The sequence below is a fragment of the Odocoileus virginianus genome, chromosome 17 (genome assembly GCF_023699985.2).
Source record: "Odocoileus virginianus isolate 20LAN1187 ecotype Illinois chromosome 17, Ovbor_1.2, whole genome shotgun sequence".
Taxonomy (NCBI): domain Eukaryota; kingdom Metazoa; phylum Chordata; class Mammalia; order Artiodactyla; family Cervidae; genus Odocoileus; species Odocoileus virginianus.
Window position 1 is genome coordinate 57,412,935 of NC_069690.1, and position 144,179 is coordinate 57,557,113.

At 44.0% G+C, this 144,179-nt stretch overlaps 1 protein-coding gene across 4 annotated transcripts; it reads right to left on the reverse strand.

The window, feature by feature from the left end:
- Positions 1-23,265: 23,265 nt before the first annotated feature.
- On the reverse strand, positions 23,266-86,112 carry KCNJ16 (potassium inwardly rectifying channel subfamily J member 16). Of its 4 annotated transcripts, none has more exons than XM_070480068.1 (2): positions 86,064-86,112; positions 23,266-26,351 (listed from the first exon to the last, which is right to left on the reverse strand). In XM_070480068.1, the coding sequence occupies exon 2, from the start codon at positions 26,250-26,252 to the stop codon at positions 24,990-24,992; it is 1,263 nt and encodes a 420-aa protein (XP_070336169.1). In that variant the 5' UTR covers positions 26,253-26,351; positions 86,064-86,112; the 3' UTR covers positions 23,266-24,989. The 4 variants fall into 4 exon arrangements, with proteins under 4 accessions (XP_070336169.1, XP_070336167.1, XP_020761070.2 ...); XM_070480066.1 differs by lacking the exon at positions 86,064-86,112 and adding an exon at positions 50,352-50,639; XM_020905411.2 differs by lacking the exon at positions 86,064-86,112 and adding an exon at positions 27,130-27,456.
- Positions 86,113-144,179: the final 58,067 nt, after the last annotated feature.

The following is a 144,179-nucleotide window of genomic DNA, read 5'->3' on the forward strand; positions in this document are numbered from 1 at the left end:
TCAGGCACGACTAAGCACGCACACATTTGTCATACAATCAAAAATCATTTGAGAGTATATATTTTAATGTGTGCATATATTTTATTTCCATAATGTGTAAGAACCATACTTTGATGAATCACCTACTCTTACACTTCTATATTCATTTTTGTTTTATGCTCACAAGGATGCATTAACCGTCTTTGAAGACTAACGCTTATCTTCATCTCTTACTGTTTTCTTAAAATATGTGTCCAAATGTGGAATTACTAGGTTAAAGTTTATGATCTCTTACAACTCTTTTTTTTAATTGCAATTATTTCAAATCAAATCCCAGTGCACTGAATTTCAAGGACATTCTAAGTTATGACCTTGACAATGGTGATAGCATTGCACAGTAGGGAAAGTTTGGGCTTTCGGTCAGCCTGCTACGGTCTGCAACACTGATCTAGCTAGCTGTGAGTGACTGTTACAGGGATTAGAAATAACATACATGAAATGCTGGACCTGTAGCAATCCCTTAAATCGTGGTAATTTATACTACCACTGCTGCTACAAGACAAGAATATAACTTAGTTTGAGGAATAAGATATTTAAAAGAGATACTTGGGAAGCCCCACTTTCACATAAAAAGCCTTTAAACAGCATAGTAGTCAATGGCAGTGCCTGATTATGTGCTAAAATCATAAAGAGGTGAGTGTCTGATGCATTCAGGAGAATATTACAGCTATATCTGGAAGTAGAAATTGACATTTGATAAGTGAGTAACATGAATTTCAGTTAGTGGTCAGCATTTGTATAAATTCATGAAAAAAGGGACATGAGGATTGAACATTAAGTCTGAGCCAGATTTTGGACCCTTAAGGCAAGCAGGACGAGTGGACACTTTATTCTATAGACAGATGAGTGAGTGAAAAGATAAGAGGTGTGAGCAGGCCTGTTGGAACCTTCATCTGTCATTTCTTCCTCCACTGCTTCTGGCTATAGTCCTACCATGTGATCTTTTGTTCTTTTTTTTTTTTTTAATATGATTTACCAAGTCCCAGTTTTAATTCATTAAAAACAGAGGTATAGAAATCCCATTTCAAGAGAGCTCGTTGTGTGAGTGGAACCGCCAGGATGGCTTCTGACCTGCTGATTTCAAACCCAGGATCTCCTCCTCCACTTTCTGCAGAATATAACTTTTTATAGCATCTCTCCTCAGAAAAATTGAGAGATCCTAGAATAGGACCTCTATTTTTCACAGGCACTTACTAATTCCCTCCAAATTTCTATCCTGACTGTAGTATATAAAGTTTGACCTTTTTATCCTTATACAGAACCTAATTCCAAATGTTTGGTCCACTTTTCCTGCTGTGGGAGGATTTTTTTTTTCCATTTTAAAATAAATTTGATCAGTGTCTGAGCATTCAATTCAATCCTTCTTCATTGACCAGTTTCTGTACTGCAGGCCTACAACCTCAAATAATATTTGGCTCCAGGCTTTTGATAAGTTTTGTTTTAGTAGCCACAGACCCTGTGTATCAGTTGCAAATAAATAAAACATGTATCACAACTATGTAAAAATAAAATGCTTGTATCCTACTAATGCCAATAACATGAATGCCAAGTGGTAAGAGAAAAATAACATTAATAGCCTTATATGATTAAAGAAAACCCAAGTTATGGTGCTACTCATTTGATAGGTGTTTGCTTAGATGTTTTAATGTACTAATTAGGACCAAATCCAGATATTGCTTCTCCTGCATGTGAATTTTCAAATGTTAAAGAAATTCAAATGAATTACCACTGTGAACAGCATTAGGAAAAGGGCTTCTATGGTTAGCGAAAGAAGGCCTCTGAATTTACAACAGGCTTACCTTCTGTCTCCAGGTTTCAGCTTCTGATCTTCTTCTCAGCAAAGAAGATCTCATTTCAAAACTTGTATTTATACCCAAATCTATTCTTTTACAGGGCTTGCATAACTGAGTCACCAAGTTTTAGCCAGGCAGGAACTTGTCAGTTATACATTATAAATAAAGCTCTTCTGTAACCTGATTGTCATTTCCCTGCATGAAAACTGAAATATGTGAAGACTCACAATGTACTTGTTAAGTCAACTTGAGGGGAGAAAAATCAGTTAGGAGAGCTAACTGTCCTGTTTACTGAGATGAAACCTCTCATCTGTGCTAACACACGCAGTCATGCTTCTAAAGGAAAATCCTTGAAAAACAATAATATATTTCCCGCATGGAGGAAAGAGCAAACCCCAGTGTTATTGTTCTTAATGTCTATTATTTTATATAAAAATGCAGTGCCTCCTCAGTGCAGAATTAGGTAATGGAAGGAAAATACTTAGTTAATGAATCGGCAGAAAGCAAAATCAGAGTATCTATAAAATGCAGACAGTCGCACACATATGCACACAGGGCTGCATCTGTTGACCGAATGATGACACATCAAAAGCCCTGTAGAGGTTGGAGACAGCTCAATTTTGACTTGCAGTTGCTTAATTCTGACAGAAGAGCTGCAGTCAGCACTGAGGCTGTTTCTCAGAGACTTGTCATGATCCTTGTTTCATGGTGTTCAGAGTTCAGTTATATTTTACAGTTTGCAGTTTTAAGAAAGCATCTACTCACCATTGCACCCATATTTCTTATGCATTAAAATATGAAAACTTCAAAGCAGAAAATAGCAACTGTGTCAGTATTTTCCAACAGCCATCTATACAGCTCTGAGGCTAACCAGCTTCGATATTTCCATAGGACAGTAGCTGAGGATACGTATCTTAAGCAGTTTTCTGACAGGAGAAGGCAATCGGGAAAAGGCTATTTGCATTTTCTTGCAGAAGTGATCTGAACATTTGCCCGGTCAAAGCATCATTTAGCACAAAAGACTTAGTCACCAATACCATGTCCAGTTTCAAGATCCCAGCAGTATAATTGAAATTTATGCAAGGCTCTTTAATCCTGGGCTCAGAATGAATCAGTGCTCTTCCCTAAGTGAATTAAGCACAGAAATTAGTTTACCCCTTTCTATGTTCTGTCTTCTTTCCTCCTGCATTGCTTGTCTTGGTTCTTTTTTTTTTTTCTCCATGGTCCATATATTATTTCAAATCCTACCAAAAAAGGGAGCTTGGAGGCAGGGACCCAAACATAGTCAGTAATCAAGGCATAGCGCTTAGCATTGTCTGACTGTCCTAATGAAGTATTCGGTTTGTCTCTGCACAGTTCCAGCTCCACAGGCTGCCTCTCAGAGCATAATCTACAAGGTAACACGCTGCCAAAGCACCAACACGTTCAATCACCTAAAAACATCAACCGTCTTCCGCAAATGAGACAGTCCAGTCCACAACAAAATCATTTCCGAAATTATTCCTCCATTAGGGAAAGCCTTCTCTGTGAATTGACTTAAGGCCATGACTTCAAACCACAAGCAGAAAGAAAAGACAAGAAAACAAGAAAGAACCCTAGGCCCTGATGGACGCTCTGTCCTTTCTTGGGTCTCCTGAACCCACTTCCCCATCTCCATCCGGAGCTACCTGACCTTCAGCCAGTTTGAAGCCATGTAAGAACTGGAGGTCTCTCCGACTCAAGAATCCACCCCTAACTCCTCTGAAGACCCTCTAAGACCAAGAAAAATTTTTTCTCACAGGCTTGATTTTGAGAGAGACTCTGAGTTCATGCTTGAAGTGAATGGCATAATTTCCTTTCTGTGCAAATACCAAGGTATTTATTTCTCTTACGTAATTTCCAGGGAGTCAGTTACATGACCTGACTTCTATTCTGTTGGACAACGGAGGGATCTTACCGTCAACCAGTCACCCTGGGTGAGAACATACCCAAGGACTGATCTATGACTGCTAAGAAGCCTAACAATTCCTGGAAGGAAAAGGGTTAAGCGCCAGTAAAAACAGCATAAATTTACACATGACCTCCTGTGATTACACTTTTATTCTCTCCCTTGAAAGGAACAACAATGGCAGCCCTCATAACTAGAGCTTCTGGTCGAAAAACCTTCTCCCTAGAGGACCTATTTTCACTCACTTTAGATGATCTCAACAACCTTCTGGTTAGAAAGGATCTCTAGACAGAAAGATGTACCTGCTGGTGAGTTTTTTTCCGAAGCACCTAAAAGGCTCACTGTATCTGGGAAAATCGTCTCTACTATTAGGCTGTGGGGATTGGTTTGTGATGGTTTGATTCTGCCTGAAAGTACTAGAAAAATAACTGCTTTGTCCCAAACTTAACTTGCTAGGCAAGAAGATGGTTTGAATAGCCAGGGAACTTGGGTTCAGAAAGAATTATAGGCAGATAAACGTCTTAGCAGTGACTGAAAAAAAAAAAAAAAACTACTTCTGATAATTTCATCAATCACGCTTTGCCCTCTTTCTACAAAATATAAGAAGAGAATTTTCTAACAAGGGGAAAGTATTTTGGGGAAAGTCTGCTGTTGTTGTTGAGTCTCTAAGCCTGTTTGACTCTTTGCAACACCATGTACTGTAGCCCGCAAGTCTCCTCTGTCCATGAGATTTCCCAGGCAAGAACACTGGAGTGGGTTGTCATTTCCTTCTCCAGGGGATCTTCCCGAGCAGAGATCCAACCCACGTCTCCTGCGATGGCAGGTGGGTTCTTTACCACTGCACCACCAGGGAGGCCTCTGGGGGGAGGAGAACCCCATGTTTCATTTCCTTTATAGATGAGAGCAAATGCTTCAAAGAGTGTAAAGTGTGACAGGTGCCTGCGCTTCCTCTGCCCCAGCCCCGCGGTGGAGGCTTCTTTAGATGAGCAAGCGTACTGTTGCAAACCGGACCTTCAGTGAGGGATTTACTGGGACCAGTAGAAAGGGGGCAGGGCTGGGGGCTCGGCCTCTCCCTCTCAGCTCAGATCTCGTAACCGGCCCCCCGCCTCCGTTCCCTTTTCCCTTCTGTTTCTCCTCCAGGAATTTTCCATCAGCTGGAGAGCAAGGACATCGGTCGTCACGCTGATGGGCGAAGCCGCACTTGTGCCCTTGGCCGTGGGTGCGTCTGGTGGCCTGTGATCCTGCCGCAAGGACTGAAGGGCTACCCTGCCAGCGCCGCCCTCTCCTCCTCCTCCCCCGTCTCCCCCTTCCCTGCTGTCTGCACCCCGACTCCTCCAGGAAGACCTCCACCGTGTCTCCTGGCTCAGACACCGAGATATGCAGAGATCGCAAAGAGCTGGTCTTGGGAACTTCTGACTATGATTCATTCAAAAGAGAATTCAGTCTTAGAAGTTCTCCACGAACTGAATTCAAATGGAGAAAAGTAGCAACCCAGGAGAACATACACAGAGATAACATCACTGGAGCGCTTCTCTTTAAAAACCAATTCTTCTGACAACAGCAGCCAGGTCAGCAGACTCCCCGGGGGCCAAAGGCGAAGAGGGCAGGACCGTGTGAGTGTGGTCCTTGTGGCCAGATGCCCAGGATGGAGACCGAGCCCAGAGGGTGGGCACCTCCCATCCCCCAGCCGTGGGCACTGCCGGGGGAGCCCTAGGCTTCCCGAGAGTCACAGGTCCGCTGCCCACGCGATGCTCTTCTTCTGCTTTCTGTAAGAACAAGCTTAAAAGAAACGGGAGTCTGCTTCATAAACGATGGAGCTCCATAAGTATAATCCCATCTGAAAAAAAAAAAAAAAAAGCAATTCTCCCAAATTTGGAGGGACTCTCCAAATTATGGAGGGACTTCTCTGGCACCAGATATGGCCAACTCTCAAATGAGTTTTCTCCCAAGCGTATCCTCCTTCTTTTGTTCATGAGAAACAATATAAGTTTGAACATTTTTGACGGGAAATTATCTGCAGCAAGAAAATGACCCAGAGCAGTGATTCACACTGGTTAGGAGACTATCCTTATATTAGAAGACCTATAGGAAATAAAGCTTTTCTCTGAAATCTGGGTCTGTCTACTATATTAAATCAAGAGGGTCATCCTTCCCATGGTCATAGAGCAGGGATCTGCAAACCAGAGCGCCCAGACCAGATGTGGCTCATGGTCTACACAGCCTGTGAGCTAAGAATGTTTTTATGCTCTTAAATAGCAGGGGAGAAAAGCCGAGTCTGTGACTCGTGATGTGTGTGTGTGTGTGTGCGTGCTGGGTCTTCGTTGCCGCACACAGGCTTTCTCTAGGTGCAGCACGCAGGAGGCCGCTCTTCACGGTAGCACCCAGCTTTGTCTTTGCAGTGGCCTCTTTGTCGCAGAGCACAGGCTCTCGGCCGGGGGGCTCAGCAGTCGCGGCTCCCGGGCTCCAGAGCTCAGGCTTAGCAGTTGTGGCCCACCGGCTTAATGGCTCTGAATCAGTTAGGTGGGCCTTTCCAGACCAGGGATCGAACCCGCGTCCCCTGTATTGGCAGGCAGATTCCCACCCACTGTACCACTAGGGAAGTCTGACACTTGCATATTTCATAAGATTCCAATTTCTGGATTTATAATGTTTTATTGAAACAGAGCCATGCTCATTTGCTTACATAGTGACTCTGACTGTTTTCGTGCTGTGACGCAGAGTTGAGTGGATGAGACACAGACCATACGTGACTCACAAAACCGAAACTGTTCACTCTTTGGCCCTTGAGTGGGAAACGTCTGCTGACCGCTGGCCCGGGCTAAAGGTACAGAGCTTAAGACCAAGCTGAGTCAGAAAGACAGATATGCTATTCCCGCCCCGCTGATTCTAGGCTGAATAAATATAATTGAAGGATTCGTTTGACTGTTGAGGCCTCCTTGTTAAAGTGGAGATGAGATGTTCATAGATTTATTTTCAGATTAACTATCTAATGATTGTGAAATATGTATTCAACTATCACATATTTTCTGTTCAAACTAATTATCATTGATATATCTTGATCAAATTAACTTGCATATTACAATTAAGTGGCTTCCAAGTGGATTTGTAAAATAGAATTAAGGTTAATATCAAGCCTTAAAAGCAATGAATGTCAAAACTGATTCCACAGAGGGACTTCCCTGGTGGTCTAGTGGTTAAGACTTCATGGCCTGTCAGTGCAGCCTGTGAGGGTTCTGCCCCTGGTCAGGAGGCTAAGATCCTACATGGTTCATGAAATGGCCAAAGAAAACCACAAACAAACTATAAAGCAGAAACCATAGAGTAAGAAATCCAGTAAAGAGTGTAAAAAAAAAAAAAAAAAAAAGGAAGAAAGAAAGGTCCACATTAAAAAAAAAAAAAAAAACAGAATCTTTTAAAAAACAAAACTGATTCCACAGAGATTGAATATATTTTGGCCTATTTTTCAACATGCTAATTTTCTTGATTTTTGCAAATCTATAGCTAGACTTTTACAAGTGCGCTGTTCTATAAAGCAGTGGTCCCCAGCATTTTTTGCAAGGGGGACTGATTTCATGAAAGACATTTTTTTCAAGGATAGGGGTGGGTGGGGGCACGGGGATGGTTTCTGGATGGTTCATCTATTGAGCACCTGACTTCTGATCTAATGCCGCTTCTGATTCGACAGGCGGTACCAGTCCATGGCCTGGAGGTTGGGGACCCCTGCTATAAAGGGATCTGAGAGTCCTTGAAACCACCAGATAGTTATTTACCTTTGGGTTGCTTCAACTCAACCAATTTTAATTAGATCTCATTTGCGATCATTAAGTGTTGCACTTAACAGTGTGTAGCGGTTGAAAAACATCCAAAACTACAAATAATTGAATAAATTAGATTATTTTGCAAATTCTGGTACATTTCCTCTAGGAACTGAAATGCAAAGTTACCTGAAACTTATTCCTCCTCAACATTTCTAGGAATTACTTGAGGTTTGGTCTCTTCTCCCTGAGACCACTGAGTGTGATTACGAGTCTAATTTAACCTGTTGGGTAAGAGTCAAATTTCCTTTAATATCAAAAGTTCAATATCAAAGACATAAGGGTTTTGGCTTCTGCTCATTTCAATATTTTCTTTAAGAGGAATAGAAACTGCTGCCCATTTTATCACGAATCCCCTACCCCTGGTTTCTTTTTTTTTTTTTTCATTATTGACAACATGAAATGTTAAACACATAGGCAGACCCTATAAATCAGATTCTAACACATGAAAATCTTCCTGAAAATACTGATTTTCAGTGAGCTTGTTTCTGATACGCAGACAATATATTTTTTTAGGACACAATTACATAGTAGGCTTGATGGCTCTACTTCCATATAGAACAATTTACTGTTCAGATTGTGTGGTATAGGTGGGTAGATTTTTAATAATTGATGCTAGGAGTCAGCTGCAGAGAAACATAAGAGAGGGAAAAAATCAAAGAGGAAGATGATGAGATTTTAAATATAATAAATGACTGCATGTCATGAGGAAATCTAGGAAGAAAATTCATCAAATATTAAAAAGAAATAAAACCAACTCAGTCCATCTTAATGAAATTTTGAGTTCCAGAATCTACTCTAATGAAATGAAAATGATGATATGAATTACCTTAATATAGGATTCCCCCGAATCCATTATATTTAACATCAAAATCTTTTATTTGAAAGAGGGATCTGAGTGATCATTGGGGTTAAATATTCATTCAAAAATTCATGGCAAATTAATTCTCTTTTTAACCCTGAAGAAGGAGTTGAACAAAGTTTGGTCTAGAGTTATTTGTCTATGATCTCTTTGGTCAAACTAAAATGGCATAAATTTTACTTTATTGGATCTCTTACCAATTTGATCTACCAGAAATAAAGTTGTCATAGTCAGTTTTTAAAACCCCTGCATGGATTTAAGTCCCCTGGAAGTCATATCCTTTAAATGATTATGATATAAACATAGTTCAATATGAGTCATTGCCTTAGTTCTCCATTAACTGGGTGGTTTCAGTTCTGACATTCAACATGGTTAAGTTATACTATTTCTTCTCTTTGCTTTTGCAGTTACTTTAAGCTGGTGATCTCTGAAGGTTGATCTAGAGGTGTTACTATAATTAATGTTCTCATCATCATAGTTTTCAATATAGAAAATACTAACTTTGGGACTACTGCCTGCTTTCTTCGCATTGCATATGAGTTTAAAACACTGACCTTGTGTCTTTTCAACACAGTGTTCTTACAGGAATATGGATTTCCTTCATACGTGCTCTTGAAAAGACTTAATAGTCTGGCAACCGTCATTGCGAGTAATCAGAGCACAAGAAGGATGTTTTCAAGAGTGTTTCCTTTGTAAATAAGCACACCGGCAAGTTTTTGGGAAACTTTGTTGTCTGTAGAACCTGATAATCAACAAAAATCAATGATTTATTTTAGTGACCCAGTAAATAGCAATTTGTGTGTGTGTGTGTGTGTGTGTGTGTGTGTGTGCTCAGAGGCTCAGCCGTGTCTGGCTCGGTGACCCTGTGGACTGTAGCCTTCCAGGCGCCTCTGTCCATGGGATTCTCCAGGCGAGAATACTGGACTGGGCTGCCATTTCTTACTCCAGGGGATCTTCCCGACCCAAGTCTCCTGTGTCTCCTACACTGGCGGGCGGATTCTTTACCACTGGGCCATCTGAGAAGTCCTTTTATTGTAAGCTAAAGCTAAACACTCCCCTCATCCAAATATCACAACTCAATTTACAACAACCACAAAATACACATTAAAACAGAAATTCACTTACAATATTTTTGATACTTTTAAGACAATACATTGCGCACGCCCCAGGAATCAATATGGTCACCTATACACTAATATACACTCAAGCACGGCTTTACAACTATTTCATTTATTCACAGAAAAACCTATTATCAGTCCTGACTCCATCACTCTCTCCTTAGAACACTTTCAATGAACTTATTTAGCTTTTATGTTCTAATAAATTGATTGCAAATAGCCCCATTAGATTTTAACCTTAACTGTGTGCTCTGTAAGAGGAAATTTTAAAAGTGTGAAAAATGAAATTAGCAGTTGAATTAAAAAAAAAAACAGCTTTTTTTTAAAAGGATATCTTTGTTTTAGAAGGCTATTCCTGCTGCACAGACAGGGAACCCTGCCCAGTGTCCTGTGGCAGTATGGCTGGGAGGGGAGTTTAGGGGAGAGTGGATACATGTGTATGTACGGCTAAGTCCCTTGGTTGTCCACGGGAAGCTATCACAATGCTGTTAATCGGCTATATTCCAATACAAAATAAAAAGTTTACTTAAAAAAATTAGGGCTTCCCTGGTGGCTTAGACAGTAAAGAATCCACCTGCAATGCAGGAGACCTGGGTCTGATCCCTGCATCAGGAAGATCCCCTGCAGAAGGGAATGGCTGCCCACTCCAGTGTTCTTGCCTGGAGAATCCCATGGACAGATGGGTGTGGTCAGATGTTCTTCTTGAGCCAGAATGGTGATCTAGTGCTAATTTCTAAACGCTGGAATTCATGTGTCAATAATTGGTCAGCTCCATTTTCTGTTATGGAATCATGTAAACACATATGCATGTGGCCAGTCATTCAGTCATGTCTGACTCTGTGACCCCATGGACTGTAGCCTGCTAGGCTTCTCTGTCCATGGGATTCTCCAGGCAAGAGTACTGGAGTGGGCTGCCATTTCCTTCTCCACCGAATCTTCCTGACCCAGGGATCAAACTCTCACCTCTTGTATCTCCTGCAATGTCAGGCATATTCTTTACCACTGTGCCACTTTCATGCAACCCTTACAGAAAGAGAGCATACTAATTTGGAAAGCTGGACTTTTATATGGATAAATTCTTGGGAACTCAGCTTGATGATACATGTTCTAGATGAAGAAACATCCAATCATGCTGGCTCGTGTTACTTTGAATATATGGTCACTAACCTTAAAAGGGACTTTGGGGCCACTCTCAGTCCTATTCTGTTTTCCTAGTCCATTCACACCGGTGTTCTCTGAGATGAGGATTTTCTTAGTTCAGCTCAGTTCAGTCATTCAGTCCTGTCTGACTCTTTGTGACCCCATGGACTGCCACACGCCAGGCCTCCCTGTCCATCACCAACTCCCGGAGTCTACCCAAACTCATGTCCATTCAGTCGGTGATACCATCCAACCATCTCATCCTCTGTCATCCCCTTCTCCTGCCTTCAATCTTTCCCAGCATCAGGGTCTTTTCAAATGAGTCACCTCTTCGCAGCAGGTGGCCAGAGTATTGATTTTCTATCTCCACTCAAATCTCTAATAACTTCCACTTTCAGCTGACCCCCTGGCTTGCCATCACCCTGGAAAATAAAGGGAAACAGAGAAGAGAAAGTCTTCAACCATCAGTCCCTTCCTTTACCCTAACAGGAAGCCCACCTCTCCCCCTTGACCTAGATGCATGGTTTCCCATCCTGTCCCTGTGGTCCTGATGCTGCCCTCCTTCCACTTGTAGTCTAGATGCCACTCCCTCCCATCTAGTCCAGGACTCCAATTCTTTAATTATCTCCTCTCTCTCCTACATCATCTATTTTTTCCTCTCTACGGGATCCTTCCCATCTGCTCATAAACATGCTCAACGACCTCCCACAAACAAAAGAAAGAAAGACACAGTGGAAAGCTTGCCTTGACCCTGCCTTTCCCTCTAGCGCTGACTCTCCTGCTGACCTTCTCCCCTTTCCATCAAGATTTTTCCAGCATGGTCCTTCATCTCTCACCTCTTCTTCTCCGCTGAACCTCCTCAAGTCAGGCATTGACTCCAGGCAGATGCTCAAGCCCATGGGCAATGCTGTTCTCTCACATCTGGGGTCTAAGCAGCATCCACAGTCAGCCACTGATCACTTTGTTTCCTCTCCTCGGCTCTTAGGTAACAGCTTTTCTCCGTCTTTTCTGAGACCTCCTGGATCGCTCTTTCTCACCTCCCTTGAATGAGTGTCTGCTGTGTCTCTGACTCACAGTGTTTCAGCATCCCCGGCTCCGGTACCCTGTTCCCAACCTCTATCCAATCCTTGGTAGAACTCATGCAAGACTGTACCTCTCCCTACAGATCTATGCAGAGGCATCCGAGTGTATGCCCTCAGCTCTGACCTTCTCCCCCAACTCCAAACTCATGGATACACAACCTCCTACTGACTGTTTCCCCCTGAGTATCAGAGGGCCATCTGGAATGCAAAACTGAGCTCTTCATTTTTGCCGCTCCCCCCAGATTCTCAACCTTGTTTCTGCTCTAGCATCTTTGCACTGGTTTGAAATTCTACTTCCCCAGGGATCCACAGGGATTACTTTCTCTATTCTAGGCTTCTGAGAAAATGTTACCCCAACTGAGAAGCCTTCCCTGATGGCCCTACCTAAAATGACACCCACCAGTCTTTTCAGGAATACACACCTTTGTTTTCTCTCTCTCTCTCTCTTTTTTTTCATATGGCCCTTAACTATGCCTGACCTTAAATTGTTTCTTACTTTCTGTCTCTGCCACTAGGTAGTTCTTCCAAAAGGGCAAGATAATTTTTCTGGTTGGTTCTTTGTTGCATTTGTGAATGACTAGACACAAGATAAACACTCAGTGTGGAAAGCCGTGAGTTAATGAATTTCAGAAAAGTCAGGTACTGTGACTGAAAGCTCTTATGTCACTGACTGAAATAATTCCAGACCTGGAAAGTAGACAGACAGATTGATGGATTGATCAATAGATAGAACTGATAGATGGATGGACAGATAGATAAGTGGATGATTGATAGACGGTAGAGAGAGAGAGAGAGAGAGGACAGAGAGATGGATGGATAAACATCTTTCAATGGCAAGGGATTTGAATATGAAGAGATGCCTCATTCAGACTATAAACATAGAGACGGTCTCCCAGTGCTGACCGTTTTCCCTGTGTGCTATTGTCTTAAGCGCCTTGGCGTGCAACCCATCGCTTAATCGTCCCTACAACTTGACGAGGTGAGAACTCTTATGCCTGTTTCACAGATAAGGAAACTGTGTCTGAGTCTGAGTGTCTGAGTCGGAGTACCATCTGCTTTTGTGTCTGCCGGTTCCCCGAGGACCCGCAGGTTCAGCCAGTCCTCAGGGCACGTGAGGGGACGTGGGATCCACGGAGACAGAGGGTAGACTGTGCTCTGCTCTGTGACGTGAGGAGCTTGAGCGTCAGTGGGTCTTGGCGCCTGGGGGTTCCTGGAAGCAGGTCCCCTTGGAGGCTGAGGGTTGACTGAAGTTGGCCAGTGGGTGCTCTGCTAGTGACCCAAAGAGCTGGGGTTCAATGCTAGATCTGCCCACCTTCTAGATCTCAGGGATGTGAGTTAGACAGTGTGACAAGCAGATACCCAGAAGGACCGGGAGGTGAGATACAGACGATGAGAGAGATGGAGACAGAGAGGTTCACAGGTGCAGAGAAGGAAGCAGAAGCCAAGGGGGGGATGAAGAGGCTGGAAGCCCCCGTGAGTGGGGCAGTGCATCTATCCCACTCGATCCCACACCTGTAGATTCTCTGAGAGTCTGTTCCTCCACACACACACACTGTTTACAGTGAGAGGATTGCTGGAGCTCCACTTTGTTCTGCTCCCTTCACCCCTGATAAAACACTATTTGCTTGAAACAAGCGCTAACGACGAGAAACCACGGCCAGTCCCCATCTGAACTGGTGACAAGGTACATTACTTAGTCGCTGTGTGGGAAGGTGACCGGTCCTCATTTGTTCTATTTCTCACATCTGGATGCGGCCACACATGGGATTCAGAAAACAGAAAAATCCTTTAAATCAATATCACAACTTTTTGAAATGCATAAAAAGTATTATATATTTATTTACACAGCAAATCCATGATAATATATATATTTATAAAAGCTAATCTTTACTCGTGTTACTAAAACTGAGTTTCTTAAACTGTGTCCGGGTATACATTAACATGATTATCCTAACACAGTATTGGTCCCTGATCCCTAAATGGCTGGCTACTGTCTCACGCTATAAACAGATTTGCTAAATTATTTGTTAGATTCTCAATGGAGATGACCCAGACTTCCATGTCTATGTTCGCAAATTGAGAATGACAACCGAAGGAACCCTGATTTCATCTACTGTTTGTAAAATCCATGTCTAGATAGCAGAGGGAAAGCCTGGCACGTGGAACTCATCCTTAGACCATTGTTAAATTTGTTCCTTTTACGCCTGTGCGATGTTCGACTTGAATGATGCCCATGAGATTTTGTTTCTAGACTTCATTGGCAACATGCTTCCCAAGCTATTCTTCCAAACACCATCCCTTAGCCGTGGGGGGGAAATGAAAGCGCAATGGATTCACTTCATGGAAAAAAGCATGTGTTCTCTTGTCTCCACAAGGTGGCACAGTGGGGACCAAAAATCCTCAGCCTCCTGATAGAGCTGCAATTATTGGAGGCTCTGACATAATTGCTATTATTAACGCTGCAGTTATCATTATCATTATGATATGCCTAAAGACCAACACACAGCCCTAGCCTTTGGTGAAAAGAGAAGGAGCTTTAATTTCTGTTTTTAATCTTCTTTTAATCTTCCCTCTGCCTGCCATAATCATTGATATTTTGCTTTCTTCCAATCTCAACCCTAGGAGTCCCCAGTTTGCACAAGTAGGTGTGCAGATCCTTCGTTTATTGAGACAGTTGGAGGCTGTCTTTCCCTGGAGGCTCAGGGGTAAAGACTCTGCCTGCCAATGCAGGGGACACGGCTTCAATCCCTGATCTAGGAAGATCTCATGTGCCACAGAGCAACCGAGCTTGTGTGCCATAAGTACCAAGTCTGTGCTCTCGAGCCCGGGAGCCACAACTACTGAGCCATGTGCCGCAAGTACTGAAGCCTGAGCGCCTGGAGCCCTGCTCGCAGGAAGAGGGACCGCCGCAGCGAGGAGCCCAGGGCCGCAGCTAGAGAGGGGCCCCTCCCGTCACAGCTCGCGAAAAGCCCGCGGAGCAACTGAGCCCCAGCACGGCCAAAAATAAAGGACTAAATAAAACTGAAAACAAAAAAGGAGGGACTTAAGGAAAAGAAAACCGACAGCTTAGGTAATAGCAAGTCACACTTCTGGAGACGGATACAACCTGCTTTACCTTGTTTGATGAGTCCGATGCAGCTCTCCCAGTTTTAGTCGCTCATGAGTACTCTGATATTTATTTATAATGTAAGAATGAGAAGGCCATCTTGGAGACTTTGGTTTACAGTTGGGGTCCAGATTTGCTCTTCACAAATTGCTATCTCTCTGGGTTCCACGCCAGATGGAATGCTGGAAAGAAACTCCAAAACACTGCAATGCGCTGTCCTTGGTTTTACAACTGGTACTGAGTTTAGACCATCTCTCCCCAGGGCTCAGGGACCAGAAGACGAGGGATCTGGGAATCTAGGCGGGGCAATCCTGGGCAGTTACGTACTCACTGGGAGCATATAAAAGAGCAGCCACTTTTACCCACATGGAAATGAAACTCAGGCTGGCCAGGTACAGTTGCCCAAGTCATTCACTGTGCAAGTCACCAATCTGCAGATGCACCTCTTAATAATAACACAAAGGGCCGATAGCGTCCTTGGCCCCAACATTGTCCCCAACTTCCATCAATCAAGCCTTTAGCGTCTCCAAACTTAGTAGTGTATTTGATGCCCTTTGTTAGTTACTTAGTCATAAATTCAGGTTGCCCTCATCAGAATCACAGTGCGTTATTCTAGGGACTACGTTTTTTATGCCACTACTCACTTCCGGCCTTTGTAATTGCAAAAGCAATATTTCATTTTTTAATGAAATCAGACCTGTCATTTTAAATGCTTGAACTTTTCCCATTTCAAGTAAGTCCAGTTTTTAAAAGTACAGTAATGTGAGATCTGCAAACTAAGTTCAACAAATATTATTTTTGTTAATAAGTTATTGATTGATTTTCATGAGAAATATTCAATTACATCACAGTTAGCTATCCATTAAGGAAAGACTTGAAAAGATGCAGAAAATAACATGAATAAGGAATTTTTCTCAATTTTTAAACTGAGATAGTTTAGCAATTATAAAATAGGAATAATTGTAGTAAAATACACACATCAGTGAAAAAAGCATAAAAAAAACCAAGAAACCAAAAAAAAAACGGGAGGGGGTGGTAAAAGCAGAGTGAGGGGGAAATCATCACATTTTGTGGCTTCAAAGAATGATGAAAAAATATAAAGCAAACTTCAAACCAGAAGTGTTTGGAAACAGTGAACCAGGGAGGCTGAGTAATTTCCCTAAATTGCACAGCTTTGTTAGTGGCAGTGATGGGAGTAAAACTAATTACTTTGGGAAGAGGGAAGATAACACGTTTAGAAAGTTGACCTCAGCCATCAATCTACACGTCATGATGAAAGCATGAATATTTAGAAAAAAAATAATTTTGCGATCCTTAATAAAACAGTATAATCTTACAGCTAACAATGCTTTCACTTTCGAATGCCTTTGAAACATGCTACTGTGATGGATATATGTGGAGAAAAACAAAGAATATTCATTGACTAAGCAACTCCTACATGCCAGAGAGTCGTGTGTACCTGTGTATCTTTGAACACACGTGCACACACACACGTATACATGTGAAGAGTATATCAGGGTAGGCATGTGTGAGGGTCCTGATAAATTCTTCACATTTACCCCACAAGGTCAGTAGCATCACCTCTATTTATACTCACGGAGAAAGGGAGGGTCGGCGACAAAGAGGGTGTTGCCCAAGTTCCCAGAGGCGGCAGGGGGCACACCCGAACTCTGAGCCCATGTCCATCTGGCTGAAAGTCTGCGATCCCCGCACAGGACGTCACAGCTTAGAAAAGCCTGCCTGGCGCCTGAGTGTGGCTGCCAGTCCCCTGGGGGCTCTGCACACTGCCGGGACCCACCAGCACATCACAGACCGAGTTTCCCCAAGTTCAATTCACAGAGGCTTATCTGGGTTATAGTAGTTCGCTTTCAGACACTGGGGCCTCCCCTGGTGGCTCAGATGAAGAATCAGCCTGCAATGCAGGAGACCCAGGTTGGTTCCCCGGGTCAGGAAGATCCCCTGGAGGAGGAAATGGCAACCCACTCCAGTATCCGTGCCTAGAAAATCCCATAGACGGAGGAGCCTGGCAGGCTACAGTGTGTGGGGTCACAAAGAGTCACGTTGGACGTGACTTACAACAACAACAACATTTAACAGAGATATCAGAGGATTGCTTTTCCCATTGACAGAAGGGAAGTCTCTCAACTTCCAGCAGCATCAGGAACAGCCATCGCCTCTGATGATCGTGGAGAGTGCGGGTCCTCGGGATTTGTGGTTTTTCCTGCGGCTGCACTTCCACGGTTTTGTCTCTATAAGAGGACTCAACTTTTCCTCCCATGTAAGATGGATTCTGACTCGATGAGCTGAGGTCCCTCTAATATTTTAGGAGCCCTTGAATCTGGAATCGGCAGTGGCTGGCAGAGGCTCCCCGCTTGCCTTAACCCTGCCCCGTGGCCAGCCTGCCTTCCCAGGCGAGCTGGTATCAGATGCCATCAACGGGCAGCACAGCACACAGTAAATAATTGATCTCCAACATGTGCTTCTAATTCAAATAAAGAGCCTTGAACCACAGTGTGTAGCGCATGTGACTCAAGTATTTTATGTAGAAATTGGAAGCTTTTACTTGTAGAAATTGGAAGCTTTCTGATCAGTCTCTGTAAAGACGTTTTCGCAGGGTCTGAACCTCTGGGGACTGTTTCTGTTTCAAGTTCAAGTTACTTAGCTCGTGATTAAGAAGCTTTTATAGGCCCCAGCGGTAAATGAGAGAACAGAGGAAAAAGCATTCTTTGGCTGCGTAATTTAGCAAGACTTAATCTATCTGTTTGGGTTTTCATCCACCGGGCTTGCTGAAAACTTTAAATGATTAACCTGTCTCTCTGCGGCCGGCAGACTCTCCAGGGCTTCCATCAAGAGCCTGACAGCACAGATCACTCAGCTCGGGTTACCTTCATTATCGAGAAGCCTCTCAATCTCAGTCCAGTGGCTTTTTCTTGGGATAACAGACAGGCTCTAGATCCAGTGTTCTTTACTTTGCAGTACTTAGCAAATAAAATAAATCAGTGAGACCAAAGAGCAGGAGGCAAGCGTTTATTTAACTTTAAATGTTCCCTGGTAGGTACTCAGCAACTCAGAGTCTATTGAACTTTGAAATATTCAGCCATGTTGACTTAAGTCCCCCGACTTGGCTCAAAATATCCCAAACCGCAAGCCTGCATATCCCCGGAGGAAAGGAACCCCGGGCGACCTGGTGGAGCAAGACGTTGTTTGCCCCCGGCCAGATCTCATGACCCAACCACACCGCCCTCAGAGGACTTCGTGAAGTTGCTTTAGTAAACTAATAGCCGTGAAAGAGCAGCCTGCGAATTCTCTGCGACGTGGGGTTTTTTCTGACGGCAGAAAAGGTTCCGAAGTGATGCAGGCGAACGATGGTGTCCGAGGCTGCAGGAAGACATCGTCTCTTCCGGGGAGCGTCCCGGAGGCCGCCTTGCTCGAGCTCTGCCCACACTTGGATCTGAACTGCGTCCCAGTTACTAACTTTTATTTTTAAAGCTCTGCCCTCCCAGGAGGCCTTCACAGAGAATTTGCCAAGCGCCTCCCTGCTGCCTCGGCTGCCGGGCTGTGTGATTCCGCCCTGCGTTCTGTGTGTAGTACCCAAGTGTTTGCATCCCGTCCCCTTAAAAGTGAAAGTAAAGGAGAGAGGGAGGTCGGTCACAGCCTGTGCAGGACTGGGGCAGGGTTTTGGGATTGAGCCGGCTCCCCTGGTGGCTCAGATGCTAAAGACTCTGCCTGCAATGCAGGACACCTGGGTTCCATCCCTGGGTTGGGAAGATCCCCTGGAGGAGGAAAGGGCAACCCACTCCAGTATTTTTGCCTGAAGAATCCCATGGACACAGGAGCCTGGCGGGCTACAGTCCATGGGGTCGCAAAGAGTCGGACAGGACTGAACAGCTAATACCGTGTGATTTAGAGAGTGCCCCAGGTGTGTGTGTGGGGGGGGGAATTCTAGAAGTCCACAGGTGAAGCTTCCTTTTATAAAAGTTCGGGGGACTCCTAGGCATACATCCAGAGAAAAACATGATCCAAAAAGACACATGCACCCCAGTGTCACTGCAGAACTGTACAATGGCCAAGAAATGGAAGCAACCTAATGTCTGTTGACAGAGGAGTGGATAAAGAAGACGTGGTGCATACAGACCATCACTCAGCCATTGAAAAAATGAAATAATGCCATTTGCAGCAATGTGGATGGATCTAGACATTGTCATGCTGTGTGAAGTCAGATAGAGGAGAAGTGTCATATGACATCCCTTTTATGTGGACTCTGAAAAGAAATGATACAAATGAACTTACCTACAAAACAAACAGACTCACAGGCTTGGAGAAGGAACTTGTGGTTGCTGGGGAGAAAGCATAGTTAGGGAGTTGGGGATGGACATGGACTCACAGCTCTATTTAAAATGATAACCAACGCAGCCCTGCTGTGGAGCATAGGGACCCTGCGCAGTGTTGTGTGGGAGCCTGGATGGGACACGGATTTGGGGGAGAACGCACACATGTGTGTGCATGCCTGAGTCCCTTCGCTGTTCACCTGAAACCCTTGTTAATTGGCTAGACCCTCATCAAAATAAAAAGTTCAAAGGAAAATAACAAAGCTCGGGTGTTTATGCACACGCCTTGCAGAACATCTGAGACAGAAAAATCAGCGCTTATAATAGACAGAACTAGTAGAATATTTTAAACTGAGTAGAATGAGTGTCTAATCATTTAAATAAGCGTGGTCCAGAGAGTCTGCTTGGCACATATCCTGGCCAACTCTGAAGAAATGAAATAAAATATTTAAAACCAGGATCTGGGTTTCTTGGTATATATACTTAGAGTGCATGTAGATGAATCCATGCAGTCTGACCTTGCCAGGAGCTCTTCTTTTTTAAATTAATTTTTATTGGCGCATCATTGCTTTACAAAGCTGCATTAGTTTCTACTGCAAAATGAATCAACTATACCTGTATCTATATACACACATATATCTATATCCATCCATATGTGTATCCCGTCCTTTTTGGACTGCTTTCCCATTCGGGTCCCTGCAGAGTTCTAAGAGGCATTTATTTCCTTTGCTACACATAGGTTCTCATTCGTTTTTGCCTAGGATTCTTAAACACAGTCTTGGGGGACTTGTGCTTTTCTGCCCAAACTGCACAGCACTTGCCTGCCTGGGTCTCTGTAGGCTCCGGGTCACCAGCCCTAGTGAGGGTCCCATTCAGACAGAGAACCGAATCTGCTGGAGGCGCGGGAGGAGATGAAGGGCAGCCCAGCGGAGCCAGGCTCACTCTCCCATCGAGGCCGCTTAGGCCTCGGTGTCTCCGGGGCAGTCACAGGCCCAGAACAATCCTTTGGTGTTTGTTTTATAATCACAGTGGCATTTCCTCAACCCTTCCAGAAAATCTTTGGTTTCCACGGAGACCCACTCCATCGAAGGTCATCTACAAGTTCACATTGGATGTAACTTGTACATCCATTTTATTTTTCCTTCCGAGCCTTTGCTTCCTGGATAATTCCCTCTAGTGTTAGTTGCTCAGTCATGTCCAACTCTTTGTGATCCCATAAACTGTAACCCACCAGGCTCCTGTGTTCATGAAATTCTCCAGAGTGAACCGCATCTCCTTCTCCAGGAGATCTTCCTGACCCGGGATGGAGCCCAGGTCTCCTGCGTTGCAGGCACATTCTTTACCTCTGAGTCACCAGGAGAGCCAGCTCCTCTAGATCTATGGCTTGCTCTGGGTTTCATAGTTGTCTAGTCATTAAGTTGTACCTGGCATTTTGCGACCCCATGGACTGCAGCACGCCAGGCTTCCCTGTCCTTCACTGTCTCCCAGAGCTTGCTCAAACTCATGTCCATCGAGTCAGTGATGCCACCGAATAATCTCATCCTCTGTCGCCCCCTTCTCCTCCTACCTTCAATCTTTCCCAGCGCCAGGGTGTTTTCAAATGAGTTGACTCTTTGAACCATGTGGCCAAAGTGTTGGAGCTTCAGCTTCAGGGTCACTCCTTCCAGTGAATATTCAGAGTTGATTTCCTTTAAGATTACTCTCAGGAATTTTATTTATTGTCATCTCTACACAAGTCCAGAGGTGTGCTATCTAGGCTCACATGCCTTTCTGCTTGTCCAGTTTCCTTTGTAAGGAACATCCCCAATCCTCACTCTCAGGAGATGGCTGCAGGAGCTCCGGCTACCACGACTGAGATCCAGGTGAGGAGAAGGATGAATGCATGAGGCTAACAGGGCATCTGACAGCTAAGACAGACCCAGCCAAAAAGCTGTCTGTATTTTTTTAAGATTTTCTTTTGATGTGGACCATTTTTAAGTCTTTATTGAATTTGTGACAATACTGCATCTTTTTCAAGTTTGGGTTTTTTGGGTTTTTTTTTTTTTTTTTTTTGGCCTTGAATCTCCCTGACCAGGGATTGAACCTGCACCCCCTGTGCTGAAAGGCAAAGTCCCAACCACTGGACGGCTAGGGAAGTCCCAGTGAGCTTTCTTAAAGGTCACAGTCAGACAGTTCTGCTGACATCTCAGGAACCAGAACTTCGTCATAGAAGCACACTCTCCATCCCACCCTGGACTGCAAGAAAGACTGGGAAACGCAGTAGAAATTTTCTTTTCTTTCTTTTTTTTTTTTTTGGAGGCTAATTCCTTTACATCATTGCAGTGGTTTTTGTCATACATTGAAATGAATTAGCCATGGATTTACATGTATTCCCCATCCCGGTCCCCCCTCCCACCTCCCTCTCCACCCGATCCCTCTGGGTCTTCCCAGTGCACCAGGCCCGAGCACTTGTCTCATGCACCTAACCTGGGCTGGTGATCTGTTTCACCCTAGATAATATACATGTTTCGATGTTGTTCTCTTGAAACATCCCACCCTCGCCTTCTCCCAGAGTCTACAAGTCTGTCCTATACATCTGAGTCTCTTTTTCTGTTTTGCATATATTTATCGTTACCATCTTTCTAAAGTCCATATATATGTGTTAGTATACTGTAATGGTCTTTATCTTTCTGGCTTACTTCGCTCTGTATAATGGGCTCCAGTTTCATCCATCTCATTAGAACTGATTCAAATGAATTCTTTTTAATGGCTGAGTAATATTCCATGGTGTATATGTACCACAGCTTCCTCATCCATTCGTCTGCTGATGGGCATCTGGGTTGCTTCCATGTCCTGGCTATTATAAACAGTGCTGCGATGAACATTGGGGTGCATGTGTCTCTTTCAGATCTGGTTTCCTTGGTGTGTATGCCCAGAAGTGGAATTGCTGGGTCATGTGGCAGTTCTATTTCCAGCTTTTTAAGAAATCTCCACACTGTTTTCCATAGTGGCTGTACTATCTATTTTAACCTCGGCACTTGGTTATCCCAATTGGGAATTTGTCAGTCAGGTAGTCAAGAATGAGATGTTTGATAACGCAGAAATTTAAAATATCTACCTCACTGTTTTTTGTGGGGGGATTAAGTGCATCTGTGGAAAGCACCTTGTCAGTGGCACATGAAAATAACTTCTCTTTCTCTCCTCCTCTGTTCCCTCCTCCCAGGCTGAAATACACATGACCACAGAGCCTCAATGCCATGATCTATTTTCTGTCTAATTAGGTCTACTGAATAATGTCATTTTTTTTAAGGGAAGAGGCATGCCAGAAAAAAGAAAATTCTCATCATTGACAGAGTGTTTCAAACTAGAAATGCTATTTTGAAGACTGATTTCTTTCAATGCTTACAGGAGCACTTAACCGTTCATTTGAATAGGGCTGTTCTGCAAGCTGTTAGAAACCCATAAAAATGGTTTCTAATTCTGCACACATCCTAACTCGAAGGAACAGGAATCTCATGTTTGGTGCCCTGTCCCCAGGGCTGACCACATCCACAGAGTTCCCACCAGCCTAGGCACACACTTTTTGCACAGTTTTAAGATCTTCATCATAAAGTAACTCATTGGGGCATCAGAGTTTGTTATCAGTCTAAACAGAAAATGAGAGATGCATGTTACACAGGATGCTGGTCGTATTAATGCATCTAATCTGGGTAAGAGGGTTTGCTGGACAGAACACAAGAGTGTGGACAGGCAGAGTCCAGGAAGTAAAGTGAATGGGACTAGACTGGTGTGAGACAAGCTAAAAGGAGGAAGGGGCAAGTTTGCTCGTTGTTCTGGAGGTTGTTATCTACTTGGTAGATGGCAGTACTCTAATTTAGCTGAGTAATTGCTGCTCTGAAATCCAACTCGATAGGGCATGTGCAATTTAAGAAATGGTTTTGCATTTCTGAAGCAAGATGAGAAAAATAAATGGTGTGATTTTTCTCTCTGACATTAAGTTCCAGGATAATTTTGCAACCTGTGACCTTCAGAGATCTCTTGTCCATACAACAGCAGGAATAAAAGATTTGCACATGTGCATTTATAAAATGACTTTATTGCTCACAGACAAAAGAAAGAAGGAGGAAAAGGAGAGAAGGAAGGGAGGGAGGAAAAAAAAAACAAAAGAAAAATAGCTTATATTCCCATATATTTTACTTCTATTGGTAATCTGGTGCTCTGATTCAGTAAAATTTACTTGTGTGCTTTAACTTAAATGGTGAGAGAGGGGGGAATTTTCCAGAAAAAAAGCAAAAACTATGTGTATACATATTTATATTTATATAAAATAAATGAAAAGAGAACTGTGGCATATACTTAATATCAGCTCAGCAACAATGGAAAAAAATCATACAGATAATTCTGAAGGTAGCTGATAATTCTTCAGTTGATAAAGCTTAGAGTGACTCTTCATTCCTAGGTGATCAGGTTTGTGTTTAAAGTAATCATGATTAACATCTCTTAACATGGAAATAGAGTGTACAAGTTTATCTCCTGCCCTACAATTTAAGCAATTCTGAAGCACTTAGCTGATCTGCTTCAAAATGTGCATTAGAATCACCTTAATTATATTTCACAAAATCCTTCATTTAAATGATGGTTCCAAGTTCCAAGGAAGGGTTATTAAAATCCAGAGTTTAAGTTGTTTCTGTTTTCTAAAGTGACCAAGATAGAAAATATCCATAATTGCTTGTAAGCGAAAATAAAGACTTTTCTCCTCACAGTCTCCCCACCTCCTAACGCCCCACCCAACTGCCAAAAAAATGAAAATAAAAAAGGCCCCATCCCGTGTGTAGCCAGAGCTCCAATCTTTCAAGACACAGAGACATGCTTCCTCTCAGAGTCTGAGACTGTTTATGGGTCTCCAACTCTTCACCCCACCTCTGCGACCCTGACCTTTCCTCCTGCCCTCAGAGAAGGAGGGGGCAGGTGGGCGGCAGAAACCCCCTTGTCACCGACCTGACAAAACTCCTGTTTGCCGCCTGCTCTTCCACACACAGCCACTCCTTGGAGTCAGTCACCCAGGGCGTTTGAGAGAGAAATCTCTCTCTGAAAAGTAATGCCCACTTTTCTTCTGCCTTGTGGATGAGAGAAAAAGTAACTTCCAGTCATTTTTGATCCTCCCCTGGCAAGTGGCACAGAGGCTCTGTCAGAATTTGGTGACAGGAACACTTCTTACAGATGCATTCTCTGCCAGCTGATACCAAGACCCTCGGAGGGGTGAACACGGTGACTCGAACGGGTCCGGTGAGTTCACAGTGAAACAGCTCAACATCACAAGCTACTGAATGCATTCCTTGCACATCCTGATTGTAAGACATAAGATTTTTATAGGTAGCTCATTACACTATCAATTTGGATATGTTTAAAATTTTATCATTCATGCTATTTTCCTTTCTACTGTCTATTATTATTTGTCCTCGTATCCTTTGTTCCTTATTACTGAAATATTATACTTCCAGCAGATAACACAAGTGTATGGAATAATTAAAAGAGATGAAATTTAAATTAATCAATTAGGCTTCTTGATAGCCTCCCTAATATAACAGTTGCTAGCCAAAAAAAAAAAATTAAACAATTGTATACAATGCAATGTTGAGATATCTTTTTTTATTTAACCTGCTCTATTTATCTCTCATCACCATCAAAGACAGGTGTCACAATCTTCAAAAGCTCTGTTTATAACCAGTTGCCTTATGGTGATTGGCTAGAGAGTAAGAATGACTGCGTGGTAGGGAGCCCTCACAGTTAGGATTCAGGACTACATTTGGGATTCTACGGAAATCCTATTTAAAGTCAGCAGGGCCTTCTGGTAGGGCGCTTCCTTACACTCCTCGGGGGCGGAGGGGGTGGTCTCCTCTGGGTTTTCCGAGCTGCTGACAATGGCCACCGCGCTGAACGACCTTCTTCTGACCTTGGCGTCGGGCGGGGCGGCCCCTCGCAGGGGCAGGGCCTTTTCCACGCTGTGGAGCTGCTGGTCTTTCCAGTCGAGCTGCTTGGCGCTGCAGAAGGGGGCGTAGACCTCCACGCTGCCTTCGAACTGCAGGCAGTTCACCTTGTAGTACTTCCTCTTCACTTCCAAGACGTCGTGAAACCTGTGGCCCCAGAGGATTTCCCGGGGCACGTAGGAGCTCCGGGACTGGTGGGACGTCCCGGTGGAGTCCCCGGTGTAGATGAACGTCACCAGGATCTCAAAGTTATCCCTGGCCACGGCCTTCCGGTCGAGCGCATAGAGGGGGCTGTCGCGGTCGATCTCATGCACGATGGTCACCGGGGTGACGAGGATGATCTGGTCGTTGAGCAGCCTCAGGTCCTTGAAGGCCATGGTCATGCGCCCCTCGCCGTCCTCCGCGTAGCGCAGCAGCTGCGCGCGGACCGTGCCCTCCACCACGTGGTTGGGGCGGAAGTCCCCGATGCGCCACATGAGGCAGAGCTTGCCGTCCCTCATGCCCACCAGTGCGAAGTAGCTGAACCGGATGGTCTGCGCCCTCTTCCTGGCCGTGGCCATCTTGGCCAGGGCCGCCCCGATGATGAAGGTGTTGATGACACAGCTCAGGATGGACTGCAGGATGACGGTGAGCACGGCCACGGGGCACTCCTCGGTGACGCAGCGGTAGCCGTAGCCGATGGTGGTCTGGGTCTCCAGGGAGAAGAGGAACGCCGCCGTGAAGGAGTGGACGTTGTCCACGCAAGGCGTGGCGCCCGGGCCCTGGTTCTGCAGGTCGCCGTGGTGGAAGGCTATGAGCCAGAAGACCGAGCCGAAGGCCAGCCAGGAGAGGACGTAGGACAGTGAGAAGATCACGAACATGTGGCGCCACTTGATGTCCACGAGGGTGGTGAAGATGTCCACCACGTAGCTGCCCCACTCCCCGAAAATGTGCTTGAAGTACACGTTGCAGCTGCCGTCTTTGTGCAGCAGGCGCCGCCTCGCCCTGCGCTTCTCGGCCAGAAGGCGCTCCGGGGCGTAGCCCGGGCACTTGGGGTCCACGCTCACGATGGGGTAGCTGCCGCCGTAGTAGCTCATGCTCGCCGGCGCCCTTGGGGTATTTCCGGGTGACTGCTGGGGAAGCAAGGGTCGGAGGAGCGCTGCTCTTTGCGAGTTTGGGATTTTTCCACTTCAAACCTGAAAAACAGAAAATTCCACACCTTCTTTAGCTTTCAGTCTCCTTCTTTAGAGCAATTGGCCCAATTCGAAGCAATTTGATGCCGTCTGAAACAGCTCAGACTTCATCTGAACGGCAGAGACCTTAAGTATTGATCACTCATTTCAGTTTAGAATCCAACTCAGTCATTACAGGAGCAAACTATGCAATTAGAGAAAATAACATTTTTATATATGCATAAGGCTTCAGTAAACACTGTGATTATCCCAAATGAGGCCTCACGGCCTCTTCTGACCCAACGTTAAAAAAAAAAAAAAATTGTCTTCATTTTGTAGACTCTTCTGGCCTGAGGACATTTAGAAAACAAAACAATCTATAATGTAAAAAGGCAAAACAATTCATGTATTTGTCTAGCCATCTTAGAGGCTTTCTGTTTAAGTCAGATGGTTTTCCTTAGAAAAAGGCAAATAAGAGTTTTTATGTTCCAAAGGGTGGTGAGCAGGGAGGAACTGGGAGATTGGGATTGGCACATATATGCAATTGATATGGTGTATAAAATATTATAAACTAGATAGCTAATGATCACATTCGCACAGCACAGGGAACTCTGCCTAATGCCCAGTGGTGTCCTGAGGGGGATGGAAGCCAAAAGGCAGGGGGATATGTTCACCTGTGACTGATGCATTCCCCTGCACACCAGAAACTAGCTAGCAACATTGTAAAGCAACTATGCTCCAATAAAAAATAACTTAAGCAAAGAGGGGGTTTCTAGTTACTGGTACAGTGTAACTTACATACAGGTTGTATCATAGATGGTCCCTTGCCTTCTGTATCTGCAGCCTCCTTCTCTTCCACAGAGGTGTTTCTTCCTTGTGTGGTTCCCAGGACAGAACAGAACTGACAAGGATGCTGTTTCAGACTCAACTTTACCCTAGCTCCTCCTTTAGTTTTGAGAGGAAAAAAAAATCTTTCTTAACCCTGGAGGAGTTAAAACCACTCCCAGGTGAGCTTTCAATAAAGTATAAAATTGCTCCTGTCTTTGTTTCAAAACATCCATACTTTTTTTTTTTCTTCTTTCTTTCCTTTTTTTCTCCGACACTGGAAGCTCTTCTCTTTCTGTCTGAATAGAAGCCGAAGATGTGCCAAGGCCACTCGTCTTGCTTCCCTCTTAAAGGGAGCGTGCTGCAGTTGGACCCTCTCCCCCAGCTCTTCACTGTGCGCCTAAGGTTTTCACGGCCCTGCCTGGGCAAAGTCGTTTTCCTTCCTCCAAATCCATTCACTCTTTAAAGATCAAGTTATATTGATACATACAGTTATTATTGCTTTCAGCTTCTTCGATATAGGTCAATGGTTTTCCAGCTCAACTCAAAGTAAGTTTAAATAATTCAATACTGAGTGGTCTTTAGTTACTTCTCTGCCAAAACAGCCAAGTCACGGGGGCCCAGTGCTAATGGTTCAGTAGTTACTAGAACCTGTTTTCTGCACCATCTACCTGCCAGGTGGGGGAGAGTGGAGGAGGGAGGAGACGTTGTACTAGAGGATCCTGTTGCTTGGCTGCCTAGAAAATTTCACAGGAATAAATAGTATTCCAGACATTGAGACACCTCCACCTTGAAACCAACCAAAGAAATTAATCACCAAGTATTTATCCAGTGCCTTCCCAAGATGAAAGGGAGGAATGAGTTAATCCACCCCCCACCCCCAAAGTCAACAGGAATCATTTTTCTTCTTCTCCAGGGACCAGGCCCACTTTACAATAAGCACTTTGTCTGGTGGCCCATTGTGAGGATGGACACTCTGCCTACAGCCAAGATGTCCTGGGAGGCATGTCCAAGTTCTCCCCGTCCGTCCGGCTGCCTCCGGCTGCTTCACCCACCAGCCTTCAGATCTGCCTTGATTAGTCATGTGTCTTTGTTCAGCTCTTCAACTGCGTTTTGGGGAGACAACTGCATACTTTCAGGATGTGGCCCGCGGCTGAGCAAACCTATCCTGAAATGTTGAAGGCAAAATATCCCCATGCCCTGTGACGCCCCAGAGGGTGGGATGGGGCGGGAGCTGGGAGGGGGGTTGAGGAGGGAGGGCACACGTGTGTACCTGCGGGCAATTCATGTAGAGATACGGCTAAAACCAACACAGTATTGCAAAGCAATTATCCTCCAATTAAAAATACACTTAAGTTAAAAAAAAACAGAAAACTATTTCCACAAATGTTGCCCACAGGATACAGGATTCTTTGTAGGTCTGACTGATGTGCCTCGGATGGACACATTATAAACAGGAAGCTATTCAAGGTTGTCAGTGTCTACTCCCTCATCTGATCATTGGAGGCATGAGAATGCAACAGTCTCATCAGAGGCCCACAGGACTGCAAATTAAGAAGCTGATTCAGAGATAGGGCTGTTCTCTTCATCCATGCTTCCTTCTAACCCAGTTCCTTCAAGGGAGCTGCACCCATCGTGGGAGTCATAAATCAAGAGCTGCTGTGAGACACTCTGCTCTTTCCTGCTGCCAAAAGGAAAAAGAGAGGTTTTTCTTTGAAATGGCATTTGCTTGGCATTGCTCGGAGTTTCAGTAGCGCCAACAAATGTTATAAACAAGCCCTTTTTAAAAATACCTTCCACAGTATGCTAATTGGTGAATGAAGTTTCAATTAATACAAGCTACAAGTGAGCAAATGTGAATCTGTGGGAAAATTATTTCTGCATAATGTAACAATGTCAGGGATACAAGTTAACAGCTGTGAGAATTCTGTTCCCGAAACCATCAGGTCCTCTACTGTGGTTTATTATCCTGATCATACATTTCAGCTTGTCCAGAGAAAAGTGTTCAGATTCTGTTTAAATGTGTACAATTTATTCATCTATCCTTCAATTTTCCCACCATGTAAATGATGCATTTCCTAAAAGGCAATGTCCTTTAAGCTAAATGATAGATGACAGTGAAACTGATTTATTTAGTGTTAACCATTTTTCAGCCTTACACCATGAGCTAAGATGCTTACAAAGGCCCTGTTGTCACAATGGGTAGAAACAATGTAGGTGTGTGTTTTTTTTTTTAGTCTCTTGTTTCATGTGTTGTGTTAACTTGAGCACTTTTCTAATAGTTTATGGATAAAGAACAGAAGATAAGGTTTGCCGATTGACTGGACATTTCTATAGTTAACATTTGTTTTCCTCAGAATTAAAACTGGGCTTTAAAATTACCCGAATGCTTTCAAAATCATCTTGCCACCATCAATCCCATCATGAAAAAGTATTTTCAGGGCTTCCCAGGTGGTGCTAATGGTAAAGGATTCCTCTGCCAATGCAGGAGACACAGGAGACTCAGGTTCGATCCCTGGGTCAGGAGGAGGAAATAGCAGCCCACTCCAGTATTCTTGCCTGGAAAACCCCCTGAAGAGAACAGCCTGGGGAACCACAACCTGTGGGGTCGCAATAAGTTGGACACGACTGAGCAACAAACCACGCATGCAAACTATCTTCAGTGTTCCTGGTTCTATATTTCCTTTTGCATGCTTTATTCCTTGGTCTCCTAAAACTAATGGTGGCTATTTCATTCCCTGCAAAACTCCTTTTTTTAACAAAATGGGAATTTGATCACTGAAATTAAAAAATGGTGGGCTATAAAGTTCAAAAACAAATGCTAGTTCTAAGGTTCCCTTTTCTACTCCAGTTTCTAGCTATCTTGCCTGGTGATTAATGAGAGAGATAGGAAAGGATCTTCAATGTTATATGGACTTTGTCCTGACGTGGAGTTCTTTTACAGACGTGACTTGAGTAGGAAGCAGCACACAGTGAGGAGGGTGGATCTTCCTGAAAACAGCATCCTAGTTCATCACAACTTTCAAAGAAACTTAGGAGGGAACACAGGTGAGAGAAAAAAAGTTAGAAGGGTAGGAGATCCAATCCTCATAACGACTTTTCTCCAACCTCGCTCATTGTACTAAGTAAAGACATTAAAAAGCTCCTTGATCTGCTCTGACCAGTGACATCTGCTGTTAGGCCCCAGCTTTTCAGATCTCTGTGTGAATTCAGGGAGAAACCCTTACTGGTAAAGCCCACCTTCTGGGCTACAGAAGGTGGCTCAGTGGTAAAGAATTCACCTGCCAAAGCTCAGGAGATGGGGGTTCGATCCCTGGGTCGGGAAGATCCCCTGGAGAAGGAAATGGCAACCCACTCCAGTATTCCTGCCTGGGAAATCCTCTGGAGAGAGGAGCCTGGCGAGCTACAGTCCGTGGGGTCACAAAGAGTCGGACACGACTGAGCATCGGAGCACGCACATGGAAATGACAGGGAAAATTTTCAGCAAAACAGAGGAGCAGCCTGCCTATCTGTCCCCTATTCTCAATGCACAAAAATGCTTCAGTCAGACTCACCAGTTTTGAAACAGATCTGCCATTTTGCTATATACTCTCAAACTCAAGTCATTTACCAAGCAGAATACTCTGTAAAGAGTTCTTCAGGCCTAAGTTTCTCATTAGCACATTGAGGGTATAACACAGTGGCTAAGACTTTACAATCCTCTGTCACCTTCGTAATAAAATTTGATCTGGTCGCTAGCCTCTGCTTAATATAAATATATGAATAGCAATAGTAATCATCTCTGTATAATTGGAGAGGCAGCACCAATAAAAGTCTAAAACATCTTCAATAACACTCACTTGTCACTTCTGTGGCCTTTGAGATGAACAAGTGCTTTCTTTCCCGTGTAAATGACTTTCATGAAGTCATCCAGAATCAAGTTACTTTCCTGGCAAAACTGTTAGATAGGGTAAATTTTGGTGGAAACGTGAGAGTTGAAAGGGCAGAGATTAGAGAGGGTGGCCTGAATTCTCCTTGCAGGTCATGATGTTTGAGAATGTGCTTGGCAGGAGTCTGTGGGGTGGGGGTGGGGGGGAGGGAGTTCAGGAGAGGTGTGATCCAGGGGAATGAGGGTGGGCTCTGGTTGGTGAAGAGGCAAGAAAGAGGGATGCTAATGAGTTAGGAGAGGACCCAAACAAGCTATTTTGCACAAAATCTGTCCCACAACTTCTTGTCTTGGAATGAAGCCCGAGCCTGACCTTGCCTGGAATCATCAGTAAGACACTCAGATGCTCTTAGGTGGGCCTGACGCTCAGTCACTGAACATCTGCTTCACCCACTCCCTGCAAGATGCCTCTCGTCCTTCTCCACCTACCCCGTCTCCCTGGTTTCAGTGTCTCCCTTGCTGACAAATCCGCAACATTTCATGCTCCCTTCTCAGCTGCTCCACACCCCCCGGAGGAGCCACGGCTACACATGGAGCTTCTGTTACGTCTCTGTTCCCTCTCCCCTCCAACCCTGGTCCAGCTTCTCAGCAACCGTGGATTTTACCTCTTCCCAGATACGATCTTACAGCTTCCCTTTCTGAATCAATTTACAAAGCTTTACGTTGAACAGAGGGGTTTCATACTCAGCGTCTCCTTAGGTTCACTGATAACACATATGTTAAATATAGTATAATATATATATTAACTCTAAAATGCATATGCATTATAACATATGTTATAATATGTTATTAGCAAACTTAAGGAGATGCTGAGAAGGGAGACGCTGGGAAGATGCAGAAACCCACCCCTAAAGGTGCTGCTATTAGCTTTATCTGGAGGCCCTTTCTTCAGCCCTCTTTTCCTTTGGGCTCCTCTCATGGTTCAGATGGTAGAGAATCTGCCAGCCATGCAGGAGACTTGGGTTCCATCCCTGAGTTGGGAAGATCCCCTGGAGGAGGAAAAGGCAACCCACCCCAGCATTCTTGCCTGGAGAATCCCATGGACAGAGGAGCCTGGCAGGCTGCAGTCCGTGGAGTTGGAAAGACACGACCTAGTGACTAAACAAGAACAGACACAGACAGTGTGTGGCCCCCAGAGCTGTGGACGTCACCGTTGCTTCCCACGGTGAAGCCGCCTGGGCCGCTTGTCTGTCCTTCCGCCGCTTCCCCAAAACCCTAGGGGCTGCGTCACTTTCTTTCATCTTTCACAACTATTCAGCTCAGCCCAGTCGCTCAGTCGTGTCCGACTCTGCGACCCCATGAGCTGCAGCCCACCAGGCTCCCCTGTCCATCCTCAGCTCCCGGAGCTTGCTCAAACTCATGCCCATTGACTCAGTGATGCCACACAACCTCTGCGGCCTCATCCTCTGTCGTCCCCGTCTCCTCCCGCCTTCAATCCCTCCCAGCATCAGTGTCTTCTCTGATGAGTCAGCTCTTCACATCAGGTGGCCAAAGTACTGGAGGTTCAGCTTCAGCATCAGTCCTTCCTATGAATATCCAAGACTGATCTCCTTTAGAATGGACTGGTTGGATCTCACTGCAGTGCAAAGGACTCTCAAGAGTCTTCTCCAACAGTACAGTTCAAAAGCATCAGTTCACAACTACTACCAAATAGAAAATTCCCTAGACCTTGTTCTCCACACACACACACACACACACACACACACACACCTGTATACACGGTACATATACTTCCAGCTCAGTTTAAGAATTTTATTGTTATTTGCTCTGAGGAAGCAACCTAAAGGAAACAAGACTGACAAGCTCAGCAATGTTAATGAATTAATTCTCAAACAGCTTATCATGCCGTCTTCTGTTTTAAATGCTATGTACCTGCATTACTGAGCCGGCTCTGAAGCTGTTTATTGTTCTCATCTTGAAAATAAGCCTGCCCTCCCATGTCGGTTGGGTGTCAGCCCTTCTGGCTTAGAGTTTACCTTGAGTTGGACCCAGATTCTCATGGATATCATGACATCTTAATGTCTCTTTGAGAGACCACAGTTCAATTTCCCCTCGTTGTGGAAGGAAAGCCTTTCCCCAGTGGTCTCCAAAACTCCAGTGGAAAATTTGTGATTTTTTCCTTATTTTGCATTTTTTTAAATTAATTTTTTAAAAAATTGAACTTCTGCTGTGTGTTTGAACTGCCCACCTTCAAGAATGAACCAGCCACCTTTGCGATGCTTCCCAGGGGGCACAAGCAATACAGAACCTGCCTGCGATGCAAGAGACACAAGAGACTGGGGTTCGATCCCCGGGTCGGGAAGAGCCCCTGGAGGAGGGAATGGCAACCCGCTCCACTATTCTTGCCTGGAGAATGCCATGAACAGAGGAGCCTGGTGGGCTATGGTCCATGAGGTCACAAAGAGTCAGGCGTGGTTACCATGGGGTACGGTCCAAGCTCCACAGTACAGTCCTCCAGCAGTGAAGTTAAAAGGAGGGCATATGGAGATCAAAAAAAAAAAAAAAAATGTCTGGCAGTAAAACGTGTTTAATAGAACTTATTAAAAAGATGATTGAATGATTAGAAATGTGGTTCTCCTAATGCAAATGCATGCTATTATATTTTTATTTCAAAGATAAAATATAGGGGTTTCCCAGGTGGTGCAATGGTAAAGAATCCACCTAGTAATGCAGGACACGCAGGAGATGTGTGTTCAACCCCTGAGTCGGGAAGATCCCCTGGAGAAGGAAATGGCAACCCACTCTAGTATTCTTGCCTGGAGAATCCCATGGACAGAGGAGCCTGGTGGCCTATAGTTCATGGGATAGCAAAAGAGTTAGACATGACTTAACAAATAAACCACAGCATATATATATATATATATATATATATATCATATACACACACACACACACACATGTGCGCGTATGCTTGTGTGTGTGGTCAATCGCTTCAGTCCTGCCCAACTCTTCAGGACCCCATGGACTGCAGCCCACCAGGCTCCTCTGTCCATGGGATTCTCCAGGCAAGAATACTGGAGCGGTTGCCATGCCCTCCTGCAGGGGAAAGCCCATATATATGTGTCTCTGTGTGTGTGTGTGTATATATATACATTTATAATTTGAACTATTTCTGGAAGTGAGTTGGCTGCATGTGACAACAGTGTGTGAATTTGGTACAGTTTCAGATCTAGCAATTCCACTTGTAACAATTTATCCTGAAGAAACCATCATGAATGAGCAGAGAGACGTGGCTAATTTGTAGGGCTCTTTGTAGTAGCAGATTGTGAGTACGGCTTACCATCTAATAAATGTGGGCTTGTTTCATAGGTAATGGTACAATTGTATCATTGCTCATTACTTTTAATGTAGTCATTAAATGTGATAGAGTAGAAGCATGACAGAAAAAATAGAAAACATATTGTTTGGTGGAAAAAAATGAAAGAGGACTATAAAACATCTTGTACAATATATTTTTTTCTAAGTTTAAATACATTTAAATATGGAGAAAAGACAGAATGACATAAACAAATTATGGATTGTGACCCTCTCTGGTATGATATACTTTTTCTCCCCTTTTTTCTTCTAATTTGTCTATCTACATTTTCTAAAATTTTACAATGAACATGCATTCCTTCTGCAAAAAAAAAAAAAGAATACACAGGTATTTTCAGCTGGTACTTTGAAGCATCCCAATTCTGAGGCTCTTTAAAGGGAAAGGAAACCAATCGCTGTCTACAAGCATGTATTAGAACTTTTAAAAGGCAACTATAAATAGCCCAGAGAGGCTGACAGTCTTACGGACGTTCAAAGTCAGACACTGATGCTGTAACTTTTGCTGGAACAATTCACAGAAACAAATATAGTGACATTTATTTCATCTAAGTAAAACCAGATCTCATTTAAAACAAGGAAGTGGGGGAAGAGAGAGTTGGGTCAGGTTTGGCTGCTGGAGAGATCATGAAAGCAGATGGCCACAGATCAGGGCTACATACAGCAGAGTGTATAGTTCAAGTTCAACAGGCGCCTAAAGTGGCTCTTGTCCCTCAGTGCCACCTTGCCTCCCTTCCCCTTTCCAAAACCTATTAAACTGCTGATGCCTGCACTTCTTGGCTAGTACACTCAAGTCCGTTTTAAGGATCTTTCTTTTATCCTAATATTTGCAATCGCTTTGGAAAGAAAATGTTAAAAATTGTGCCATTTTTCAACTTGACTGCTTTAAGATCTATGTCAATGGATCTTTAAGACACAAGGAAATGATCTTTCGAGACAGATGAATTTGAAGAAGGCAATTAGAGGTTTATGATGCTGTGATTCAGTCGCTAAGCCCTGTCTGACTCTTTGCAAGCCCATGGACTACAGCGAGCCAAGCTCCTCTGTTCTCCACTATCTCTCGGAGTTTGCTCAAATTGATGTCCATATCTAACCATCTCACCCTCTGCCTCCTTCTTGTCTTCTGCCTTCAGTCTTTCCCAACATCAGGGTCTTTTCCAACAAGTTGGCTCTTCGCATCAGGTAGCCAAAGTACCGAAGCTTCAGCTTCAGCATCAGTCCTTCCAGGATTGATTTCCTTCAGGATTGATTGACTGGTTTGATCTCCTTGTTGATGGGCCTAATGAGCTGGCCCTAGCCAGTTCTTCGTAACTCATCTTTAGCAACCTAAAATCTCCTTAGATACCCCTGCAAGCAGTAGAGTATGAGTGCCGCTGCTTCGCTTGCTTTTGTGCCCCAATGGTTACTGGAGTGTAGTTGATTACAATGCTGTATCAGTTCCCACTCTACAGCAAAGGGAATCAGCTATGTGTATACACATATCCCCTCTTTTTCAGATTCCCTTCCATTTTAGGTCAGTACAGAGCACTGAGAAGAGTCTCCTGAGCTCTATGGTAGGTTCTCAAGTTACCTATCATATATGTAGTGCTGTATATACATCAATCCCATTAGAGAAAAGCAAACATCATCTGTCAGTGCATATATGTGGACTCTTTTAATCAAAAAATGGTACAGATGAACCCATTTACAAAGCAGAGATGGAGACGTGTGTTTTTTAAAGTGTAGTCTATTAACCACCTGATTCTGAGATTCTAGGGAAGCCTGTTACACCTGCAGATCTCCAGGCCCGAAAAGCGGCAGCTCACAGGTTGCTAGGAGGAGTAAATGAGCTATGTCCCCAAGCCTGCTTTCACAGTCCCTGGCATTTAATGAGGAGTTAACTGCAGTGCTCGTAGCTATGACTACAGTCCAAGTATCGATCCAAATGAGGAGAGAGAGAGAGTGAAGCATGGACCTAGAGATGATCATAACTAACTGAAGTAAGTCAGACAGAGATCATATGGCATCGCTTATATGTGGAATCTAATTAAAAGGGAGTTAAATGAAATTATTTACAAAATAGAAAAAGACTTACAGATTTCAAAAGCAAACACATGGTCACCAAAGGGAAAATGTGGGGTGGGTGTAGGGATAGGTTAGCAGTTTGGGATTAACATACATACACCACTCTAGATAAAGTAGATAACCCGTGCAAACCACAGTATAGCCCAGGGAACACTGCTCTATATACTGCAATAACTGATATGGGAAAGAATCTGAAAAAGAATGAATGCATGCATGTGTATAACTGAATCACTCTGCCATACACCTGACACACAGCTTTGAAAATCAGCTATACTCCAATCAAATTAATAAAAAAGAGTGAGAGATTGAGAGTTACCTGCCATTTTGCTTTTTCTAAGAATGACTAGATTGTCAACTTCCATGCTTGTTTAAAAGTTCCCTCCTTGCACATAATTGCCTTGATAAAACTTTCAAGGCTACCCAGGTAGGTCAATGGTAAAGAACTCACATGCCAACATAGGAGGCGAAAGAGACGTGAGTTTGATCCCTGAGTCGGGAAAATCCCCTGGAGTAGCAAATAGCAACCCACTAGGGGGTCCCATGGACAGAAGAGCCTGTCAAACTGCAGTCCTTAGGGTCACAGAGTCGGACATGACTGAAGTGACTTAGCATGCCCATAACCTTCAAGGAGCCATGCCAGAGGAACCGAGAAGAACCGCAACTATCACTCAGAATAGAACCCATTTCCTACCAGACACTCATGTTGCTTTCTAAATGCCAGGTCATCTATGGGCAACCTAGGATAGCTCCCATGTAGTCTGATTTGGGAGCTGCCCTGGTAGACCCTAACTGCCCGTTCCAAAGGAAACGGACGTTATGGGAAGTGTGTGTGCTATCATGTTTGACCTCCTCCAAGCTTGGTATGCAGGGAATTCCAACCAGAAACAAAGTCTTATCTCTCTATGGTTATATTCCCATTTTTGTGAGAATCACCTGCAAATTATCTCATTTTTTGGCAATTACAGAGAGCCTGTTTATTAATCTATTCAATCTTCTGGGTGTCATTAAACTCAAAAATGTCATTTGCTCATAGACCAGGAAATCCTTGGATAGTATCTACTACATCTTTGACCTTTAAATGATTGAGTGTCTCTTCTAAGCTGTCAAAATGAAAACTCATGGCATCTTTACTGGGGAGGAAAGCAAAGCAACTGTGATTGGCTCTTATTTCAGTTCCCATTTTCCTTTGTGGATACAGTCAGTTGGAGACAGTCTTCAAATAAAAGACAATTGATTTCCCTAGGAAGATTTGGATAGACAGGCCACTGAGACAATACCCTAAGCTCTGTGCTGCCTGTCACATGAGATTGGCTTTCTATTAGCCTGAGCCTTTTCAAGGGCACTTGGCAAAAAAGCATTGCCACTCACTACAGAAAACAGAAGATTTAGGCAGCTGGCAGAAGTTAGTGTGTTTGGTAGACTTGTGAGTTTCCATGTATTTCATTTCCTCTGCCTCTCCACTGATTGTACTTCAGTTTCCACTAGAGTGCTACAGAAGAAGAAGAAATCACCCTACCTAAGTTGGAAGGTTAGATTTCATTATCTGTGAATGCCTATACAAACAGGGGTGACCCAGGTTAGCAATGTTATGTTAATCGCTCAGTTGTGTCCAACTCTCTGCAAACCCTGTGGACTGCAGTCCATCAGGCACCTCTGTCCATGAACTTCTCCAGGCAAGAATACTGGAGTGGGTAGCCCTGTCCTTCTCTGAAGGGTACAAGGGGGACTCTTCCCGACCCAGGGATCAAACCCGGGTCTCCTGCATTACAGGCAGATTCTTAACCATCTGAGCCACCAGAGGTTAGCAATACTTGGCTTAAAAAGAGAAGTGGTTCCTCCAGCTCTGTCTTTGTTTTTCTTTCTCAAGGTTGCCTTGGCTATTTGGGATCCTTTGCATTTCCATACAAATTGTACATGTTTTTGTTCTAATTCTATTAAAAATGCCATTGGTAATTTGATAGGGATTACATTGAATCTGTAGATTGCTTTGGATAGTATAGTCATTTTCACTATATTGATTCTTCCAAGCCAAGAACATGGTGTAATCTCTCCATCTGTTTGTGTTGTCTTTGATTTGGTAACCTAGATGGGTGGGATGGGGGTAGGTGGGAGGGAGACTCAGAAGGGAGCAGATCTATGTATACACACGGCTGTTTGCTTCATTGTAAAGCAACTATGCATGTTAAGCTGCTTCAGTCACGTCTGACTCTGCAACCCTATGGATTATATTCCACCGGGCTCCTCTGTCCCCGGGATCCTCCAGGCAGGAATCCTGAAGTGGGCTGCCATTTCCTACTCCAACGGATTTTCCCTACCCAGAGACTGTACTCGGGTCTCCTCTGTCTCCTGCATTGGCAGGTGGATTCTTTACCACTAGTGCCACATGGGAAGCCCCAAGACAACTATACTCCAAAAAAAGAAGAAGAAGAAGTGATATGTTCCCAGCATTTCTTGGGCTGGAATATTCACTGAGTTGAACTCTGGGGAGGTGAGTCTGAAGCAGATGGGTGCACTTTCCCCTTAAATCTCCAGGTAAGATGTAAAGTAAGTCTTTCACCTGCACTGTAAGAGGCTCTATCCTACCAATGCCTGTAAGGAGCTGGAAAGGTCATGGAAGCAGCCTCTGCATATTCGTCAATTCAGTCAACCTTTAACTGCATGTGAGGCACGGTGAGGACTAGTCCCAAGGATTATGAAGATGATTACTGCCCTTGAGCTGACATCAGTCTTGCCAAGGACACCCCACAAGCTCTGTCAAGACAGCCCCCTGATCTACTGGTTAAGAATCTGCCTTGCAAGGCAGGGGACGTGGGTTTGATTCCTGTTCAGGGAACGACGATTCCACGTGCCGAAGTGCAACTGGACCCGCACGCCACAACTAGAGTTCATGATATGAAGGTGGCATCACATTGTAGATCCAAAAGAAAGGTGTTTAGGTTTGAGACCTCTCCCAGCATTTAAGGTGCAAAAGGCACCTCCCCAGGGTTTGTTTTACTTTTGTACTTAATACTTGATTTTCTAGGCAAACGAAGAAAGATGGTGGCATAGATAAACCATGGGAGGAAAGAAGTGAGAAATCGATTTGCATTTGGCTTGGAATAAATCACAGGCTCTGAAAAGCGTGCCCCATTTCTGTACATCGCTGGCTCGTAAAACAACTTTCTATTCCCTGAATCCAAGTTATCAGAGAGGCAGGATGTAATCAAGGGGAACATTCTGAGTAGTTGAGCAAAAGGTGGTTTATGAATTTTTATTTTTAATTCCTTGAGCTAATTCATCTAGCAAATAATCTGCCTATGGAAATTCAAGAGGTGCTAGGCTTGAACAAATAGACAGAATCCCCACATCCAAATCAAAATTCATTCTTAGGCAAGAATGTACACAGCACAGTGATGTGGAGAGAGATTTCCAATATGTTTTGAAAATTCCTCAATTTTTAGCTACTGATTTTATTAAAAATCATTCATAACTATTGTAACTGTAGCTGCCTTTCATGTGAGGCTGACTAGAGGAGGTAATGAAGAGGCATCTTTTCTCTGGTAATAAAAATAACTTTTGGCTTCAACTTAATAAAAATGCCAGCTTGCACCCATGTAAGGGAGATAACATTTCTGAAAAATTCATTCAATTGATGAGCCTTGGCCGTACTGCAGAAGTTTAAAATCTTAACAGAAAGAATATGCTATGAACTAAAATAATTGTTTCCCCTTCATAGAATCTAGGACCAGGAGAAGAACTATTGGTTTTTTAACTGAGAAATGTAAATATCATTGACAAATTAAACTCCCAAACCTCGTACAAATTTCCTGTAGAAAAACAAACTGGATGCCCTTGAAAAAAATCAGAAGCCTGCCCTCAAAGGCATGAGTACATTCAACAGCTTGTGAATATACTCATGTCAGCTTCCACACCCACAAACATTCAAGAGAGGAGAGGAGACATAATAGGTTGACGGGATATTTACTCTCTTAATCATTTGGATTAGGCTACATGGCACCACAATCTTGTGAAATCCACTCCCCAGCACCACCAACCAAGGGCTACCATTTGCTTCTTGGGTTCTAGGTCCCAGGGCTGAGACACAATATCTACATCTGTGCCATCAAGCCAAACTGGTGTCCACCTCCTGTCCCCTGCAGGGCCATGCATGACCTCTATTCTTGTCATCTGAATCTAAGAACACTCGTTGTCATGAAGCAACACATCAGGATGTGTGGGCATAAAGTCCTGGTCCATTTCCACTAGGAGGACTTTACTGTCAGTTCAATCGAACAGCACGAAGCAAAATCTCAACCCTCTAATAGGTGATGGCCAGGTGGTTGAGTGATGCATCCTGGGAGGTCCCACCCACAAGCAATGTGCGATGCTCATCAAGTCCTTCCACATGCTCCCAGGCTCCATGCTGGTGGCATGGGCTCCTCTGTCCTGCTGGGTCTCTTCTCGAGGGTCCTTAGCTCTGCAGCACTCTTTCATAGTCCTAAGAGCAAGCCCCAAACCCCTGTTTTGTTATACCTTCTTTTGGTTTGCAAATTAACAAACTAAATACTAGAGAAATGGAATTGTTCACTACCTATCATAGAGGTGAAAAGTGAAAGAAAGGATTGCAGCCCAGGTCTCCAAAGCTAGTTTCTAGATGGTGCATGAGAGTGAAAGTCATCGTCTTGGGTGCACATATCCTTTGTATACGAGACTTGAAGTAGGTTTCCTAGAATTAAGTGTGCTATTCCTATTAAAAAGCCAAGACACCATTTTTCCAACAAAGGTCTGCATAGTCAAAGCTATGGTTTTACCAGTAGTCATGTATGGATGTGAGAGTTGATCATAAAGAAGGCTGAGTGCTGAAGAACTAATGCTTTCAAATTGTGGTGCTGGAGAAGACTTCTGAGCATCCCTTGGACAGCCAGGAGATCAAACCAGTCTGTCCTAAAGGAAATCAACCCCGAATGTTCATTGGAAGAACTGATGCTCAAGCTGAAAGTCCAATACTTTGGCCACCTGATACTCATTGGAAAAGACCCTAATGCTGGGAAAGATTGAAAGCAGGAGGAGAAGCAGGTGACAGAGGATGAGATGGTTGGATGGCATCACTGATTCGATGGACATGAGTTTGAGCAAGTTCTGGGAGATAGCCAAGCCTGGTGTGCTGCAGTCCGCGGGGTCGCAGAGAGTCAGACACGACTGAGCCAGTGAACAATGACGATGCTGTTCCTGTAACTCCAAACACGCAGGTTGTGGGAAAATATTTGAGCATCTGAGGTTGTTTTTGTGCTTTCCTGAACTATGTCTAGCCAGTCCACTGATAAGATCAGCCCTTGATGTGCACACAAGCCTCAGAGACAGCCAACCAGCAAACCACCTGACCGAACCACGCAGAATCTAACGAGGGCCAGCAAGGGAGGAGGCCAGAGGAGGCCCAGTGCTGGGGCGGGGGTTGGGTAATGCCGCCCGTGAGAGCAGACGGGCCGATGCCTTTTCACGGAGAAGAACGTTTCCACTGGTGAGATGACAGGGCCCGCGCGTGGGTTGGAGGGAAGGCCCGTTGCCACTGGGAGCCCTTTGGAATTGAGCCAAAGTGTTTGAACACAAAGGGAAAAGCAATCCCGTGTGAGTGATGTCACAGAGCATCCTGAGGAAAGGGGCAAGGATAAAGCTTCCTACTGCTTGGATCCAAAGAACACAAGCTTGTTTTGGCATCAGTTCCTTCTGCAACCAGAAGCGTGACTCCTTTTTTTTCTTTTCAAGTGTGGGTCTTCTGTGCTGCACAGGGCAGGCTTCTCTCTAGTTGCGGCAGGTGGAGGCTCCTCCTTGTGGTGATGCATGCGCTTCTCATTGTGGAGGCTGCTCTTGTGGCCAAGTACGGGCCCTAGGCACGCGGGCTTCAGGAGGCGCGGCTCCCAGGCTCCAGAGCACAGGCTCAATGACTGGCTCCCGGGCTTACCTGCTCTACGCCACGTGGGATCGTCCCAGACCGGGGACCACACCCGTGTCTCCTGCATGGGCAGATGGAGTCTTAACCACCGAGCCACCAGGGAGAAATAGACTGTTCTTAAAAGAGAGAAAAAGAACTCAGCCGGGAGCACAACTCCGATACACAAACTAACGCACCCAGGACCACGTCTCCTCTAGGGGGCTACAAGCCTCCAGAGGTACTATCCTCTGCCTTCTCATCCCAGGGCCAGGTATGAAGCAAGTTGGAACCACCCTTATCACCCAAAGTTCTCCTAAGTCATTTGAACTCGCCACTACAAAGCCATCTGGCCCTTCCCCTGCACACCCGGACAGAAGCTGGCTGTGACCTGCCCTTGACCTCGCTGCTTTCTCCTGCCTCCCCCCACCCCCTCCTGTCCTCTCCACGTGGTCTGTGCTGCACGCCGCATGCACCGTGGGCCTCAAGGACCTTCAAGTCCATAACGCATTTGATTTTTCCCTGAGACTCATGGCCACACCTGACTGCCCATCTCATGAAACAATACAAAGCAATCTAAGGGTGGGAGGACAGAAATCACATTTCCACCTTCACTGCGAAAGAAGTGCCCCCAGGGGAAGAAGGTACTATGTTCCAGTCCAGATTCTTTTAGAGGGGAAAGAGTGCCTTCTTCCACTGCGGAGGTTCACCTTATGGCCCTGTGCATGAAGGACCGCATGTTCTGAGCCTTGCAGCCTCAGAGGTCATCATTAAGCCTGATGCAGCAGTTGGTGGTGGAATACAGCTGGCTATGCTCACGGCTGCAGCCGGTGGGCCTGGGGAGCTTCGAGGGTCATCCCCATGGCTGGGAGCACATATTTAGGGAGAAGATGGTGGTGCCTTTCTAGGTACCACATCTAATGTGTGTGGGCTGAGAGCCAATAGGATGGCCAGACCCCAGAGGCCAAGGATTTTGATTGTCCACTGGAGCAGGACCCTGGCTGTGCTTGGCGGGAGGCCCCCCAGCGACTGTGGACGAACGGGGATTCAGCGGGGCTGACGGAGGAGAGTGTGGGGGGAAGGACTCGGAGGGCTTCTGTGTTTGCTTCTTAGCCACGTAGTGAGAGGCCGACAAGGAAGGGAAATACAGGGCTGCGCAGTTCAGGAGAGGCTGGACTTCCCTGGTGGTCCAGTGGACAAGAATCCGCCTGCCGTCGCAGTGGTCACGGTTCGATCCCTGGTCCGGGAGGATCCCACATCCTGCATCACACCTAAACCCGCATGCCGCAACGACTGCAGCCACGCGCCCTGGAGACTGAGCTCCGAAACGACAGAACCCAGGGCATCGAGAAGCCGGCACTGCACCTGGGGAGCAGCCCCCGCTCCCTGCAGTTACAGGAAAGTGCATGCAGCAGGGAAGACCCAGCACAGCCAAAAATAGATTAATACAAGCAATACATATTTTAAAAAGAGAGGTGAGTGTGGGCAGCAGGCAGACACAGAGGAAGGTGATCGCTCACATCAAACAGGTGTGGATAAAAGCAGCCGAGCCTGTGTGTGGAGCTGGGCTTCAGGATGGGGCACCAGACTCAGGGTGGGCAAGGGTTGTGTACCGTCCCCAGCGTGAACAGAAACACTTCTTAAGCGCCCGCACTTTACATCCATGAATTTGTTTAGTTTCCTTGCAAAGCCTGTGAACTAGGTATTAAGACCATCCCCATTTTGAGGATGAGGAATTTTTTACATTTATTTTATTGGAGTGCAGTTGATTTATAATGTGTTAATCTCTGCTGTCAGCAAAGTGAACCAGTTATACATACACATGTATCCACTCTTCTCTAGTCTCGTCCCATATAGGTCATCACAGAGCAATGAGTAGATTCCTGTGCTGTACAGTAGGTCTTTAAAGCTATCGTTTCACATACAGTAGTGTGTATAGGGGAGGGGTAAATTGGGAGATCGGGGTATATGTATATATATATTTTTTCATATTCTTTCCTATTATGGTTTATCATGTATATTGAATTTAGCTACCTGGGCTTCCTTCATAGCTCAGTTGGTAAAGAATCTGCCTGCAATGCAGGAGGCAATTCCTAGGTCGGGAAGATCCCCTGGAGAAGGAAATGGCAATTCATTCCAGTATTCTTGCCTGGATAATCCCATGGGCAGAGGAGCCTGGCGGGCTACAGTCCACGGGCCGCAAGAGTCAGACACGATTTAGCAACTAACCACCACCACCTGTGTGATAGAGTAGGACCTTGTTTATCCATTCTATATATAATAGTTTACAAGGGATAAAGAAGGGCTTCCCTGGTGGCTCAGTGGTAAAGAATCTGCCTGCAATGCAGGAGACTCGGGTTTGATTCTTTGGTCAGGAAGATCCCCTGGAGGAGGGCATGGCAACCGACTCCAGTATTCTTGCCTGGAGAGTCCCATGGCAGGATCTTGGCAGGCTTACAGCCCATAGGTTAGCAGAGTTGCAACCTATGGACTAAAATGACTTAGCATGCAAGCGATAAGCAATTAAAGCTTAACTAGTTTGGTAGATTTATCTGGAGTCAAAAAGAAAGCCAATACTGAGGGGAAAAGGACCATAAGAAAGTCAGTTCCTTCCAGAGATAAAGTTCTAAGCTTTAATGAGGAAAGGAGCTGTTGGCAGAGGAAGCAGGGTGAAGGTGATTCTTTGGATTTGATCTCAGAAAAAAAAAAAAAAAAACCAAGAGGAGGCCCAGTCACTAGGACTGGGTAGCTTGTTCAGAGCAGCACTGGAAACTCGGCTGAGTTCTTTAGGACATTGTTTCTGAGCCACTCAGGTGCAGTCGGGATTGACCCGTCTCAGAACAAGCAGCTGATGGGCATGCGTGTGGGGTCCAGTCCCCTAGGCCCCAGGCACTGGGAACATTCACAGCAGGGAAATCTAGGCAGAGGATTCCACTGAAAGCTGACCCATCCCCAAGCTCAGGAGGTCAGCAAAGAGGAACAGAGAGGAAGGGAGGAGTGGCCAACAAGCTGAAAGATCTTTCCCAGAAAATCGAGGCCAAGAGTCAACAAGAACAGATTTTCATCCACACAGAACTCTCCGCGAAAGTAATAAAAGTTTGTTGAACTGGAAAGACTCCATCACTGAAGTCTAATGTTCAATTCTGGATGTTTTGTTTTTCAGGAGAAGTCACGGAGGTAGTGAAGAATTGGTACAGGAGACCTAGGAAAAGAATGGAAGAAGCAGGAGATGTTCACTTGTGGATTCAAAAACACTTTGTTGTTGTTCAGTTGCTAAGTAAGTCATGTCCAACTCTTTGTGAACCTGTGGACTGCAGCAGGCCAGGCTTCCCTGTCCTTCACTGTCCCCCAAAGTTTGCTCAGATTCATGTCCATTGAGTCAGTGATGCCATCCAGCCATCTCATCCTCTGTCATCCCCTTCTCCTCCTGCCATCAATCTTTCCCAGCATCAGGGTCTTTTCCAGTGAGTTGGTTTTCCCCATCAGGTGGTCAGAGTATTGGAGCTTCAGCTTCAGCATCAGTCCTTCCAATGAACACCCAGGACTGATCTCCTTTAGGATGGACTGCTTTGATCTCCTTGCAGTCCAGCGCACTCTCAGGAGTCTTCTCCACACCACAGTTTGAAAGCATCAGTTCTTTGGTGCTCAGCCTTCTTTGTGGTCCAACTCTCACATCCGTACATGACCACTGGGAAAGCCATAGCTTTGACTATACAGACTTTTGTCAGTAAAGTGCTATCTCTAATTTTTAATTTGTTGTCAAGGTTTGTCATATCTTTTTCTTCCAAGGAGCAAGCATCCTTTAATTGCATGGCTGTAGTCACCACCCGTTTTAGAATCTCCAACAATCTGGTGAAGAGCAAGGCTACTGATTCAAAAAATGGATGACCACTTGAAGAATATATATATATATAGAAGAATTTCCTGAATTTGTTAGCAAGTTGAACTAGGCAACTCTGAACGCTTCTTCTTATACAAAGATTTAAAGGTTTTTATGGTGTTTTTCACTAACTAGTAAATAGCACTTCATGAAATTAACAGCTTTATGAAATGAACAATGGTGAAAGACAGATTAAGAGGATTAAAAGTGAAGTGTAAGAAAGACCTCATCTTCTCATTAAAGTAAAAACAGTTGGGTCTACTTTTTAATTTTAAATAATTATGAGCCATACTTTCATGCCAATAGGAAAGATCAGACTGGCCCATGTTTCGGTACTGCTTACACCCTTTGTTCATTGCATCAGCTTTTTAGTTGATCTGTCTTTACTTTCATTTTGTATTTCTGTGTGTGTCCTAAATTTAAAAAAAAAATCTCAGGCCAAATCATAGATTTTTCTTAAGAGAAAAATTAGGGGAAGCCCAGAATAATGACTGACAGGGACGTTCCAAAGATAGGAGATGCCTCTGGATCTGTTAGTCTTGCGTTCCAGGCTGCTTGTCTGTTGTCTCCTCACTAAGTTGTGTCTGACCCTTTGTGACCCCACGGACTGCACCCCGCCAGGCTCTTCCGTCCGTGGGATTCCCCAGGCAAGAACACTGAGGGGGTGGCCACGCCCGCCTCCAGGGGACCCTCCCCTCCCAGGGATGGAACCAGTCTCTTGCGTCGGCAGGTGGCTTCTTACCGCTGGACCACCAGGGAAGCTGGCTCCAGGCTTCCCTTCAATGCAAATGTGAGGTCTCTTGCAAGGAACCCAACTTCAGGTTTTGATGGTTTGGGTCCCAGAAAGCCTTTATCAGGTACTTTTCACAACCTGCTATTCCATTTATATTATTTTGCAATGCAAACAAATGAGTGTCTTTATCTGAATCATTTAGATTTGATTTTTGGAGTCTGAGTGATTTCTATGGGAATCTCATCTCTACCACTTAGCTGTGTGAATTCCGACCAGTCGTCTTACCTCTTTTCATCCCCACCCCTTTAAAAGGATACTGATGGGAATGAAATCAGGTCTCATTATAAAATGATAGGTGTGCCCCAAATGTCAGTGGCTTTCATCTGGACAAAAACAGGAATTTGCCTTGGCTGATTGGAAGCAGTCACAGTGATCATGATGGGCGTAGATGCTTTTGACAACTTTTTTTTTTAGTTGGAGAGCAACTGCCTTACAGCATTGCGTTAGTTTCTGATGTACAACAAGAATCATCTATGTGGATACATGTATCTCCTCCCTCTTGGACCTCCCAGCCCACCGCACCCCCACGCCCCCGGCCCAGGTCGTCACAGAGCATCGAGCCACGCTCCCTGGATTACACAGCGGCTTCCCACCAGCTCTCTTTTCACACACGGCGGTGTGTATGTCACTGATACTCTGTGGCCTCCTCCCCCTCCCCGTCTGTTCTCTACATCTGCGTCTCTACCCCTGAGGGGCAGGTGTTTTGATTTTTAAAAAGATCAAAATGTGAAATGACTGGTTTGTCTTTATGAAATCACATGCACACAGAAGAATGTCCCTGGCCCAGACGCTTGACCCTCTTGACCCTTGACCTCCTTCTTGATTCTCATCACCCCTCATGCCAGCCCCTCCCGCATACCTTCACTGGACCTCGGCTGCATCACTGAGAAGATTGGCCTCATCAGAGAGGCGCGGCCCAGCCACGGAATGTGGGCGTCTGGAAGCAAACAGTGGAATACTGCTGATCAAAACACCACGTGAGCAGCGGGTTGAGGCTGGTGCAAACTGCCAGGACTAAGGGGTGGAGGTGGAATGAACTGGGAGGTTGGGGCTGACACATATACACTATTGACACTGGAGATCAAGCCAGCAAATCCTAAGGAAAGCAACCGCTAATATTCACTGGAAGGACTGATGCTGAAGCTGAAGCTCCAATACTTGCGCCACCTGATCTGAAAAAAGCTGACTGGTTGGAAGAGCTGACTCCTTGGAAAAGACCCTGATGCTGGGAACCACTGAAGGCAGGAGAAGAAGGCGGCGACAGAGGATGAGATGACTGGATGGCATCATCAACTCAATGCACATGAGTTTGAGCCAACTCTGGGATATAGTGGGGGACAGAGAAGCCTGGCGTGCTGCAGTCCATGGGGTCGCAAAGAGTTGGACACAACTGAGCAACTGAACGATAGCAACATAAAATAGACAACAGATGGGAATCTACTATATGGCTCACTGACATCTATTCAGTGCTCTGTGCTGACCTAAGTGGGCGGAAATCGCAGCAAGAGGGGACGTGTGTGTACGTGTGGCTGATTCACCTCACTGTACAGCAGAGATGAACACAACATTGTAAAGCAACTATGTGTCAATAAAAGTTGGTTTAGAAAATTGCCACAACTTTGACATCACAGGTATTTGGCCTTTCTTACTGCAAAACTGCAACTGGCTGGTAATTTTCTCAAACCTGAGAAGAAGATGTGTGTTCCTCAGAGTGGAGCCTCAGAGTTGAGATACGACTTTAAGCTTAGCTGATAACTGACTATCACCGTCTGTATCAGTTTCCCTCTTCTCTAAAATGAAGCTAATAATAATTGTCTCCATTGAGCATGTGCTCCCTGTGTGTTCCAGGTACCGTATCGAAGGAGATTAAATGATATATAGGAGAGAGAAAGGTCATGAAAGGCTTTTGAGAAGGAGGCAGGCTGAAGTGAGTCACTTGGGAAGGGCAGGCTGTACCATCAGGGCTGTGGGCTCTCAGGACCTTTAGGGATATTCCCCAGGCCCATCTGAATTCTCGGAAAGATTTCAAGGCTCACCGGAAGATAAAGAAGGAGGGGGAAGGGCTTTTAAAAAGGAAAGCTTAGGAACTTCTTTAGCGCTCCAGTGGTTTAGAATTCTTCCAGTGCAAGGAGTGAAGTTTCAGCCCCTAGTTGGGAAGTTAAGATTCCACATGGCTTACGGCCAAAAAAACAGAATATAAACAAGAGAAGCAATATTGTAACAAATTCAATAATAGACTTAAAACTGGGGCATATCAAAAGAAAATGAAAAGCTTCAAGAGTTTCATAACTAAGATGAATTTATGGTTAAACATGGGCTTCTCAGGAAGCTTGGCAGTAAAGAATCTGCCTGCAATGCAGGAGATGTAAGGCCTCCTGGAGGAGGGCACAGCCGCCCACTCCGGTATTCTTGGCCAGAGAATCCCACCTACAGAGGAACCAGGTGGGCTACAGTCCTTGGGGCTGTAAAGAGTCAGACATGGCTCAGTGGCTAAACAATAATGACAACATGGCTAAACCCAGAGACCTGCATCTATGCAGCACTGGACTTTCCAGGTAAACAAGTTACATGCATATCAGCCTTTGCTCACTTCACCAGAGAAATAAAATCTGAAGCCATGGGCTGTTAACTGATGTTATCGACTCCATGGCAACCCAACAGGTTGCAAACCAAAAGACAAGAACAGCAGAAGAACATGTAAAGTTTAAAAGCCCAGCGCTTTCCTACCCTATCAGACTTCAATGCCTGAAGAGTTTCCTATTCATCGATGATACCCTTCAGCAGTTTTTCTTTTTCCTAATGAGTCTTTACAGTATTTCTGTCTGTATTATTAGCTGTAAAGGCATGATGAGCACCAAATAAACAACAGCATATCTTAGCACACAGTCTCAAATCCTCAACGCCACTCTGTTGTCACTGGGGGAAGGGAACGAGTGACGCAGACACACAAAAAGAGGGTCTTATGAATGACTGTTTCCACAGGAAATTGAGGACTCATTCTTTTCCGCATTGTCCCACGTCAATAAGCCATGTTAGTCTGAATAAGTCATCATGCTTTTAAGTCTCTCTCTCTGATGGTTACTTCCCTGATCTAAAAATGGTACTTGCTTTCTAATCTGCTTGATTCAGCTCTCCCTGGAGATTATAGGAAGGAAAGAAAGACTCCTTCTAGCCCTAGACTGGACAGCAATAAAGCCATGACCAGAGAACCAAAGGAAGCATCGTTAAAGGTGCCCACCCCAAAAAAGAATGAGCTTCCGAGAGCAGAAGAGCACTTCGTTCAAGCTCGGTTCCCTCTGGAACCCACTACGTGGTCTCACCTTAGTGACAGGTGGTGAAGCGCAGCTCAGACCCCGTGTCCTGTGCGTCTCACGGGAGCGTGGTGGCTGGCGCTTGGGGGTTCTTTCCGCCCTGCTCCTCCGAGCTCTCTCTGCAGCCATCGGCGCCCACCGCCATGGAGATGAGAAAGCCCACCGGGGAATCTGGCTCTCCTTTGCCTTTCCGGACGCATTCAGCAGATACAAAGGCCACAGAGCTCTCCGCTCGGCTCCAGTGAATCAACACTTTCTTTCCCTTGTTCCCATGCCTACCCATACGACACAGTCTTGCCAGTGGTGACTTCCAGAAAGCAAGAGTCCAGAAGAAAAAGCCTCCCTTCCTGCCCATCGATACCTTTGTCTTTTAAACTTATTTAACAAGGCTCTCCCCCATTCACAAAACAACCCAAAACTGCCCTTAAACATCTCATAGTCCCAAAGGAGGGATTTTTTTTTTTTTCTTCTCACTAACTCCAGGACTTGAACAACTTTTTCCAAGTGTGTTCTTCTTATCTTCTTAAGTGCGGGTGCCCTAGATTGTCACTGTAAGGATTTTCTGTGCAAACACACACCCTTCTGACCGTGCAATCATACACTCAAGGCAAAGAGCGTTTCATTTGGGTTCCAAGGATGTGTGTGCCCCAGAAGACCGCTGACAACCTCAGTAATGGTTTCCAGGGCTGCATTTAGATTGTTTAGCATTTCATTTGGGTTCCAAGGATGTGTGTGCCCCAGAAGACCGCTGACAACCTCAGTAATGGTTTCCAGGACAGCATTTAGGTTGTTTTTCTGAGAATCCAGTTCTATTTTCTGGCTTGTCTCTTTGTTGTAAGTTTGGGATGTGAGAGAATAAGTCTCTTAGTCAATGTCCATTTTCTTCACCTGTTGGGAAGTCTTTTCATTTGGAATGAACTAGCCATGAAAATGTGGCCATTTCCAAGAAATTGAGTGGATGCTAGTGCCAATTAGTAAGATGATGGAAGTAGGAGAGAAGGGATTTTTAGGTGGGGGACTCTTCAGCTGAGGTTTTATCATGGTAATGGGGTACATTCTCTAACAACCAAAGGAAGAGGTCAGGTAGACAACACACACGCGTTCTTCTGTAATTTCAGGAGAGGTGTAGGACTGGAGGTTATGAATACACCTGTGGCATTTACAGCCAGGAACATGGGTGAGACCACACAAGGAGAGAGGGCGGTTAGAAAAGAGGAAGCTCCCAGCGACTAAGGTCTGGGGTGAGTCAATCTGAAGCTGGGCAGGTGAGAGCAGGCTGAAAAGGCGAGTTTCTTGCAGCTGAAAGAAAACCGTGAGATGTGGCATGAGGTGAAGACAGTAACACAAGAGAAAGGGACTGAGCTTCTGTGCCGGAGGTTGGTAAGGAGTCAAGACGAGGACTCGGAGCTGAGTGTCGGGTGTTGCCCCGTGATGTCTGGTAGCTCTGATGAAAGGTGTCTCAGTAGAGTTTCGTCGACAAATGCCTAATTAGATCAGGAATGAGAAGAAGTGGCGATCACACACGTCTGCTTTGTGAGGAGCTCTCCTGTCAAATGGAGTAGAAAACGGGGGTGCTGGGCTGGGAAGGAAGGCGGGGCTCAGGAGGGGGTTATTTTTCAGGGAGTTTTCTTGTTCTAACAGGAGAGATGGACAGTTTGCCGCATAAGATGCTGTCATCTTAGTAATATTTGATTACGTAAAGGCCCTCCAATGACTCTCGTGTGTCATTTTTATTAAAAAATAAGTACTGCTTGGGACGTCCTTGGCCATCCAGGGTTAAGACTTCACCTCCCAGCGCCGGGGTGTGGTCGGGGGTGGGGGGTTGATCCCTGGCTGGGAACTAAGATCCTAGGTGCCTCCCAGCCAAGAAAGCAAAACATGAAACAGAAGCGATGTTGTAACAAATGCAATAACGACTTTTAACAAAAATGGTCCACATCAAAAAAATCTTAAAAAAAAAAGTATTTCTTTTGAGAGTCTTAAAGAAGGTGTCCTAAACACAAGAGAAAGAAAACACCTATGAAGAATAAAACCAAAACAACAAAGAAAATGGTAAAGGATCACACAGAGAGCTCATTACTTTAAATGTAAATGGACTGTGTGTGCTAAGTCACTTCAGACGTGTCTGATTCTGTGCGACCCTGTGGACTGTAGCCCACCAGGCTCCTTGGTCAATGGAATTTTCCAGGCAAGAATACTAGAGTGGGTTGCCATGCCCTCCTCCAGGGGATCTTCCTGACCCAGGGATCGAACCTGCGTCCCTTACGTCTCCTGCAGACAGGCAAGTTCTTGAATGCACCAAACAAAAGACATAGACTAACTGCATGGATGAGACTGTGCATGTACGCACTTCCCCTTGCCACGTCAGTCTACTTAAGCCCCCAGCTTGCCACGCTGCACAGCCTGTGAGACTGTAGTTTCCCAACCTGTGACTGCACTCAGCCCCCAGCAGTGGAAGCACCAAGCCCGAACCATCAGACCACCTAGTAATCCCCCAAAAGCAACCACAGTCACAATTTGTTCTCATTCACTTGCTGGTTGGGTCCAACTCTCTGTGTGACCCTGTGGACTGTAAACCGCCAGGCTCCTCTGTCCATGGGATTTTCCAGGCAAGAAGACTGGAGTGGGTTGCCATTTCCTTTCCCAGGGGATCTTCCTGACCCAGGGATCAAACCTGTGTCTCCTGTATTGGCAGGCAGATTCTTTACCACTGAGGCATCAGGGAAGTCCTATTTGCTCTCACGGTTTCATTATAGAATCAAGAGGAAAGAGTGAAATGCTATAATTGGACCAATAACAGTGTCTGCTTTAGGCAAGTTTCATTACCAACCATATGTGAGTTAAAAGTGAGTAATCAAGTTTAAAAAAATTTTTTTTCTCTCCCATTTTTTCCTACGGTATGCAAAATACTTTGCTTAATTTCATCTTAAATAAAACATCGTTTATATCATTGCATAAACCCATATAAACTATAGAAAAAATAAAACCTTTCAATAGCTTCTCAGTAAAAATTAGTTAAAATAGCTCTAACATTAATCTATAAATTAGTCACAGTCTAATCCTGGTGGCTCAGTGGTAAAGAATCCAAAAATCCCCCTGCCAATGCAGGAGACATGGGTTTAAACCCTTGGTCAGGATGATCCCCTGGAGGAGGAAACGGCAGCCCACTCCAGTGCTCTTGCCTGGGAAATCCCAGGGACAGAGGAGCCTGGCGGGCTGCAGTCCACGGGGTCACAAAAGACTTGGACACGACTTAGCAACTAAACAGCAACAAGAAAACAAATGTAGACTCTAGGTGATGGGCAGAGCTATTAACATCACGTTCCATACCTAACGGAAAGCGCGACATTGTTTGGCATAGCTTCAGTTCCTGCTGAAGCCATGGCTTTGGACAGACCCAGACGAACTTCACAGGAGTCCCTTGTGCTGGCCGGAGGGCTTCCTGCTGTTCTAACCATCCTGCGGGTGAAGGAGGAGACAGAGGAAGCATCTGAACCTCTCACTGCCAAACAGGGCATTCCTCTCCAGCCTCTCAGGGAAGTCTCGTCCGTCACCTACGTCCATAGCTTATTTACAACTCAGACTTATTTTCCTCTCTCTGGCCAAACTGTACCAAGGTGGGGTAGCTGGCAGTAATAGATTTCAACATCTGGACTTCAGATGTTGATCAGAGATCAATCTGTGGTCAACGGATTAGCAAGGACTTCGTCTCAAATCAGTGATCATTGTCCCATTTAAAAACGTAAGGAGGCGCCATACAAAATTCTATTTGGGTTTTTTTTCGCTCTGAACTGGAATGAATTACTTGTCCTGCTGCTTGTTTTACCATCTACCAAACACACACATTCCCGGGCGAAGACCCTGTGGGAACTGCCACAGTGTTAAGACGGGCGCTGCCGGGAGAGTTGTTGCTGTTTTTGTTTAGTCTCTCTATCGTGTCCGACTCTTTTGCAAACCCGTGGACTGCAAGCCCACCAGGCTCCTCTGTCCATGGGGTTTTCCAGGCAAGGAGGCTGGAGTGGGTCGCTGTTTCCTTCTCCAGGGGGTCTTCCCTACCTAGGGATTGAACTCACATCGCCTACACTGACAGGCAGATTCATCACCCTGAGCTGCCCTGGGAGAGGTCATCTTAAACCCTCAGATCCTGTGAGCCCACCTTGCCACCGCCCCCCGAGGTGGACCTCGGCTTCTGGGGGACATTGTCGCTGACAAGGACCGCAGTGCCCCGCTCATGCTTTCTTCCTGCTCTGTGATGACTCAGCTCCCTCAGTGAGGACATCCTCCCTTAAACTCAGACAAACATGTGTCTCCCGTGGCTCTCACAGGACGTTCCTCTCCCATTCTACTCCCGATAGCCAGTTCTTTTGACAAAAACGAGAAAAATCTCACGCTTACTTCTTACCTTCCAAGTCAGATTTCACTTCCTTCAGGAAAAACCCTCCAAAGCCTCCTAGGATCCTGATATGCAGACTGATGATTTCACTTGTCAGGTTTGAAACTGAAGAGGGTTGGGACCAATGATAAAATGGTGAGTCACCAAGACTCCAGGTGTCGACCAAGATGGCTGGGATATCTAGCTTGTTCACGAGCGGTTGTTTGCAGGCAAATTTTAATGATAGGCTCTCCGAGGGGAAAAGAAGGATTGATCCTAGGGTTCGCCAATTTCCTTTTTTGTGTTTGTTTAATTTTTTACTGTAGCACAGTTGATTTACAATGTTATATTCATTTAAGTGGGCCTTAGAAAGCATCACTATGAACAAAGCTAGTGGAGGTGATGGAATTCCAGTTGAGCTATTTCAAATCCTTAAAGATGATGCTGTGAAAGTGCTGCACTCAATATGCCAGCAAATTTGGAAAACTCAGCAGTGGCCACAGGACTGGAAAAGGTCAGTTTTCATTCCAATCCCAAAGAAAGGCAATGCCAAAGAATGCTGAAACTACCTCACAATTGCACTCATCTCACACGCTAGTGAAGTAATGCTCAAAATTCTCCAAGCCAGGCTTCAGCAATACATGAACTGTGAACTTCCAGATGTTCAAGATGGTTTTAGAAAAGGCAGAGGAATCAGAGATCAAATTGCCAATATCCGCTGGATCATCGAAAAAGCAAGAAAGTTCCAGAAAAACATCTATTTCTGCTTTGTTTACTATGCCAAAGCTTTTCACTATGTGGATCACAATAAACTGTGGAAAATTCTTAAAGAGATGGGAATACTAGACCATCTAACCTATCTCTTGAGAAACCTGTATGCAGGTCAGGAAGCAACAGTTAGAACTGGACATGGAACAACAGACTGGTTCCAAATAGGAAAAGGAGTACATCAAGGCTGTATATTGTCACCCTGCTTATTTAACTTATATGCAGAGTACATCATGAGAAACACTGGGCTGGAAGACGCACAAGCTGGAATCAAGATTGCTGGGAGAAATATCAATATTCTCAGATATGCAGACGATACCACCCTTATGGCAGAAAATGAAGAACTAAAAGGCCTCTTAATGAAAGTAAAAGAGGAAAGTGAAAAAGTTTGCTTAAAGCTCAACATTCAGAAAACTAAGGTCATGGCTTCTGGTCCCATCACTTCATGGGAAATAGATGGGGAAACAGTGTCAGACTTTATTTTCTTGGGCTCCAAAATCACTGCAGATGGTGATTGCAGCCATGAAATTAAAAGACGCTTACTCCTTGGAAGGAAAGTTATGACCAACCTAGACAGCATATTAAAAAGCAGAGACATTACTTTGCCAACAAAGGTCCGTCTGGTCAAGGCTATGGTTTTTCTGGTAGTCATGTATGGATGTGAGAGTTGGACTATAAAGAAAGCTGAGCACTGAAGAATTGATGCTTTTGAACTGTGGTGTAGGAAAAGGCTCTTGAGAATCCCTTGGACTGCAAGGAGATCCAACCAGTCCATCCTAAAGGAGATCAGTCCTGGATGTTCATTGGAAGGACTGATGCTGAAGCTGAAACTCCAATACTTTGGCCACCTCATGTGAAGAGTTGACTCATTGGAAAAGACCCTAATGCTGGGAAGGATTGGGGGCAGGAGGAGAAGGGGACGACAGAGGATAAGATGGCTGGATGGCATTACTGACTTGATGGATATGGGTTTGGGTAGACTCCAGAAGTTGGTGATGGACAGGGAGGCCTGGCGTGCTGCGATTCATGGGGTTGCAAAGAGTCGGACACGACTAAGTGACTGAAATGAACTGAACTGAACTGATTCATTTTAGGTGCATGGCAAAGTAAGTCAGATACATGTATCTTTCTTTTTTTACGTTCTTTTCCCCTATAGATTGTATTCAGAACCTATACTGAATAATGAGTAGATATATATACTGTGTAATACGCTGTACAGTTATCTACTTTACGTATAGCACTGTGTTTATGTCAATATGAATCTCCTCATTTATTTCCCCCACCTCTTTCACCTTTGGAAACCATAAGTTTGTTTTTCACATTGCCGTTCAGTCACTGAGTCATGTTCAACTACTTTCGACCCCATGGACTCCAGTATGATAGGCTTCCCTGTCCTTCACTATCTCCCAGAGTTTGCTTAAACTCATGCCCATTGAGATGGTGATGCCATCCAACCTTCTCATCCTCTGTCGTCCCCTTCTCCTCCCACCTCAATCTTTCCCAGCATCAGGGTCTTTTCAAATGAGTCAGTTCTTTGCATCAGGTGGTCAAAGTGCTGGTGTTTCAGCTTCAGCATCAGTGCTTCCAATGAATATTCAAGACTGATTTCCTTTAGGATGGACTGGTTGGATCTCCTTGTAGTCCAATGGACTCTCAAGAGTCTTCTCCAACACCACAGTTCAAAAGCATCAATTCTTCAGTGCTCCAGCTTTCTTTATAGTCCAACTCTCACATCCATACATGATTACTGGAAAAACCATAGCTTTGATTTGTTGGACCTTTGTTAGCAAAGTGACATCTCTGCTTTCTAACGTGCTGTCTAGGTTTGTCATATCTTTTTTCCCAAGGAGCTTCTTCAGTTCAGTTCAGTTCAGTCAATCAGTCATGTCCGACTCTTTTTGACCCCATGGAGCTTTCTACATATTTCTAAATCGGTGACTCTATTTCCGTTTTGTACAGAGTTTACCTAGCTCCGTGGTGTAGACTGCGACCCTGGCTAATGCCCAGTTGCTGATGGGATGTATCAGAGTGAGGGGAGGGGTGAGATATATCAGATCTCGGGGGGAGGGATGGGATGTATCAGAGTGAGGGGAGGGGTGAGATATATCAGATCTCGGGGGGAGGGATGGGATGTATCAGAGCGGGGGTGCTAAGGCGGTGCACACCGGCTCCTGGGCACTGACAAGGGCCGGCTCCATCAGAGCCCTGGGTCGTAAGCTTTGTCTTAGGATTTCCTCAAGGTCCTAGTTGCTCATCTCTAAGCTTCTCTTTTAAAATGTGATGTATCTTAAATCACAGTTACTGAGATGTTATTTGGCAAGTCCAGAGCCTGCTCAGATTTCACTCAAAATTCCACTTCGAAGATCCAATTTCATCAAAATTGAACTTCACAGCTACTGGGAATGAGGATAGGGAGGGTTAGGGTTACAAAGTCCCAGAAAAAAACCTTGAGCTTCTAATATTTGGGTGAGAAAAAAAAAGAAAGTCAGTGTCTGTACCAGAAATAGAATTGGGCAAAGCTGAGATATATTAAATTATATATGTATCACTAAGCAATTATTAGATACCACTAAGTCTTAATCAAAGTTGTCATTTTCTTAAATGGAATGAAAAACTGAATTTTAAATGGCTGGCTTGTTAAGAGGGAGAGTACAAAAAGTGATTTAAAGTTTTAACTGTTTTTTTTTTTCTGAAGTAAGTCAGAGAAGGAGAAATACCATATGATATCTCTTAGATGGGGAATCTAAAAAGAAATGATACAGGTACACTTATTTATAAAAGAGAATCAGAGACTTAGAGAAAGAACGTATGATTGCAGGGGGCAGAGGATAAGGGTAGGAGGAAGGGATAGTCAGGGAACTGGGGATGGACATGGACTCGCTGCTCTCTTTAAAGTGGATGACCAGCAAGGAGCTGCTGTCCAGCACAGGGAACTCTGCTGAGTGTTCTGTGGAAACCTGGACAGGAGAAGGGTTTGGGGAGAACGGAAAAGTGCATCTGTATGGCTGAGTCCCTTCGCTATTCACCTGAAACTATCACAACATTGTTAATCAGCTACACTCCAATGTAAAATAAAAAAAATTATTTTCAAAAGAAAAGCAAGCAAATTTTCCTTTCCACCTAAAAAAAAGTTTTAACTGTTTCCCTATAATTCAATAAGCCTTTATGAAGTCCTTATCAAGAAGTAAGAAAACTCTATAAATATTTAACTTAAAATTCTGCAAATGAATAGACTTCTTTTCATGTGGATCCTTCCTCACTCTTGGGCAGACATCTACCTTCTTTAAAGCTGTGCTTGGGACCGTTCTTTATGGAACCCACACTGCAGGAGTTACTTGTGAGTCACTACTTCCCAAGGGGGTAACTCCTTGGATGAACTCTTCTATTCATCCTCAAGGCAACTGGTGGAAACAGTCTCTTAACACAGAACAGGAGTTAGCAGGAAAAGTCAAAGTGTTTATTTGGCTCAATGGCCAGCTCTAGGATGGGGGAAGTGTGAGAAAGAGCTGGAGTGGTAAACTGCATCTGGCAAGTCAGGTCCAAGAATTTCAATTATTCTCAGGCAGGACTCTAGGGCTTTGATCAGGGGAGTAAGACAATCTGATTAGAATTTAAGAGCATGGGTTCTGGCAGCAATGGTGAGAATGGATTGGCCAGACAACAGATAGGGAGGAAAGTGAGGAAGATACTATTTTCTTGGGCTCCAAAATCACTGTGGACAGTGACTGCAGCCATGAAATTATAAGACACTTGTTTTTGGGGGGAAAAAAGCTATGAAAAACCTAGGTAATATATTAAAAGGCAGAGACGCCAGTTTGCAGATAAAGAGCCGCATAGTCAAAGCTGTGGGTTTTCCAGTAGTCACATATGGATGTGAGATTTGGACCACAAAGAAGACTGAGCACCGAAGAATTTATCTTTCAAATCGTGGTGCTGGAGAAGACTCCTGAGAGTCCCTTGGACTGCAAGGAGATCCAACCAGTGAATCCTAAAGGAAATCAACAATGAATATTTTTTGGAAGGACTGATGCTAAAGCTGAAGCTCCAGTACTTTGGCCACCTGAGGTGAAGAGCCAATTCATTGGAAAAGACCCTGATGCTGGGAAAGATTGAGGGCAGAAGGAGAAGGGGACGACAGAGGATGAGATGGTTGGATGGCATCACCGACTCAATGGACATGAGTTTGAGCAAACTCTGTGAGATAGAGGAGGACAGGCAAGCCTGATGTGATGCAGTCCATGGGGTCACAAAGAGTCAGATACAACTTAGCAACTGAACAAAAAAAACCACAACAAGGGGAAGAAGCAAAGGCAACAGACTCGAGAGGGACTTGGGGATCTGAATCCCCAAGAATCAGAAGTTTTTTGGGGAGGGAGAGGGAAAAGAAAGAGGAATTGCTCAGAGAAGTGAGGGGTTGGGGGAGAGTCAAGGAAGATCTCAAAGGAAAGGTGGGTATGGTTGCAATCAGGTCTTCAGGGTGGATGGCAAGAAGCTGGTGACTTTATTTCCTGGCTCCATAAGGGGATGGACAGTGGGTGCAGAAGACAGGATCTGAGATTTAAAGAGGATGGGAAATATTTGAAACCATCAGTGCAGGGAAGTTAGAAACTGAGGGCTCATCCTTGGGAATGTTCCATCAAGAATCTGACATGTTTTCACCTGGCAGCCTTTGTTAGGAAGCTACAGAATGTGCTGTAAAAACACGTCATGTTTAGAAAAAGTTGCTTCCCTAGTGGTTCAGAAGGTAAAGAATCCACCTGCAAAGTTGCATCAGTATATTTAATTCACTGTCTTCCTTTTATTGTGGGAAAACTGAATTGGAAAATTGCATTGATAAAAGAAAAGCCATTTGTAACCATCCTGACTGATACAACAAATACAACGATGTCCACTAAAAAACAAACAAACAATCTGGTTGCAAACGTGCATTTAGAAACTCTGCCGCACATGCTCCTGCTCGGGACTCCCTCTCCCCTGTAATGACCTGCGCCTCTAGTTTTCAGTGACATTCACCAAGAAAAACCAGTGCTTTGGGATTGAAGAATTTTAACAAGGTAACTCATTCCAGCCTGGGTTTCCAGATTGACCACTAAATGGACTTTATGACAAAAACAGTGAACTTCCCACAAATGCTTGTTCCGAAAACATCTGTTAGGCAGCAGCCCCCCACCCCCAAACAAGCCCCTGACATCAGTGAGGGGAATGGGAGCATACAGGCAATTTGACGCGTCCTGGTGTGGAACTCTGAAATTTAGTCGGGGAACAAACCCCAGTGAGGTCATGTCTCGTTCAGGATTAAATGGCTAACTCCAATTCTGTGATCATATTAAGAAAAATGCACGTAAAATGCCCAGGAATTTTTCCTTTGTTTGATTCAGAAATTAAACTTGCACACACGTCATGTCTGCAAAAGGAGCGTTTCCCCATGTCAGATGCTTTCTCTGACTGTCATAGGATGCAAAAGAAAATAAAGAACATGCTACCTTCTTCAGCCGGCTGGGTTGTGTACCTTACCACACCTCTGGAGTTACTCCTTTTGAATGTAGGTTTGCCTATACCCCAAAAAGGCAAGTTAGCAAGGCAGAAGTAGAGATATAGACACAGAAAACAAATATATGGAAACTGAGAGGAAAAGAGGGGAATTGGGAGATTGGGATTGACATATATACACTATCGATCAAATCCATGGTTTTTCCAGTCGTCATGGACAGATTATGAGAGTTGGACAATAAAGAAGGCTGAGTGCAGAAGAACTAGTGCTTTTACACCGTGCTGGAGAAGACTCTTGAGAGTCGTTTGGACAGCAAGGAGATCAAACCAGTCCATCCTAAAGGAAATCAACCCGGAATATTCATTGGAAGGACTACTGCTGAAACTTTAATACTTTGGCCAGCCGATGTAAAGAGCTGACTCCTTGGGAAAGGACCCTGATGCTGGGAGAGATTGAAGGCAGGAGAAGAAGGGGACAACAGAGGATGAGCTGGTTAGATAGCATCACTGACTCAATGGGCGTGAATCTGCGCAAAGCCCGGGAGATGGTGAAGGACAAGGAAAGCTGGCGCGCTGCAGTCCGTGGGGCCACAGAGAGTCAGACGTGACTTAGTGCCTGAAGACAAAAACAACCACATAAAATCCATGACGGATGAGAACATCCCATGCAGCACCAGGAACTCTACTTAAGGCACCAAAGTGACCAGATTAGGAAGGAAGTCCGAAAGGGTGGGGTTATACGTGCATGTATGGCTGATTCATTTCACTGGGCAGCAGAAACTAACACAGTGCTGTAAATCAACTACAGTCCAACAAAAATTACTTACAAATAAAAACGGCAAGTTTACATCCAAGAAACCTTAACCAAGTTGCTAGCTATTAACTGCTCAATCGGCACAGGTCATTGAAAGCCTTGAGGTTAAACATAGCCCTGCCTCCCTAACCCCAAATCATCCCCCCAAATTACTGATGTCTACTCAGTAGAGCAAGTAGACAGCAACTGATTTATGAAGACCATTGCCTTTCTTCTCCCTATGACATAATGCTTAATTGTTAGGTATCCATTCTTGTCTGATGGCTAACACAACCTGGAAAACTAGCCAGTTACCAGCAATTTCTAAATCTTTGCTCCAGATGTTCTGTGCTGTCACATCAGATGAAAAAAGGATTGTTCCTTTGGAAATATGAGCCACTGTTTTGATTAACAGGGGCTTCCCTGGTAGCTCAACTGGTAAAGAATCCGCCTGCAGTGCAGGAGACCGAGGTTCGATTCCTGGGTCGGGAAGATCCCCTGGAGAAGGGAATGGCAACCCACCCCAGGCTTCCGGCCTGGAGAATTCCCCGGACTGGGCAGTAGTCCACGGGGACGAAGAGAGTCGGCGGCGACTGAGGGACTTTATGTGCTGCATTTACGTGGGCCGTGCCATGTTCAGCCACTTGAGTCGCGTCTGGCTCTTTGCGGCCCCATGGACTGTGGCCCATCAGGCTGCTCTGTTCCTGGGATTCTCCAGGCAAGAATCCTGGAGTTGGCTGCCACTTCCTGCTCTAGGAGTTCTTCCCGACCCAGGGAGCCAACCCACATTTCTTGTGGCTCCTGCACTGGCAGCTTGACTCTTTACCACCAGCACCACCTGGGAAGCCCACTGTATGTGCGCTACATGCAGATGAGTACTAAGACTTTGGTCTAAGCTTTACAGAGATTGGCTCCACGCTTAAGAAACCCATGAGACAGGTACTAACATCACTAACAATTTTTAAACAAGACTTAAACATACCAATCGACTTTCCCAAATAGATGACTCTCACTATGAATAAAAGTTCACAGAAGGATTAGAACTGAAGCCTTCTAAAAATTCAAAGATCATGCACTTCTCAGTTAATAAAGGCAAAAGAGACCCCCTCGAAGAAATATTAAACTTAAATTAAATGTTAAATTTAAATTAAAGTCATCACAAGTGAAGTCATTTCACAAAGAAAATGACCCCCCAGTCAGATTGTGTGCAGGAAGCACATGAAGCAATAGCTTTACTGCAGTGACCTGGAAAGAGCACTATGAGAAATGCCGAATTATCATCCATCTGAACCAGGTCAAAGGAGTCTTGACCCAAGTTTGAACCAGTTCCAACAGTCCGTCTGGCTTTTAAAATTACTGGCACTCCACGGAATGTCCAGCGGCCCTAAGCGATTATCTAATCTTGGGCAGGGCTCATCCTGTCATTTAAAGGTTTGGCTTTCTAGTTGACACAGTGGTAAAGTAATCTACCTGCCAATGCAGGAGATGCAGGTTCAATCTCTGGGTGGGGAAGATTCCCCTGGAGAAGGACATGGCAACCCACTCCAGTATTCTTGCCTGGAGAATCCCATGGACAGAGGAGCCTGGTGGGCTACAGTCCATAGGGTTGCAAAGAGTTGGACATGACTTAGCAACCAAACAACAACATAGAAATAATAATAAATATTGTAGAAATAAAGGTGCGATGAGAACAAGCAGGGGCTGTCATTCACAGTTTGCTTTAGCAAGCTAGTCTGTGACCATCACTCAAGTTTGCCAGAGACTCAAATGGAGGCAGAAGAATGGGAAAGAATTACAGCTTAAAACAAACAAACAAAAAACAGTTTCAGGTACAGTCTGATCCAGGACTGCGTGCTTGAGAAGTTGAAATCAGCTTAACTGAAATGAGGTGTCTTCTGCGATGAGCAGGCACATTTTGCTTCCTCTGGTTGGTTCTAAGTTAGAAGTACCAGAAAAAATCAGGGATGTTGGAAGTCAATGACCAATTCTTGACTACTGCGGATCCATTGCTACAAAAATGTGTTTTTTGGGACTGTTTCCTACAGAACTCAGTGGTCTAGAGGTGTTTTGTTGTATATGATATTGGCCTTCGTTTGTATACTCAACTTCTCAAAACAATCGGTACAACCTGGTGATAAATGAAATGTGGGAAAACCACTTTACACATATGTGTTTCATGAAATTGTAGCTTCCATACAATACTTAGAGCTGCTATTGTTACCCTGAAAAACAAGGACCAAACAACAGGGTTGGCCAAAATATTTGAGCCCATTTTTCCCGGCAGATACTCTGTGAAGGATACTTCTATATTCATTTTGATCCCACCCCAACAAGCCTTAAGTAAATGCAAATGTTACTTTCTTTTTTTTTTTTAGGCTAGGAAGTCTGGAAAACACAGAGGGATCTTCAGAACAGAGGGCAGCTGTCTGGGGCCCACGAGAAAAATTATGGAAGAAAATCTGAGTCATGAGTTACTGCGTCAAGACCCGAATCCCAATTTTCTTCATGTTTACGGGATAACTACTTTGGAGAACACTTCATACCTTCCACCTTTCCTTAACCCACAGTTAAATGTTCCTTTTATTTTCCCTTTTCTATGTTGCCTTTCCTTTCCTCTTTGTGAAATATATTTTTCCATGTTGTTTATGAACAGTATTAATGTTACCTACTTACTGATGATTAATCTAATGTCAATAGTCACGGCAAACCTTCAGAGTGATGAGAGTCAGAACACTTAACAGCAGGAAAACAAATGCTTCCACCTCATACCAGCTTACCATTCCATACGGGCCAACATCAGCTAAATGTACAACAGTAGAAAGAATCTAGAAAGAGAAAGTAAAACCACTCTTCATTTTATTGTGTTTCTCTTCTCATTTCTGGGGCTTCCCTGGTGGTTCAGTGGTAAAGAACCCGCCTGCCAATGCAGAAGACACAGGTTCCATCCCTGGGTCAGGAAGATCCCCCGGAGGAGGAAACGGCAGCCCACTCCAGTCTTCTTGCCTGGAGAATCCCATGGACAGAGGAGCCTGGCGGGCTACCGTCCAGGGGGTCACACAGAGCCAGACACGACTGAGCAACTAGACAGCAACCCTTTTCTGAGGGAAGTCTGGAGCCTCTCATTTCTTTCTGTCATCATCTTTTATGGACTGAAGTGTGACCTCCCAGAAAGATATTCTGAAGTTCTGGCCTCTGGTACCTGCCAATAATAGCACCTGATTTGGAAACAGAGTCTTCACAGACGTAACCGAGTGACGATGAGGTCACTAGAGTCGGCCCTCACCTGGTGTGAAAGCTGTCCTTCAAAGAAGGACCACACGCAGAGCGAAGAATCCTGGGAAGCCGTGAAGACGGAGACAGATGTGGCCACAAGTCCAGGAACGCCCGGGGCTGCCAGAAGCTGGACGCGGGAAGGGAGGAGCTTCCTGCAGAGCTTTGGAAGGAGGGTAGCCTTCATTTTAGACTTCCGGCCTTCGGAGCTGTGAGAGAATACGTCTCTGTTGTGTTAAGCCGCCCAGCTAACGGAGTCTCTGGAAGCCATCAACAGCCACACTTGGATTTGAAAGCGTATCCTACATCCTTTAGGACTTTCTCCATCTCTCTCTTCCTCTGTGAGGAATCTGCTACTGCCTTTCAATCTTCGCATACTGTTAGGCTAGTAAATTCAATGATTTCAAACCAGCTGCTTGACATGTATCAAAATCTTTTGTTTTTCTCCAGATATGCCATTCTGGACATTAAACTTACTCTTAGGTTGTAACATATCACATTATCAAGAAGTGACAGAAATCTTTAAAAATTGCTCTTCAGTTTTATATGGTACCTGCCTAGGGATAAATCTGCTTATATAATTTTATCACATAAATCTGAATATACAAGCTAAAGGGAGTAAGAACATATTTGGAAGATGTGGTTTAAGTTATTTTGTTCCCATATGGAAACTGAGATTCATAACACAATAAAAACTAAATTTAAAAAAAAAAAAAGAATATCCCTCTACGGTTTACACAAGTGTGCTTTTAAATAGGTGTTTTCAAAGTTTTCATTTGTAATGCAGACCACATTTTAGAACTTCTGGTCTAAAAAACACCTCATTTTCTGGTCCATAAATGAGGTTCTGCTTAAACAGGATAAGTAACCACCCCTCCCACTTGGTCTAAGTTAACCTCCCCACCCTGCCCAGGTCATTATGACACCTGATCGCGTAGTAGATGCACCAGAAAGTCTTAAAATAAATGTATTACCGGAGAGGGTAAAATAAGGGAAAAGTCACTCTTCATGGAGGAGGGGGTCAGGGTGGTTCTGAGCCACCAGGGAAGCCCTTTTTATCGAGGAGTAAATCCTGAATATTCACTGGAAGGACTGATGTTGAATCTGAAACTCCAATTCGTTGGCCACCTGATGCAAAGAGCTGACTCATTTGAAAAGACCCTGATGCTGGGAAGGGTTGAAGGCAGGAGGAGATTGAGCCACTGAACTGAAATCCTATTATATATAATTCCTAGTTAGTTAGTGTTAAGTCTCTCAGTCATGTCTGACTCTTCTCGACCCCATGGACTGTATAGCCCGCCAGGCTCCTCGGTCCACGGGGATTTTCCAGGGAAGAATACCAGAATGGGTTGCCGTTTCCTCCTCCAGGGGATCCTCCCAACCCCAGGATCAAACCCAGGTCTCCATTATGACAGACGGATTCTTTATCGTCTGAGCCTCCAGGGAAACCCAATAAGCCTAACTTTTTATTCTTTGCCCCAGAGAAGTAAGTGCCATTCCTCAGCCCCACCCCCACCCCTTTCACTGGGTTCTAGGTGGTCACGATGAGACAGGCTGAGACCCGGCACCTGGAACCCTTTGCTGCAGTGCCTGGGCAGGAACACACATCTCCTGGAGCAACAGATACAAACTATAAAGGGTTACAAATGATCCAGTGCAGGCAGAGTTGGGACAAATTATGAGCAAGTTACAAAAAGACTGAATAGAAAACAGCTGCCCCTTCCGAGGTGTTGGAAGCAAAAGCAGGGTGCTACACTCGATCCCTACACACAGCCCCAGGAAGGAGGTGGGCTAAGCCACCCTTCCCCCCGACCCACCCCCATTATGGGGCCAGCTTGCTCCCCGACAGAGATGGAGCAAGGTCACCTTACCCACCCGATCCTGCTGCAGCATCACCTTCTGTAAAGCCTCCCTGGAATTCCTCCTGTTAATTGCTACTGATTAAAGAGTTCAAAAGGTTGATAACAAGTAGGCTACTTGCAAATTTATGATTTATAAGACATGATGCCAGTCCACAGGAAGTTAGTAAGCAGTTCCGAAGACTAGATATAACAAACAGGAAATCATCACTTAAGTTGTAATTTTATTTCAGTTATGTTTCCACAGCCAGCTGCGTGGGACATGGTCATGGAGGATGGTGGGTAAGCAGAAGAGAGGATGGAAAGCAGCATGAATTCGGAAGGAGCTCCTTGTTGGTTTATTTCGGTTGGAAAGGCGTCCTGTACACGGTGGAGGTAAGTGGCTTCAATCGTGTCCGAATCTTTTGCGACCGCAAACCAGGCTCCTCTGTCCATGGGATTTCCCAGGCAAGAACACTGGAGAGGGTTGTCATTTCCTCCTCCAGGGGATCTTCCCGACTCAGGGATGGAGTCCATGTATCCGGCCTTGGCAGACGGATTCTGTACCACTGAACCACCAGGGGAAAGTGGACTTGGTTCTAACTCTGAGACAGCTGTTTACATGAGAGGGAGGGACATACAGACTCCAGACGGGAAGTAACACCGCGTTTTTGTCAAGTGAAAAAGAGAAATGGTGGCAGCGAGGCCCAAGACATGAGTTTGGATCCCAAATGAAAAGCTTTCACCTGCCTGGCTAAGGACTAAGTCTTTTTTCAGTGGCCATAAACCTGCTAAGCAGTATTTCTGAACAAGGTTTCGGTTACATTTCTGGCCATCGAGGCAAACAACATGGAGGACACATCCATTTTTCAGATTCTCTGTTTGATAAATTTAGCAAAATTGCATGGTACCTTATACACTCCTGGTCACTTAGGTAGGTAAACTGCAGATCATTGAAGAGAGACTAAAGACTTCGATCATTCACAGTGAAAACTATGGACTTTTATGTATCTTTAACAGACGAATAGGCTAAAAGAACCCAATGAATTAAACTCAGTGTGTAAGACTGTATGTGTCTAAATGAGGTCCATAATTCAGCCCAGAAAAGAAAAGTACCTGGGAAAATAAATTCCAAAGGTTTCCACTGGCCTCAATTACCCACGTACTGTGTCCATTTAACCCAGCCAGAGTGTAACAAAGATGATCTGTTTTCCACTAGCTGGAGGTTTGTGAGAAAGCACGTAGTGTTTTGCGGTAAACTTTCCCCCTTATCATAGAGCTTTCAAGCCTGCAGCATTTTCTTTCAAGGGGAAAACAAAAAACCCAGAACAATTACCCCCATTCAATTATAAAATCACCATCATCAGCCTTTTTGCCTCTGACCCTTTGGACAGAAGCAGAATCAGCAGGATCTGCCTGGATCCAGTCGCCCTGCTTCACCAGCACAAATACTTTGGCAGATAAGTATGTGATTAAATTCAAGGTGGAGCCTAAAAAAATAAACGCTTGAGCACATGACGGAACAGCTTTCCTGCTGTGCAAAGAGGCAGCTGAGACCGGACCAAAGTGGACCCTTCCAGTCCCGTCAGAGCTCTTAGCTTAAAGCTTCCCCGGGATGTCAGCTCTAGACATTGGAGGGTGGAGACAGTTACTGCCAAGGTTAGAGAGTGCTAAGAATATCACATTCTGCCTTTATCTTGAGTGTGATACAACTATTGGTTATAGTCAGAGTTAGAGCCGTGTGTTCTCTGTAAATATTGAAGTAACTAGCTTTTAATGTCTTATCTACATATAGGTTTGGTAAACAGAGATGTGGGTAACCTTCTGGCAAAATGTTACACTTGATGGCAAGTCTAGTTTACAGCTCAATATTTTCCCTTCTTCCGAGTGAAGTTAGTTTATGTATCAGCGTCCCCTCTGGTTACAAACTACCGCAACACCTCAGTACCATAAAGTGGTTTCTTCCCCCTCACGGTCTCCTCCCAGTCAAAAATCCCAGCTTCAGGAACTATGGGAGCAAACAGACAAACAGACAAACAAAAGCCATGGCTTTCAGTGGTTGTTTCTCTTCCAGCTTCAGGAATCTGGGCGTCCGGAGCGTTCAGTGAAAGCAGGCATAAGGTCTTATTGCTGGCGGCTAAAATTCATGCAAGGTTCTTAGTTCCATCTAGACACGAAAATTTAGGTGGCCAAATGATATGGCTTAAATACTCAATTCCTGTTACAGAACACTTCTGAGGTCTTTGACAAGTGTGCTCTACTATTGTGGGTCCAGAAAGAGGACAGAGGACTCAGAAGGAGCTGGCTTGAGTCCTGCCTGTCCATTCCTCTAGACTCCATATATAAAGCTACATGTATATAAAGCTACAGAAGAGCAACGTTCATACATTTCGGGAGACACAAGGCTATCATTTTTCATCATGGAGCTTTCAAATTGAATTTGTAGTTTATTTTAAACTGAAGACTTTGGGGACTTCACTGGTAGTTCAGCGGCTAAGACTCCACACTCCCGGTGCAGGGGGCCTGGGTTTGATCCCTGGTCAGGGAGCTAGATCCCACAGGCAGCAACTAAGAGGTCAAATGCTGCAGCTAAAAATCCTGCCTGCTGCAACTGAGGCCTGGTGCAGCCTAATAAATAAATGTTTTAAAAAAGGGTGTAGCATAGTGATTCAGCAAACATGTATATGTCTGTGTTTATGCATATATATACATACATGATTCATAATGATTTCTATATGATTCAGCAAATATTAATAGATATGTATATGCACATATGTATACATATATGATTCAGCAAACATATGTGCTTATTCACTCAGACTTGTCTGATTCTTTGCAACCCTATGGACTGTAGCCCAACAGGCTCCTCTGTCCATGGGGATTCTCCAGGCAAGAACGCAGAAATGGGCTGCCATTTCCTCCTCTAGAAGATTGTCTGGATCAAATCTGGGTCTCCTGTGTTGCAGGCAGATTCTTTACCATCTGAGCTACCAGGGATTCAGCAAATATATATATACATATTCAGCAAATACTTATTTAAAAAACTGAAGATTTTTCACTTACTGAACCATATTAAGATGTATACATTTTAAGTAATTCAAGAACATGGAACTAAAATTGGCCATTGGGCAAAGGTATGATGACAGAACTGCCAGAATCCCATGAACAAACAACCAATAAAATGCTGGTGACAAAGACAGAGATCATGCCTCCTCCCTGAGCTTTTACTAAAGTCCCAAGTAGGAAACAAAAGCACTTGACTTCATTTGATTTCATTTCATGGCAGCCACTAATCACTTCGAATACAGCCATGAAATACCATCCAGTTTATTCATAAATTAGAAGTGGTCCTGTCTTCCAGGCTTAGTAATAATGCGGCATCCAACAGAGGCTGCTCTCACAGAGGACCAAAATCATTAGATGAGTCATTCATAGAGTTAACCTTTTTAATGAAACCCAGTCCCCTGGGAATGTCAGCATTTCTACAGCTCCTGTCTGCTGTGTGTTGGCTTCATGTTCATTCCCCCAATCTCATGAGGGCCTCCCCAGACAGTAAAGAATCTGCCTGCAATACAGGAGACCTGGGTTCCATCCCTGGGTCAGGAAGATCCCCTGGAAGAGAAATTGGCAACCCTCTCCAGTATTCTTACCTGGAAAATCCCACGGACAGAGGAGCCTGGTGGGCTACAGTCCACGAGATCCCAAAGAGCCGGACACGACTGAGTGACTAACCCACGGACACACACACAAACTCTGAAGAGCGGGGTAGCACAGCCATCCCTGACCCAATTTAAAGAGAAACGCAAGTCTGACAGCGGTGAGGTGCCTTGGCCCAGATATTCTGCAGGCTTCCAAACTTGACTGTGGGTGTGAATCACCTGGAGGCTTTGTTAGGTGCACTGGGCTCCCTCCCCAGAGCCAATGGGGACCGGGTGGGACCTTGAGCTGCAGTGCTCGCTCCCGGACGCATGCCTCCTCCAGCAACAAAATACAAGAAGATGTACGGGACTAAAACCAACAGTGCACGTGGGCAGTGAGGGCAAAGTCTGGACTGCAGGGATACCAAGAGACCAACAACCTCAACAGACCCCTCTGAAGAGCCAGGCGCAAAACTTTGAGCGTCTCCTGCACACAGCACCACTTACCGGGCTGGGCAAAACACCTAAACCACCCTCTGACTTGACCCCTGGACACATGCCTACCCATCACCTCAAATAAGGGACCAGCTCATTGCCCTCCCACCTCAGGGAGCAAGTGTGCAAGGGCGCCTGTTGTGTGTTCCCACCCCCTCCTGCCGCAGGATGGACCCCGATAAAGCCTCACCTGAACTTCCTGTCCAGCCTCAATTTCTAGTGACTCAGGGGGCCAAGAACCCTGGCTTCTGACAGACTAAGCTGAGACGGAGCCAGAGAGTTTGCATCTTTTACAAGCTCTGTTTCACTGATGCTTTGAAACTATGATGCCGGAGAAGACTCTTGAGAGTCCCTTGGACTGCAAGGAGATCCAACCAGTCCATCCTAAAGGAGATCAGTCCTGAATATTCATTGCAAGGACTGAGGCTGAAGCTGAAGCTCCAATAATATTGCCACCTGATGCAAAGAGCTGACTCATTGGAAAAGACCCTGATGCTGGGAAAGATTGAGGGAGGGAGGAGAAGGGGATAACAGAGTTTGAGATGGTTGGATGGCATCACTGACTCAATGGACATGAGTCTGAGCAAGCTCTGGGAGATGGTGGAGGACAGGGAAGCCTGGCGTGCTGCAGTCTATGAGTTCACAAAGAGTCAGCTACTGAAAAAAACAACAGCAAACAGGAAGTTCTCACCTGACTTGAACTCTACTAGAGCCAGTCCACACGTTGAGAACCTCAAGCCTAACTCACAAAAGGCATCAGGGGCAGAATCTGGATTAAAACCGAGATCTGATTCTACAGTACAAACTGCCCACTGAGAAGGCATCTGTCATCCTCAAGACTTCTCTCCTGCAGAGATGGAGGAGCAGGAGGAAACTCGAGAGAGACGGATACGGAGGTGACACCCTGGGAGGTGGGTTGCCTTGTCTGCCTTGTATCACTTGACCAGCCTGATCCTTAAAGTTCCCACCGCTATCCTTAAGAATGCTACTATTAATGGTACTCAGCCATAAGAAGGAAGGCATCTGAGACAGTTCTTAGGACATGGATGAACCTTGAGTGTATTATACAGAGCAAAGTCAAAAAGAGAAAAACAAATTTCTTATATCAAAGTATACATATGGAAGCTAGAAAGACAGCAGTGATGAGCCTATTTGCAGGGCAGCAATGGAGATGCAGACACAGAGAAGACACGGGGGGACACAGTGGGGGAAGGGGAGCTTGGGCGAACTGAGAGGCGCATGGAAGCACATACGCTAACATACGTGAAATAGACAGCTGGGGAATTTGCTCTCTAGCAGAGGGAGCTCAACTAGGTGTTCTCTGCCCACCTAGATGTGTCGGAGGTGGGAGGGAGGTCCAAGAGGGAGGGGCCATGTGTATCCCTCTGGCTGACTCATGTTGATATATGGAAGGAGCCAACACAACGTTGTAGAGCAATGATCCTCCAATTAAAACTAAATATTTTTAATGTCAAAAAAAAAAAAGAATTCTGCTACTTTATTCTCACTGATCTCACAGAGTTGTTTTGAAGATAAAACGTGATCATTGTTGTAAAAGGATTGTCTAAACGTTGGCGTGCTTCCACAGATCTTTTTGTTAATTTTGTTAGGAATCAAACCAGGAAAAGAGTAAAAACAAACAAAACAAGAAAAACAAAAAGATGCAAGTGAAGGATCTGGTCTTTAGTTTAAAAGCTGAGACTACGTAAAAGGAAATGCCACGCACAAGAAAGAGGTTTATTGGAACTTTTAGGAGTTCAGAATCTTTAAGATGAGTGCGCTAACATCTTGAGGGTTGGGCAGCTGCCAACTGTGTCCAATAGTGGGTTTTTTTTTTTTTCAACTTAAAACGTGAACATCCTATTTCTTCAAGAGACTTTATTATGATGAATCCCAGAAAATGATTAATTATTGGAGGCACTAGTGGTAAAGAACCAGCCTGCCAATGCCAGAGACATAAGAGACCCAGGCCGGGAAGATCCCCTGGAGAAGGGCATGGCAACCCACCCCAGGATTCTTGCCACGGGAGCCCCATGGACAGAGGAGACAAGTGGGCTGCAGTCCATGGGGTCGCAGAGTCTGACACGACTGAAGCGACTTAGCACAGGGCAAGCTATTTTCCAGTAGCACAGCACATTTTCCTGTAGTTATTTTTGAATAGTAAAAATGTAATGCTAACAGCTTTCTTTAAAATATTTTTTTTTCATTCAGAGAATACTGAAATATTTTACTGTTAAAAACACAAGTCCATTATGCTGATCTTTGTCTCTATCGGTTGCTCTTTCTCAAAATATAAATTTGACTTCATCTGTAATAAATGGAAGAACCAATGAAATACAGGACTTGCTATGCAGTGAGTAGTTAACACAGGTGACTTCATATCACTGTTATTCTTAATTATTGCATTGGCCGATAATTTCATTTGGATATTTCTGTAACATACTGTGGGAAAATTCCAAACAAACTTTATGGCCAATGCAATAATTTTAATGCAAGAGTGAAAACTAAGGCAGCTTCTACTTTTTACATGAAAACTCCCATTGGAAATATTTGCATACCATGAACAGTAACTTCTAACTATTGAAGTTAATGTTCACTGACAAAAAGAAAGGGGTCTATTTTACACTGAATAATTAGAGACTTTAAACTGTAAACTAAGAAATCTATCAAGGCCCACTGGGCTCTACTTCTATTTACGTTTTTTCCCCCTCAAACAAATGACCTGTTTGGTATTAGTTCAATATTTGGTATTAAAGCCTGCAGATTTCCATTTGTCATTAGGAACATAAAGAACGACTGTATTTTTCCCCATCAATGAAATATTACTTTCCTTAGATTGGATATTATACTTGCTCAGTGGAGTGAAATCTGTATTGATTTATGGTGCTAAAATTCGGTTTGTGTTTATTAACTTTTGATGAAAATAACAAATCCATGTGATGGTGCGCCTGGGGTTCTGCCCGCTAAACAGGGTACAGATATCTTCTGCTCTGCTTCTGATTTGCTGTTTTTTTATCCTTTGAACGTCTTTGATAGAGAAAGTACAATTTAATGCTTGGCGTGCAAAATAGAATTCTTCAAAGAAACCGATAAACAGAGAGCTGAGAACAGGGTTCGGAGGGCAGCGTTTGATTCTGTTGTTTCAATGCCTGCACATTTCTCAGGCTTTCACTTTGAGTGGTGTGCAAAGGTTTCTTGAATGTTGGGTGAACAATCCAAATTACGTGTTAATGTTATTTAGCATTCCTAGTAATCACACAGATACGAATTTGTGGAGAATTGAGGTTCTTTAGCACGCATGGATTAGTGGTTAAAAACACATCCAATAGAGGAAGAAAGGCTGCCTGGTCCGAAGTCAGCTATTCCATTTACTACTAACAGCTGTGTGACCTTAGAGACATATCATGGCCTCTCTGGGCCCCTGCTTTCTTCTCTGTAAAAATGAGCTTTCTCACGGGAGTAGAAGGATGAATGCTTGTAAAGCCCTTAGCACAATGCACACACGTAGTCAACACCCTGTGTTTTTATTGTTAAATAAAAATCAGTGAGTAAAGTGAATTAACTCTTTTAGCTTAACCGTAGAAGTTATCACAGCATTGTAAAGGAAATATACTCCAAGAAAAATTTTCAAAGACATATATATATATACCAATATTAGTACATATAAAACAGGTAATCAACTAGGGCTTACTGTGGAGCAGGGGGGTTCTACTCAGCATTCTGTTATAACCTGCACAGGAGAAGAACCCAAAGATGAATGGATATGTGTATAAGTGAACCAAATTCTGTACCCCACAGCAAACACAGCATTGCCCTTAAATGAATAAAAAATTAAAAACAAAGAAGAAAAGAAAGCGGTGAGTAAATTGAAAATCCCATTTCCGCTGTGAAAGGACACATGCTCCTGTGCTGTTGGCCGGCGAAACGTCATGTAAGTTTCTCCACACGCTTTCGTGCCCTCTTTGGAAAACTCAGCAGAAACATCCACTTTCCCTGACTTTGGTAACAGAACACTTGGGCTGTGGACACAAACCCTTCCGAGAACGGATGAGGCCACCTGCTCTCATGATACAGAGAAAACACGAAGTCTTCGTAAAACACCAGATCCACCCTACTAGACAGCGTGGAAGGAGAGACGCAGACCAAAGGTTAAGCTGAAAGAGTATGTCAGACATAATCTAATCAGACAGTAGAGAAAACTCATTTAGGATGGTGATAAACAGGTGGTTTTTATGATATAGTTTGGGCATAGCATTTTGATGGGCTTAACTATTTCCCATTCAGTGCTTTTTTTCCCTTTATCATCCATGGTCAAGCAATTTTGCCACCAGTCGAGGCACTTCTTTTATTTATTTAGTCAGTTGTTTACTTTAGGTGGCATTGAGTCTCCGGGGCTCCGTGCGGGCTTCTTCTGGCCGTGGGAAGCGGGGCCCCTCCTGTGGGCCAGCACAGACCCCAGGGCTCGGGGGTTTCAGCAGTTGCGGAGCACAGGCTTAGCTGCCCTTTGGCACATGGGACTGTCCCGGACTAGGGGTCAAACCCGTGTCCCCTGTATTGACAGGCAGATGCTTAATCCCTGGGCCACCATGGAAGTTCAAGGAATTTCTTGATTTTAATAGCTCTGGGTTTTCCCCCCCTCAGGTTAAAAGAGGAGCAAGTGATACTTGAGCAAGACAAACCTCGCTCCTGTGGGGAAAGGGTCGGTGCCAGAAACAAGCGAGCATCATGATGAGAAGGAAGAGGTCTGGGCCAGTGTGGGGACGGGGCTGCTGACCGTTTAGCACCACCATTCACCCAGACGAAATAAGATGGAGATGAGAGGATCGCAGGGAATACCATTTGTAATATTATTTGTTTTCCAGTTTTCCTTTTTAAAAAAACAGAGGTGATCTAACATCAAACAGCCAAAGCAAGACTCCGAGAAGGCATTAAACATGAAACACGTCCAGGGCCTGTCTGTGTGCTGGCCTCACTTTGAGCGTGTGCTCTATTACACAAGTGCTTCTGCTGAAACATGCAGCGAGGGAAGGAGGCCCCTCTGTAACTGTACAGTTAGCTATTTGCAGATAAGAACTATGCTTCAATCACCTCTTTTTTTGTTTTTTCTTGTTGATTTACTTTAAACTGGAGTGAGCTTCCCCGGTGGCTCAATCAATAAAGAGTCCACCTGCAAAGCAGAAGACCTGGGTTCGATTCCTGGGTCAGAAAGATCCCCTGGAGGAGGGAATGGCAACCCGCTCCAGCATTCTTGCCTGGAGAATCCCGCGGACAAAGGAGCCTGGTGGGCACGGGGTCGCAAAAGAATAGGACACGACTCAGCAGCTCAGCCAACCATAATCGCTTTTCAACGTGCTATTCGTTTCTGCCCTAGACGTGAATCGGCCGTAAGTATACGTGTGCCCCCTCCTTCTTGGACCTCCTCCACCCATCCCACCCTCCATCACAGGGCTGGTGTGTATTCTATTCTATTTTATTTTTTTTTAATTTTTATTAGTTGGAGGCTAATTACTTTACATCATTACAGTAGTTTTTGTTATACATTGATATGAATTAGCCATGGATTTACATGCTGGTGTGTATTCTAAATGGCAGGTGTCAGAGGTGGTAGGTTTGGACTGTATCAGTTTAGCGAAACTGGGGCCACACATTCCAGAACTGAATTTCCTACATCGTTTCAGGTTATCCTGGGCCACAGGAAACATTCTGCATGAGGTCTGCAAGGCGTAAGTAAACCAGACAAGCATTCCCTTTCTCTTTACACTGAAACACAAGTATTAGACTCAGGTCCACTGTAACACTTCCCTCAATTTCCCAGCAAAGTTGATTTTTCTGCCCTCATGCTCCTTGGAGAGGCTTTGTTTTCCAGTGGCAAGGAATTGATGGACTTACCCTTGTATACCCTAGTGCCCAGCGGAATGAGTACTGCATACCCACTTAGAAGAGCAGAGAGACTGTTTGTTCAATCCATGAAACCAAAGTGTAAAAGATGTTCTGTCTACCAAGCGGCAGTGGAATCACTCTCTTTCTGATGCCTGCAATAACCAGACCCACGGTAGTTATCATGGTATTACTCTGTGCCTAATTAATACATAATTGACACTCACTTTTCCCCGCATAAAATTCCAGGCATGACTGCAGAAGCAGGGTCCACTCTTTATGCCAGCAAAGAACCGGAATGGGTGACACAGGAGTTTAGGAAAAGCTCACACAAAACATCCCACTACAGTAACAGGAGGCGTGGACCAAACAGCGTTCTGAGCCCCGCTGTGAGCAGAAATCACAGGGCATTTTGCTTCTGTTGGGTTTGGTTCTGGGGCGGCTTGTTTATGGTTTCCCTTCGTTCAGATTTGTTTCTCTGAATGTTTCTTTAGCTTTTAAACTTCTGGTGTAAATGCCGTAATCTTATCTCCAACTCAATATTGTTATCTGGTACAGTTAAATAAAAATTTTAGTCATGAGGAAGTGCAACGCCTTCCCTTCCCACAAAGCCTAAATTTAAATATGTGTAACTCCTAAGTCTTAGGTCATCTGCTGAAATTAGCCACACCACTTTCTCCCTGCGTGTTCTCCAGCCACCCACAAGCTGACTCAGTCCTGACCTGAACAAAAGGACCAGGCTTCCCAATGTGGCAACCTTGGTGTGTCGCACACAGCCTCTGAGACTCTGGCATCTTCTCAAATTTTAGTTGCATGTCCAGGGAAAGTTTTTCTTGTGCTGTCTATAAATAGAACTCAGTGGTACATGATGAGAACGTTAAAGGTCAGTTAATAACCTCATAGTTCATCAGAATAGCTGAGTGTGTCTTTCGGGTAAATGCAATTTGACCAGTCTTCTCAGTATTCCCAGGTGGTGTCAGTGTCTGACAAGCAGGAGACATAGGAGACGCAGGTTCGATCCCTGGAGGAGGGCATGCGGTGCACGCCAGTATTCTCACCTGGAAGAGGAGCCTGGTGGGCTACAGGTCATGGGGTCGCAGGGTCGACATGACTGAAATGACTGATCATGCATGCATCAGTCTTAAGGCCTTCTTCAGCAGACTCAAGGCAGTGGCTTCCACACAGGGGAAGCTTGAATCAGAGATCTGTTGGGCATTGTGTGTGTGTGTGTGTGTGTGTGTGGAGCCGGGGCAGGGGGGGGTGGGGTGGGTGCGGTGCGGTTGCAGGGGGTGGGGGGGTGGTCTGGCCATTAAGCCAGGTGCCTGGTTTCATAAGGTTGAAAGTGTTAGTCCATCAGTCGTGTCTGACTCTGCAACCCCACGGACTATAGCCCGCCAGTCTCCTCTGTCCATGGAATTCTCCAGGCAAGAAAACTCCCTGGGTAGCTGTTTCCTTCTCCAGGGGATCTCCCGAATCCAGGAATTAAACCCAGGTCTCTTGCACTGCAGACAGATTCTTTACCACTAAGCCACCAGGGAAGCTGGTTAGTTTGGATTATTTTCCTAAAGTAGAGACACAATGTCCTGAAAACTACTGTTCAGGACAGTCTCACATGAAATAAGTACATAGTTGTGAGAAGACTGCCAACTTTGTGGGTGAGGAGCTGTTTTCATTGGGGGTGAAGGTGGGCAGGGCCCTTTAACCAGTCGAGTACCAACCTATTCCATGCATTTAACCTCACAAAAATTCCCCTTTAATAGTGCTTCTCAAAATTGTTCATTTAAAAAAAAAGAGAGAGAGAGAGAAATGAGTATATGACCCTTATCCTGACCCCTAAAATCCTAGGAGATCTGAGACTATAACACAGAGGTCTTAAGGATTTTCTTTAAAATATATGCAGCATTATAAATATAATTTTTTAGCCAGGCTTATCAGTTAAATGCTTTACTTCATCTATTCTCCATGAAAAATCTGAGTTAAATTAATGCTTCAAATATACACCCTGCTTATCTTGTGGTTTCTCGTTGCTCCTGACATGCTGCTGTGAACACAGTCCTTTGAGGGCAGGACTCATATATATGAAAAATAAACTACACATTGTTGTTTAGTTGCTAAGCTGTGTTCGATTCTTTGCGAACCCATGGGTGTAGTCTGCCAGGTTCCTCTGTCCTTGGGATTTTTCCAGGCAAGAATACTGGAGTGGATTGCCATTTCCTTCTTCAGGGATCTTCTCGACCCAGGGATTGAACCGAGCATCCTGCCTAGCAGGCAGATTCTTTTCTGCTGAGCCACCAGGGAAACCCGCAAACTACACATACCGAGCTATAAAAAAGAAAGCGCTAATACCATTTGCAGCACATAAGTGGACCTAGAGATTATAATACTGAGTGAAGTAAACCAGAGAGAGAAAGACAAATAGCATATGTCATCACTTATATGTGCAATCTAATTTTTAAGATGATGCAAATGAACTTATTTATGAAACAGGAACAGACTTACAGATACTGAAAACAAACTTACAGTTATAGAAGTGGAAATGTGGAGGGGACCAAGCAACAAATCAGAAGCTTGGGATGAACATACACACACTACTATCTACACTACTATATATTAGAGAACCAACAAGGACTTACTGCATAGCTCAGGAAACTCTATTCAATATCCTGTGATAATCTATATGGGAAAAGAATCTGAAAAAGAAGGAATACATGTATATGTGTAACTAAATCACTCTGCTATCCACCTGAAACTAACACAACATTGTAAATCAACTCTACTCCAATAAAGTTTGTTTTTATAAAAAGAAAAAGTAGACAGCACAAAAATCTAGGAGAGAATATATAATAGCTGAAATACATGGTAGGGAAAATGAAGTTAATAGAAAAAGAGACAACGCCATCAGGAGGCTGGGGTGTCTTTTAAATAAAATAAATTTGTTCTTTGTCTCAGCTAAAAGAAAAAGAAAATTTTCTCTTTATCCAGATTGCCTTATTAAAAAATAGTAGCACTGAAAGTGCTGTATCAAATACTGGATGCTTCTATACACAAACAATGGTATTGTTACGCATATCCATTTTGTGGAATTCTAAATGTATATAACAAGTAAAATGTAGTTAATTTCTTTTTATAGAAACTAAAGCTGCACACTTAGAATGTCTGATAACTACATGGAAAAATACAAGCATGGTGAAGATTCCTGCATTCCTGGGAGGGATGATTTCAAGTGCCAGTTTGCCCAGGCCACAGCACCCAGTTGTTTGGTCAGACACCCTCTGGATGTCGTTGTGAATATGTTTGTTAGATGTGATTTACCTTTACAATCTGAAGACTTTGAGCAAACCAGATGACCTTCCATAGTGAGGGTGGGCTTTGTCCAATCAGGTGAAGATACTAAGAGTAAAGAGTGAGGTTTCCCAAAGAAGCAACACAAGAAATTCTGCCTCAAGGCTGCAACATATTCCACCAGAGTTTCCTGCCTGCTTGTCTAGCCTGCAAAGTTTGGACTCAGGACTGCAATATTAACTCTTAATTTCCAGATTGCCAGCCTACCTTACAGATTTCAGACTTGCCAGCCCTCACAATCATATGACCCAAGACTTGAATTAAATTTCTTCCTACATTTCCCTCTCTCTTTATATATGTGTGTGTGTGTGTGTGTGTGTGTGTGTGTGTATCATATTGTTCTATTTTTTCGAATAACCCTTATACAGTTACCAAACTATAGTGGAAAGAAAGCAATAATTCTAAAAGAATTGTCAGATTAAGCTCTGGAAAAAAAGTCTTATAAAAGAGTTCATAGAAAAAACAGTATTTCAGCACATACAAATTATGAATTCCAAAAGCATATGCAGGACAAGAGCAACAGGCCACTCATTTGTCTATCACTATGTTGCTTCCATGGAAAAAAGTTCAATTCGTTAGTGTGCTAACTGTATCTTATGTTATCATGGTACTAGGTCATTGAATTACCCTTAATTATTTACAGATCTGTCTTTTTCTGCCAGACTGAGGACAAGGACTGGGTCTTTGTCATCTTGGTACCAGACCCAATAAATGATTATTGATTGCATGGGAACATGGTTCTAATTTAAGATAGAATAGAATGAAAAATGAAAATTCATCGTGATGAAATATGGTTTTGGTCATGTTTGCTGGAACATAGTTTTTCCTTTAAAAAAAGAAAGAATAACTGAATATTTCATTTTGAGTTAAAAGAATAAATCTCATGGACTATAATCTGAAGCCTTGCAACCATTTGTAGTCTTTAAAACTATATCCATAGAGTTTAAATAAAATAAAAACTTGAGGTGATATTTCTTGACCTTGTTAAGAAAAAAATCACCTTCTTTATGTTGGGGAAACCTATTGTGGGGGCTGCTTCTTACTCAGATGATTGACTTTTTTCAGTTTTCCTTTGCATCTTTGGACAGTTTCAGGTCAATTTTTTGAAAGACAGCGAATTTGGAGCCAGAGAAAGCTTTAACAGTCAAAGCCTCTTTAAATTACTGTATACATTGTACATCTGAATCCTTGATCTTAGAGTAGAAAGCTCCTGGAAGGACAGGAGGAAAAGAATTGATCCCATCTCCTTTACTGAAGAGCAGCTATAAGAAAAGTCAAGGCATCCACTCATTCACCCTGTATGTGTAAACAACTCCAAACTCCAGGGTGCACATGCCTAAAAATGATGAGAGAGACTTCTCCTCTGACGCTGGCTTCCTAGGAAAGCAGGATGCAGATGACCCTGCAGAGGGGTCCTCCAGTGCGATCATTACATGGTCCAGACAAGCCTTTCTTTCCACCAAAGCTGAGCTCTTTGGCCTAGAAACTTGAACTGAAATCAAACTTCTTGTTGTTCAGTCACTAAGTCGAGTCCGACTCTGCCACTCCATGGACTGCAGCACACCAGACTTCCCTGTCCTCCACCATCTCCCGGAGTTTGCTCAAACTCATGTCCATTGAGTCAGTGATGCCATCCAACCATCTCATCCTCTGTCATCCCCTTCTCCTCCTGCCTTCAATCTTTCCCAGCATCAGGGTCTTTTCCGATGAGTTGGCTCTTCGCATCAGGTGGCCAAAGTATTAGAGCTTCAGAAGCTTCAGCATCACTCCTTCCAGTGAATATTCAGGGTTGGTTTACTCCCCAAGATATCTACAATTGCCCTGTGGTTTCCTGTCTATTGGCAACAGCTGGCATGAGTGTCTGTGCTGATGAGACCGGGGCGTTCCCTTCGAGTCTCAGCTGGTGAGCGCAGTGTCATTTTCCATCGGTCAAGTTGGAGGGAGCAGGGCTTCAGTCACCCTCTCTCCCACCCCTGTATTTTGTCCATCACCATCATCTGCCTGCCATGCACAGTATTCTACCTCCCTGTCTAACTATTGAAATCTATGCCTACCCTGGTCTTTTTTAACATCTCAAAAAAGAAAATCTCAGACACACCTCGCTTGCAGAATCCTCTCCATCTTGCAAAACAATTGTGGCACATTCATGATTTCCCCCAGGACCCCTCTCTCCTTTCTAACCTTACTTCAGCCACACTGGTCTCCCTGTTGCTTCTCAAATAGGCCCAGCACGTCAGAGCTTGCACTGGCTGCTCCATCCACCCGACCTGCTCTGCTTCAGGGTACCCGCCCACTCGATTCCTCACCACCCTGAGTTCTTTGACAAAACATCACCTCCTCGGTGAAGCTCTCCCAGGATGTCCTACTTAAACACGTAAACCTGTGGCAAGCAGCTTTGGCGCTGGCCCCCTGTGACCCCCCTGCTTCCTTCAGGCTTTTGTGAAATCCCTCCCCTTGAGGGCTAGCTGGAAGAAGTGACTCATTTAATAGAACGTGGCCAAGCTGAGGGGCTGTCACGTCCAAGATGAGGCTGGAGAAAGACGCTGTCTTCTGTCTTGCTTACTCCTCGCTTGAGTTAATGGAAAGCAGCTGCCATGCTGGGCGCTGTGTTATGGAGAGACCCAAGTGGCAAGGGCCAGGGGGAGGACTCGGGCCAACAAGCCACAGAGACTGAGCCCCCTTCCAACTGCCCCAGAGCAGCCAAGTTCTGCCAGGGACCATGTGACTGAGCTGGGAGGAGGACTCTGCTCGGGCAAGGCTGCTGATGCCTGCGGCCCCACTGGACTCCAACCGCAGCGCGGGAGACCCTGGTCCCAGGGGCCCAGATAAACTGGCTTCCTCACCAACACCAACTCCGAGATAACAAACGCTTGTTGTTCTAAAATAACTAACACAGTATTCACTCTCCCCCTCCCCACACCTGATTTCTTTCTCTATTTTGTTTTCTTCTATAAGACATCACCATTAATGTTCAACGTATTTCACTTATTGACAGTCTTCCCAGACATCTACTAAAATATGAGACTTCTGAAGGCAGAAACGTTTGTCTTTTCTTTTCATCAGCATATGTTTGAGGTCTAATCACTGCCTGGTGCAGAGTAGTCAACAAACATTTGTTAAATACATGAAGTATTATACCACTCAATGCAATTTGGTTTTCCTAAGTTCCTAAGGAAAATGGCTTCATTGCAACAATCTCCCACTGAACCCTCATTCTTTCAGACGTTTTTATATTTAGTAAATATTTGTTGAGAGGATCAGTCAATGAATAAATTACAGAAAATTGGATTTTTTTGTTAAGCTCAGTAACAATCCAGTCAGGGAAATGATCAGATGACCCATTATTTCCATGCTACTATCTTACAGAGGTCAAGAATTTGAGACTGTGGTGGCAAGAAAAAAAATTAGAATTCTAGAGTTTTCATTTTTCACAAAATGTGTGTCATTGTCTACTTTAGAACATTAATTTATTTATTTCACATTATCCAAAACAATGATACTAGCAAGAAAGACAAACAGCAAGATGCCCTCTATTCTGGAAGAAATGCATTTATCAATGTGACATAAATGCCTAGAAAAGAACAGTGTCAGTCATCACCTTATACAAAGAATCGGGCAGATTCTTGAGGGTTAAGGTTTCTGCTACGTAGAGGGATGGAGGCGTGATGACAGGTACCCCACGAGTCTGTTGTAACCGATATCTGTGAAGAAAACATCACTCACTCATCAGTTTCAGAGAGGGTACCAGACGCCCATGCGTGTTCTCAGCCACTCTACAGACCGTAGCCACATGTATGCTATCTTTAGAGACAGTTCCTCTTTGCTGGTTGTATCAAGCCTAATAACTGCAGGTAACATCATACTAGGAAAAGGTAGGAGGTCATCTGGTAATGAGAAACACGTTTATTTTGGAATTCAAACAGGAGTGAGTTTGAATCTTAGACCTGAAGAAGTTAAATGACTCTCCGCAGATTACACAGGTACAGTGGAAAACCTAGATCTTCATCCATAAAATGAAGACAGTAGCTCCTTCCAAACTCGAAGTGAAGATCCAATGAATATAGGATTTAATCACCAAGAACATAGTAAGCATGTGAATGCTCATTTCCCCACACTGCCATAGAAATATTTATAGTTCATGTGATGCCCGAAATAATGACATTTTCCATCCACTGTTCCTAAAGTTAGATTTGAGGCCACTTTTCCTAGAACCAGAAAGTAACATAAGGTGCTCTAGGATAAATTCATGGGGGATAAAAGCTAAACCGTCTGCTCAGGGATGGGTTTTACAAATTCAGAAAAGAAACAATTCAACTAAATCTTCAGGTTGTCCTGGTTATAAATATTTACTCTAAATACTCATTCTTTATATATCGATTGTTTTCTCCCAAACTATGCTTTCCACTAATTTCTAACTTTCAACTAATTTATATCCAAATCTTCATGTGGACTCACCACTCACATGTATAATGGAAAAAACATACTTTTTCAATGTCCTTGAAAACTCTTGTTCTTTTGCAAATAAAAATATACTTATTTGGGAAAATGCATTAAAATAGCAACTTGAATGCCCCTCCCACTTCAGTCTTTTTGTCCAGTTTCAGATGTTGTCACGGCTTGTTTTACGTGGGGCTAATGTCTTAGATTTATCACAGGTGCTCACGTGTTCTAAAAAGCACTGAAGGAATTGCATCTCTTGGTTACTCTGGTTTTCCCACTGTCTCTGTCTCTCTTTCTGTCTCTCCCTTCTTTTTTTGAATTGAATTGAACTCTGGACCCTGTCCACTTTTATACTTATTTTTGGCTTAATTTCAGGAACTCTATAATGGTATTCAACAAAAGAGCTGTGGCACAGGGACTTCAAGTCACTTTGTTGGTTAAGATCTGACAGCGGTTGGTCTACACTTTCCAAAGTAAAGTGGCCAAAGGGCATCCATATGCGTTTTCCTCTTTAAGGCCTGTCTCTTGTAGCTTAAGGGGTAGATGTTCAGAAGAAACACTCCAGTCCCACTTCCCTAAAGGACTCTCAGTTCCTACAACCACATAAGAGTACGATGCAAATGACCAAAATCCACCGAGTTTATAGGAAAGTTCTTGCTTTCCACTTTCACACTTACATCCAGCAACAAGGGAAACAATTTGATTTTACATGTTAAAAAATCCATGGTGTCCAGAGAGCAATAATTGATAAGTCCACAGTTTTCTGAATAAATACTCAAAGACAAAAGGTCTCAGATTTTAATGGGCAAGAGAAAAAGCTTTAGAAAAATTAAGGTGAACACACAGGAGAAATAGAACTTAGAGTAGAAACTCTCTATTTTGAGTCTATGTTAAAATCAATCTAGAGAAATGGATGCTTTTATATCCTCTCATATATAATCCTCAGAAAATAATCAATCTACTTTCTTGCAGGATTATCAGGGGATGCTTAAATGTACATTTCACTGAAGCCATCTATTCATAAATCTGTACATATATATGGATGCCATGATTTGCTTGATAGAAGTTATGGAATACTCCATCTGCTATTAAATATAGGATCTGAAGAAGTCACTTTTAGATATCTACATATATAGTGGCACATTAGGTGTCTTTCATTAACTCTCTAGAGACCAATTTGAGACTATATTTTACAAAGTTTCACAAGAACTCAAGGAATATGATACACAGACTCCTACTTAAAGCCTTCACATAGGGAATTAAATTGTCTTAATTGCATTTCATTCCACACTGATATTGGCATTGCTGGATACAGAGCTTGCTGCTTTCTGCTCAGAGGGAGCGTGAGCAAACGCAGGCTGAATGACTGAATAAGGACAAAAACAGAGCCAGGCTTACCTGCATCCTTCTCCCCATGGAGGCTCTAGGAGCTAGGAACTCACAGCTGGGCAAGAGTGCAAATGCTCTTTAGTTAATAATACAGGAAAGAAAAGCTCCAGACCCCAGAAGCCTGGGTTAACCATTGACACTGGCTTGTTCCTGCAGCCCCACCTTGGGAACACGCACAGGTAGCCCGTGGCATCCTAGGAAGCCGGCGCCAGCCGGTCAGCTGAGACCCGGCGGGGCCCCGCCCCTGCACCCCTGGAGGAGGTTCGGGGAGAAGGTCACCCAGGCGTCCCCTGACTCACTGCTCACTCGCTCTGGAACACAAAGGAGGAAGATTTCCTGGGCCAGAAATATGCTCAACAATGCCTGTAAGTGACTCAAACATTTAGAAACAGGGCTATTGGAGGCTCCGTATTCAGACTTTGAGTAATGCAAAGAAGCTCCTCTTGTCAGAGTTCTTTGCATACCTCTGAGCAGGTCAGAGTTGAGACAGGATGCCGAGGAAAACAGGGACAAGACAAGCTGCACTAGCTAAGCGCCCACCCATCCCTTCACTCAACATGCCTTCGGTGAGTATCGACCCGGCACAACACAGCTCCATGTGTGGCTTCCCAGCTGGCTCTGTGGGAAAGAATCTGCCTGCAAAGCAGGAGATGCAGGTTCCAACTCTGGGTCGAGAAGATCTCCTGGAGAAGGTAATGGCAACCCGCTCCAGTATTCTTGCCTGGGAAACCCCACGCACAGAGGAGCCTGGTGGGCTACAGTCCACGGGGTCGCAAAGAGACGGACACGGCTGAGCGACTGAGCCCGCGTGCACACATGCTCCCGAAGCACAGGCATCCACAGCTGAGTCAGCCTCGAGAAACAAGAAAGAGACCAAGGCTGAAGGTTTCTCCTGCCACAACCTCCAGAATCAGAGTTTAAAGGGCTTCCCTGGTGGTCCAGTGGTTAAGACTTCACCTTCCAACGCCAGGGGTACAGCTTCCATCCCTGGTTGAAGAGCTAAGTAAGACCTCACATGCCTCATGGCCAAAACACCAAAACAGAAAGCAGAAGCAGTATTGTAACAATTCAATAAAGACTTTAAAAACCATCCACAACAACAACAACAACATCTTTAAAAAAAAAAAAGAATCAGAGTTTAAGACAGAAATGATAAATAAAATACAGGCTGTTGTTCAAGTCTAGAACGTACAATTCGATGGTTCCTCTGCCCCAGCCATCAGTCCTTGGGGGTGAGATGAAATTTTGAGGCAGTCATGGGGTCAAGCTGACTGATCGAGTCAGAAAATTGAATAATACGCGATGAGGTGGTAGAGTCAAGAGAAAGGTCCAGGAAAGGTGAAAGTCAGCCACAAGAAGGGAAAGAAATAACCATCCCAGCTCTTCAGAACCTGGGGGCGGGGTGGGGGCGGGCGGGGCGGTATGCAGAGGGCTGCAGGGGAGGTTTGTGCTGGCCAGAAACCAGCATTTTTCTTTCCTGGAAGAGCGCGGGTAGGCAGGGGATCTGGGAGCCCTGTCCAGTTCGGTTCACCCTCCAGATTTCAGGGGCCGTGCCTAAGCTCTGACCAGAGTTGCTGCTGGGGTGTTGCTGGGTGTGTGTTGGTTTGTGTTTTTTTTTTTAATTTTTAAATTTTTTTTTCATAAAAAACTAATTGGAGTATAGTTGCTTTCCAGTGTTGCGCTGGTTTCTGCTGAGTCAGCAATGTGCACACAGTACCTTCTCCCTCCTAAGCCTCCCTCTCCCCCTCCCCGCCCCACCCCTGGGGGCATCACGGAGCAGCGGGCTGAGCGCCCTGGGCTACACGGCAGCTTCCCACTGCCCCCTGCTTCACGCGCGCGGATGAAGTGTGCCAGAGCCAGGCTGTCAATTCCTCCCGGCCTTTGCTTCCCTTGCTGCGCCCACAGGTCTGCTCTCTACGTCTGCGTCTCCTCCTGCCCTGCAAACGGCTTCATCAGTGCCAGCTTGCTAGATTCCATACCTAGGCATTAGCAGACAATGCTTCTTTCTCTTTCTGACTTACTGCTCTCTGTAGGACAGATTCTAGGTGTTTGCATGTTTGACAGCATGAACACTTTGAGGAGGCAAGATTGGATTTCAGCGTGGGGACTCACTTGCTGGCTTTGTGACGTTGGGAGCCGCTTGCCCGCTCTGGATCCCAGTCTCTTCATCTGTAAAGTGGAAATAATAATAATAATAACAACGACAACCACAGCTCCTACTCTGGCCGGTGCTTGGTGTTCCAAGCCTGCTATCTCCCCATCAGATTAGGACGTTCTGAGAGGAGCGCATGATCGGCGACCTGCCACACAGTAACCCGGTAGAAGAGTTTAAACCCTTCAAGGGACATATCTTTTTAATCACCCATAAATGTCAGGGAGGCAGTGGACCTGGAGGTGAACCTTTCTGCCAAGAAATCTGAAGACTGGAGAGATGTCTGCATGCCCACACACATCGAGGCCACTTCCATTGCGGGGCATTCACAGTAAGGCAGATGGATTGCTTAGCGAGTGTTATCGGCCACTCTGCTCTGTTCCTGGATGGAGAGCTGGGATTCCTGTATTAGTGGTCCAGCGGGAAGGACTGAGCAGAACACAGTGACTCTACAGGGACAGTCACGGGGAAGGTGGCTTTGTTTGGCTGACTGCCAAGAAGATGAGGCAACTGAACGCGGATGGCATAGACAAGGCAGACAAGGAGGCAAGATGGGGAACCTGGATGGGCTCCCAAGCCCGAGTCAGACCATCGCCTCGTCCCTTTGAAGTAAACTCCCAGAACACCAGGCACACCCATACTCACACTTAAGCAGAAAAACACTTGCTAAAGCCAAGTAAAATTATCATCCAGATCAGCTTCTCTGTTGCATTCTATGCTTCCTAAATCTACCTTAAACTGAAAATTAAATGTCTTGAAGTTCAGCTTTGGAGAACTACAGTCCTCCTGGAAACACAGAGAGAAACTGAGGCAAATCGAAAAAAGCCTGTTTTAAGATTTGACAAATTACAAGATGATGAAAGAATTAATTACTCAAGTGGAAGAACTTTGATACCTTTTTCAATAATCTGTACTTTGTTGATGATTTTAGTCATGGCCTAAAAAGAAGACAGACTCTAAGAAGAAGATATACCCCACAAATTCTATGCACCAACCGACAGTCTAGAGTTAGAATTGAGGTGTTCCTACTCTATCTCTGTCGTGGAGGAATTATTTTGTGTTTGTTCGGCCTTACTTCTGTTTTTGTAAGACCTGGGAGCTAAGAATAGTTTTTACATTTTTAAATGGCAGGGAAAAGATTAATAGAGGAGTAATATTTTGTGATGTAAAGTTATATGAAATTCAAACTTCAGTGTCCATAAAGTTTAAAAAAAACAAAAACACAGCCCCACTCTTTCCTTCATTTACATGTCATCCATGGCCATATTCACCCTATGGCAGCAGAATTCAGTGACCCTCAGAGTCTCAGCAGAGACCAGGTGGTCCTCAAAACTTCCCATGTTTAGCATCTGGCCCTTTGCAGAAAAAATGTTTGCAGATTCCCAAGTTAGTTAAACTAAGCAATCTGCATTCTTCAAAGATGATGTTCCTCTTTCCTGGTTAATGATTAACACATAGTTAACTCCAAGTCAACTGAAATTCTAGAATTTAAAACCCAAACTTTTTTACATCCAACCCAGCAATCATGCTCCTTGGTCTTTACTGAGACCAAGAGTTAAAAACCTAAATCCACACAAAAACCTGTACACAGAGTATTTATAGAAGTCTTATTCATAAGTGCCAAAACTTAGAAGGAATCAAGACATCCTTCAGTAGGTGAATAAATAGTGCCACATCCAGACAATGGAATATTATGCAGTTCTAAAAAGAAAGGAACTACCAAGCCCTGAAAATACACAGGGAAACCTTAAATGCATGTTACTAAGGGAAAGAAGGCAATCTGAAAAGCCTGCATAAAATGTGATTCTGAGTATATGGCATTCCAAAAAAGCTAAAATTATGGAGGTAATGAAAGATCAGGGCTTGGTGAGGGGCATAGTGAGGGAGAGATAAACAGGCAAAGCCCAGAGGGTTTCTGGAGTGAAAACTCTCTGTATGATTTAACAATGATGGATGTATAGGACCGTGCACATGTGTGCTGCATGGCTTCAGTCCTGTCTGCCTCTCTGCGACCCCTGGACCTTGGCCACCAGGCTCCTCTGTCCATGGGATTCTCCAGGCAAGGATACGGAGTGGATAGCCATTTCCTTCTCCAGGGGATCTTTCAGACCAGGGATCGAACCTGCATCTCCTGCACTGGCAGGCAGATTCTTTACCACTGAGCCGCCCGGGAAGCCCCATATTCCTTCCCTGTCTTCCCTCAGTGTTGCTGTAAACCTAAAACCACTCATCAAAATAATCTTTTTTTGAAAGAAAGAATATTTTCTCCTTCAAGCTTCCTTTGACTCAGTCCATCCTTGCCTACTGTATCGATTCATAATTTATTTTAAAATATTTTGAAACAAAGATGAACTTTTTAAAGGCATTCTCCCTTTGACCTCTGTGGTTCTTTGTCGCATGTGTCATTTCCTTCACCAAGTTTTATACACTCGTGGGTCAGGATTGACTGAAATTTACCCACTGTTGAATCCCACAACGCATCTAGCAGAAAACTGCAACACAACAGATATTAGGGAGTGAATGCCTTTTTTTTTTTTTTAAAGGAAGCAAGTGTACCATATTTGGAGGACAAACCCTTTTGAGTGATTGATGGAATGATTGTAGTGTTCTTGGCCATTTTCTTCAGCTGTCTTACTGAGCTGGCCTATCTTTGTCCAGCTCCGCCTCTCTGAAAATCCAAGGCTCTCTTGCTGCCTGTATTCCCCCAGCCAACATCATAATTAGTGGCTTCTGCCTGGGTCTTTTCCCTCTTTTTATCATCCCAACTCTCAAAATTTTCCTTCACTGTGTCTCATTTCCACTTGAAGGACTCTGTTTTACTATGCTCCAAGCCCTACATGATAAGAGGCAAAGGAAAATAATAATAATAATAAAAGGTTACCTTGATTTTGCTTCCTCAAGGTGCAATCCAGTTTAGCATTTTATAAGTGGATGCAGACTACTGCAGCAAGAGATTTAAACAGAAATGATGCAACTGACTCTATCATTCAAATGAGCTCAATACACTGAATGAATTATGTTAACAGGTTATGAGCTTCAAAATTCTTCTCAGGGCTGGGGAGGGGGGGTAACAGGAGAATACCTTTGAGAATATCTCTCAGATATTTAAGTTATGTATGTTTACCGTAGACACTATGAATAAGAATATGAAAGAGCTGATAAAAATGAATCAGCAGCCTCTATTTCTTTTGGCAAAGTTATTTCTGGTCTTCCCCCCTGTGCTTTTAAGTAAAAAATTGAAATTCAATTATATTCACAGTTTTGAATCTTGCTTTTTAATTACTGTCAAGGAGCTCTCGTCTTAAAGCAAAAGAATGCATTAGTAACCACGGGATTCCTGACATCCCAGAAAAGCAGGTGAAGAAGATCTGGTGAGACAGGTGCTGGATTTCTGGCACTCCACAGTCAATCTCCGCCCATGTTGACTGATAGGATTTACTCTGAGCTGTTGGCATCAACTGGAACTGTGCTCTGAGACAGATTTGTAGACTCTGCAGCATGCCATTTGAAGGTGTGCCCAAACACTTGTTGTTCAGTCACTAAATTGTGTCCGACTCTTTGCAACCTCATGGAGTACACGCACCAGGCTTCCCCATCCTTCACCATCTCCCAGAGTTTGCCCAAACTCACGTCCATTGAGTCAGTGATGCCATCCAACCATCTCATCCTCCGTCGTCCCCTTCTCCACCTGCCCTCAATCTTTCCCAGCATCAGGGCCTTTTCCAGTGAGTCAGGTCTTCACATCAGGTGGCCAAAGTGTTGGAGCTTCAGCTTCTCTGGAAGAGGTGCTTATCCACCAAAAAGCAGGAGATGGTTAGATAGCAACACTGACTCAAGGGACATGGATTTGAGCAAACTCCTGGAGATAGCGGAGGACAGAGGGGCCTGGTGTGCGGCAGTCCATGGGGTCGCAAAGAGTCAGATGCAGCTTAGCAACTCAACAACAATCCTGCAGGAAGCCTGATGGGATTGGGGATTGCATTAAAGTTGGTTGACTGGATTTCTAGGATGCCCTTATTCTAAAGACCATATTTCTTTTAGGAACTCTTTATCTCTCCAAGGGAAGACTGAGATAATTACCTGAATATTTGAAGCCCCAAACTCCTGACTAGCTTCATTACTTCCTGGATTATTTCATTAGGAAATATTAGAAGGAGATCATTTACCTACACAATGTCCTCAGCCGTCTTCTATTTTCATATGGTGACATAACTCTCCCTCCTCTCGTTAAGTCCCCACTTGTATTGTTTCAAGCTACAGAGACAGACTGTTAAAAGGGAGGTCCTCCCAGCCTCCCTCTCCTCCAAGACATATTTTTTCCTCTAATGCTTTCCTTCCCCCCTAAATAAGAATTACAAGTGATGTTTCTTTTGACAGCTGGTAACTAATCCCACCTTAGCAGGAAAGAGAACAGGAAGCCAGCAAAGGAATTTTCCATTCCTCTGTCTCTCTCAATTTTTTTCCACATCAGGTACTTTTCAAAATCTAGACGTTTCCCGTGAGTCTGTCTATCTTCTTGTTTTGTCTACTGGAGGCACGTGTTCGTAGCTTGTACTGTGCGGGCTGCGGAGAAGGCTGCCGGAGCTGAGGTTTGTCTACAGGGGAGGGAGAACTTGAGAGCCTTTGAATCTCCATGGGGAATAGGACTGAAATGTGATGCCTTTGCTTATGCAAACGGGATTTTTCCTCTTGTAAAGATAAAGTTCACACAGCTAGTCACACAAACCACAAATCAAAAAGCCTCGTGTTGTAAGGAGAGCTACAACTCTGACTCAAAGTAGGTTTCTGCTCACCCATGCTCTGCCTGCCAGACAGCCTGGCCTCCTGATTCCTTCCTGCCTTCCTCTCCTCCATTTTCTCCTTAAAAAGAAAAAAAAACAAAAACAAAAGAAAACCTAACAGATTCTGTGTACTCCTCTGTGTTCCAAGTCTTCCAGGGTCTATGTGACAGTAAGTGGGGGGGAGGGGGGGCAAGAGGGAAAAATAATCAACTTGAATTTATTATCCCAAGGAGAAATACATTTTAGCATTTTTTTTAACATAAGGCACAATATTTCAATAAATGATTTTTTAAAAAACAGTAAAACCTTAATTTCCTAAAGGCGATGATTTGTACAAAATGGGGATGAAATGCACCTATGTCAGTGTCTTTTCAAATGAATTAGTTCAATGAAAGTGATCTCTACTTCAGCCTGTTAGCTTCTGTGTAAGTGACTAAAACCATTTGCTCCAAAGCTGAAGAGAAGGGACTTCCCTGGTGACCCTGCCCTTCCAACGCAGGGGTCCTGGGTTCAATCCCTGCTGGGGAACAAGAGCCTCCATGCCTCAGGGTCCAAAAATAAACAAACAAAGAAGACAGAAGAAACAAGAAACACTGAAGACAGAAGACAATGAAGAATGGCTTCCCAAGTAAAAAAGTAAACCTGAAGATAACTTTTTTTCCTCGGAAATTTTCCAACTGTGTGTTTTCACTGTGACAGCAATCATCAGAGTCAAAATGGCAGCAACAGGAAATGGCGGTTGCTTAGTCGCTCAGTCGTGTCAGATTCTTTGAGATTCTGTGGACTATAGCCCACCAGGCTCCTCTGTCCATAGGATTTCCCAGGCAAGAATACTGGAGTGGGTTCCCAGTATAGATCCCCAGGGGATTTTCCTGACCCAGGGATTGAGTCCAGGTCACCTACACTGCAGACAGTTTCTTCACCAACTGAGCTGCCAGCGAAGCCCAATAGGAAATACGTATTGAGCAGATTCAGGTAGTGGGGACCCTTTTACACTGCCTTCCCTGGTAGTGCAGTGGTTAAACAACCGCCTGCCAGTGCAGGAGACCCGGGTGGGACCCCTGGGTCGGGAAACCCTCTGGAGGAGGAAATGGCAACCCACTCCAGGTTCTCGCCTGGAGAAGCCCGTGGCCAGAGGAGCCTGGCGGACTACAGTCCACAGTGTCCCACAGAGTCTGACAGGACTGAAGACTTAGCATGCATGCAAACAAGATACCTGGATGATATTGTTTACCTCTAACAAAGATATCTGATGGCCAGGAGAAATATCAACAACCTCAGATATGCAGATGACACCACCCTTGTGGCAGAAAGTGAAGGAGAACTAAAGAGCCTCTTGATGAAAGTGAAAGAGGAGAGTGAAAAAGTTCGCTTAAAACTCAACATTCAGAAAATGAAGATCATGGCATCTGGTCTCATCACTTCATGGCAAATAGAGGGCGAAGCAGTGGAAACAGTGACAGATTTTATTTTGGGGTACTCCAAAATCACTGCAGATGGTGACTGCAGCCATGAAATTAAAAGACGCTTGCTCCTTGGAAGGAAAGTTATGACCAACTTAGACAGCATATTAAAAAGCAGAGACATTACTTTGCCAACAAAGGTCTGTCTAGTCAAAGCTGTGGTTTTTATGGTAGTCATGTTTGGATGTGAGAGTTGGACTATAAAGAAAGCTGAATGCTGAAGAATTGAAGCTCTTGAACTGTGGTGTTGAAGAAGACTCTTGAGAGTCCCTTGGACTGCAAGGAGATCCAACCAGTCCATCCTAAAGGACATCAGTCCTGGGTGTTCATTGGAAGGACTGATGCTGAAGCTGAAGTTCCAATACTTTGGCCACCTGATGCAAAGAGGTGACTCATTTGAAAAGACCCTGATGCTGGCAAAGGTTGAAGGTGGGAGGAGAAGGGGATCACAGAGTTTGAGATGGTTGGATGGCATCACTGACTCAGTGGACATGAGTTTGAGTAAACTCCAGGAGTTGGTGATGGACAGGGAGGCCTGGCGTGCTGCAGTCCATGGGGTCGCAGGGTCGGCGGACACGACTGAGTGACTTAGCAGCAGCAGCAGAACAACTTAACTGAACTGAGCTGAAGATATTTAAATGGTTTTATCTAACAAGTTATGTACGATCTCATCACAATCCTTAACCCCCTACCATTTTTTCTTTTTAAAAAGGAATTAGATGTGCAAAAATTTAGTCTGAGTGATGTTGGGATTTATGAAATCTCTTCCAGGCACAGAACTCCAATAACCCTGGAATTTCCTTGATAAGATCAGTAAAGTTGTCTTTATTATGCTAATGACATAGCTTCTGGAAAGCCTGCAGGTCACCTAAATCGGTGTGGGTTGGAGGATTGGTTTCCAAGGTAACCAACTGTGGTTAGAGGTGGAAACTACCAGCTCCACCCTCTTGAATCTCTGGGGGGGAGAGAGGGGTCAGAGGTCAAATCCACCTCCACAGGCCAATGACTTAACCAGTCCCAGCCATGGAATGAAGCATCCATGGGAACCCAAAAGGATGGGGTTCAGAGAGCTTCATAGTTGATGAACATGTGTCAGGCCAGGGGCAGTGGTTCACCTGGAGGCGGATGGAAACCCTGCACCTTTTCTGCCCTGTGAATCTCTTCTGTCTGTCCATTCCTGAGTTATATTCTTTTCTAATAAATGGGTGATTTAGTAAGTCTTGTTTCTCTGAGTTCTGTGAGCCACTCTAGCAAATCAGTCAAACCCAAGGAGAAAGTTGTGGGAATCTCTGATTGATAGCCAGTTGGCCAGAAGTACTTGTGACAACCTGGGCCTGCGGTTGACGTTCTGAGTCAGAGCGGGGTTGTTGGAATCTACAACATGGAGGTAGTTGGTGGTCAGAAACACAGTTAACAACCTGGTCTCATAACCGATGTCTGAAGAGCACGGGGGGGCAGTCTTATAAGGCCGAACACTTACCTGCAGAATCTGATGCCAACATCATTTCAGAATTGAGTTGAATGATAAAGCACCCCATTAGTGTCTGGAGAATCACCCCTTATTGGTAGGGGAAACTGTCCCCTACAGGGTTGGAATTGGGTCCTGAAACTCAAAAGACTATGATATAATCTAAAACTATAATAAATTTCATTGAAAAGACTAATGCTGAAACTGAAGCTCCAATACTTGGGCCACCTGAAGCGAAGAGCCGACGCATTGGAAAAGACCCTGATGCTGGGAAAGATTGAAGGCAGAAGAAGGGGGAGCATAGGATGGTTAGATAACATCACGGACTCAGTGGACATGAATCTGAGCAAACTCAGGGAGACAGAGGAGGACAGGGAAGCCCGGCCTGTTGCATATCATGAGGACGCAAAGAGTCAGACATGACTTCAAGACTGGACACAAAATAATACCTTCAAGGATGACATTTAATAATATCCAAATAAGTAAATGCAATGCAGTCATTTCAATAATTTATAAATCACTTAGAATTTTTACAGTAAATTTACCTCAAATTAAAGCATTGTATTGTTTATCCACAAAGTATTTTAATAGATTCAGTGTTAAAGATCATTATATTTCCTAATAATTAACTTAGAACAGAGTTTAAATAAATCTATCCTTCCCTCTTATGCAAAGTGGTATCTCTAGGGAGTGTGTGTGTGTTAGTCACTCAGTCTGTCCGACTCTTTGCGACCCCATGGACTGTAGCCCACCAGGCTCCTCTGTCTGTGGGATTTTCCAAGCAAGAATACAGGAGTGGGTTGCCATTTCCTCGAGGGAGTGGGGGTTGGTAGAAAAAAAAAGCGTCATAGTATGTATGTTTGTGTGCATGAGTGTGTGTGTGTGTGTGTGTGTGTGTGTGTGAGTGTGAGGGTGTGTGTTGGCTTCAGTTGAAAAGCAAGTGAAGAAACTAATGAAATCATACTCTGTTGCTTATAGGAAAAGAATGTTCGTTTTTTTTTTGTGGTGGGGGGGTAATTATTTTATAATTGATTTTTACTGGACTGTAGTTGATTTATAATGTGTTAGTTTCTGCTATTCAGAAAAGAGAATAAGTTATACGCATCCATATAGCCCTCTTTTTAACATGCATCCCCTTGTAGATCATTACAGACCAATGAGTAGAGTTCCGTGTGCTGTAGGTCCTTATTATCTGTTATATTTAATAGTACGCAAGTGTCAATCTCAATCTCCCAATGTATTTCTCCCCACCTCGATTTCTTTCTTCATAACCACAAATTTGCTTTCTACATCTGTGACTCTATTTCTGCTTTGTAAGTAAGTTCAGTTGAGGAATAGAATGTTCTGGAGCTGGTGTGGCTGCGGGCTCTCCAGAAAGCAGGAAATAAGGATACGAACACCCCACTTCCGGTTCCTGAGCCCATCTATCCGTCTCCGGCTGCGCACAGAGCAGAAAGGCTCGCGCTGGTCTAGCTGAAGAGAGAAGGGAGGACTGGACTTCCCCCGCCCCTTGAGCTGATTCTCACAAAATAGAACCCACTGAAAGAAAACACAGAACTCCCCACATGCATATTGAAAAGTAACCCGTTTTTCACTCATCAGATAACAGCACTTAATGACCTGGGTAACCCCACTTGGCTTCCCTATGGCCTTAATGAAAAGGCCGGTTCATTCCATTTAAAAATCAGTGAGATGAATCGTAATGAAAGGCCAGGGTTCTCTGCCAGGATTTAGCAAAGGCCATGAATAGCCCAGCTTAAAAGTTGAATTTCTTGTTTTCCTTCCTGTGTGGCTCTCTTTGAAAAGGCAAGAAAAGAGTCCATTTGGTCTTTGGAAAGCCCATCTCAGAGTCCCAGGCATTGCCAACTGCTGAGGTTCACCCTGGGGCAGTGAAGCCGTGGGGGCATGGGGAATGCATGGCCAGAGGGCACGTTCAGACAGGAAGAGAAAGTGACGTGGAGAGATTTCCGTGCTAACGCTGAGGGTCGTGAGCAGATCCTTCTCCGTAGGAAACAGCACGTCCAAGGCAGAGGGTCCTGGTGCATTTCAGTTCTCCTCTGTAGTGTAGCAGTCAATTCTGCTATAACATGACATGCATGTTCTTAAAAATCACCATGATCTACCAAAATAATAATGTAAACCCCCCAAAGCTAGGACTTACGAAGAAAATGTGGTTGAGGCATGAAACAAAAATTTCATCACCAGGGACTTCTTTGGCTGTCCAGTCATTAAGACTCCATGCTTACAGTGTGGATGAAAAAGAAACAGGCAGGCATTTCACAGGAGAACACTGTTTCATTTAAGGTATTAAACCCCTTTGCCTATACTTCTTTGAAGACAAATATTTCCATTTCCTTTATGGAACCAGTATATTTGGCTTTCTCAGAGTAGCATGGTACACTTTTTTGTAAACTATCAAGGACTGTGAGTCATGCTTCTTTATTTATTTTTTTTTCTGTAGAGATGAGAGGTTATCAAAACCTGAAACTTCACTATTGTCTAACTGCCCTAGCATTCCCAGCATTGCCCACTAGATTTCTGAAGTTTTAAGCAAAGAAGGGAAACACGTTAAATCTAAAAACTCAGGTTGTTTTTAAAGTGGGAACTCGCATTTCTAATGCCCTACCCTTACTGGGTTCCTGTTGTCATTCTACTTAGGAGACTTCTCTGACGACTGTAATTTCCAGCATAACCCAGTTATTGGGATGCAGCATCATGGCCTGCCTGTAATACCACCTGGGTGATTTATGTACAGAGAGCACACCAAGGTGAATGGACCCTAGGGATTCAGTTCATCCGCTGAGCTGGGCAGCGAATGGGGCCTGGCAGCGTTGTATCACGTTCACTCTTTCGGCTCTGCTGCTGTCCCAGGACCTGGAGGAGAGCAGAGAGCAGTTATCGATCTCAAACACTCCTGTCCGATCAGCTCTAAACTTGTGACAGGTGACAAGCGTCACAGGTCCCGGGGGAGAGGAAGCAAAATGTGAGCAGAGTGCTGAGGCGGGAACAGGCAGCTGAAACCCCCACATGGAAGGTATTTGAATATAAAAAGAGAAAGAAATAGCACACTACTGTTGACAATACAAATGCACAATTATTTTCAGTAAAATGTTAAAAATAACTATTGGAGAAGTGATTTCTGAAGTATAATAAAAGGTAAATTCTGGGTCATTTTGTTCAGTCTCATCAAACAATCAACATGTCTGGGCTTTAGAGAGTGTTCAAATGAGATGCATGGAAATATCAGTGTGGGGAACAGTAGATGTATATTAAATATAATTGAAATGGAAAATGTTGAAGAGAAGACACACTTGGATTATATATTTTGAGAAACACTGGTCTTACAATTGAGAACTCTAGTGTGTGGCCCAACTTTGCCACTTACTAAACTGTGACCTTGAGATGTCATTTAACTTTCCTTCCTCTCTGTTTTTCATCTATAAAATGAAGATGGCTAAAGTCAAATCTAAGGTTTCTTCCAGTCTAGAAATTCCATGAACATTCCCTGTTATCTTCCAGAAATGTATTTGCAATGTATTATTCAATGAGCTTAAGCTAGAACTTTAGTCACCTCCTTCTCTCTTACTTTCTTTTTAACATCCAACCCGATTATCATACAGCTTTTAGTGTTGTAACAGATTTGAATAAACCAAGTCAAATTACTTTACCAGAAAGGTGGCCGTGTAATATGTGATTCAGATACTTGGTAATATTGCTGGCCTAGAACATGCCAATCAATTCTCTCTGTAAGCAGAGCTGTAGGTCTATACATTCTAATTCAGGAATGGGATTTTTATCTGCAACAAATAATATGGTCTCTCAACACAGTGAGTTGGAAATTATTTGTGTTTGAGGGAAGACTGGCATGTTGTAGTCCACGGGGTTGCAAAGAATTGGAAAAAATTTAGCAACTGAACACACACACACAAATGGTAGTAAGTAGAGAGTATAATCTACACATGGACCTGCTCCCTTAGCTTGTCCCAACTCAGGATGGGATGATGATGGTAGTATTCGGAGGGGTGGAAAAATGTGTGTTATTTCTAAAAATGAAGCCAAATTCTGTCACAGAAACACAGCCATCCTGGCACCTGGATCCTGAATATTTTTGTTCCTCACCATTTACTATTTGTTGGGTTGGTCAGTGAACAAAGGGAAGTTATTCCAAAACAACCAGATGGAAAATCATAAGCTCAGTGAAACCTGAGAATTGTCTGAACAAGTGCCACACACAGCAAAGTGACGGTGCCAGAAACTGATTGAAATTCCCCAAACCACAGAAGTGGCATCTGTGCTACAGGTGGGTTGAAAAATCCATAATCTTGTTATCCCTCCAACTTCCAAAAAGCAGCACCTGCTCTCTGTGTAGGAGAAATCAATACCTCTTTACATCAAGCTAGACTCAGTGGGCATTTGAAATTCATAAAATCAAATCACTTGAAATTGTAGAGTATGGAAAGTGACATCCTTATATTATTAGTAAGGCCAAGGTACCCACTTTCTAGGGAGCAGAGTTCTCTTCAGAGCTCTCTAACATACTAATTATATGCTAATGATGCAATTCTAGTAATGGGAATTCACCATGAAGCCTAGTAAACCAAAGGAAGAGAAAGATAAGCCCGTGTGCTCAGTCGTGTCCGATTCTGTGTGACCCCGTGGACTGTAGCCCGCCAGGCTCCTCTGTCCAAGGGATTCTCCAGGCAAGAGCACTGGAGTGGGTTGCCATGCCCTTCTCCAGGGGATCTTCCCCACCCAGGGATCGAACCCCTGTCTCTTGCACTGCAGGCAGATTCTTTACTGCTTGAGTCATCAGGCAAGCCCAATAAACCAGGGGAAACAATAACACACCTTCTCATGGTTCTTTTGGTCTTTAGTTAGATGACCATTTGAGAAGGAGGACCCTTTCTTACTGCATCTAAATTGTTCCTGTTCTAGATATTAGCTGAGGGGAAGCGTGTATCATAACAAAGGAATTAAAAAGTAGATTTGTTCTATATGTTCTTATTTTCCCCCAAAGCAGATAAAAATCCTTTTCTACCAAGTATTTGAAAGAGAATCACTGCAGGAGGAAAAAATTCACTTGAAAACAACCCTCTGGAGCTATTAATAGCAGCTACATTCTGTGTAGTATTTGCTAAAGGCCTGGCAGTATGTAAAGTGTTTGAAGTATGTTATCATATTTAATCCTTGTAACCTCAGGAGTCAACACAAAATTATCAGTCCTGTTCTACAAATAAAAATAGGAGCCTTGAGGTGGACCTCAATGCCATGTGGCTAGACAGGAGCTGGGGTCTCTCTATCAAGCCTTTTGCCAGTACATGTGCTTTAGCCTGTGGTTCCTGGGGCCAACCACAAGTGAATTCAGTGTCTTTAAATGCAAAATCTCGTCTTGAATGAAAACGGATGTCTTACAGGTATTCTTCAGGGAGAAAAACTCAAACTGGCAGAGCCCAACTCTTGAGTGAAGGTTCATTATCCTGGAAGCAAGGAACTAGGAATTGGCGCATGTCCACATTTTTGTCCTAGTCTCATCATCACCATGCATGTTGTGGACCAAGATATTGTGTCAGTCACTTTTCTTCCTTGATTTCTCCCCATTTCATGAAAATACTTCTTTCCTTCTGAGTGTGAACAGAGGGCTTCCTTGGTCCCAGACATGATTTCCAAGGTCCTCGGGAGAAAACAAGCAGGCAGACTTCCTGGCGGTCAGAGGGACACTCTGCTGAGTTCCTGAAATGACTGAGCACTCGAAACTGACACCGATCTGGAAGTTCCTAGACGTTCCGAGCACCCAAACCACAATGGGTTGGTGGAAACAGAAAGTCACAAACTGTTTCCATGGGATTATCTTAATGGGATTTTCACTGGCCATTACAAGGAGCAAGTTGAAATTCAAGAACTTGACAAGATCTCTGTAAAGACAAAGAATTGTGAAGCTGGAAAGAGTTGGATCACCCTCACTTCAAAATCTACTGAAGAAGTTAACCCCATTTCATTCACTCCTTTATGGTGTTTTAGGTTGAAGGTCTTTTTGGTCCCTCCCTTCCCTGCCCCTGCAGAGGCTCATTTCCATTCTAACAATAGCTATCCCACATTTTAAATCTCACTAGAATGTTTTCTTTAAGGGTCTATTTTCTAGGCTGTGCCACTTATGTTATTATTATCATGGGTAAAATGACCAAATTTTGTGGAAGAAACTCAGTAGAATATGTTTCTGATTTATGAGTTTATTTCTGAATAAACAAAATGTGATTATCCTTTTAATGAATTGCCTTTACTGAAAAGCATATGAAGGGTCATGGCAGACTGCCCTAGAAAACCTGATTTGCATTGTCATGGGGCATGTTTCCTAATCATTAAACAGGAATAATCACTGTTATGAAAAACCTTAAAGACTTAGCAGCTTCAATTATCCTAACAGTTTAAAAAACAACTTATCACCTTGAAAGTAAGGAACACATTTACATTACAAGCCAAAGTCATTATTTAGGTTCAGTAAGATGTGGTGGGCTTCCAAAGTGGCTCTAGTGTTAAAGAACCCACCTGCCAAGGCAGGAGACATAAGAGACCAGGGTACCATCTCTGGGTCAGGAAGATCCCCTGGAGGAGGGCATGGCAACCCACTCCAGTATTCTTGGCTGGAGAATCCCAGGGACAGAGGAGCCTGGTGGGCTACAGTCCATGGGGTCGCAAGGAGTCACAATTGAAGCAACTGAGCATGCATGTAGGATGTGATAGTATTTCTTATAATATTCTGAAGTCCATATGTTCAAAGCTATTTTAAAAATACAAAGGACTCATATATTAACACATTAAAGCACACAGGAGCCATTTGGAAATTCTTCCCGCTCCCCAATTCTGTCTCCATAATCTGTTACTGGAGCTCTTCCAAGGGAAATGCCAGAAAACCAAAGACGCAGTTTTGTCCCAAGCTACCATTTAGTAGGTGCAATCCCGTCTTACTTGAAATGCCTTTCAATTTTAGTTTCTACTTTCTCACAGTACTCTGATCCATGGCATTCCAGGAAGATGGGCTCCACAAATAATCAGAAGCAAACAAACAAACAAAAAGAAAAATGTGGGGAAGGAGTAAGAGCTTGGAGGACCAAGGAAACAGAATCTGCTCCACACTGCAAAAATTGTCCTCTTTCTCCCTTTGCAAATTAATTTTTCTATCTTGTTTTCCTTCCCTTTTGCCTTCAATATGTCCTTTTAGTTGGTGATGCCATCCAACCATCTCATGCTCTGTCATTCCTTTCAATCTTTCCCAGCATCAGGGTCTTTTCAAATGAGTCGTCTCTTCGCATCATGTGGCTAAAGTATTGGAGCTTCAGCTTCAGCTTCAGCATCAGTCCTTCCAATGAATATTCAGGGTTGGTTTCCTTCAGGATTGACTGGTTTGATCTCCTTGCAGTCCAAGGAACTCTCAAGAGTCTTCTCCATCACCACAATTTGAAAGCACCAGTTCTTCAGTGCTCAGCCTTCTTTATGGTCCAACTCTTACATCTATCTGTACATGACTAAAGGAAAAACCACAACTTTGACTATATGAACCTTTATTGCCAAAGTGAAGGCTTTGCTTTTTAATATGCTGTCCACATTTCTTTCCTTTTATGGCTGCGGTCACCATTTGCAGTGATTTTGGAGCCCAAGGAAAGAAAATCTGTCACTGTCTCCACTGTTTCCCCTTCTATTTGCCATGAAGTGATGGGACCGGATGCCATGATCTTACTTTTTTTAATGTTGAGTCTTCAGCCAGCTTTTTCACTCTCTCCCCTCACCCTCTTCTTGCTTCCTACTCCCAGTGATGCCACAGAATTCACTTTAACCAGTGGAGACCAAAATGCAGGAGACCCCCAAGGACAGGTCAGTAGCCCCACACCAGCTACTGGTCCCTGTGTCCACACAGACAAGTCTCAGCCGCTCCATCCTACTCTGGAGTCAATCAAAGGCCCATCTGTAGGAGGCAGAACATATCTTTAGTGTGGAAATGGATCCATGTATTTGTCTAGTTGAGAAAGTTTGTAAAGTCCATAACAGCTAGATATCCTGTACCATTGACTCACAAGAGATTTGTACATCCTTAATAAACCATCTCTTCCTTCCCAGGCAAAATATGTTCTTCCCCAGCACATCATCCAGGGTCTCCTATCACGCTGACAACTGCCAATGATAATTGTTTATAAGCACGGCTCTCTTCCTGACCATGCCGTGAACGGCTCAAGGCCCTGAAAAATGGAATGAAAGGGAAAGTGGATGTCACTCAGTCATGTCAGACTCTTTGTGATCCTACAGACTCTACGATCCATGGAATTCTCCAGGCCAGAATACTGGAGTGGGTAGCCATTCCCTTCTCCAGGGGATCTTCCTGACCCAGGAATCAAACTGGGGTCTCCTGCCCTGCATTTACCAACTGAGCTATCAGGGAAGCCAGAATGGAATATTTCCTGCCGTATCAGTAAACAAAGGATGTTACAGTTATCAGCAATTGCAGCCTTGTGGATGGTGAACTGGTGAGCCCTGAGCAAACTCAGGAAGGAAAGAATATATCTGCTGTCTAGCAGCCATCAGACTGCAGCCGCTCTCCACGGTGAGCCCCCAGGAAACTCAGGATGTGAAAACGCAGGATACTGGCCCCAGAGAGATGAGATGAAATGTTAAAGGAATGATTTCAGTGAGTCCAGAGTCTTGCATCTTCACATCCATAGAATAGCACTAAATTCCTTACCTCGGGTTCTCTGGTTTTCTTTAATTAACAATAACTTTTTCACTTTCAGGCTACCTGCCCTTTGTTGCAAAACTTCTATCTAACCTGGCTTCTTTCCCAACCTCCTCAGAGTACTTCTCTCAGGGTCCTTGAGATACTGCCTTCCAGGCTTGAAGTCCTCAATATTTCTGCTGAATAAAACATAACTCTTACCTTTGAGGTTGTGAATATCTTTTAAGTCTACAGCCCCGTCTCCATCATTTTGGAATCCACCAGTCTCTCTAACCCTTTATGTCACTGACAGACAGGAGGCATTCCATATTGGCTTTTTAAGTAAATATACAAATGAACAAATAAATCACCTTTGGTTGTCCTTCATGTGAATGAATGGCTTGTCCCTAAGGGAAATATGGCATATGTTATCTTGCAACTATCCTTTATCAGGAGGTAGGTAGGCACCACGAGATCTGAATTACTTTCTCAGCCTGGTCTTACTGATTCTACTACACTATGAAGGAAAAGCTGCAGCCTTCCTGTTTGCTAGCGGTAAACATGCTCGCCCTTGACTGGCCCGTCTGTAGCCTGTCCCCAGCTCCTCAATAACCCGCTGCACACAGACAGAAATACACCTTCTGGCCTTGGCGTGGATGCATTGTGACAAGGGAATCTACATTTTCTAGCTGGTTAAAAATGACCTTTATTCTTTATCAACCCTATTCAACATGAAGGTGCTTTGAAGACCTATGAAGTCAGCCTCAGGACTCAAAACAGAAAAAAAAAAAAGAATGACATTGAAGCCAGTGGTTGTCATGAGATTAGATACATTCAAAGATTTTTTTTTAATTAAATGATTAAATTGCATTTAGAATCTAGGTTGGTATATCTTCAATAATGTTTCCCATTGCATTAGAAGTAAAATAATTAAACTGGACAACCTAGTTTTCAAAGTCAGTCATTCCCAGTTTTGCAGGAATTCCCAGGAAACAAAAATTGTAGCCAAGGTCAGAATAGCTCATGTTAAGAGGGAAAAGTCCACAGATCTAATTTCCAGGCCCTGCCCCCATCCCAGGAAAGGGATCCTCAACATTAAGGGTCTGCCTCTGAAGAAGGAAGGATGCTAGAGATGCAGCTGAGAAAGAGAAACAACAGCCCAAGGTGACTTCGTCTTTACACATTTCAGTGAGTAACACTTGAGTTGTTTAATATTTGAGTGTTTAATCTTTGACATAAGTTAGTTTTTGAATTCTGTTTAGTATTAGTGTTAGTCACTCAGACTTGTCCAACTCTTTGTGACCCCATGGACTGTAGCCGACCAGCCTCCTCTGTCCGTGGAATTCTCCAGGCAAGGATACTGGAGCGGGCTGCCACCCCCTGCTTCTTGACCCAGGGATCAAGCCCTGATCTCCTGCATTTGCAGGCAGATTCTTTACAGTCTGAGACACCTGGGAAGCCAGCATTTGGATGGAGGGATATTATGGAGCCGCATTTCAAAATTTCTCCAATTACAAAAGAAAATTTATTTGCTGAATTATAAGCCAAGACTATCGTATTCCCAAAAGGCAGTGAGAGTCATATAAAAAAGGATTATTTAGCTTCTGCACACACATGTCTTGGAAATTTTGGCAGTAAAAACTTAGAATCCATCCATAAATATCCTAATAGCTGATGAATTATGCTTCCGTCCAGGTAAAGGCAACACCCCACAGAGACTGCCTCCCACCACTGCTGTGATGCCTGTCAGAAAAAGCATCACGAGTCAGCCTCACGTAAGCCAGTCTCAGTGACTGAGAGGGAGCCAGGAAGCTCCACGTCTTTTGCCCAATAAGAAACACATTCAGAGGCTAGAGAGGTGAACCACCTGAGCTCTGCTCACTATCAGCACAACATCACTAGGTCTTCTGGAATATCAGGATGAAAATACACCTGGACAAAAGATATTATCTTCTGAGAACCTTTGGAGGAACCATTGCCTCCATCATCTGGAGGATACCAATGAAAATTTGCCAAAACAAATGAACAGAGAGCTCCCCAGGCCTCACTTACTTGGGTTGGCATCTTATCCTCTGATTCTTTAAATGCTTGCACAACTCATCTGCGACAGAGGTGACTAAATGTAACATTGTGGGCACTCCACCTTCACGGGCTAATACATGATCAGAAATTTATTAAACGGTCTCTTGAGATAAAATTTGAACTCTCATTCAAGTAAATGTAGGTTGTCAATTAAGAATGATTTTGGGTTTGGTTTGGGGATTTTAAGTAAAATATCCAGGCTCTGTTTCCTTTTGACTTAAAAAATTATCTCTTATCTTCCAAATACATTTTTCCTCTGAATCATCTGTAAAGTCATGGTCTTTAGGAATTAACTGTTTTAATATCTACTCTGTTCACAGATGTATGTAGCAACTTAGCTCAGATAACAGGATTAATTAACTTCTTTGTTGATGATTATCATGAAAATAATTAGAATTAGGGAATGAGTTCCAAAGTCCAGTAGTTTCAAAATATCATTAGACTTGTATATGTCAGTCCTGTATTTCCCAAAGGATATTTTTGCCCCAAACCTGGACCAACTACGTCACTTGAATAAATCACTTCCTCTCTGTAAGCCTCAGATTCCGTATGTGTAAAATTAAAAGATTCAGAATGATTATTAATTGCAATCAGTTCAGTAACTCAATCGTGTCTGACTCTTTGGGACCCCATGAATCGCAGCACACCAGGCCTCCCTGTCCATCACCAACTCCCGGAGTTTACTTAAACTCATGTCGAGTCGGTGATGCCATCCAGCCATCTCATCTTCTGTCGTCCCCTTCTCCTCCTGCCCCCAATCCCTCCCAGCATCAGGGTCTTTTCCAATGAATTAATTGCAATAGAGCTTACCATTAAATAAAATATTATACAATGAATGATCATAAACTATCCTTATTAATACATGTTTTAAAGACAATATCATAAACAATATACTTATGACAGAAGCATCTAGACCAAAGTTGACAACACTAACAATATAATAAGTAGGAAAAAATATTATTATTATTAAAACAAATTATTGAAGTTTAAAGTTTTGACTTACCTATTTGCAGGCTCAAGACTTCCGGCGTTAGCGCCTTCTTTAAATTTCTCCTGTTACTTCTGATTCAGGCTAAACAAAGCATGGTTCCTGCTTTGACCATTCCCTGCTCCATATCTCATTTTATCAGAATCTCAGTCTGATGTCCAGCCCAGTCAGCCCCTGAGAACCCAGATAACTGTGAAATTCTGACGCCAATATTCTGCCGACACAGTATTCATAAACACTCTCCCCTTCAGGCAGACCACATGATCACCAAATGTTGGAGGAGAAACTCATGTGAGATAGAAGCTTAGAGAAAAACCAGAGTGCATCCTATCACCCCATCATTGGCTCCCTCTGGAGAGCCTGCTAACCCGGACTTGGGGCTGTGGTGCATCTCGTAGGGAACCAGTGGACCACCCCGAGCAGACTCTGAACTCAAGTGGACATCTGGGGGCTTCCTAGAGCCCCAGCTTCACAGAGAGTTTCCTCACACCTCCAAATGTTTCCTTACACCTCCAAAGGCAGATCTCAGGTTCAGACCTCATGACGTCCTTTGCTGTTCTGCAGTCCTAGAAAGCTCTCATCCATCTTTCTATGCTTTGTTATCGTCGTTCAGTCATTAAGTTGTATCCGACTCTGCACCCCCATGGACTGCAGCATGCCAGGCTTCCCTGTCCTTCACCATCTCCTGCAGTTTGCTCAAACTCATGCCCACTGAGTTGGCGATGCGATCTATCCATCTCACCCTCTGCCGCCTTCTTCTCCTCCTTAGTTTTATGCTTAGTTTAATCATCACCTCTTCTAGAAAGACTGCCCCCATAAAACGGCTGTAAATCATATGCCAGCCATTTGTTCCTAAGCTATTTTTATTGTAACACCCACCATAGTGGAATACAATCCCATTTGTACAGGTTTTTCTTTCTTCATAGACTAGAAGATTCTCAATGTTTTGAGCTGTGGCTTAATGTTTCTCTAAAACTTTCTGAGAGCCTATTTTGGGGTCAATAAATGCATGATCCAAATTTAAGTAACAACAATTCTTTTCGGAAATTGAAAACATGACAATACAATACAACTGGGAGAAAAAATTTATTCCAGGGGAAAAATGAGAAATTAGAGCAATACCAAGTATTATTGGGTGTTACAGTTATTATAAGGGCTTCCCACGTGGTCCAGTTGTAAAGAATCCACCTGCCAACATAGGAGACGCAAGAGACACAGGTTTGATCCCTGGGTGGGGAAGACCCCCTGGACAAGGAAATGGTAACCCACTCCAGTATTCTTGCCTGAGAAATCCCATGGTCAGAGGAGCCTGGTGGTCTACAGTCCATGGGGTTGCAAGAGTTGGACATGATTTAGGCACTAAACTACCACCACCCAAAGTTGTTATGAAGTCACAATAATTAAATCAGTGGTGAAGAGACCACAATAAACCAGCAGATAAATTTAAGACACTAGAGGCAGATCCTAAAGTGTATTAAAGCAAAATAGTTGATAAAGGTCACAGCACAAACTAATGAGGAAGGAATGTACTACTTAGTAAAGGATACTGCAATCATTGGCCAACTGTTTGGAAAATATACATCAGTTCAGAGCCTGTCTTCATAACTTACACCAAAACAGCATCTGGGGAACTTTTAATCAAATCAAGATAAAGTTAAGGGAAAATACAGGTGAAGATACATTCGATCACCAGATGAATAATGAACATTTAAGTAATAACAGAATTGTGCCTTGCCCATCACTGTCACAGTTGGTATTCATTGAACATTCCCTGTGTGTTAGGGAATGTGAAAAGTGTTTTCCATACTTTTCTCAAAGCCACAATATGTACACATTCCTACAGACTCTATTTCCAAAATACAGAAGTTGAGAAATATGGGAAACTTAAATTAGGTCGCAAGGCTAAAAGTGGCAGAGTCAGAATATGGCCCTGGGTTGTCTGATTGTAGAACCTGTGTTCTTAGATTTTTACTACCTAAGCTGTGGATGACGGAAACGAAACTGGAGAGGAAAAGGCAAAATGGTAAAGGAAAAAAAAGGAAAGAAGGAAAAAGAAGAGGGGGACTTCCCTGGTGGCCCAGTGGTTAAGACTCCCGCCTGCCAGGGCAGGAGACGCAGGTTTGAAGCCACCACAGCGAGAAACCTGTGCTCCACCATGAGAGAGGAGTCCCGGCCCCCCGAAACCAGAGAAAGCTAGCAGGCAGCAGTGAAGACCCAGCACAGCAACACATATGAATAAAGAATTTTTTAAAAAAGAAAAGGGGCCAATATGTAAATGAGAACTTAAACAGAAGATGTGCAAATGGATAATAACTTGGAAAAAATGAAACTTCTGTGATCAGTTGTATGTACATAAAATGAATTCAAGGAGGAGCTTTTTTCCCTAACCAAGTCCAAGCACCTCTCTCTATTTCTCTTTACAAAGGATCATACTTAGAACCAGTGAGATCTTGGGGAGGCACCAGGGAGGCTTTTCCAAACTTTTCTCCACGAGCGCCACACCAATTCACACTCCCCACAAAGGACAAAAGAATAGGAAGCCTTACAAATGTTTACAGCATTGGACCTAGAAATTCTACTTCTAGGAATCTATTCTAAGGGAAATTTTGGAAGCGCAGACACAATTCTCATCACAGAGCCGTTTGCTGAAAAAGTTTTACTAGAATACGAAATTTGCAGTAATCTAAATGCCCAGCATTAAGAGAATGGTGCAGTAAATTAAGGTATCTCTATATGATGTTATACTGTATTGGGCTATAGGTTTGTGCACACGTAGCTGTGTCCAACTCTTAGAGACGCCATGGACTGTAGTCCGCCAGCTGGGCTCCTCTGTCCATGGGATTTCCCAAGAATACTGGAGTGGGTTGCTGTTTCTCTTCTCCAATAAAAGCTAATTTAAAAAATAAATGAAAACAAGAATGATTTTTATCAGACAATACTCCCCCTCCCTAAAATAAAATGGAATGGATTGATATGAAGATTTTATAGACTCATTTAAACTGAAATATCTTTTTTCTTTTTGTAAATTCCTTCCTAGTACTAGTAATTCCCACAAAGTGCATGGTATCTTTCTGCCTCTACATAGCCCATGCTGCACAAACATGGATCTGTGATAATTTATGAAACTTCAGTCCTCAAAGGCAAGCGAGGCTGGGCCAACGGTGATGTCATCAGTCAGCTATCTTCTTCTTAAAGGGCAACTCTCCGCCCCCGCTGCCTTCTCGATCTGATGACCATACTTTTTCACAGTACATCAAAATCTGGAATTAGCCGACTGACCTATTGGGTAACCCTTGCCTGGAAAATTAGGTCAGCACACTAGTCAATCTGTTGGTAGGTTCTTAAGAAATTGCAAAGATGACTCTGGACCTTCTCTAACGGCTTCGCCTTTGAAAACAAACAGTGCCTCACAGTGAATAAATCGCCAGGAAGGAGATGACAGCACAGAAATCTGTGTGCACGTCTCTTGGTTGTTTTCGTCTGCTTCAGAAATCATTAGCACCTGATAGCGGTTTCAGGGTTCCTCCCACACCGTGAGGAAGGGCAAGTCCCAGGCCAGGTTTCTGCCAGATAGGGGACAGTCTATAGAGACAATGCCTTGCAAACAAAGAGGCTTGCACTTTCAAGGAGGGCACTGTGAGCCTTGTTCATTTCTTACATGAGGTTCAAGGTAGAAATGACATAAGAACAGAACTTCCAGTAAGGATAGTTCATCACAGGTTTTGATTAAGATCAGAGAGTCTCATTTGTTGTCGTTGTTTAGTTGCTCAGTCGTGCCCGACTCTTTGCAACCCCGTGGACGGTAGCCCGCCAGGCTCCTCTGTCCATGGGATTTCCCAGGCAAGAATATTGGAGTGGGTTGCCATGCCCTTCTCCAGGGGCTCTTCCTGACCCAGGGATTGAACCCACATGTCTCCTGCATCGGCAGGTGGGTTCTTTACCACTGAGCCACCAGGGAAGCCCAGAGTCTCATGCCAAAGACAAAACTGAACACGTTCTTGAGCATCTATCAAAGAACTGCCTGCTTCAAGAGGCGCATGTGTTATTTCCAGGTGCTCCCCCTGGTTGATTTAGGAAACGGAAAATCAGAATAGCATGTGAATTCCAACAGTATTTTTGATGCAAAATGCAACTATTGTATTTGGAAATTACATTTACTTAGGAAATCGGTGTGTCTTAGACTTTCTTTTTCCAAATTCAAGATGGACAGTACCTAATGCTTAGTCTGTATTGTTGTTCTATGGCTTGCTTGCTTGTTTATTATGTTTTTAAATAAACCTTTAAAGAAAGTTACACTCAACAAAAAAACGGGTTGGTTGCTGCTAGGTACTCTTTAAGAGGGGTTTCCCTGGTGGCTCAGCTGGCAGAGATCCGCCTGCCAATGCAGGAGATGCGAGTTAGATTCCTGGGTCAGGAAGATCCCCTGCAGGAGGGCATGGCAACCCACTCCAGTGTTCTTGCCTGGAGAATCCCCATGGGCAGAGGAGCCTGGTGGGCTGCAGTCCATGGTCTCGCAAAGAGTCAGACACGACTGAGCAACTAACAGGTTCACACACAATATATAAAATAAACAACTACTAACGTGAACCTGCCGTATAGCACAGGGAAACCCACTCAGTGCTCTGTGATGACGCAAACGGGAGGGAAATCCAGAAGGGAGGGGATATATGTGTACGTCTGGGTGTGCCTAAATATTTACAGGAAATCAGAAACAGGGCCGTGGACATGTGGGGAGCATGGATAAGAGCTCACCTTGCTGAGCACGCGCGGTGCTGCCTCAGTGCCTTTGGTCATGCCCCACATCTCTTCCCTGCCACCCTCGACCCGCCAGCAGACCCAGCTCCAGCCCCGCTCCCTGACCCTGGAGACTTCTCCAGGGCTCCCTGCTTCTCCGGATGGTTGGAACGCAGAGCCCTCTGGAGAACCTGTTGAAAACCCACGTGTCAGGATCCCACAGAGGGAGCATCTAATTGCATAGCCCAGTCTGCTGCTTCCTCAACTGTGGGGTGCACAGGAGAAGCCTGGGGCCTTATTAAAAATGCAGAAACTGATTCAGTGGGTCTTGGAAGGGGTTGGGTGGCTGACATTCCTCAACAAAGCTTCCAGGCGATGCTCTGAGGCCGCACTGAGAAGCAGGGGGCTAGAATAGGACTATGAAGCTGCGTTTTTGTTTCTCTTCTGAATTTAATGCCACCCATCTGGAAATAGTGCATTGAAAAGCATTAGGAACTACCACTCTCGACACCTCTGGTTGTTAGCATTGGCTTTCCTGTTTTATTGCAGCTATTTATCTGTGCCTGAGCTTGGCCTGCGTCTTCCACTGAACAGCAAGTCACTGAAAACAATGATATTTGACACCCTTTGCATCTGTCCACCTAGCAGACGGTCCTCCAGGAGACCCAACACCAAAGTGACATTTATTCATGGAAGACCATGTGTGATATTGCTGCTTTAGTGCTCACGTATCACAGAGATGTCTGTGCGTGCTAAGTCGCTTCAACTGTGCAACCCTAAGGACTGTACTCACCAAGCTCCCCTGTCCATGGGATTCTCCAGGCAAGAATACTGGAGTGGGTTGCCATGCCCTCCTCCAAGGGATCTTCCCGACCCAAGGATCAAACCCGTGTCTTCCGTGGCTCCTAAAATTGCAGGCAGATTCTTTACCGCTTAGCCACTGAGGAAGCCCACATCACAGAGACAGGGGCCCCAAAGTTGCTGCTCTAATAAATAGCGAAAAGGAAGAAAGGCTTTAATTTTCAATATTTCGAGTGAATATTCACACACGCAGTTTCCGTGAAGTATGGCAGGATGCACATCGAAATCCGTTGTTCACCCACTCTGGCGATTCCGCCCGTTTCTCCGCTGTACTCACTGCTCGTCTGGGGTCCAGTTAGCTTTACCTGCCAGGGGTCTTGTCTCCTCCTGCCCACACCTGACCACAGGATGCCACGGTCAGCGGCTCTCCTTTTCAAGAGCCCCACATCATCCTGCACCACACCCCCTTTGGGACACCTGAAGGGTATAAAACCTAAGGTTAAGGCAGTTTTTATGTCACTCTTTGGGGCAGGAAAATATAAGACCCGAGCTCCAGGAATGGTTTACTTCTGTAAAGGTCTCCTGGTGGGAGCAAATGGCGCATACAGAGACACAGAATCGGCCGGACTCTGGCAAGTCTTTGTGCTAGATGAGGGCGAACCTCTCTTTCCAACCTTCAGATGGTGTTAGAACACCCGCAGGGAAAACCCATGGTGGTGCTCAACCCCATTACAAGTGCGCGATTCAAGGATTTTTAGTAAATGTACCGAACTGTGCATCTGCCACTATAACCCTGACTTAGAACATTTCATCATCCTAATAAGATCCCTCGAGCTCTTTGGAGTAAAGCCCAAAGTAACCACTATTCTTTTTGTCTCTCTATATGTGTGTACTTATATTTCCATACAAGTGGAATCATTCAATATGTAGACTTTTCTGCCTGCTTTATTTCATTTAGTACAATGCTTTCAGTTTCACCATATTGTACAGTGTATCTGAAGTTTAATCTAATTGCCCAATAATATCTTACTGTATGGAAACATGTTTTACTTAGCCTTCCAGTAGTCAGTGAACAATTTGAATTGCTTCCAGTTTTGGCTTATCACAAATAATGCTGCTAGGAATATGCATGCTGTGGAGTGACCATACATTTTCATTTCTCTTGGGTAGATATCTAGAAGCAGAATTTCTGTTTTATATGGTAAAAAATTAGTGTTAATTTCTCAGTCGTGTCCAACACCTTGCAACGCCATGGAGCCAGGCTCCTCTGTCCATGGGATTTCCCAGGCAAGAAAACTGGAGCGGGCTGCCACTTCCTTCTATCACCATTCTCTGAGTATGAAATAATATCTCACTATGGCTGAAATTTGCTTTTCCCCAATAACTAATGCTATTGAGATCTTTTCATATATTTTCTTGGTGAGATGTTTCCATTGAGTTGGTTTATTATTAATGTAAAATGATCTTAATGCTTCTCTCTCTAAAATGATCCCCCTTATGCATGTGATGATGACATAAAACTCTCAGAGACCAAGCACTCTGCAAATAGAAAAGGGCTTACTCATATTCATAGTAGCTACAGTAATAAATACATTTTTAGAAAATGTAGACTTTGTTTTAGTGTACCATAAAAATGTTTTGCTAACCTGAAAGTTTTCCATTAATTACCTTGAATTTCAATGCGCTTTAGTCCTTTTTTCTTCCCTTTTTTTTTTTTTTTGCCATCTCTCCCCCCCAGCAAATTTGTCAGTATTGCTGTAACCCTAAACCTCAGGACAGGCTATTATGGCATCAGGAACAGATGGTGAAGGTTTCCATAAAGCAGAAAAGGAAACAGACCTGTCTTGAGGGAGGCGAGTAAACACAGGGCACATGCACGGTGGGGACTGAAATGGAGTGTTAAGTGCAAATTAAAAATAGAAAGCGTGATGAGCAAACTTGTTTTGGAAAAAATTGCCCTTTTAGAATATGGCTATTCAAAAGCATGCATCAACTCAATATCATTGTTATTTACCTTTGGAGCATGGCTTTATGCCATTATTGGGACAACAGGTAAAATAGTCACCAACAGTGAAATAGAGTAGGAGAGACTATCTGATAATTTAGTAACAACCCAAAATTTTACAGGGGAAGGCTTTTGTATTTATGAAAATAAAAAATGACTGCTTGTATGAATCAAGTAAGGAGATCATCTTTTCTCAAGTTTTGTTTGTTTTTAATATGGTCACAGTCGTTCAAAGGAAGCCAGATGATGCCTGCTTTTTCATCTTCTTTGTGTTTCTTTTATTAATAGGAAGAGAATGTATAGAACGATCGTCACTGTTACCTGCCACACAGGTTATTGCCTTAGACTGAGCGGAAGACTCCTAGTTTTTGTTGTTATTGTTGCTATTGTTGTGGGTTTTGTTCTTTGTTCCTTGTTTGTTTTTTTGCTTTATGATCCATATTTTGGAAAAAAAAAAACTTAAGATTTACTCAAACTCTCATTTCCTCTTCACAAAACAGAGAGGAAAATGTGGCCTCTTCTCTTTGTGATAAAAGGAAATGATTTTGGGAATCTTTGGGGTTCTGTGTTGCTTTTGTGCAGAACTTCAAAGCGGCCCCCCCATGTGAGGGTCTGTGAGTTCTCACAACGAGCGTGATGCATCCAAAAGGCAGGAAGAAACACACGTGTCAAACGTGCTCACAACAGTGTCTCCAACACTGACCAGCCTCTCAGAGACGCTCAGAAATCTATACATATCTGTTGACTGACTCTATGACCACATGAGAGATAGATGAAGGCAAATTATTCTTGAAAAAATTAAATTAGGTCTTGTTTGACTAGAAGGATACTGTTTAATATAAAAAGATAATAAATCACTGGGGGGGAAAGGAGGGGGGAAATCTCAAATCTGAAACATTTAACTAGCACACATAGAAATTATTTTCAATGGAATCTCTTTATGCTGTCACTCAAGGCCCTTAGGCTATGAGAAAAGTCTCCATTAGACAGCAGTTTTGTGCTTCGGTTGTTGTTTGTCACTAAGTCCTGCCTGACTCTTTGTGACCCCGTGGACTGTAGCGCACTGGGCTTCCCTGACCTCCACTGTCTCCTGGAGTTTGCTCAGATTCATGTCCATGGAGGCAGTGACGCCATCCAGCCATCTCATCCTCTGTCGTCTCCTCCTCCTGCCCTCAATCTTCCCCAGCATCAGGGTCTTTTCCAGTGAGCTGGCTCTTCACATCAGGTGGCCAAAGTATTGGAGTTTCAGCTTCAGCATCAGTCCTTCCAATGAACACCCAGGACTGATCTCCTTTAGGATGGGCTGGTTGGATCTCCTTGCAGTCCAAGGGACTCTCAAGAGTCTTCTCCAACACCACAGTTCAACAGCATCAGTTCTTTGGCGCTCAGCCTTCTTTACAGTGCGACTCTCATCCATACATGACCACTGGAAAAACCATACTCCAATAATAAAATACAGTTTTTGAATAAAATAAAATGGAAATGTTTGACCTCACTGGATATGTAATATATATTCACATGCAGTACAGACTGAAATCTTTACTTGAAAGCGATTTCATTAAATTGTGTAAATATAAGGGAATACAGTGGCCTGTAACTGGCCATGGAATGCTGGCACAAAACAAACATTGTGTTTCCCCATTGAAAGTCTTCCTGCGTGGCCACCAGCTTCTATGTTATCAGCTCACAAGAGTCTACACCTTTTCCTTTGAGTCACTTCCTATAAGCTGCTCAGTTGATGACGGTAATTAAAGAAAACTTCTTCCTATGTGAAGTAAGGTGTGAAAGAACAATTAAAAAAAATAGTAAAATGGTGGGAACATTTCTCCGGGCAAAAGCAATTTCCCCTTTGAAAGAGCTCACTTATTATGATCTCTGTGGAGACATCTATTTTCAGTCTATCACTTCCCTCTGATGAAAAACAAACTCATCTCAGGGAACTAAAGCACCAGGATAAGTCATAATGAACAGGATTTTAGTCCTTGACAACCAAGACTCATAAGACATAATGTCATTAAAATGAACTCAGAACAATAGCTTCCAAGCAGCAAGTAAGGTTCTTTGGGAAGAAAACAGTTCTCTTCCCCTTTATTGCAGTATAAAATGTAAATCTTCTCCCAAGATCCCTAATCTATTTATTGCTAGAATTTAACTTGTAAGATTGTGGGGACCCTGCATCCAGAAACATGAAAGCCTGCATTTGACCTTGGAGGGGGAAACCAATATAAAAGATAGGCAGGTAGAAAATCAGAAGACTTCCATGCAATGTGGGGATTCCCATGGCACAGCAGTAAAAGTCCGAAGGCAATTCAGGTCCGCAGAGCAGCTGCCAGCGTCCAGGGTTGCTATTGCTGTTCAGTCGCTCAGACGTGTCCGACTCTTTGTGATCGCACGGGCTGCAGGACACAAGGCCTCCCTGTCCTTCACCATCTCAAACACATGTCCATCGAGTCGGTGATGCCACCTAACCATCTCATCCTCTGTCATCCCCTTCTCCTCCTACCCCCAATCCCTCCCAGCATAATGGACTTTTCCAATGAGTCGGTTCTTTGCATCAGGTGGCCAAAGTATTGGAGTTTCAGCTTCAGCATCAGTCCTTCCAATGAACACCCGGGACTGATCTCCTTTAGGATGGACTGGTTGGATCTCCTTGCAGTCCAAGGGACCCTCAAGAGTCTTCTCCAACACCACAGTTCAAAACCATCAATTCTTCAGCACTCAGCTTTCTTTATAGTCCAACTCTCACATCCATACATGACTACTGGCAAAACCATAGCTTTGACTAGATGGACCTTTGTTGGTAATGTCTGTGCTTTTTAATATGCTGTCTAGGTTGGGCATAGCTTTTCTTCCAAGGAGCAAGCATCGTTTAATTTTGTGACTGCAATCACCATCTGCAGTGATTTTGGAGCCCCAAAAATAAAGTCTCTCACTGTTTCCATTGTTTCCCCATCTATTTGCCATGAAGTGATGGGACCAGATGCCATGATCTTTGTTTTCTGAATGTTGAGTTTTAAGCCAACTTTTTCACTCTCCTCTTTCACTTTCATTAACAGGCTCTTTAGTTCTTCTTCATTTGCTGCCACAAGGGTGGTATCATCTGCATATCTGAGGTTATTGATATTTCTCCTAGCAATCTTGATTCCAACTTGTGCTTCATCCATCCAGCATTTTACATGATGTACTCTGCATATAAGTTAAATAAGCAGGGTGACAATATACAGTCTTGAAGTACTCCTTTCCCAATTTGGAACCAGTCTGTTGTTCCATGTGCAGATCTAACTGTTGCTTCTTGACCTGCATACGGATTTCTCAGTAGGCAGAACAGATGGTATGGTATTCCAATGTCTTTAAGAATTTCTCACAGTTTGTTGTGATCCACACAGTCAAAGACGTTTATGTAGCCAATAACACAAAAGTAGATGTCTTTCTGGAACTCTCATGCTTTTTTGATGATCCAGTGGATGTTGGTGTTTTAATCTCTGGTTCCTCTGTCTTTTCTAAATCTAGTTTGAACATCTGGAAGTTCGTGGTTCACATGTTGTTGAAGCCTGGCTTGAAGAATTTTGAGTATTACTTTTCTAGCATATAAGATGAGTGCAATTGTGTGGTAGTTTGAACATCCTTTGGCATTGCCTTTCTTTGGGATTGGAATGAAAGCTGACCTTTTCCAGTCTTGTGACCACTGATGAGTTTTCCAAATTTTCTGGCATATTGACTTTCACAGCATCACAGCACTTTTGCAGCATTATCTTTTAGGATTTGAAATAGCTCAACTGGAATTCCATCACCTCCACTAGCTTTGTTCATAGTCATGCTTCCTAAGGCCCACTTGATAGGAAAGGACAGGGAGACCACTTTCTCCCCCACAAATTCATCAAAAGATCGTTTGAATGCTCAGCAACTTCCACGAAACAACTTCTAAACACTGGCAGAGGACACCAGGCACCCCGAAAGGCAGCCCATTTCTTCTAAAGGAGGTAGGACAAAATAAAAAAGACAGAAAGAGAAACACAAGAGTTAGGGATGGAGACCTGTCATGAAGGAGGAGAAGATTCCACGTAGCAGGACACTCTCTCACTGGAGGCTCTGTGGGGAGTTTTGGAATCTCAGAGGGCAACATAACCGGGAGAAAACACACACACACAAAGAATACACACCTAACCACAACTGTGGAAAAGAGAACTTTCCTGCAAAAGGCTCTAACCTAACAACCTAATGCACAGCCTGGCCCTCACAGAACAAAGGACTGAGCAAACCCCAAAGGAGAGCTGGCCGGCTGCGGACCAGCCCCAGCCTGCCAGGAGGCAGACAGGCAGGCGGGCGACAGCCAGAGCTGGAAAGCGAGGGGCAATCTCAGCCCCAGAGATGGCATCCTCCACCAAAGTGCAAGCAGGCTCCCAGCTGCTAACCACGTCTCCCTGGTATCCTGGACGGTTGACATCTGCCAGGAAGGTTGCAGCCTGAGATCAGCTCCCGAGAGAAGACACACAGCACACCCGAGACAGCACTCTTGCAGTGCTCCCGGGAGACTGAGCAGCTGGGACCAGGGAGGTGAGTGAGACCACGGCCCTCCTGGGACAGTGTGCTCCCAAGCACCTGGTCGCCTGAGCTGCTCAGACCCAGGAAGAGCACACAACGCACTCCCAACCCACAGAGACGGAGCCAGAACTGTGTCTGAGTGTCTCCTGTGGAGGTGCGGGTCAGCAGTGGCCTGCGTAGGGGCTCTGGGTGGAGCAGACCTGGGTGTGGCACAGGCCCTCTGGGTGGAGGTCACCATTAGCCCCAACCACAGAGCCCCCAGGACATACACAGGACTGGGAAACCGACGCTGGGAGGGCACAACAGAACCTTGTGCACCAGGACTCAGGAGAAAGGAGCAGTGACCCCACAAGAGACTGACCAGACTTACCCGGAGTGACCAGGAGTCTCTGGCAGAGGTGTGGGTCAGCGGTGTCCTGCTGCAGGGTCGGGGGGACTGAGTGCTGCAGTGTACGCATGGGACGTTTTGAAGGAGGTCGCCGTTGTCTTCATTATCTTCACCAAAGTTTGGTCTCAGGTCAAATAACAGGGAGCAAACACAGCCCCACCCATTAATAGAAAATTGGATTAAAGATTTATTGAACATGGCCCTGCTCTTCAGAATAAGACCCATTTCCCCCCTCAGTCTCTCCCATCAGGAAACTAAAATAAGCCTCTAAACCTTCTCCATCAGAGGGCAGACAGACTGAAAACCACAATCACAGAAAACTAACCAAATTGATCACATGGACCACAGCCTTGTTTCGCTCAATGAAACTATGAGCCATGCCATGTAGGGCCGACCAAAATGGACAGGTCATGGTGGAGAGTTTTGACAAAACATGGTCCACTGGAGAAGGGAATGGCAAACCACTTCAGTATTCTTGCCTTGAGAACCCCATGAACAGTATGAAAAGCACAAAGATATGATACTGAAAGATGAATTCCCAAGGTCAGTAGGTGCTTAATATACTAATGGAGAAATAACTCCAGAAAGAATGAAGAGATGGCGCCAAAGCAGAAACAACACCCAGTTCTGGATGTGACTGGTAACGGAAGCAAGGTCTGATGCTGTAAAGAGCAATATTGCATAGGAACTTGGAATGGTAGCTCCATGAATCAAGGCAATTTGAAGTGGGAGGTCAAACAGGAAATGGCAAGCATGAACATCAACATTTTAGGAATCAGTGAACTAAAATGGACTGGGATGGATGAATTTAACTCAGATGACCATTATATTTACTAATGTGGGCAGGAATCCCTTAGAAGAAACAGAGTAGCCCTCATAGTCAACAAAAGAATCCAAAATGCAGTACTTGGATGCAATCTCAAAAATGACAGAATGATCTCTGTTGTTTTCAGGGAAAACCAGTCAATATCATAGCAATCCAAGTCTATGACTTGACCAGTAATGCTGAAGAAGCTGAAGTTGAACAGTCCTATGAAGACCTACAAGACCTTCTAGAAGTAACACCCCCCCCCAAAAAAAAATGTCCTCTTCATTATAGGGGACTGGAATGCAAAAGTAGGAAGTCAAGAGCTACCTGGAGTAACAGAAAAATTTGGCCTAGGAGTACAAAACAAAACAGATGAAAGGCTAACAGAGTTTTGCCAAGAGAACGCACTGGTCATAGCAAACACGCTCTTCCAATAACATAAGAGTAGACTCTACACACGGACATCACCAGATGGTCAACACCGAAATCAGATTGATTATATTCTTTGCAGCCAAAGATGGAGAAGCTCTATACGGTCAGCAAAAACAGGACTGGGAGCTGACTGTGGCTCAGATCATGAACTCATTTTTGCCAAATTCAGACTTAAATTGAACAAAGTAGGGAAAAACCACTAGACTATTCAGGTGTGACCTAAATCAAATCCCTTACAATTATACAGTGGAAGTGAGAAATAGATTCAAGGGATTAGATCTGATAGACAGAGTGCCTGAAGAACTATGAACAGAGGTTCATGACATTGTACAGGAGGCAGGGATCAAGACCATCCCCAAGAAAAAGAAATGCAAAAAGGCAAAATGGCTGTCTGAGGAGGCCTTACAAATAGCTGAGAAAAGAAGAGAAGTGAAAAGCAAAGGAGAAAAGGAAAGATATACCAATTTGAATGCAGAGTTCCAAAGAATAGCAAGAAGAGATAAGAAAGCCTTCCTCAGTGATCAATGCAAAGAAATAGAGGAAAACAATAAAATGGGAAAGACTAGAGATCTCTTCAAGAAAACTAGAGACACCAAGGGAACATTTCATGCAAAGATGGGCACAATAAAGGACAGAAATGGTATGGACCTAACAGAAGCAGAGATATTAAGAAGAGGTGGCAAGAATACACAGAACTATACAGAAAAAAAGATCATCATGACCCAGCACCAGGGTCTTTTCTAATGTGCCAGCTCTTCACATCAGGTGGCTAAATTATTGGAGCTTCAGCTTCAGCATTAGTCCGTCCAGTGAATATTCAGGATTGATTTCCTTCATGATTGACTGTTTGATCTCCTTGTAATTCCTTGAACTCTCAAGAGTCTTTTCCAACACCACAGTTCAAAAGCATCAATTCTTTGCTGCTCAATCATCTTTATGGTCCAATTCTCATATCTGTACATGACTACTGGAAAAATCATATCTTTGATTAGATGGACCTTTGTTGGCAAGTAATATCTCTGCTTTTTAATATGTCATCTAGGTTAGTCATTGCTTTTCTTTCAAGAAGCAAGCATCTTTTAATTTCATGGCTGCAGTCACCATCTGCAGTGATTTTGGAGCCCAAGAAAAGAAAGTCTGTCACTGTTTCCATTGTCTCCCCATCTATTTGCCAGAAGTGATGGGACCAGATGCTATGATCTTCATTTTTTGAATGCTGAGTTTTAAGCCAGCTTTTACACTCTCCTCTTTTACTTTCACCAAGAGGCTCTTTAGTTTGTCTTCACTTTCTGCCATAAGGGTGGTGTCATCTGCATATCTGAGGTTATTGATATTTCTTCCGGCAATTTTGATTCCAGTTGGTGCTTCATCCATCCTGCATTATACATGAGGTACTCTGCATATAAATTAAATAAGCAGGGTGACAATATACAGCCTTGAAGTACTCCTTTCCCAATTTGGAACCAGTCTGTTGTTCCATGTCTGGTTCTAACTTTGCTTCTTGACCTACATACAGATTTCTCGGTAGGCAGGTCAGGTGGTCTGGTATTCCCACCTCTTTAAGAATTTTTCAGTTTGCTGTGATCCACACAATCAAAGGCTTTAGTCACTGAAGCAGAAGTAGATGTTTTTCTGGAATTCTCTTGCTTTTTCTATGATCCAGTGGATGTTGGCAATTTGATCTCAGGTTCCTTGGCCTTGTCCAATTCCATATGGAATTTCTCAGTTTGCATACTGCTGAACCCACTGCTGGACCCCAGAGGTAGCTATAAAAAGGGTCATCTGGTGAACAGTGATGTCTTGAAGTTCACTGAAGATATATTAAAGACACCTTCCTTCCTTGATTTTGGTGTCAGCCTGGTTCTCCAGCTTGAATCTGAGAGACTTACAGATCTCACAAACTATCCTTTTTTTCCACATAAGTTACCCAGAGATGGTTTGTTGGTTTCTATTTCAACCAAAAGAAAGAGGAAAAAGTGAAAGCAGTGACAGATTTTCTTTTATTGGCTCCAACATTACTCCAGATAATGACTGAGGCCATGATATTACAAGACACTTGCTCCTTGGAAAGAAAGCTATGACAAACCTAGACAGTGTATCAAAAAGCAGAGGCATCACTTTGCTGACAAAGGTCCATATAGTCAGAGCTATGTTTTTCCATTAGTTATGTACAGATGTGAGAGCTGGACCATAAAGAAGGCTTAGGGCTGAAGAATTAATGCTTTTGAATTGCGGTGCTGGAGAAGACTCTTGAAAGTCCTTTGGACAGCAGGGAGATCAACCCAGCCAATCCTAAAGGAAACCAACCCTGAAATTCATCAGAAGGACTGATGTTGTAGCTGAAGCTCCAATATTTCGGCCACCTGATGCAAAGAGCTGACTCATTGGGAAAGATCATGATGCTGGGGAAGATTGAAGGCAGGAAGGTAAGGGGATGACAGAGGATGAGATGGCTGGATGGCATCACCAGTTCAATGGACACGAATTTTAGCAAACTCTAGGAGATAGTGGAGGATAGAGGAGCCTGGTGTGCTGCAGTCTGTGGCATCAAAAAGGGTCAGACATGACTTAGTGACTGAACAACAACAACAAATTTCAACCAAGAACTCTGACTCAAAGTAGCATAATATTAGATTCCTTCAATAAATATGATGATGCTTCTAGTTGATGATGATGGTGATGATAATTTTAACTCTAGTGCCTCAGTTATGAACTAGGAATTGCATTGACAACGGAATAGCATTTTTTTTAGAAAAACTCTAAATACATCTTCTGATTGTTGAGTATTTCTCTAAAAATAGCCAAGGGGGTTTTTAATCCAAATCTTTTCCCTTTATAGTCTCACGAAATAATCCATAAGGACATTCATAGAAGTTCTATGAAAGATGAAGAGCTGAGATATTTTAAGAAGTCATACACTTCTCAACTGAAAGAAAATATTCAAGGCTTTTGAGGCCCTTGTCAAATTATTCACCTTCATTTTTAGATGTCACAGCTGAAGTATTGAAATAAACAAATATTCATTTGGAAAATTACAGATGGTGAATATTAATTGTTGCATATATCAAATTATAATGGAGCTTTGTAATTATAGTGAATGGATTTTGTAATTGCTTGAGAATTATGGAAGGGGATAAATGTAAAGGATGCTAGAAAGCTAAGGAAGATAAACATTTGAGGGGACGCAGGTGTATAAGTCATTTGTTGAACTTTTCTAATTTAGGAGACCAGGAGAGGCAAGCCCATGGTCCATTCCTATGAATTGCTGGTACTATCATAATAAAGATGAAGTCACAAGCTTGTCCAATATACAACTGCCACAGTGCCTTCACTGGACTAGTGAGAATCAGAATTTTTTTCTGTTAATTTGCTTTATGAACAAATAAATCATTGGGAGTCAGCTGATACTGCTCTTGAAACAAACACAGGGGGATATGGACCAGTATGAGCAGGCTCTGTTTTTGAAGAGAATAACAATAAAGGGCCCTGGACTTGAATTTGAACCGCAGTAAGACATGTTCTGTTTGTTCAGAGACAACTTAGGACCCCAAGCAATGTTTTGGCTCTGCCTTGTAAGCAGCTATTGAAGACACAGGGGCCAAGCCATTACCCATGATCAATTCCCAAACATTCATCATCCCAAACATTTCATCACATGATGGCCAGCTCGAGGGAGAAAGTCTGAAATATAGTACACTAGTGCTCTGAGATCAAAGCTGGGAAACCAGAAAATAAAAAACATTTGGTATGGACAGGTACACATGGCTCTATTTACAATAGATAACCACCAGGGACCTGTTTACTGTATCACACAGGGAACTCTGCTCAATCCTATATCACAATCTAAATAGGATAAGAATCTGGAAAAGAATTGTTGTTCGGTCTCTGAGTCCTGTCTGACTCTCTGCAACCCCATGGACTGCAGTATGCAAGGCTTCCCTGTCCTTCACTATCTTCTGGAGGTTGATCAAACTCATGTCCATTTAGTTGATGATGAAAAAGAATAGATACATGTATATGTATCACTGAATCACTTTGCTGGACACCTGAAATTAATGCATCGTTAACAAACTATACTCCCATATTAAATAAAATTTTAAAAAAATCATTTGGAAACCACCTGTTTCTTCGCAATTCATTGCAGCTACATAAACAGAATTTGAGTTTTATATTTGCTTCCTTTGTTTTTTGTTATTTTTACAGACTGATATTAAGAGTGCTGAATTTGGCCCATGAAAGTGGGTTAAGAAGTGGAAAAAATAATTTCCTCACCTACTTCTTTCTCCAGTTAACTAAGTCCATTTGAAACAAAAAGTTACTGGTTACCTACCACCTTATCACGTACATTTCTAGACATAATTAACAGTCATAAAATGTCAAGAGCGCACCTCTTTCCATTTTTCCGTATAGGTAGGTAGAAGGATACTGGACTGGAGTAGAGAGACCTGCACGCCTATCTTCACTCTTCCCAGGCTAGCCAAGCGGCCTTCCCTCACTGTGTCCACATTTATAAAGTGAGGGGTCTGTTTTCCTCAAAACGACCCCTAATGTCCTACTTTGTTTTCCTTATTGAAGGCATCCAAGATTCATTCTACGTATTTATTCTTACTTGCATATTATTTTCACTTGCCTATTGCTACCAGACTAGGGTCCCCTTGGAGTCATAAATTATCTTTTTTTTTTTCTTCCCAGATAGTCAGCAACCTTCACTTGGTATATAGATTGCTCTCCAATGTGATTAAATGAATGAACAGATTAAAGGATGAAGAAATGTGTTCTAAATATAAACACATACATTTTTATCATTAAAGGCATTTTATCAATCATTTCCTCTTATGTGGTTTCTCTCAAAAGCTGACTTTGAGACATGGATGAGAATTCCAGTGCAGTAAGTCCCCTAGCTCCCTGATAGTCTAGGAGATACAGGTTTGATGCTGGAAGGATTATCCCCTGGATGGAAGATCCCCTGGAGAAGGAAATGGCAATCCAAGTCAGTATTCTTGTCTGGAGAATCCCATGGACAGAGGAACCGGCAGGTTACAGCCCATAGTGTTGCAAAGAGTTGGGCACAGTTGAAGTGACTTAGCAGAGTGCTGCGCGTTCTGACTGGTGTGAGATGATAACCTCTTTGCAGTTTTGGTTCCCGTTTCTCTAATACTGAGTGATGTTGAGCATCTCTTTGTATGCTTATTAGCCATCTGTATGTCTTCTTTGGAGAAATGCATGTTTAGAGCTTCTGCCCACTTTTTGGGAAAAGAAATCATAGAAAAAGAAAGAATTTAAAAAGTTTCACCACACTCCGGTTATAAAAGAATTCCCTCATGTTTTCCTCTAGAATTTGTATGGTTTTGGCTTTTGCCTTTAGAACTCAGATGCCTTTATAGTGTATTGTGATATGTGGTGTGAAATGTAAGCTCAGTTTTATCTTTTTTCAAATAGCTATCAGTTATCCAATATCAATTATTTAAAGAAACCATTGTTTCCTTCATGAAAACAAAAGAACTTTGGTAAGACAGCACTCAAGATGACCTGGGACAGAGGTAAACAGGAAGGAGAGGAAAAAACAGCTCTACCTAGGAACTCTTAAACAAAAACTCATTCAACTTTAAAATGGTGAGAATAAAATGAAAAGATGATGCTCAGGGAATTTGTGGCTTGAACACTATTTTGATCCATAGCAAGCTTATTTATGAAACCAAAGGCCAAAGAACAAGGCAGTGTTTTTCTCAGTGATATGAAAAGTATCATTCCCCCTTTTTTTTGACCACCACAAATTGAATCTCTTCCATTTCCCACACCAGATTTGAGCAATCTCTCAACTGTTCAACCCACTCCAGATAAGCTGGAAGCCGGCTGTCAATGGTCCAGGAGCAGAATACAATCTGACGAGTGGTAAGATTTATAAGTCTTAGTCTGTTTTGCTAAGAGAGAATAGGCTTTGGGAAATTAGAAATGGAATTTTACTTTATTTGTGGAGAATCTGTAAAGAATATTAGCTCTCTATACAAAGAACCAGGATTGACTGGTTTTTAGTACATGTGAGGCAACATTGGAGAAATGTTAAATCTTGTTGTTGTTCAGTTGCTAAGTTGTGTCTGATGCTTTGTGACCCACGGACTGCAGCACGCCAGGCTCCGCTATCCTCCACTGTCTCCCAGAGTTTGCTCAGATTCATGTCCATCAAGCTGGTGATGCCGTCCAGCCATCTCATCCTCTGCTGTCCCCTTCTCCTCCTGCCTTCAAGCTTTCCCAGCATCAGGGTCTTTTCCAAAGAGCTGGCTTTTCACATCTGGTGACTAAAGTATTAGAGCTTCAGCTTCAGCATCAGTCCTTCCAATGAATATTCAGAGTTGATTTCCTTTAGGATGGACTATTTTGATCTCCTTACAGTCCACAGGACTCTCAAGAGTCTTCTCCAGCACCACAATTCGAAAGCATCAGTTCTTCAGCACTCAGCCTTCTTTATGGTCCAGCTCTCACATCCATACATGACCACTGAAAAAAACATAGCTTTGACTACACAGACCTTTGTCGGCAAAGAGATATGAAATCTAGGGTGTACTTATATGTACTTATGAATATGCCCATCTTCCCATGATTCAGACCCCAGTGCCACCTTCCCCTTCCTGACGGGCACCTTCACTGAGGCAGCATCTAGGTCCAGTCTAACTGGCTTCGCCACCCGAGAATTGCAGAGAAGAGTTAAGGCCTCAGTCCCTTTTCCCCAGGATAGTCCTGTTTTCCTCCTATAAAATTTCCATACAGCCCTGCCCTACTGTATATATAGTCTTATGTATATTTTAATCCCAAACTCCTAATTTATCCCTCCTCCTTTCCTTTGGTAATTGTATGCTTATTTTTTTACATCTGCAAATATATTTCTGTTTTGTAAATAAGTTCATTTCTATCATTTTCTTTTTATATTCCACATATAAGCAATACATGCTATGCTTTTTAATCTCTGCAATAATAAATGTAGTACTTATTACCAACTTCAATTAATGAGCAATTTTTAGGTGAAAGTGAGAGGGGCAAGATACTTAAACTTCTAAACATTACATAACTGTCCAAGGTTATACAGTCTAAGTGGAGAAGTAAGAATAAAAATATAGGTATAATCTATGATTGCAGTCTTTCTATACAATATACTGCTCAACAGATTTTCTTCCGTGGAAGATTTAATACAGGGGAGATTTTAATCACTCTAAGAATGTTTAGATGCACCTCACCTTGTTCAGAATGAGGGGATGGATTAGAAAAACCTTGACGATTCTCTCTATCATGCTTTCATTACTCAGTTGGGCAGGCCTCTGCTAATTAAAAAAAAGAAAGAAATTTCCTTTTGCCCTGAGTGTTCACAAGCAAGTCATGTGATCGCCCTTATAACACACAGGTTTCAGCAGTATTTGTTACTGTTTTCCTCTGGAGAAGGAAGAATTTTCCTTCTCCAAAGGAGAAGGAAATGGCAACCCACTCCAGTACTCTTGCCTGGAAAATTCCATGGGCAAAGGAGCCTGGTGGGCTACAGTCCATCGGTTCACAAGGAGTCGGACACGACTGAGCAACTTCACTTTCACTTTCCTCTAGAGAAGGGCTTCTCTGAGAGCTCAGTTGGTAAAGAATAATCCGCCTGCAATGCAGGAGACCCCGGTTTGAGTCCTGAGTTGGGAAGATCCTCTGGAGACGGGATAGGCTACCCACTCCAGTATTCCTGGGCTTCCCTGTGGCTCAGGTGAAGAATCTGCCTTCAATGCGGGAGCCCTGGGTTGGATCCCTGGGTTGGGAAGATCCCCTGGAAAAGAGAAAGAAAGGCTACCCACTCCAGTGTTCCGGCCTGGGGAATTGCATGGACTGTATAGTCCATGGGGTCGCAAAGAGTCAGACATGACTGAGCAACTTTCACTTTCCTCTAGAGAACAGCCCCTCATGAAGCTCCGACTTAATAAAGGGGATCCACAGAAAATCAGCACCGTTTAAAGCAATGTGACATTAATAGAATTAAAGACAGACCTAAAAGCATTCTTTTAAAGAATGGCAGGATATAAACGGAGCAGAGTCCGTCTTCTCTCTCAGTGGCCGCACACAGCGTGAGAACAGTTCTGCTCAGCTTCCAATCACATGTGTCTGTCCTGCAGAGGAAGAGGTTGTTTTGTTCGACACGTTTAATTTTGGAATTAGAAGGTTTTTGTTTTGGTTTGGTTTCGAGACAAGGAAACACATCCCTATTTCTCCTCTGTTATTGTTCTCATTTTCCCCTGCTCCAAGCAGACAAAGCATACATTCGAGAAAGACAACAGGAACCAACAGCACGTCCCGGATGAAAAACAATCATGTCTCCCCTTTAGATCAAGGCGACTGCAAGAGACCAAAAGCTGGAGTCAGCCAGCATGCGAGGCAAACCCGACCTGCAATTAACGTTTATCTTGTTGCAAAACGTGGCCTACTTGAGCTTCACTTCTGTAGTGAACAGAAACCAGAAATTGCCGCAGAGAACACAGCTCCCCACTCACAGATTTCTTACCTCACTGTGCGAAGGATACCAGGGGGCCAAGTTGCATGCCAAAAACTTGGCAGGACTGTCTTCTGATATTCAGCTGCCTGTCAGAGAATCAGATGCTAAGCCTGGAAAATAAAGTTGCCCGGACTAGATGGAGACTCCCCAGCCGTCTCCCGGCACAGGTCCTGACACAGGGCCCCGAGGGCCGAGCTGCGGAGCGGGACAGCAGAGATGTCCACGTGCCCACATCTCCTCTGGCATCTGCACACAGCATCCAGGCACCCTGCAGCCTTCTCCACAGTGTTCCACAAGCATCAGTGTTGAGCGGTGTTAGGACATCAGATTGGCTACAGACAAGGAGACACCCTCCGAAGAGAACAAGACAAAACCGCAGTTAATTCAGAAGATTCAGTCTTAAACTGCTCTCGTGGAGGCTCAAAGCTTCTCTGTAAATGTATACAACGGACTTCACATGATGTCAAGTAAAAAAGATTATGCTTTTTTCTCATGAAATTGACCATCACTAAAACAAGAAAGAGTCCCCGTATCATTTCTGCAGGGGCACCTCTATCTGCTTGTCGTTTGGTTGCTCAGTCGTGTCCGACTCTTTGGGACCCCGTGGACTGTAGCCCACCAGGCTCCTCTGTCCATGGGACGCAAGAATACTGGAGAGGGTTGCCATTTCCTCCTCCAGGGGATCCTCCTGACCTAAGGATAGAATCTGTGTCTCCTGCTCTATCTGCTTACAAATTAAAAATTGGATTGAAAGACACAGCTCTCCAAAGGGCAAGCTAAGGACTCAGAATTGGTTGAAGGCAGTGAAACAGGCAGATCAAGCTGGAAATCCTTGAGTGTTTTTAAATCTGTTCCATTTGGGGTCAAGTGGATGGTAAGGACCTTGCTTTTAGAAAAGCAGTTATTTCTGCCAAGAATTGCACTTCTTGTCTGGCTCGCTGCTATCTTTCTCAGGAACATTTATGGCAGGCCGATTATTTTCTGAGTGATCCCGAAATGTTTAGACTTTTAGTGCAGCATATAATGTTCTATTACTACCTCAGGTGATAAAAGGATGATGTTGTTTCTAGCTGATAAATTCACCACCCCTGTGGCCATACATTTTATACAGCATTCCCCTGCGGGGGGGGGGGGGGGGTACATTAAAAGCACATTACTGAAAAATAAGATTTTAGATTAAAAAGCAAAAGCTTTAAAATGACCCTGAAACATTTATTGTTTTAAGAAACAAACGAGCTAGGACAGATAAAAAATGGATTAACCCAGACTGCTCCCTGATTCTTTACATTGAACAATAGCTTTTTTTAAAAAGTCATCCAGCCAAGTTCTTGATTCTGCATGTGGGGAAACTGAAACCAGGGAGGTAAATTGCCTTGCTCCAGGTCAAAGAAGAAACCTGAGCTGTGGTCATATTACCTTTTACTCACACAGTTCCTATCAAAATTCAAGTAAGACAAGAGACGGAATAAAAAGGAAGTGAAAGCTCATGTGTTTCTGCTGGGCAGTCCTGCAATTTTCCTCTCTCTGGCTGTTCTGAAGAATTTGTCAACATAAAATCAACTGCTATTAGCTCCAGACTAAACTAAATGCAGAGTCGAAGGAACTGAAATAGTGGTTCCTCCACTCAACAGTGGAAGCAGATGGGTAGCAAATAAAACCAAGCTTGAAAAATTTAATCAAAATGATATCAAGCAAGAAAACTTGCAGCTCTTTGTGGCCCCATGGACTGGAAACCGCTAGACCTCTCTGGAAGTCCATGGGATTCTCCAGGCAAGAATACTGGAGTGGGTTGCCATTTCCTTCTCCAGGGGATCTTCCTCATCCAGAGAGTGAACCCCTGTCTCCTGCACTGGGCAGGTGTGTTCTTTACCGCTGAGCCAGCTGGGAAGCTGGAAAACTTACAGGGAGTTCCCTAAATGCCATTTTAAGAATTCTGGGATGGGATCTGAGATTAGAGAAAACACCCTTCTGGGAGGAGACAAGTTATTGGAAAGCTGTGCCAGGAAGAACCAGATTTAAGACAGGGAGGGTTGAACCCATTTGCAGAAAAGGATGTTCATTATCTATTAACTATAGAATCAGGCTTCCCTGGTGGTTCAGATAGTAAAGAATCTGCCTGCAATGTACAAGACTCTGGTTTGATCCCTGGGTTGGGAAGATTCCCTGGAGAAAGAAATGGCAACCCACTCTAGTATTTTTGCCTGGACAATCTCAAGGACAGAGGAACCTAGAGGGCTACAGTCCATGGGGCCACAGAGTCGGACATGACTGAGCAACTAACATTTTATTTTACTGGATGGGCACAGGGCAATGTCAAACCAGCCCATGGTCAATTTTTCTAGACAAATCATAATTAAATGGCAAAGCACTTAATCCTCAAAACTGATGGACAAAACTGATGTGAGGAAGTTAATTCCAAACTTTGTTGAAGTCAGAATAGATCACAGTTATCTTCCATCCTTTGGGAACTAGGTCTGTCAGTTAGTCAGAGAAGATTAGAATCATGCAGTTACAGAAATCTGGAACTGGCAGAAACTCAGTCTGGGTGCTCTGAACTTATTCCATGAGAGATGACAAGGAAAATGCCATGTCTGTCAATGAAGCTGCTGCTGGGGCGGGCTTGGGAATGACCGCACCAAGACAGAGCGAGGCAACTGCATAAAAGAGAATTAATTACGCCATGATTCATAGTCACTGGCTGTGCTATAAATACTTTTATGGAAGTGTTTTTCTTTTCCTTTTTCCTTTCCTTTTTTCCAAAAGGCTGTGTGGATGAGCCCAGCTTCCAGGACCCGCATAACTGCACCTAAAAGCACAGGATGTGCGAGCTGGCAGGGTCCTCAGAGTTTTGCCAGGGTCCTTTCCCCCTCATTTTAGAGGTGAGGATGCTGGAGCCGGAGGGGTTTAGAAACTCCCTGGAGGTCACAGAGTTAGCATCTGGCAGGCTGGACGCCAGGTCTGCTGAGTCGCAGAGCAAAGTGCATTCTACCCCATCTTGTCATTTTCCCAGTGTGGGCAAACGCTGGTCCCTGAACGGGGCATGTTTCCCCGGTCAGACCTCAGCCCGGGGCAGCGAGAGACCCTGGAGATGGTCCTTCCCGGAGTCCATCGGTGGTTTGCACCAGCACTTTAATGAGAAGGTATTTTTAGCGCTTCTCCTCCCATGAGATGTCTTCTAATATTCACTTTCACAGGTGCCAGGTTCAAGCTTAGAGGACAGGATTTTTTTTTTTTTAATATAAGAAATGCAGTTCAATAAGCTTTTAGTGAATGCCTTCCAGGAGTAAGGTATGGAACTGAGCACCCTGTGAATGGAGACATGAATAAACTGGATCCCAGGTGTAAGCAGCTCCCAGGAGACTGTGGGACAGAGAAAGATGGACTTCAGCAAGAAAAGCAGTGCTTCATATCAGAAACGAGAAAAATAAGGCCCCAGCCTCAGACTTTGCCAGGAGCAGGGCAGGCTGAGTCTCCGGGCGTCACTCTCCCACCCAGGAGACATGGGATGGTGAAAATGTGTAGCACCCCCATGCCCTCTGTACAGTGGGGTCACCTTGCAGTATCTCCTCCCGAGGTTGTCCCCAAGATTAAACAAGGCGACGTGTGGAAAGCGCCGGCGCAGGGCACACGGGGAGAGCAATGAGGTGCTGAGCACTGTTCCCGCATGTGTCTGGACTGAACAAGCGGGAGACCCCAGTAGCTCAGTGGTCAAGAGCCCGCCTGCCCAAGCAGGACCCTCAGGAAATGCAGGTTCGATCCCCGAGTCAGGAAGAGCCCCTGGAGGAGGAAATGGCAACCTGCTCCAGGATTCTTGCCTGGAGAATCCCATGGACAGAGGAGCCTGGTGGGCTACGGTCCATGGGGGTCAGAAAAGAGTCAGACATGACTGAAGCATGCACGCACACAGAATGAACAGGTAACTGGAAATGGTCCACGCTGAGCTGATCAACAGGGAAGCTGACTGTGCCTGAGAGAAAGGCTCATAAGAGGGGGAACCGGGAATGTTGGGGTGGTGTTAACAGGCGCCGAGGGGAGGGGAAGACCATCCAAACAGGTTTATCAGGATTCCAGAGCTGAGTCAAGCATCTTCAGCTCAGTTCAGTCGCTCAGTCATGTCTGACTCTTTGTGACCCCATGAACTGCAGCACACCAGGCCTCCCTGTCCAACACCAACTCCCGGAGTCCACCCAAACCCATGTCCATTGAGTCGGTGATGCCATCCAACCATCTCACCCTCTGTCGTCCCCTTCTCCTCCTGCCCTCAATCTTTCCCAGCATCAGGGTCTTTTCAAATGAGTCAGTTCTTTGCCTCAGGTGGCCAAAGTATTGGAGTTTCAGCTTCAGCATCAGTCCTTCCAATGAATATTAAGGACTGATTTCCTTTAGGATGGACTGGTTGGATCTCCTTGCAGTCCAAGGGACTCTCAAAGAGTCTTCTCCAACACCACAGTTCAAAAGCATCAGTTCTTTGGTGCTCAGCTTTCTTCACCGTCCAACTCTCACATCCATACATGACCACTGGAAAAACCATAGCCGTATGGGGACTAACATGAACATCTGAGTCTCAGGATGTAAGAAATGGTGGGGGCAGAAAGCCGTGGCACCGAAAGAGGAGCTTGGGGCCAGATTCCAAAGGCACTGAGGGGCTCCTCTGTGGTCCAGCGGTTATGAATCCACATTCCAGTGAGGCGGGTAGGGTCCAAACCCCGGCTGGGGAGCTAAGATCCAAAACACCAAAACATAAAACAGAGAAATATCCTAACAAACTCAATGCAGACTTTAAAAATGGTCCACATTAAAAAAAATTTTTTGGAAAACATTAAAAAATGAAGCCACTCAAACTCTTCATGTGTCAAGGAACCTCACGCATCGTTATGAGATTATAGTCTCTGGTTCAACGGTCCTGACACTCAGGGAATCCCCATGATGTAGCAATCCCTACAGATACACAGAGGGCAAAGCCATATGTCCCCATCCATAGCCATCATTAGCACTCTGCCCTAAAGGGCATGAAAAAGGATGCTACAAGCTGGCACAGTCAAGAGATGCCTCGGGAGACATCATGACTAAATGTAATGTGGTCTCCTGGTGGGATCCTGGAATAAAAAAGGACTTCAGGGAAAAACTGAAGATGTCTGAGTAAAGCATTGACTTTAGTTAATAATAAAGTAGCAATGCTGCTCCATTTACTGTGACAGACAGACATGCAAGTGGAAGGTGTTAATAATACGAGGATGACTGGGAATGCGGTGCTTGGGGACCATCTGTACTACCTTTGTCAATCTAAAATTATTCTAAAATGAAACATTTATTTGACAAAAACATCTGAAAGGGGAAAAACTGTTCCTGGACAGACTTATATTATCTTCATTAATTCGCTGATGGTTCGGTTTGCACTAACCAGAGGAAACATTCTGAAGAGCTACGGAAGCCGTTCCCTTTGAAATGAGGAGCGTTTTAACATGGAGAAAAACACATAAAAAATATTTTTAAGCGTACCTCATCCTAGCAAACTATTGAGTCCTCCCTTGATACTTTTTTTAGAAGATTCCTTTATTTAACTGCTCTTGATTACAACCAGTTGTGTTGGCTGTATCACGTTGCTTTTAATAGCACTTCTAGTAAACAGAACTACAGAGAAAAATCTTTTTGGGTACAGGCCGCTTGGATGGTCGCTTGTCAGGCATACAGACAAACCACTTCTTGCGCTTGGGCCTAGGGAACACACACAGGAAGGGGTCAGTGGTTGGGGGTTGGGCAGGTAGACAGAAAGGGGATACAGGAGAGACGCTGTTATTTTAGTAGACTGTATGTATGTACCTGTGAGCTGCTCAGTTGTGTCCAAGTCTTTGCTAGAGAGGGTGTGGATCTCCAGGGTGTGTAGAGGCGGGAACCCTCCTACACTGTTGCTGGGCACAGAAATTGGTGTGGCCTCTGTAGAGGACAGTACAGATGCTCCTTAAAAGGCTAAAAACAGAGCTACCATATGACCCAGCAATCCCAGCCCTGGGCATATATCTGGAGAAAACTATAATTGGAAAACTTACGCGCACCCCAATGCTCACTGCAGTACTATTTACAGCAGCCGAGACGTGGAAGCACCCTAAACGTCCATCAGCAGAGGACTGGATGCAGAAGGCATGGCATACATATGCAATGGGATATCACTCAGCCAACAAAGGGATGAAACAACGCCGTTTCCCCACCCACCTTGCTGCAGCTTCTCTAGCCCAGCCCTCCTCATGTCTGAGATGACTTCCCCAAAGAAACCATCCCACACAGCCTCAGGCTTTTTCCCCTAAGAAACCTAGGCCAACAACATGCTCTTTAAGATGTTTTTGGTCACATTTTCCTTCTGAGTGGTCGATAAGGACTACTACACATGTCAGAGAGTCTCTCAGCCCTAATTTCAAGGAATAATCATGATAATGAATACTAACAACTACAAAAGTCACTCTTTATGAGAGTCTACCTTACAACAAAGGACAGGCTCAGAGAGGTTGACCTGGTAGAATAATAACAGTGTTCTTATTATGATTAACTTCATCAGAGAGAATGAACCTTGCAGAAATCCCTTGTGGAAAGCTAGAATTTGACCCCCAGTCTCCTGAGCTCAAAGTTCTTACCACAGATAGAAGATTTCCAAGAAGTAGAACAAAGTCCGGGTAACAAAGCCTGAGAACAAAGTATCTTCTTCTGGAAAACAACCTCAGCACCATTCACTAACTCACTGAACCTATCCTGATTGCATGCCGTGTGTAACACGGCAGGATATTTAAGGTGATGCTGGCATTTTTTGTATAGCTAACTGTTGATTAGGAATGGTTATCTACTATAGTTGAAGGGCAACAAGGTGAGTCAGAGAGCAAAGAGGTGAATATAGGGGAAACTGTGCATGCACGTCTAACATGTGCCTGGGTGTGTCTTTGTGTACGTGTCTGTGCCTCTGTGTGCATGTGAGGGAGAGGCAGACAGAGAAAGAGACACAGAGAGACAGAGACAGAGGAGAAAAGAGAGGGATGGAGGCAGAGAAGGGCAGAGAGAGAGAGACTTAGAACCTCCAGCCCTAAAGCCAAAAGCCAAGCTGTAATTAGGTTGAACGGCCCATTGTTCTGCATTTTCCAAGCTGTCACACTCCATTTCTGTGAACAGTCAAGAGCTTCCTCCAGCTGCTGGTCTGGGGCCAGCACCACAGTGAGTGTGATCATAGAGGAAAGGAAATAGCTCTGCCTTTTACAAGGCAACGAGATGTCAATGCCCTGACCTCACCCCCTTTCACACTGTGATTGTGGATGACGGTGGGTGTCTGCAAGTAAGGGTGCTGTTGGATTTTCTTGTTTTATGTTTTATGTTTACTTTTTTTTATGAAATGAGCATTGCTGAAGGCTTTCCAGGGTTCAAGTCTTGGAATCAGCAAATCTAATTCTCTCAATTGCTTAATGTAACCCTGAGTAATGGGTTTTCCAGGTGGTGCTAGTGGTAAAGAACCCACCTGCCAAGACAGGAGACTTAAGAGATGCAGGTTTGACCCCTGGACGGGGAAGATCCCCTGGAGGAGGGCATGGCAACTCGCTCCAGCATTCTTGCCTGGAGAATCCCATGGGCAGAGGAGCCTGGCGGGCTACAGTCCATGGGGTCACAAAGAGTCAGACATGACCGAGTGACTTAGCATATGCGACGCACACAGTCCTGAGTGCAGAAGTAGTTGTCCCGTAGTTGAAGTAATAGTGAAAGCAAATCAAAGTTTCTTGACCATAAATGATGGCCAAGGCCTTCTGTTAAATGCACTGCATATGTCAGCTCATTTAAGTCCTGTCCATGACGCTGGGTGATGAATACCGTTGTGATCACCATTGACTAGAGGGTTTCTTAGATGGAACCAAAGGTAAAGATATGAACTCATCTAAAGCCACACAACAACATACAGGACACTTGGGACCCAAATCAGTCTCCATGCCCCTCACCCTTTTCTATTCTGCCACCCGCTGAACACTGAGCTTCATTCACTTACCCATAAACCACAGCTGGCTCTCCTTTCTCCAGGGAGCTGCTGTTGGAGTAGGGGGTCTTTCTTTCCAGGAGGGTGGAGCAGGGATGAATGATACCAGGCGTTTGATTGGAAACGATGCCTTGAAATTCACAAGCATCTTTGTAACACATGGAAATGCCCATAGGAGACAAACATGTGGGGAACAGCAGGTCATGCTCAATACCTTTCCACTATCCTGGGTGAATGCTCACTGCCCACCCTAAACTTTCTGCTTTTTTGCTGACACATCCCAATCACAGTCACGGCTCATGAGCATTATAGCCATAACTTCTAGGTGTAGGGGCGACTCTCGGTAAAGTCAGGTTGGTTGACGATATTGACATGTATTCTCCTGGCCCAAGGAGTGATCCAATAATGGCAGATGGCGGGGGTGTAGACAGAGCTTGGGTGCATGGCCTGAGGGGTCCACAGGTGAGTGTGGAGGCTCCTGGGATTGGGGAGGGGGCCAGCGGTGAGAAGAGAAGGAGGAACATGCCAGTGATGGGGCTGGCTCTCCCCAGGCTTCCACGAGCCAGTGAAGAATGCCAGAAAGTCCAGGATATTCTAAATACAAAGCAAGCCTTCCAAGTTGTTCGGCAGGCTTATTTGTCAAGGTTGTATAAAATATTATAGTAATGGCTTGTGAGCTTGATTTATAACTTGCAAGTATTTAGATGGGGGTCTAGGGCTTCCCAGGTGGCACTAGTGGTAAAGCACCCACCTGCCAATGCGGGAGACATAGGGGACTCCGGTTTGATCCCTGGGCCGGGAAGGTCCCCTGGAAGAGGAAATGGCAACCCACTCGAGTATTCTTGCCTGGAGAAGCCCATGGACAGAGATGCCCGGCGGGCTCAAGTCCATAGGATCACAAAGAGTTGGACACGACTGAGGCGACGTAGCAGGCACACAGAAGCACACCAGGGCCAGGACCCCAGCTCATGGAGGGCCTGGCCTGGGCATTGCTGCCAGTGGCTACGCTCCAAGCTCACTCAGGGGGCCTTTCCGTCGTCAGACACCAGTGTACGTGGCATCTCCTGAGAAGGGCCATCTCCGGCCATCCCGTCCTGCACAGCCCTTCCAGCACAAGCTGGTCACTCTAGTGCTTGCCTTTGCTTTACCCACAGCCCTTGCATTATTTGCATTCTTGTTTATGGAACCTCCAGGCCAGAATGTCTCCTCCTCCGGAGTGAAGATCCTGTTTCACTACTCATGACTGCAGTCCCAGCACCTAGAAACACAAGATAAGTGGTCCATAAACATTGGATTGAGGAGAGAATAATGGAATATTGAAAGCAGTGGATAATTTGATAAATAAATAAAATAGATGTATATATATGTGTGTGTGTGTGTGTGCACTTTTATCATAAGTAACAATAATAAAGAGCTGTACTATGATGCTTTTTTTTTAAAAATGTATTTTGTATTGGACTATAGTTGATTTACAATGTTGTGTCAGTTTCAGGTGTATTGCAAAGTGACTCAGTTATATGTGTGTGTGTGTGTGTGTATTCTTTTTTCAAATCCTTTCTCCATCTAAGTTATTACAGAATATTGAGCAGAGACCCCTGGGCTGTACAGTGGGTCCTTGTTGGTTACCTATTTTAAATACAGTAGTGTATATATGTCAGTACCAAAATGTCAATTCATGCCTTTCTGATGCTTTTTTAATGTCCATACACAATTCTCTCCTATTCCTTTTGTTTATTGTAATGCATTTATCTTTAACTGGAGGATAATTGATTGACAACATTGTGTTGGCTTCTGGCATGTATCAATGGCATACAGCTCACATACTTCAGCCGTAAGTATGTGTATGTCCCCTCCCTCTGAACCTCCGTCCCAACTCCAACCCCCACCCCACCCCTCTAGGTTGTAGGTATCCAGTTAATTACAGAGTTAACAACACAAAGCAATTATTTTGAGGATCCAGCAGGAAAGAGAAGCAACAGATACAGGAATAGTTTGTCTTACGTCAAACAAAATTGTTTTACCCATTTCTCTCTCAGCCCCTTCTGGGTCCAGGGCAAATGAACTACGACATAATTTCATCTTGGTCCTGTAAGAGGATGCTACATATGTTACATATATGCTGATTCTTTTCTGACAATAAAGAAATTACTGGAAATGCAGATTTCAATAATAACACAGTAAGTCCAGAGTTACTTAAGTTATTACTTTGAGCTTCATTTTCTGAGAAAATATGCACATTGCTTCAGAACTTAATATCAGTTATTTTGGCCATTCCTTAATACTGAACATTATTTTTAAAGGTCAAAAATTATAATATTTCATATCAATATTCCTACAAATTATATTAAGGTAAATAAATGTATTTTGAAGGAAGAGGGATTTGGGATTCAGGGTATGTTTAATCATGTATTTGTTGTTGTCATTGTTGATACAAAATCTTCCATTTCAACATTTTGTAAAAGGAAGACTATGCGTGGGGCAAACAACCTATTAATTTCTTCCTTAGTCAAAATTAAAATGGGCACCTAACTGCCACATCTTCAGTTCTTGTGAAACAGAGCTTTGAACTTATACCATCATCGTCTGTTGAAATGAAATTAACTGAGTTTCAGTAAGGATTGGGTTTACTCTCAGCACATTCAAAACATCGTCTTCAACGCACGGACTCCCGTACGATCCCCACGTCCCCTTCTACCCACTTCATTCCCCTTCTCTTCTCCTTTTGAACTGCTGACCCAAGTTAGTAGCCAAACATAATAATACAGTGTTTGATCCTCTGGAAACCCATAAAATTACAAACCAGCAACCACCAGGATGTTGGCAGAATGTCTGTGGACAGCAACCAGCATGGGACGTTTTTCTTTTGGAAATGAAGCGGTACACGAGACTGTGGATACATGAGTGAGGAAGGAAGACCTTTTGCCAACTCCTCTCCCCCACCTCATTCTCACAACCCCTGGAGATGGAGAGACAGAACTCGTCTTTTAAAATACTGAAGCCTTCTCTCCTTTCGCTGTGAGTATTACGGTTCCCTGCTTTCATCCACTTTAAAATCCATCCTGCTTATTTTTATTAAGCACTAATGGAGTTTTATAGCCGTGAGCTAAGTACTATAAAGAATAAAAATATAAATAAAACACACCCTCTACATGCCTTCAAGAATAATAAACTCTAACGGCAGTGTTAGGTTCGAATGTAGTGAGGAACTCGCCTCCCTACAATGGAATTGCTGATTAACCATATAGCTGAATCCAAATGAAAGAAAGGGAAATTCTCAGGTTCCAGAAATAAAGAGGCAACTTGAGCTCGAGAGATGAGTTTATAGATGGTTGCCAGAGGAACCCCAGAAACTGAACGGAACAGCTAGACCATGGGTGATTCATATGGAGGAACAGGAGGGGCTGCACTGAACTTGCATTAGACTGAGATTCAGAACTGAGCCTTATGTCTGGCATGGGACTTCCCCGGTGGCTCAAATGGTGAAGAACCTGCCTGCAATGCGGGAGAACCGGGTTCAATCCCTGGGTTGGTCAGGAAGATCCCCTGGAGAAGGGAATGGCAGGCCACTCCAGTGTTCTTGCCTGGAGAATTCCATGGACAGAGGAGCCTGGTGGACTACGGTCCATGGGGTCACAAAGAGTCAGACATGACTGAGAGGCTAACATTTACATCCTGGTGGGTCTGGGCTAGATTTACCTCTTCTACGCTGGGTGGGCTGAGACCTTTCACCAGCTTGTGTATATGGCCATGAGAATGCATATCTCTGCCTGAACTCCTCTTAGTGGGAGGAGAAAATAAAGCATCTTATTGGAAGTTTTAGGCCAACATTACATGTTGGCGTGGAGCAAAGTTCATATAGTTAACTATACATACATTGAAAACTTGAATTTCTAACCAAAAATGCTCCCATAAAGAAATCCCCAGGCTCAGGTCCTTTATTGATCAATTCTGACTAGGTACCTATTCCATGCCCTTGTATGGAAAGATTCAGTATTGTTAAAATGTAAATTTTCTACCCAATTGATCCACAGATTTCAGTGATATCCCAAAACTATCATTTTTACACCTTGGTCCAAGATGAGTGTTCCAGCACTAGAAGGAATGGAAGAAAAGAAGGGAAGCACATGATTCCTCCTTCCAGGAAGTTAAACCACCGTTTTCATTTATATATACCACAGGTCTGAATCTGCTTAATTAGGGCATACTAACTGCAAGGATTCCCAGGCGGCTCAGTGGTAAAGAATCCGTCTGCCAACACAGGAGACATAAGAGACGCAAATTTGATCCCTAGGGCGGGAGGATCCCCTGGAGAAAGGAATGGCAACCCACTCCTGGGAAATCCCGTAAACGGTGGAACCCGGCAGGCTCCAGTCCATGGGGTCATGACTTAGTGATGAAACAACAACAAACTGCAAGGAAATCTTGGAAAGCTGGCTTTTTTGATGTAGTTTTTAATTTAATTTTTATTTTATATTGGTCTAGAATTGACTTACCAATTTACAATTGGTCTAGAATTGATTTACAATGTTCAGGCAGAGGTATGCTTCAGGTGTATGGCAAAGTGATTCAGTTACACATATACATGTATCTGTTCTTTTTCAAAATTTCTCCCATTTAGGTTATTACAGGTCTTCCCTGGTGGCTCAGTCACTAAAGACTATGCCTGCAATGCGGGAGACCCAGGTTCAGTCACTGGGTCGGGAAGACCCCCTGGAGAAGGAAATAGCAACCCACTCCAGTATTCTTGCCTGGAGAATTCCACAGACAGAGGAGCCTCGTGGGCTAGAGTCCATGGGGTCGCAAAGAATAGGACACGACTGAGTGACTAACACTTGGGTTATTACAGAACATTGAACAGAGTTCCCTCTGCAGTACTGTAGGTCCTTGCTGGTTATCTATTTTATATATAGTAGTGTATAGATGTCAACCCCAAATTCCTAATTTATCCCTCCCCTCTGTGTTTCCCCTGTGGTAATCTTAAGTTTGTTTTCAAAGTCTATAAATCTGTTACGCAAATAAGTTCATTTGTATCACTTTTTAATATTCCACATACAAGTGATATCATATGATATTTGTTTCTCTGATTTACTTCACTCGGTATGATAATCTCTAGTTTCATCCATGTCCCTGCAAATGGTATTACTTCATTCTTTTTTATGGTTGAATAATATTCCATCATATATATATGCACCACATCAACTTTATCCATTCCTCGGTTGATGGATATTAAGGGTGCTTCCAGGTCTTAGCTATTGTAAGTGGGGCTTCTATGAACATTGAGCTGCATGTGTCATTTTCAGTTATGGTCTTCTCTGGATATATGCCTAGGAGTGGAAAAGGTATTGTTTTTACATGTGCACACTCATCTCACACGCTAGTAAAGTGATGCTCAAAATTCTCCAAGCCAGGCTTCAGCAATACATGAACCATGAACTTCCAGATGTTCAAGCTGGTTTTAGAAAAGGCAGAGAAACCAGAGATCAAATTGCCAACATCCACTGGATCATCAAAAAAGCAAGAAAGTTCCAGAAAAACATCTATTTCTGCTTTATTGACTATGCCAAAGCCTTTGAATGTGTGGATCACAATAAACTGTGGAAAATTCTGAAGGAGATGGGAATGGCACACCACCTGACCTGCCTCTTGAGAAACCTGTATGCAGGTCAGGAAGCAGCAGTTAGAACTGGACATGGAACAACAGACTCGTTCCAAATAGGAAAAGGAGTACCTCAAGGCTGTATATTGTCACCCTGCTTATTTAACTTCTATGCAGAGTACATCATGAGAAACGCTGGGCTGGAGGAAGCACAAGCTGGAATCAAGATTGCCAGGAGAAATAACAATAACCTCAGATATGCAAATGACACCACCCTAATGGCAGAAAGTGAAGAGGAACTAAAAATCTTCTTGATGAAAGTGAAAGAGGAGAGTGAAAAAGTTGGCTTAAAGCTCAATATTCAGAAAACTAAGATCATGGCATCTGTTCCCATCACTGCATGGGAAATAGATGGAGAAACAGTGGAAACAGTGTCAGACTTTATTTTTCTGGGCTCCAAAATCACTGCAGATGGTGACCGCAGCCATGAAATTAAAAGACAGTCCTTGGAAGGAAAGTTATGACCAACCTAGACAGCATATTAAAAAGCAGAGACATTACTTTGCCAGCAAAGGTCTGTCTAGTCAAGGCTATGGTTTTTCCAGTGGTCATGTATGGATGTGAGAGTTGGACTGTGAAGAAAGCTGAGTGCCAAAAAATTGATGCTTTTGAACTG

Excerpts from the sequence above, each read along its gene's own strand:
- KCNJ16 (XM_070480068.1), bottom strand. The coding sequence starts at position 26,252 with ATGAGCTACTACGGCGGCAGCTACCCCATCGTGAGCGTGGACCCCAAG.